Source organism: Gavia stellata, chromosome 29 (genome assembly GCF_030936135.1).
Source record: "Gavia stellata isolate bGavSte3 chromosome 29, bGavSte3.hap2, whole genome shotgun sequence".
NCBI classification, from domain to species: Eukaryota; Metazoa; Chordata; class Aves; order Gaviiformes; family Gaviidae; genus Gavia; species Gavia stellata.
The window spans coordinates 2845994-2972893 of NC_082622.1; the positions used below are offsets into that span (position 1 = coordinate 2845994).

The 126900-nt window shown below is 50.2% G+C and overlaps 13 protein-coding genes across 22 annotated transcripts; 5 read left to right on the forward strand and 8 right to left on the reverse strand.

Annotated features, from left to right (window-relative positions):
- Nucleotides 1–782: 782 nt before the first annotated feature.
- DCDC2B (doublecortin domain containing 2B) lies at nucleotides 783–5582 on the reverse strand. The gene is made up of 8 exons (XM_059830648.1): nucleotides 5305–5582; nucleotides 4122–4179; nucleotides 3594–3670; nucleotides 3228–3359; nucleotides 2563–2709; nucleotides 2064–2103; nucleotides 1125–1314; nucleotides 783–889 (listed from the first exon to the last, which is right to left on the reverse strand). Exons 1-8 carry the CDS (start codon nucleotides 5580–5582, stop codon nucleotides 783–785), a joined length of 1029 nt encoding a protein of 342 aa, XP_059686631.1.
- Nucleotides 5583–6219: 637 nt separating this feature from the next.
- IQCC (IQ motif containing C) lies at nucleotides 6220–9698 on the reverse strand. The gene is made up of 5 exons (XM_059830955.1): nucleotides 9624–9698; nucleotides 8898–9041; nucleotides 8020–8356; nucleotides 7695–7813; nucleotides 6220–7228 (listed from the first exon to the last, which is right to left on the reverse strand). The coding sequence occupies exons 1-5, from the start codon at nucleotides 9696–9698 to the stop codon at nucleotides 7109–7111; spliced, it is 795 nt and encodes a 264-aa protein (XP_059686938.1). The 3' UTR covers nucleotides 6220–7108.
- A 285-nt stretch (nucleotides 9699–9983) lies between these two features.
- On the reverse strand, nucleotides 9984–11383 carry CCDC28B (coiled-coil domain containing 28B). Its single transcript, XM_059830958.1, has 5 exons — nucleotides 11229–11383; nucleotides 10971–11128; nucleotides 10730–10884; nucleotides 10598–10620; nucleotides 9984–10035 (listed from the first exon to the last, which is right to left on the reverse strand). The coding sequence occupies exons 1-5, from the start codon at nucleotides 11381–11383 to the stop codon at nucleotides 9984–9986; spliced, it is 543 nt and encodes a 180-aa protein (XP_059686941.1).
- A 2644-nt stretch (nucleotides 11384–14027) lies between these two features.
- TXLNA (taxilin alpha) lies at nucleotides 14028–23040 on the reverse strand. Its single transcript, XM_059830719.1, has 11 exons — nucleotides 22929–23040; nucleotides 21386–21533; nucleotides 20000–20338; nucleotides 19403–19494; nucleotides 18214–18384; nucleotides 17667–17861; nucleotides 17370–17489; nucleotides 16990–17064; nucleotides 16370–16462; nucleotides 15844–15939; nucleotides 14028–15411 (listed from the first exon to the last, which is right to left on the reverse strand). Exons 2-11 carry the CDS (start codon nucleotides 21498–21500, stop codon nucleotides 15061–15063), a joined length of 1647 nt encoding a protein of 548 aa, XP_059686702.1. The 5' UTR covers nucleotides 21501–21533; nucleotides 22929–23040; the 3' UTR covers nucleotides 14028–15060.
- Nucleotides 23041–24588: 1548 nt separating this feature from the next.
- On the reverse strand, nucleotides 24589–46857 carry KPNA6 (karyopherin subunit alpha 6). The gene is made up of 14 exons (XM_059830970.1): nucleotides 46784–46857; nucleotides 34476–34609; nucleotides 33626–33721; nucleotides 33236–33335; nucleotides 32831–32925; nucleotides 31618–31749; nucleotides 31300–31388; nucleotides 30168–30267; nucleotides 28987–29150; nucleotides 28041–28119; nucleotides 27788–27913; nucleotides 27065–27192; nucleotides 26364–26542; nucleotides 24589–25359 (listed from the first exon to the last, which is right to left on the reverse strand). Exons 1-14 carry the CDS (start codon nucleotides 46785–46787, stop codon nucleotides 25175–25177), a joined length of 1611 nt encoding a protein of 536 aa, XP_059686953.1. The 5' UTR covers nucleotides 46788–46857; the 3' UTR covers nucleotides 24589–25174.
- Nucleotides 46858–48591: 1734 nt separating this feature from the next.
- Nucleotides 48592–49811, forward strand: TSSK3 (testis specific serine kinase 3). The gene is made up of 2 exons (XM_009808010.2): nucleotides 48592–48736; nucleotides 49150–49811. The coding sequence occupies exons 1-2, from the start codon at nucleotides 48592–48594 to the stop codon at nucleotides 49809–49811; spliced, it is 807 nt and encodes a 268-aa protein (XP_009806312.2).
- A 1124-nt stretch (nucleotides 49812–50935) lies between these two features.
- On the reverse strand, nucleotides 50936–58090 carry BSDC1 (BSD domain containing 1). The gene is made up of 10 exons (XM_059830789.1): nucleotides 58080–58090; nucleotides 57823–57883; nucleotides 56011–56065; nucleotides 55483–55598; nucleotides 55022–55090; nucleotides 54731–54812; nucleotides 54140–54540; nucleotides 54001–54103; nucleotides 52803–52906; nucleotides 50936–52227 (listed from the first exon to the last, which is right to left on the reverse strand). The coding sequence occupies exons 1-10, from the start codon at nucleotides 58088–58090 to the stop codon at nucleotides 52195–52197; spliced, it is 1035 nt and encodes a 344-aa protein (XP_059686772.1). The 3' UTR covers nucleotides 50936–52194.
- Nucleotides 58091–58533: 443 nt separating this feature from the next.
- ZBTB8B (zinc finger and BTB domain containing 8B) lies at nucleotides 58534–62989 on the forward strand. The gene is made up of 3 exons (XM_059830892.1): nucleotides 58534–59485; nucleotides 62164–62342; nucleotides 62672–62989. The coding sequence occupies exons 1-3, from the start codon at nucleotides 58540–58542 to the stop codon at nucleotides 62987–62989; spliced, it is 1443 nt and encodes a 480-aa protein (XP_059686875.1). The 5' UTR covers nucleotides 58534–58539.
- Nucleotides 62990–75348: 12359 nt separating this feature from the next.
- ZBTB8A (zinc finger and BTB domain containing 8A) lies at nucleotides 75349–77734 on the forward strand. 2 transcript variants are annotated; one of them, XM_009817695.2, is made up of 3 exons: nucleotides 75349–76288; nucleotides 76792–76961; nucleotides 77369–77734. In XM_009817695.2, exons 1-3 carry the CDS (start codon nucleotides 75349–75351, stop codon nucleotides 77699–77701), a joined length of 1443 nt encoding a protein of 480 aa, XP_009815997.2. In that variant the 3' UTR covers nucleotides 77702–77734. The 2 variants fall into 2 exon arrangements, with proteins under 2 accessions (XP_009815997.2, XP_009815998.2); XM_009817696.2 differs by having other exon boundaries at nucleotides 75349–76198.
- A 7267-nt stretch (nucleotides 77735–85001) lies between these two features.
- LOC104252563 (zinc finger and BTB domain-containing protein 8A) lies at nucleotides 85002–87693 on the forward strand. 2 transcript variants are annotated; one of them, XM_009814228.2, is made up of 4 exons: nucleotides 85002–85844; nucleotide 86440; nucleotides 86904–87073; nucleotides 87336–87693. In XM_009814228.2, exons 1-4 carry the CDS (start codon nucleotides 85002–85004, stop codon nucleotides 87663–87665), a joined length of 1344 nt encoding a protein of 447 aa, XP_009812530.1. In that variant the 3' UTR covers nucleotides 87666–87693. The 2 variants fall into 2 exon arrangements, with proteins under 2 accessions (XP_009812530.1, XP_059686860.1); XM_059830877.1 differs by lacking the exon at nucleotide 86440 and having other exon boundaries at nucleotides 85002–85959.
- Nucleotides 87694–90084: 2391 nt separating this feature from the next.
- Nucleotides 90085–95449, reverse strand: ZBTB8OS (zinc finger and BTB domain containing 8 opposite strand). Of its 7 annotated transcripts, XM_009811977.2 has the most exons (7): nucleotides 95293–95449; nucleotides 93820–93844; nucleotides 93110–93231; nucleotides 92794–92876; nucleotides 92360–92412; nucleotides 92064–92100; nucleotides 90085–91347 (listed from the first exon to the last, which is right to left on the reverse strand). In XM_009811977.2, exons 1-7 carry the CDS (start codon nucleotides 95378–95380, stop codon nucleotides 91261–91263), a joined length of 495 nt encoding a protein of 164 aa, XP_009810279.2. In that variant the 5' UTR covers nucleotides 95381–95449; the 3' UTR covers nucleotides 90085–91260. The 7 variants fall into 7 exon arrangements, with proteins under 7 accessions (XP_009810279.2, XP_059686758.1, XP_059686759.1 ...); XM_059830775.1 differs by lacking the exon at nucleotides 93820–93844 and having other exon boundaries at nucleotides 95289–95449; XM_059830777.1 differs by lacking the exon at nucleotides 92360–92412 and having other exon boundaries at nucleotides 91254–91347.
- Nucleotides 95450–97345: 1896 nt separating this feature from the next.
- Nucleotides 97346–106212, forward strand: RBBP4 (RB binding protein 4, chromatin remodeling factor). Of its 2 annotated transcripts, none has more exons than XM_059830701.1 (12): nucleotides 97346–97374; nucleotides 98447–98594; nucleotides 99253–99398; nucleotides 100720–100893; nucleotides 101660–101775; nucleotides 101932–102092; nucleotides 102217–102343; nucleotides 102458–102535; nucleotides 103691–103767; nucleotides 103910–103967; nucleotides 104074–104184; nucleotides 105076–106212. In XM_059830701.1, exons 1-12 carry the CDS (start codon nucleotides 97359–97361, stop codon nucleotides 105139–105141), a joined length of 1278 nt encoding a protein of 425 aa, XP_059686684.1. In that variant the 5' UTR covers nucleotides 97346–97358; the 3' UTR covers nucleotides 105142–106212. The 2 variants fall into 2 exon arrangements, with proteins under 2 accessions (XP_059686684.1, XP_059686685.1); XM_059830702.1 differs by having other exon boundaries at nucleotides 97359–97374; nucleotides 98450–98594.
- A 945-nt stretch (nucleotides 106213–107157) lies between these two features.
- On the reverse strand, nucleotides 107158–112662 carry SYNC (syncoilin, intermediate filament protein). Its single transcript, XM_059830650.1, has 4 exons — nucleotides 112619–112662; nucleotides 109872–111147; nucleotides 108474–108598; nucleotides 107158–107221 (listed from the first exon to the last, which is right to left on the reverse strand). The coding sequence occupies exons 1-4, from the start codon at nucleotides 112660–112662 to the stop codon at nucleotides 107158–107160; spliced, it is 1509 nt and encodes a 502-aa protein (XP_059686633.1).
- Nucleotides 112663–126900: the final 14238 nt, after the last annotated feature.

Sequence of the window (126900 nt, forward strand, 5' to 3'; positions counted from 1 at the left end):
TGCAGACATTTTTCACGCAGAATTTTGTTTCAAAAAGAACCACTTTTTCCCCGTTTTTGAAAAAAAAAAAGGGGTTTAAAGTTGTTACTATCTAATAAAGCTGGTCAGTCATTTTAGGAATTACATGTTTATTCTGTGCCAGCTTCTAAGCTTCACCTGGCTACAGGCAAGTTCCGCTTAACAAGTTATGTTTGGGGGTACTGAATTTTAGTGTCAGAAGTCTGAACACAGCCAGGAAGGATCTTACTTCACAGAATCATTAAGTGGAATAAACACCTTACTGTGGTATACCATTTTGACTTTTGGTATCAGTTCTTCTGGAAGAGGAGTAAGGATAGAAGTAGTACACAAAAAAAAGAATCCAGGAAAGCCTTTGATATCCTTACTGCAGTAGGAAGCTGTAACTCTCATTCCAGAAGGGAAGTGTTTGTTACCCAGACGATAATCTCAGCCTTCTAAAATGCAAAGCCCTGCAGTTACACACCATCCTCTGGTTTCTGAAGTTCCCTCTGGTGGTTACTTTCATCTTTACACATTGTAGAGAGAAGCACGGTGCTTCATAAACCTAATGAATGGGACTTAAAACAAGGGAAAAAACTGAAGGACTCCCCCAAGCAATTGCTTTCAACTATTGACTGATGTGTCTTCAGGCTGTCTCTGAAGGGCTGGCTCTTGGAGTTGGCCTCCCTGCTGTGCAAAACCTGGAGCACCGATAGATTCTAGTGGGACCATGAGCACTCTGCTGCAGCAGTGAGACTCCTAACAGGGCAGAAAATTATTCCTCACACCTGATCAATGGGTACCTCCGCCCTTGTGCGTTCGTCCTCTTTTACTTCCTGGGCACCTCGCATCTCCTTCCTGGGATCTCTGGTTTTATAGACACTTTCTTCTGTGAGGAGAAGAAAAAAAAAAGCTGATCAATGGGTATTGCAGATAGGCATGGCCTGGTCTTGCTGAGGCTACAGAAAGGTCCTCATATGTGCCCAGATGAGCAGTGGGAAGAAGCAGCAACACAGAAGTTATTGGATGCATCACTGCTTTCTTTCAGTGCATCTGCAGGTATTTTGTCCTTTAGCATCAAAGTAAAGCCAGCCTCCCTCTACGCTTACAGCAGTGTCCTTTACCTCGATCAGGCCAGTGCTGCGCATTCCTGTTGCTCCCTCTGTTTTGTCCTGCACGGACAGGTTTAGCATGGAAAAGGGACTCTTCCTCTTTGAGGCGAGATTTCCTGGCTTGCCTTTGCAGTTGTGGAAAAGCAGCTGGGATCTTGTCTTTCTCTGCAGCTCCTGTTGTCTGCACCCTGCGACTGTCCAGCTGAAAAAGTATTCATCACACACTTCTGAGAGGCCTTTTTATAAAGCAGTTTAAAAAACACGAGAAGTTTTGCAGGGCAGTCCCCTAAACACTGCAACTTTCCCCTGTGCCTCTTGGTCCTGACTGGTACAAAGCTGTAAGACTGCATTCTCTGACCGGGGTTTTAAGTTGATACTACAAACTAAACAGATACAGGGAACACATAGAACACTTTTTGCAGTCACTGCTACCTGTTGACGTGGTTCAGCAAGAGCAGAGTCACCAGCTCTGTCCTGGGAGGTGGCACAGAGTTCACCAAACTGAAAACAAACAAAAAAAAAAAAAAGGAAAAGGAAACTTTAAAAGCAAATAACACAGATGGCACTGATGCACATTTCAACGTAAAATCTAGGACAGCCCAGCTGCTGAATCTGGAATCTCTGTTGGGCATCTTACCCACACAGCGAGCAGGAAACATATCCTAGCTCCAGGATGAAATGAATTCTCCCTGCCCATCAGCCAAAAAGAAGAGGTAAGTGAGGCCACCTTAAGGAGTTTTTCTTCAGGCAGTGAGATTTAATTCAAGTGTGATCTGGCCACGTAGCTGCCTCTAGCTCCTCTCCTTTGGGAATGGTCCCAAGCAAGGATGCCGTAGCCATGCCAATTGGGAATGGAGATTGCTGTACACATCCACTGCTTATGGCGGGATGCCTGCACAAAAGCAACTGCGACTGCAGCACAAACAGTCCTGCGCCAGCTGAGTCACCTACCGTTCTGCGGTATTTTTTGCGCCTGCTGTTTGGGTGGTTCCTGTAACAAAGAAGCAGCAGATTCTCAGCATCAGACAGAAGTCAGCCGTAGGAGGACACGATCTCCCCTTTTCCCATAGGAGAGGGCCCCTGGAGGTGTTTGTTCTCAGCGCAGGTAGAGCACACTCCACAGCAGCACACATTGCCACTACATCACGCTGACCACCCCAGGCCTGTGACATTCAATGCCCGGCCTGATGGGCACGTGCTCGATGAACACTTAACTGAGAAACACCCAAACCACTTGTTTTCTCTGGCACTGAACTCTGGATTGCAGGGGCTAACCGTTACACCGAAAGCTTTGAGAACACATTCTTTCTTCCTCAACTTCCAACACGTGAAGCAAAACTCAAGCCTTGAAGCAGACAGCACTGAACAGGAGGGCTACAAAAAAAGATGGCTTTAGCTGAAGACCACCATGGAGAGGATTCTTTAAACCACTCGGCCACGGTCTACGTACCACAGCGTCCTGCATGCAGAATCCTGGGGCACCAGCAGCTCAAAGTAAGGCAGTTTTTTGTACTCCTCATTTCCTACGGCCACATAGTAATCGCCATTCACCAGCTCCTCCCCACCGGACACCTGGGTTCCGTCCAGCCTGCAGAGCCTCCAGGAAGAGACAGCAAAGGCTTTAGAGCTGTCACAAGACCCTGAACAACCCCTCAGCACGGAAGCAGTCGAACAAACGTTGAGACATGGCAGAAAGGATCAATCACTCTTAGTATTACTCCGAGGAAGTATGCAGAAATACCACACCCAGTGACCAGCGAGATGCAGTAGATCTCAGCTTTCTCCTTGGATAACAGTAAATAGATGTATGAGGAGAAGGTATGTTGTATTTGTTGGATAAAAGCCCCTCTCTCGAGACATAAACCCCTTTTTATGCCATGCTTTACTGTTCGCTTATTGCTTTTTCACCAGACCACCAGCAACATCAGCCCTCCTCACAAAACACCCAGGACATTGGGGTTGTCTCTGATTTAAAGATGGGAAGACCTGAAAAGCAAATGAGTTTGCAAAAGCAGACTAGAAGTGGCAGTCTGAACTCCCAGTCCTCTGTGCTAATCAGAGCTGCTTACGTTCTGGACATGAGGGGAGCCAGCAGTGCTTTATCTGGATACCTACTTGTTAACAGCTCCGCTGCGCAGCTTGACTTTCTCTGTCAGCGTGGCCAGGAGTGCGTCCCACTGCAGCGGGGAGCTCTTGGAGAGCGGCAGTGGGAAAGGAGGGCTCAGCAAATCACCATTCCGGAAAACACTGCAGTAGAAACAACCCAGATCATGCGATGAGCCAGTATTCCTGCAGCTGTGAAAGGTGGGGAAAAAAGTCAGCCACTGGTGCCTGGACAATATTTACAACAAATACTTCTGGTAGAAGCTGGGAATTGGCCCTGTGAGGCAGCGTTCCCAGGATCTCACAGAGAAATTCCCTCCTCCAGCCTCCGAAAACATTCCCAGAGACCCTCCAAGGAGAAAACACCGAGGCACTTACTGTATCGTGCAGGGCAGGTGGGCGTGCTTCTGCCATCGCGCCAAGACGTTCGACTTCCAGGGAGCTACAGTGTGGAACTAGAGACCGAGTTCAGTGCACAAGAACAGTGACAGCCCTGGCACGGAGCCTCCCAGGGCCGTTCCCTTTTCTCCATCAGGAGCTGCCTGCCCTGGGATGCTGCCTACTCTGCCTTCACGCCTGCCGCTGCTAGGTGGGGTTTGTTGTCAGCAACGCCAAGGCTGGAGAGGCTCTTCACGTAGCTGAGCGCATTTCAGAATGGCCAGAGAACCTCTGAGCACGGATCCTTCCCCTGCACCGTATCGCTAAGGGGGACGAAGGTCCACAGCAGCAGCCCCTGCGCTGTCTCACACGTCCTGCTGATTCCTGTGGCACTTTTGCCCGATATCCACTGGGCACCTCGCAGCCTTAAATCTCAACTTTAGTTTCATCAGTGCCAGCCCTCATGTCTCTCACACCTCCCGGCTCGTTCTGTGCTCCCGCCTGCCCTGACTCAGCTCAGGGACTCACCTGCAGACCCTCGCTGTTCCTTGTCCCACGGAGCTCCTTCCTTCCGTGACCTGAATAGCTGTGAGAACAAGACAACGCCATTGCCACATACCAACCGGGCCGTGGCTGGCTGAAGAGCAGTGAGGAAACGACCGACTGCTCTGCCTTGGTGCATCGCCACCAGACGCACAGGTCACTTCTGAAACGATTCTCCAGGTGCTTCACCTCATGGTCTCCCAGAACTTCAGCCTAAATTAAAGTCTGCTACATTTAAGAAATTCCTGGCCAAATACAGACCATTCCAGATCCCCATGCTAAAGACAAGTTGTGCCAGGGGAGGTTTAGACTCAACATTAGGAAAAATGTCTTGACTGAGAAAGCAGTAAAGCATTAGAAGAGGCTGCCCAGGGAGGTGGTGGAGTCACCATCACTGGAGGTGTTCAAGGAACGTGTGGACGTGGCACTGCGGGACATGGTTTAGTGGGCATGGTGGGGTTGGGGTGATGGTTGGACTTGATGATCTTACAGGTCTTTTCCAACTATAGTGATTCTGTGTGTGACACCCAGAACATTTTATTCCTTTGTGTTAATCACTGATCAAGGCTCCAAGGACTAACTGGTGTTGATGCAGTCTGGACTGCCTCCTCAACGAAATACAACACCCCAGGGAGCCAAATCACCTGACACCCCCCCCACAGACACACACCCCCCCCCACAAGTCAAGTGATGCCACAAAAAACTTCTTAACCCTCTGTATTTCAGGATGAACCAAAACAGCTCTACTTTGTGCAGTATTAGAAAACAAAAAACCTCCATCAAACCAAAGCAAAAGTAGTTGTCAGTGGAGACAGTGTGACCGCCGGCACTGCCAAGGAAGCGGGCAGCAGAACCTCCCACACGCCACAAAACAAGGTGCATGGGAGGCAGAGCAGCAGCAATCACAACATCCTGCCAGAGAATGCGTGCCTCCCCCACCATGTTTTCTTCTGAGAGTCAAGTGACCTTATCAGGAGTATTTACATTTTCCAAGTGATCTGGAATATGTCCAGTAGTTTCCAGTAGGAAAAGAAACTAATCGGTCTCTCTTTTTCGCTGGGTTTGCACCCCTCTGACCTCTTTTTTCCATTCACACCCCAATACATTCCCCACAGAGGTGATCCAAAGCTGCTTACCAAACCCAGAGACCAAAGGTCCGTCTACTCACTTGAGCCTTTTGAACTTTTCGAAGCCCGCAGCCACATACTGGCGCCCGTCCTGCAGGTCCCCCAGCTCAGCGACGCGGTGCCCGTGCCTGGGCGTGTAGAGGTTCCTCACAGCCAAGGGCGCGTGAATGCTCTTGGTCACCTCATTCAGAAACGCCTCAAAGGTCAAGAACTGCCGCTGGTTCACGACAATCTTCCTCCCCGGGAAGAAGGGGTCACCGTTGCGATACACCACCACGTTCTTGGCTGGAGGTGCCAGAGCTAAGCCAGAGGAGATCATTCCGGGGGTCAAGCAAGCCCCACTGACCATAGAGGCAAACAGCAACGTGGGGCGTGGAGGAGAGCTCCGGCCAGCCTCCCACCGAGCCCAAACCCTTCCGACCAGCCGCTCTGGCACTCCGCCGTCCCTTCCCAGCACAGTCTGGCGCGACTGGCTGTCTCCATGGACGCAGGCTCAGCAGGAGGAAGTTGTGGGCCCATCTAGAGGCCACATCAAAAAACCTGCAAGAGCACCTTTCTGTTTGAGAACCAGGAACCACACGGCTCTTTAATCCTCAGACACCAAGTACTGCGAGCTCCCTCACCAGCCACTGCGGCCACCAGGCTCAGGTTAACCAGCCTGGAGGTGCAGTAAGTGCCAGCATCTTTACGGCAGCACCTCACATCCCATCCAGGGCAGCGCTATCCAGAAGCTGTCACCCCCTTGCCATCACTTGCTACCTGCATGAGAAGCACAAGGGGTTTCTGTCCTGCGTGTATTGGACAAACATCCACGTCCCACAGGACACACCACCCTTCGCACTGAACAGGTTGACATGGGTCGAAGTGGGCCATGGACTCACTTGGCTCTGCCCAGGAGAGGAAGGCAGGCCAGACAGGAGTAGACAGTCAGAGACAAGCGTCAGGAAAGCTTTTTATTCACAAACAAGTTGGCATCATTCAGGAAGAGAAAGATACATCTGCCACATGGCAAGAGTGACCGTTCCATCAGCAGGAACGCAGAGTGTTTGCACAGAAGACTCAAAGTCACAGCAGGGAACCACAGCACCACGTGGAAAGTCCCTTTCTGAGGGACCACGAATGCCCCTGAATTAGAGCAACATATAGACAAAGCACCAAACCCCGTAAGTCCTTACTTGCTCCCTCAAGCGCCTGGTGTTCTCTCCAGGTGACTCTGCCACACAAAGAGATATTACCACGGCCAGAGACGCGCAGTTGGGAACCAAGCCTCATCTCCTGAAGGTCAGCTTTGATGTGCCATCGCTCCCCGCCAACGGCACAGGAAAGGTAGGAAACTCCCCTCCTAACTTAATACTTCAACTAGGTGTTCCCCAAAGCCTACCACGAGCACTTGGAGATCCCAGATATTGCAGAACTGTGACGTGCAGAGCCATCCCAAATGCACAGCTTAGATACTGATACGGGTCACCCACAGTTCAGGGGAGAAGAGCTTGTTCCTGCAGGTTCAAAGCACCTGCTGCCTTCAGGCATTTTAGCTCCACCACAAGCAATCAGCTGGTCAGAAAGCGCCTTCTGTAAGTGACAGTCTTCCCAGTCTCGATTTTCCCCCAGGACCGTCCAGCTCAACCAACAGAAACAGGGTTCTTGTAAAAGGAGGCTTCACTGGCACTCCCTCCAGGACACACAACCACTTCCTTGGCTTCACAGTGATGTTTAATCCCTGCTTTCACCAAATATTCACATTTAAAAGAAATAAAAGGCTTTCTTGCCACATTCATCTGAAGTGGAAAAGGTCAACCCACAGAGCTGGATTTCCCCTAAGCTGTTGCTGTCTGTGAGGTCATGTCACGACTGCGGTGCTGCAGCTCCACTGCTTCTCCACACCGACACAAGTGCCCCATGTGCTTGGGAACGCCCTGCTACGTACGGGTCAGGAGTCCCCAGCCTCTGTTTCAGCATCAAGTACTGCAAGAGAAAGAAAACCAAGCGTTAATGATTAAATCCCAGAGACCCAGAAGCAGGAAAGCACCCGCCCTTGCAGATTAGCCAGCAAAATCATTGCACTTGGCCAGAAGATGCACGAGTTTCATCTTTCAAGCGATGCAAATAGCAGCCCGCTAAGCTAGCCGGTGCCTAGGTACATACCACTGCGCTGTACAGACAGGACAGTTATCGAAGTAGCAATGTCCCTGTAGCAGGCCAGGAGCAAAGCTTGTAACCAGATCTAAACAGTTCCTGTTTTCCTTCATCATTCCTTCTTTTTTCCCCAGAAAAGGAAAAAAAAAAAGGGCACTGCCATCATCCGATCCAATCCCTGGGTAACTGAACCATCACCGTTCAACCCCAGTCCCACCACAGACGGCACCACTCCGGCTGCAGAGAGGCACTGGTCTGACCCACTGTTTTGGAAGAGGCAGGGTTGGGCCCTTACGTTTTTACGGCTGACAATAGCTTGTTGCAACCACAGCAGCTCCATGATCAAGTGATTTCTGTAGGACTGGAGACCAGACCGAGTTCGAGGAAGCTCCTTTATGTCTTCAAGGGGAATTTCTGCAAAGAAACAGAAGAATAACCTATTATTAGAACAAAGATTCAGATTGCACCTACTGTCTCTCCTGCACTGAGTTGTTCTAACCTCTCCAGGATATTCTCAAGGTTTTGGTTCTCCAAGGCCCTCCTGTGCCCCTGGCACTCACCACCAGGCCCTTCAGACCACGCAGGAGAGCACCCGCTGTGCGCCGGCTCCCGTCTCTTACCCAGGCAGGCTTCAAGGGACTCTGCCTCCAGGATAGCGCTGTCCCACGCAGAGGACGCGCAGCTGTCGTTCTGCCAGTCCTCGCTCTCTGCTGGGGCGCTGAACCCCTTTTCAGTGCGTTTATCGGCATCAGCGCTGAGATGTGGGGAGCTCACTACATCGCCTTCAGCCGCAGAGCTCAGTTCTTTCTCGCTTTGCAGCTGGGCTGTAGGTTTCACACTGCTGCAGCCCCAGTCCCGTTCTGGTTCAGAGGCATCCAGCTCCTCCTGCGGTTTTTCTGCGCTGGCCTCGTCACTTGGTACAGCCTCCGGCGGACCTGAACACTTCCCTTGCCTTGGCTTCTAAAGGGACAACATGCGAGAGATTGAATTGTAAGGAAAAGAACACATAAAGATCTGAAGGGTGGCTCTGCTGCGGGCTGGAGGCTCTGCCCCAGCCAGAGATCTGCTGTTAGCAGCACTCCTGCCACGACACCGACGTGCTCCGGTTTGAACCATCGCAAACTTTTTAAAGGGCTTTCCTTCCAGAAGCGGTAAAAACATTCGAGCGTGGCGCTCGGCTGCCGCAGGGGCGGGTCCGACCGTTCCGTACGACCGGGTGAGGTGGGTGCCCAGGGACAAAACCCCCAGGAGTCACCTGCGCAGGTCGGGCATTTGACTCGAGGCTGAGCTTCACCCGGAGGAAGAAATCCTCAGTCGGGGACTCAGAGAGAGTCCTACAGGCCGGGGCTACGGAATTATCGGTTTTAATTCTGTAGAAATACAGGTTCCTGGGACTATGCTGCAGAAGTAACGTCCGCCCAGTCCGCCTGGCCACGCCACCCACCGTGCGCCCCTCGGACGGGGCTGCCGAAGCCCCCGCCTGTCCCGACGCCCGGACCTCGGGGACAAACACGGGCCGCGGCAGGAACCGTCCCCTCCACTCCAGCTGGCTCAGGTCTCCTTCGATCTCCCGCACCACCTCCTCGTACTCGGCCCGCAGGCTCCGAAACCGCTTCCGCAGCAGGTAGCCCCGGACGCAGGCCTGTGGGCAGGGGGTGGAGGTACCGCTGGAGCCAGTGAGAGCCCCCCCCGCCGCCGCCCCCTCCCCACGCACCCCACGGGACGCAGCCTGGCGCACAAGGAGCAAACGCGTCCCGTGTCCGGAGCCAAGGCGGCTTTTAATGAGGCAGCGCCGGCACCACCGGCTGCAGCAGGGCCCGTCCCGCCGCACGGCCCCCCCGCGGGACCCCCCCCAGCTGTGCACCCCCGGGGGCCCCTTCCAGCTGTGCGGCCCCCTCCCTTCTCCGTGATGTCACCTCCCAGCTGTGTCCCCACACGGGACCCCCCCTCTACCATGTTCCCCCACAGGTGTGCCCCCCACGGGGACCCCCTCTGCCACGTTCCCCCACGGGTGTGCCCCCCACGGGGACCCCCCCCTCTGCCACGTTCCCCCACGGGTGTGCCCCCCACGGGGACCCCCCTCTGCCACGTTCCCCCACGGGTGTGCCCCCCACGGGGACCCCCTCTCAGGCCCCCCCCCCCCCCGGCGTGCCCCACCGCGTCCTCCCACGGGCCCCCGCCCACTCGGGCCCCCCCAAGACCCCCGTCCCGGGCGGGCCCCCACCTGCAGGCGGGTCACGGCACGGAGCAGCCGCCGCCACCCCTCCGCCTCCGCCTGCGGCCCCAGCGCCGCCGCCATGGCCCCGCCGCCGCCCCGACAACCGGGCGCCGGCTGATGGCGTCATCCGGCCGCGCCGCCAGGCCCCGCCCCCTCGCCGCCGGCAGCCGTCACTGAGGGTCCCACCAAAATGGCGGCGGTGGGGGGGGAGCGGGGGGGCGGTGTTGGCCTGTTGGGGCCCGACCGTCCCCGCGTTGCGTGACCGCTGTCGCCTCCATCGGCACTTCTGCGGGGAAGGGGGCCCGGTGTGGGGCTCCTGGGGGGTGTCCTGGCGGCAGCCGCCCCCCAGCCAGGCCGGGCGTGGGGTCAGGCCGCCGCGTCCTCGGGGTCGGGGCTCTCGGCCAGGTGCAGCTTCTGTCTGAGCGCGGGTCAAGGGAAAGTGCCACGGGGACGCGCCCTCCCCCTGCCACCGCCACCGCCGCCACCACCGCCACCACCGCCACCCCCACCACTGCCACCCCCATCACTGCCACCGCCACCACCGCCACCACCGCCACCACCATTGCTGCCACCGCCATCACCGCCACCACTGCCACCACCATCGCTGCCACCGCCACCACTGCCACCACTGCCACCGCCATTGCTGCCACCACCCCCATCGCTGCTACCACCCCCATCACTGCCACTGCCATCACTGCCACCACTGCCACCACTGCCACCCCCATCACTGCCACCCCCATCACTGCCACCGCCACCACTACCACCCCCATCACTGCCACCCCCATCACTGCCACCGCCACCACCGCCACCCCCACCACTGCCACCCCCATCACTGCCAGTGCCATCACTGCCACCACCACCACCGCCACCACTGCCACCACCATCGCTGCCACCGCCACCACTGCCACCACCGCCACCACTACCACCCCCATCACTGCCACCGCCACTATCGTTCCTGCCCCACGCCCGGCCCAGGATACATGGAGCTGCTGAGCTCCTCCAGCTGCAGGAGGCAAAGGCAGAGGCTGAGGCACCGGCAGGGAGGCCGGTGCCAGTGGGGACCCCGGCTGTGACAGCAGGGCCGGGCAGGGGGCGAGGGGGGCGACGCTCACGTGTGCCAGCAGCTGGTCCAGGTTCCTGTCAGCCGCCGCCTTCTTCTGCTCCTCGGGGAGCTCCTCCACGCAGACGTCGAGGCCAAAGTGGAGCCGCGCCAGCTTCTCCTGCATCTCCCGCACGTGCTCCAGCTGCTCGAAGGAGCACTCCTTCCCTGCGCCCGCGGGCGGCAGCTGTCATGGCCTGCCAGCCCTGGCCCCCCCAGACCTCCCTGGCCCCCCCGGCCCCCCAGCCCCTCACCGAAGGCCTGCAGCTTGCCCGAGTGGAAGTCGCTGAGGAGGCTGAGCAGCCCGCCCTCCATCTCGCAGACATCGGAGACGTCGGTGAGGAAGCTGTGCTGCAGCGGGGCCCCCCGTGCCGTGCCCGCACCACCCACCCGCACCCGCTCCTTGCTCGTCCTGCACGGGGAACAGAGAGGCTGGCATCGCCCAGACCCCGCCTGGCCCCGCACCGGAGGGGTCGCGTGGGGCTGGTGGTCACCCCCGCGCCGGCACTGACCGCCTGAGCCGGGCACGCTGCCTGGGCGAGGGCAGGGTGGGCAGCGGCAGCGCGAAGGACGTGCTCTTGCTGGGGGGCAGCGGCCGCAGGGCCCCGGCGGATGCTGGCTGGGCCAGGCAAGCTTTGGGGCTCCGCTTCTTCCTCCGGTCCTCCATCCTGAAGGGCACAGGGGCACCGGAGCCGTGGGGCGGGGACCCTGCGCAGGACGGACACAGCTCTTTGTGGCCCCTTCCCCGCACAGGGCCTCTTGTCCCCAGAGAGGACGGGTCTGCCCCGAGCTGGCGGGGATTGGGGTCCCCCCAGGGAGCAGCGCCGTGGCAGTGCCGCCCCTCCTGCCTCAGCCTGTGGCGCAGCGGAGGGGCCCCGGGATCCTCAGCGCAGCAGCGTGCCGGCCGCGGCCATGGGTGAGCCGCAGCGGGGCTCCACGGGCTGCGCCGCGGCCCTTCGGTGGCGGAAGGGCCGAAGCCAGGAGCTCGGGCCCCCCTCCCCAGGCGCTGGCGGCTGGGCTCAGGCTGTGCTATCCCGCCGTCCGCGCTGGAGCATCGCGGCGTGGAGCAAACTCGGGGCCTGAACCGCAGCCGGGAGCTGCCGGCCTGCCCTCGGTTTTCAGCGTCTTCCCCAGCGCTGCAGAAAAGAGGATTTCGGCCACGTGTGCCCCGGGGCTGAGCGACCCCGGCTGCCCTCAGCGAGAGCGGGGCAGAGACTGCGGGGGACCCGTCACCCCCGAGGCGCCAGCCAAGCACCCGCGGGGCCCTTCATGGCGGCACAATGGGGCTGCCAGCGGGGACTGTGGGAGCCCTTTTGTCCGCAGCCTCTGGCCGCTCTCCCCGAGCCCCACCGCCGCGCGGGGGAGACTGACCTGCGCCAGGCCCCGGTCCAGCCTGCGGTGCCGACCCGGCCACGTCCCTGAGCCCGCCGGACACCCCAAGCCCTGTTGGATGCCCGTCCCTGAGCCCCGCTGGACACCCGTCCCGCAGCCCCGGGGCTGGGATTTGCATTTAAAGGGAAAGGGAACTTCCTCAGGCATGTCCCCAGTGCGGTGGCACTGCCGGACACTGGCTGCCCGAGCCGGGTGTAGGATGGCTGGGCCTGGCCCCGTCCGCAGCACCAGCACGGGCTTGGTGCGGGCATGGGGGAGAGGGCAGGATTCGGCCCACGGGGTCCTCTCCCATGTGCCTTCCCCAGACGCGCCCCAGCAGACCTGGGGTCACTGCCTGCCATCCCCTTCAGCCACCCCCGGGGTTTGCCCCACGTCCCACCTGTGTCACCGGACTCGTGTGATCACAGGATCTGCCTTTACAGGAACGAGCCTCCAGCCCTCCCAACGGGGCGAGATTAAGGACAGGTTCCATCCCCCAGCGTACACAGAACTGAACGCGGCTTCTTGTTTAAATTCTTGCAGGACTTTAAGCCAATCTTGGACATTTTGGAGCCGATGCAGAAGCCAGGGACTGGCCAGTCAGGGGTTTGATACCACCAGGGTCAGGACCCGCAGGGCAGGGGGGTTTGACACAGCACATGGTGCTCGGTAGCTGCCGCAGCTCGCAGGGAGGGAGAGCCGCAGGGGAGATGCACCGTGCCAGGGGTCCTGGGCACGGACCCACCCCATCTTCCCCCCTTTGCAGCAGAAGGTCCCTCGCAGCCTGCCCCCCACCTCGGCCCTGCTAGGAAGGCAGGGCTGGGGCTCCTGGGAGCCAGGGAAGCCTCCCCGCTCCCACCCCACGGCCCAGTGCCCCAAACTTTCACTCCCAACCGTGGCCCAATGAATGAGAAACAGAGGCAGCAGCAGCAGCGAGGTTGGGTGCATTTCTATTGGATACGAAGATACATACAATAGCCCCCGCAGAGGTTATCTGTACCGTAAGAGGGAAAAGAAAAAAAAAAAAGGGGGGGTTGGTGACTTTCTAAGAGGTTTTTCTTCTACTGAAAGAGCAGGAAGAGAAGTCCAGAGCCCAGCTGCAGCCCTCACTCAACCCGGCTGCCGGGAACAGGGTGCCGCCACCAAGCCAGAGCTACGTTCACTTTCTCAGGGGCTCCTGCCAGCTCCTTCCGGAGGCAAACGCATCCCTGTGCTGGAGGAAGCCACGCTGACAGCGAGGGGCCAGAAGAAAAAGCCACACTCAGCTCCGGGGAACACGTCCCAGTGGATGTTCAAGTCTGTGGCTCTGCGGAGACTCGTTAGACCCCGTCTCTGCTGCAGACAGCCACCTTCGTTAGACCTGAACTTGCTGGAGTCCCTGCGGAGGAAAGGGGGATGCGGAGGCAGCTCCCGCAGGCTGCCACCCGGGAAGCGAGGCAAGTCCTTCACAAGGGCACTGTAAAATTGTGGAGAGAAGACGCCAGAGCAGCTGTGTTGCCGGAAGAGAAACCAAAGCTGTTCCCCTGAACACATCCACTGCGAGGAATGGCTCTGGCCAGCTCACTTCAGCTTCAAGCAAAAGGAAGGCAATGCTGAAAATAAAGTCTGTCATAAAGAGAAGCTGCAGCAAGGAGGCTTCCAAGCAAGTAGAGGTCTCCCAAAAGAACAGCGAAAAGAGAAAGTCTTGAGAAACTAAGGAGAAATCCCCCAAGCCCTGTGCCAGCAGGCCCTGCGTCTGTCCATCAACGCCCTCCCAGCACAACAGGGTCCTTCGGGCGAGCACTTCACCCTGCGGGCTGAGGCAGCAGGGACCCTCCCGGACACAGCGGCACTGGGGGGATGCTCTTCTGAGAAAGCAGAGAGGGAAAAGAGAAAGAGGGGGCTGTGCCAGCACCAGCACAGCCGGACTGGAGGGCCTGCGGGGGTCTGACGCTGCGGAAGGGACCAGCCCACAGCCCGGGCCTTGTGCTGGTCCCAACGATTCGGCTTAAGCAGCAGGTCGTGGAGCAGACACAGGTTTTATCCTCCTGGAGCCCCAGCTCCGCGGACGCCTCCGAGACCGCCCGCTCAGCACCGAGGGATGGGCCGGGCAGGTCCTGACACAGGGGCAGAGGAGCTCAGGTGGAACCTCCCCATCCCCTTGCACAACTGATCACACGCACTTGTGCAAAACACTTGGGAATTAGACCTTTGGATTAACTGTTTAATACACTTGTGCACATGTGCGTATAGCAAAGAGGCAACTGTGAATCATAAGGCTATCGAGACATTGGCAGGTTCTGGGAAGAGCAAAGGCCCCGCGGGAGGCCTGGGTGAACCGGGCACCCCCCCGTTTCTCTGCTTCATTTTGTCCCCATTCAATACACAAAACCCACACGGAGGAGGGGAAACGGCCTCTTTCACCCTTATCTGCTCAGCTCACACACGAGAGCCGCCAGCCAGGGCACGAGGAAACAAGAGCGAGTCCCGGAGCTCCCTCCTGCCTGAGGCAGAGGAGGGAGGGAGAATCCGGCCCTGGGAAACACTTCGGTTCTCCCCTGCTCAGCTCGTTTGCTTTCACTCGGTGCGAGAGTCGCCGTGAAGCTGGAGGCTGCTTCCCTGAGCTGCGCTCGGTTTTAGGGGAGTCGCAGCCTGCCAATGACAAGGTCTTTTAGTGAAGGGGACGATCAATTGGGTCTCCATATATTAGTTATTCACGCACACGCAGGGAGGTGGGTCATTCTAGGTTTCATGTATATCCATATATAAAGTGTACGTTGCCCTGCACATATTTTATATATCATATATATATCATATATATATATATATAAAATCTTAAAAACCCTCCAAAAACCTAAGCTAGGAAATCTCAAATCCCCAGGAGGGCTGTCCTCTCGCGCCTGTCCAAGGACCAGGAGAGGGGCATCAGATCGAGTCGGCGGAAACATTCACGTTACCCTCCCTTGCCCTACCTCTGCCTACCGCACAACGGGCTCAGTCAGCGCCCTGAGTGCCTTCCTCAGTCCCACTCCGCCCCAAGGCTCCTATGCTCAGTTCTCCCAGGCTCTCTGCAGGATCCGTGCTGTGTGTCGGCTTTCCTGAGTGAAGGCAATCCTCAGCCAGGCGCTGCTCTGCTGGAGAACCTCCCGCCGCCGCCTCGGAACCGTCCCGAGATGGGTCCTTCAACGGCTCCAACGGGTCCGTGTCTGCCCGGGGCGCGTGGGCACACAGGTCCTGCACCTTCTTATTGAGGTCGTTACGCTCCGTTTGCAGGGCTCGGCACAGTTTCTCCAAGCGCTGGATTTTCACCTGAAGCCCCTCTAACTCTTTGTCCCGAAGGGTTTTCTGCAAATAGAGAGGCGGTTCAGACTCTATCACAGTGGGGACAGAGAGGCAGAAAGGGAGAGAGATGAAACCCCAGAGGGAAGCTAAAGGGGAAAATACTTGTGACCAAGCAAACATTTGGTGCTCAAAGAACCTGATGCTACCGTCACTGCTTCTTTCTTCCTTTGCCCCCACAGAGGCCAAGTGCCACTGAGACTGTCTGACTTCTTCCATGCACCTCTGCACTCATTAACCATCACTTTTGCCACGTGACAGAGGGCTCCTACCGCCATATCCAGGGAAGGAAACCAAGCTGAAGGGAAAAACAGACACCCACACCCCCCGCTCCAAGCCTGCCTACTGTCCTGTCCCCTCAGCTCCGGCCCAACGCCACACAACACGTCACCATGCTGCTCCAGCTGCCTGCCTCAGCGCAGGACAGCCTGCGCTCACCTCTTCAGCCATTTCCAAGAGAGCCTTGTTGCTGCTTTCCCAGCGAGAGCGGTACATAGTGGTCTCTTTCTCCAGCTTCTTGATTTTCTTAGTCATCTGCAGAATCACAGCAACAAAAAGGGAACAAATAAGCCACAGGCAAAGCGTTGCAGTCAGTTACATTTCATGTGTCCTCAAATGGGCACCCACTATTCCAGCGCAGACAGCGAGGTTCTGCTGTCCTGGGAAATGTCTCCTTATGTCGCTGCAGTCAGCTTCACCAGAGGGCAACACTCACCAGGTAACAACAAACCGGGAGACAGGGGTAGCACTGCTTGTTCTCACACAGGTGGGACACAGAAGTCACGGCGCTAGCATGGTATCAATCTTCTATGAGCCACCAGCTCGTGGCTGATTTTAATACCAGCAAAACTAAACAAAACTACAGTGCTGTGGCTCTTCCAGCTTGCAGAAGCATCGAGGAGAGACAGACAGGCAGCACCTCCAGCCCATGTAAGCTCTGCTGGGCAGCAAAAGTGTTACCCACCTTCTCCATCTCCTGTTTAAACGTTGTGAACACTTCACTGCTTTTGGAAAGGGTGTTCTGGAATTCTTCAAACTTCTCTGTGTAGAGAGCCAGCTGCAGGGAGAGACAGGGTTACAGCTCCTCACTGCTCACCACGGCACCTCCCGACAGCCTTCCCCAGGAGTGGAGAGATGTCAGCCAAGAACTGAGCTAGTCATCTTGTGACTGGACTTTACAACAAACAAACTGGCAGCACGGAGCTGCTCTGCCAACTTTAGGTACTGGGGAATGTGGAAAAATTCTTTCCTAGGGAAACATCCTCAGATGTGTTCTGCAAACATCTCCTGGCCTTGGCAGGAGGCACTTGCTGGGTCTGATTCAGCAAGGTATGATCACAAGACTGCTCCCAGCACAGGGAAATGCGCTGGTAAAAACCAAGGCCCCTTTCTCCAAGAAGGCAGAATTGCTGAAGGAAGTCTCAGCTCACACCGTGCTGACACAGGCTCACCAATACCAAACACAGGAGCAATCCTGCCCCTGTGTTTTCCAGATTAAGGAACTCTGGGTTGCTCCCTGCTTAGGGAAGAAGGAAAAAAACCCAAATAAATAACCAGGCTGAGCACACAGACCAGGTAACTCACCTGCTGCTTGAGATGGGTCTCCTGCTGCTTCATCAGCTCACACATCCTCTGTGACTCCACAGCTTCCTTCAGCAGCTAGGGAAGAGCAAAAGCAGTTAGCTGGCTGCCACCTGGGAAAGCTCTCGACATGCCCCTGCATGGCTGGCACTTGGCCTGGAGACAGGAGCAGGCTGGGAGAAACACAAAGAGCAGCGCAGGGCTCCAGCCTTGCTCCTGAAGCCGCTGGGGGAGCAGTCACTGCTGGGCACGCAGCAGGCCTGGGACGACTTGACCCGAGCTGGGCTCTGCACTCAGGGATCCAACACTAACGAGCCTCCTCAGAGGGACAAGGCAAAAAGTGAAGTGCTCGCAACTGTTAAGAGAACTGCTCTAAGACTTACAAAGTCCTTCTCCCGCTGGTGTCTCTCCTCTGCTTCCTTCAGCATTTCCTGTGCCTGCTGGAGCTTGGCGTCCACCAGCTGCTGCTGCAGGTCCTTGTGTTTGAACACCTTATCAATGTGCTGCCAAGGGAACACCACCAGTCACTGACATGCTCAGCCCAGTCCTTGCCGCCCAGGCAGCGACCCCCAGGGAAGAGCCCAGGGGCCGCTTCTCCCCTCCAGCAGCAGAAACAGGCTTCACTGGGCAGAATGGATGTCCCAGAGCAGCCCTACCCCAGGTCTCCCACCCTGACCCACCTCCTCCCGCAGCTCATACTGCTCGATGAGCTTCTTGAGCCGCTCTGCCAGTTCCATGTTCTCCTGGCGCAGCTTGGAGTTCCTCTCGTTGTGCTGCTCCATCTGGAGCTGGATGTCGTTCAGCGTCACCTGGAAGTGGGATGTCACCTCTTTCCGCTTCTCCTCTTCCTCCCGTGCACGCTGGACACCCTCCTCCTGCGTGAGGAGGGCAGAGAGAGCAGGGACATGTCAGCCTCTGTGCTGGGCAGGTAGGTGAGCAAACTGCCCAAACTGTGATGCTCGGAACCTGCCCAGCCTGCCACTATTGCTTGTATCAATCAGGAAGGGACTTTGGGCCTTTCCCCTGCCTTTCTCCAGTGAATACGCCCTGAAATAACACTTAGGCACTGTGGATAATGATGGCTTAACAGCAAAATTAAAGCACTGCCCTGGATGGTAAACTGTGGGCAATCATTGGTAAAGGTAAGTTTGCCAAAATGGCTCCCAGCAAGTGATCCAAATGCTTGGGATGAAGCAGCTCTTGGAGTAGCGCCCAGGAGACACTTGCCTTGAGGGTACGGTTGTGTCTCTGGAGCTCGCGGCACAGGCTCTCCAGCTTGCTGCGGGCCAGGATGGCCTTGCTGTGCTCGCTCTGCAGGTGGTCCTTCTCTTGCACCAGCTGCGTCTGCTTCTTCTGCAAGATCTTCATCTGTTTCTGGGAGTTACGGTGCTCTTCCAGCTAGGACAGGGGAGCAAAGGGCACAGATGCAGCAATACAGACCAGGGCAATATGCTGTGCCCCAATGAGGGGACACAGGGATCAAGGAAGTGCTCTCTGTGCTCTGAGAGGAGGACAAGAGCTTTATAACAAAAAAGATGCTACTTTTGAGCAGAGCAGGACTGAGCAGAGCCCAAGGTCCCCTGGACCGGGCCTTTCTCCTTCCTGAATTCCTGTCCTGCTGGAATCTGAAAGGCTTGCACATTCATCCAGTACCTCCGCATGCTTGTTGCTCAAACGGAGCAGAGCTCTGAGCACAGGGAAAACCTGAACACATCCACTTTGGACATGCACAGACAGTCCCACTCCTCTCCTCTGTACCAGATCCATGCACAGAACTAGATCTGTGCCTAGAACTAGCTCTAGTTAAACGCGGCATCAGACTTTGTGTGGCCGTATGGCTGAATGCGCACACGTAGCAGCACGGTGACTCTGCCAAATACACATTTCGTGCTAGGGAATTATCAACAGATATGCAGCGACTGAGTGGTGGAGACAGGAGACATATCTGTGCGGTCCTCTGTCACAGCTGGGCCTGCCAACTCGCAGCTCAGCCCTGCCTGCAGAGAGATCGGGACACGCAGGCTCAGCAGAACAGACCTGGCCACAGAACACTCCTGGGACAGGATGGGCAAGAGATGCAGCTTCCACGTTAGAGGAGCAGAGAGAAAACATATCTGAACTCCTCTTACACGCAGATTTGCCAGAAATATTCCTCTCCGTGCTTACATTTTGCAAACAACAATGCCTGGCTGGACCAAGCAACATCTATCCTCTAATATTTGGATATCCAGCACTGCAGAGATCCCAGAACATAAGACTACAAAGCTGAATGTGTGTTCCTGGACTGTCCCTCTCAACATCAAGGAAAAAAAAAAAAATCTACAGCCATCTTCTGCCTCCTCAGGCAGCTCCTGCGCTCACTGCTGCAGCATCCGCCCCCAGCCCCAGAGCCTGGAATGACGAAAGAAGCACTCACCAGCTCAGCGTATTTCTTGCACAGTGCTGCTAGTTTCTCCTCTGGCGTGCTCAGGGTGTTCAGCGTCTGCATCAGCAAAGTGATTTCTTTGCCTGGAATGAGACACAGAATTAAAGTAAATAAGTAGATAAAATAAAATCACTTAGAGAGAGTTCTGGCTCATAAAGGCAAGGATAGGAGAGACAAAGCAGGTCTCACAGCCATGCCTGCCCTGGGCCAGAGCTACTATCTCCAGTGCCTTCTAAGGGCTCTGACCCACAGATTTCATCGCATACAGAGGGTGAACAACTGAAGCAGCTGGGGAGAGACCTGGTTTCCAGAGCAGGAAACCACCACTGGGCTGGCTAGAGAGAGTTGTGTCCAGCAGAAGAGAAATCCACAGAGTTCAGAGGCTGCAGCAGCACCCAGGAGCAGTTAGTGTCTTTGCAACACTCTGTACATTTCCTCACATACCACAAAACAAGACACCGTATCATTTCCAAATACTGCTGCACACCATGCACCCAAGGCGCTTATTTCACTGAGGTGCAGTATAAAACCAATGTCTGCACCGAAGTTCTCAGGCTGGCAGCACAACCAGAGCAGGGAACCTCTTACCTAGGCCCTTGGCTTTCTTCTTTTCCTGAGCCTTCTTCTGATCCCGCTCCCCACACTCCTCGCCAGGTCGAAACTCTTCAGTCCCCTTTGTGCCTTCCTTCTCCCCGTTCATCTCGGGGCTGCCGGTCTCCTGCTCACCGTTCCTTGGGGACTCGCTACGACACTTCTCGGCTTCTTCCGGCTCCGCGGGCTCACTCTGCCCGCCGTCCTCGCCTGGACCCTCCTGGCTGGCATCCACACAGTATGTGTTCAAGATGTCCTCAAGCTGTCTGCTTAGCTCTTCGGAGACGTCACGCACGGCAGGCCGGGAGGACTTGGTGTCCTCCTGTGCAAGAGGAGCTGTGGGAGACAGGAATGCAAAAGCATGAAACTTCCCCCACACCGTCTATTCTCTGGTCTCTATAAACACACGGCAAAGGGAAGGTTTCCCGGGCACCCCACTGCACCAGGGCTGGCTAAACTTCCAGCAACATAAGCTGCTTTGTTCTGGCCGCGTCTCCAGCCAGCTGCCCTGACAATGGAGGTGCATTCCTAACAGCCTCTCTTTTGATCACGAGAGCATGACCAAACCCCTGACATCTGTCAAGAGCAAAAATTCCCCCCCTCCCCACAATCCTTTAACGAAAGCAGGTTGCGCGTGAGCTTTCCCTCATAGGAACAGCCTGCTAACATCCCCAGAGCCAGGCTCTTTTACATGACAATAGATTTTTAAACCTGGGTTAGCCTCTCTCCTCAGATGTAAGAGCAGCTGTACTGTCTCAGATCAAATGTATCTTGTCCCCAACAGTGGACGCTTAGGGCAAGAGCAGGCAGCACATCCTTCAGCACACTTCTTTGATTCCAAAGCTCCTCCAAATGAGAGGCTTACAGCAGTTGGTTATTAAACTAACGCTACTCGCTGTGCATTTCCTACATCCCACATTTACTAGGCATCACAATACAAGGCAGGGTTAATTTTAACAAAGCACCCACTCTATTAGACCTGGGTTTTGTCTTCCAGAGAATAATTTTTATGAAGTGCCAGTAATAGGGCAGGTCACTCAACATAACGCTGCCCCAAGGAAAGAGTTGTCTGACATTTTCTGAATGGGACTCTTAACATCTAAGCAACGATAAACCCATCGTTTTCAGGTGAGAATCAACTCAAAGGAACTGTACACACACGGAGATCGGAAGAAACCAGGATTTTCTGCTCTAGAAATCACAGCTGCTCTTATACAAGTAAAAAGAGCTGGATACAACAGCCCACCCTCATACAGAGGAAGCACCAGCCTGACTCTTCCCAGGCTGGAAACCCACCCCACGTTTCCTGTGCCTCGCTGCTCAGGCTGCCAGCACTGCCATCAGCCGTGGGCAGGGAGCGGTGCACCCCAGGCCCCTCCCCACCTTCCAGGGGTGCTGCGGCCTCCGGCGAGTCGCCTTCCTCCACCAGACCGCTGCTCATTTTGGAAGAGCTAGCAGGCCGCGGGGCTGCTTTGGTCTCCCCGCCTTGGTTCTTCATCGCGATCTTTCTCCCAACTCAGTCTTGATAACCCTAAAGAAAGGGAAACAGCAACTATACTTAATTTAAAGAAGTTAACAGTGTGGAGGATTTTAGGAGTCGTCAACCTGGACCGGGAAGGAACTTGTTCTCGGCAGAGGCTGCCACCCGCAGCGCTGCGCTGAGGAAAGCATCACTTCATTTTCAGTTTGCACCTCACCACAAAGGTCTCTGTATCAGGATAACTCCTCTTCCAGCTGAGGAGAGCGGAAGCAGCCCCTCCTAGAGCAAGGCAGCATCTCCCGACTCACAGACAGCACGCAGTTTTCCTAATCTGCTGGGCACAACCTCCTCAGCCCTGGCTGTCCTTCCCCCTTGCCCACACTATGTTTTACTCTTGGATTTCAAAACTCGGAGCAGTCTGTGCACACTGACAGAGAAACCCTCTCCCTGTGGCTGGTGCTCAGTGCTGAAAAGATTAACCAGCATCGCCATGAGCCAATGCTAACAGACTGAGATCAAATCCTGGCTCCTCTCTCCTCATACTCTCTCCCTCCGTAGGGTATGCATGTCCTCAGCCTTCCCACCCGCACCCTCTGCTCTAGTTCTGACGCTAATTACGGAGCAGAGGCAGCCGATGCTCCTAGTCTAGAGGCAAGGGATTGCTCCGTGAGAAGGGGAGAACAGCTTTTCTTGCCGTTTCGCAGCAGTTACGCGGAGATCTCGGCTTTTCCTCAGAGAACAGCCCAGGATAGGGCTCACGAAGGAAAAACGCAAGAGAAAATTAGCAGCGGCAGGAGCCAAGCACATGTGTCATCCACCCACGTGCAGGCTGGCGGCCGTGCCCCCTCCCACGGCGGGCCTGGCAGCACCTTCACGCCACACACATGCCCCAGAGCCTCGGGCGCCCTTTTTCCTCTGCTGCTGTAAATAACACAACTCCCATGCGCTTCCCGAGGCTCCGGTGGGCGATAACCGGCTCCGCAGCACCCCACGCATCCCACCCCGGGCAAGAGGCGACCGCTCTGACCCTGCCTCGGCCCTCGCCCCCCCCCGGCTCCCCTCGCAGCCTCCCGCCCTCCTCTCCCCCAGCCCATCGTCCCCGACGTGGCCCCCTCAGCAGCCCCCGCCCTTGATGCTGACACCCCCGGCCCGGCCAGACCCTGCTCCCTGCCCCCCACCCCCCTCATTAATGATTTCGCCCCATCCCTAATTAACACCGACCTCCCCCTCCGTATCCCCGTGCCCCCCCCCCCCCCCCCCGGTACCCCCGGTCCAGCGCTCCCACCCCGCCCCCATTAGTGCCCCAGGCGCGGCCCTGCCCCCGCCAATGCCCCCGCCGCCAATGCCCCCCCCGCCTTCACCCCCGTATGACACCCCCAGGACGTTAAAAGCAGACACGCGCCCCCCCCCCCCAACCCCAGCACCGCAGTGACGTCATGCACGCACCCCCGTGGCGTCAGCTCCAGCGGTCTGACGCAGGTCTCCCCTCCTCAGCCAATCAGCGCGCAGGACCCGGCGGCACCCCGGTACATCGGAGGGAAGGGGGAGAGGAGGGAGGACGGAGCGGTCCCCTCCCCGTGCGGCTCGGCCTCGCCGGTGCCCGTACCGGTGCCGGTGCGGCTGCCCGCGGCGCCCCGCCCGGCTCCGCCGCCTCCCGCCGGCCTCCGCGCTGAGGGAAGCGGCTCCCGCCCGGGCCTCCTAGCGGGCGCGCACTGCGCATGCGCCGGGCCGCTCTACGGCCCAATCAGCGCCAGGGCGCCGCGGGGCCTGCCGGGAAAGACCGGGGAGAAGCGGCAGCCGCGGCGGGCGACCCCCGCGGACTACCACTCCCGGCATGCCCTGCGCGCGGCCACCTTGGGGAACTACATCTCCCGGCATGCCCCGCGCCACAGCCACCTCCCGGCCCACCCCGCGGGCCCGGCCCTCAGCAGCCCCGTCCCCGCGAGCTCCGTGTTCCCGCTGAGGGAAGCCTCGCCGGAGGCACCGGAGAGCCCTCCCGCCACCCGAGAAGGAGGGGCAGTCACGGCAGAGCCTCCCCAGAGGGGAAGCTGTCCCAGCCGCCCCCCTTCACCCACCCCGGCGAGGGCCGGCCCAGCAAAGGCGCGCGCCCTGAGAGACTTCTGCCACAGCCACACCTCAGTCAACTGCACAGATGTAGTTTTATTCGTTTCACAACAAAGGACTCATCAAATCGGAGCTCCGGCCGGGGCGCGAGCAGCACCAGGCCTCGCTTCTCACCCCCAGGAAGGCCTCTGTCTGCCGCAGGCAGCAGCGAGGGGCTGGCCCACAGCAGCAGCCGGCTCCCCCCCGCATCCCAGAAGGGTTTTGGGTCTCTGGAGCCTGGCACCTTCGCTTTTCTTGAATGAAATCTTGGCTAAGTAACTCAAATGTGGTAGAGGAGTTTAAGACAGCTCTATGTTCGCTTATACAGTACGTGAGTAAACAGAGGAAAAGAAGCAGGACAACCAGTGAGTGAATTGGGGCCGTCATTTCCAGGTGTGCCTGCCTCACAGTGCTCTATTTACATAAATTACAGAAATTTCATATATATTTTTCTCTGAAGGCCAATTAGACAAATATCTACCTATATATAATATAAAAAATACAGCGATTTGACTTTTTTTTTTTTTGAAGTAAAATGTACATGATCCAACTGTGAGCAGGAGGTAAACCTGAAAACTCAGGCCTGTTGCTACTGAAGTTAACACCGCACGCAACACTGCTGCCAAGTGTAGCTACGTTTTCTTCCTCCAACCCATAAAATGATCCACCCCAACCCAAGTCAGAAAAAACCCAGAACTCAAAACATGTTCTCATGGAAAAAAAAAAAATACTTCAAGTAAAGATGAAGATGGGTTTTCATCACTTCAACAGTTCTGTGATTTCTGTCAGTAGCAATGCTTTGTTTAAAGCCTGTGCAACAGCAGCTGTGCTTCCTGTTTCAAAACCACCCAAGCATCCCGCCCTCTTCATAGTTACCATCTTTGGGGTCTTGTTGCTTTTTCTCCTTGTAAATACCACTAGCAGTTCTTAAAAAAAAAAAAAACAAACAAAAAAATAATCTAGACAAAGGGAAGAAGCCTTCCCCCCCGAAAAATCTTCCCAGGAGTGGGAGAACTTCCCATTTCTCTGTCCATTTACAGTATATTTCAGGGGAACTTGGCCCAGGTTCAACAGGACTGTCCGCTGAAGGAGGGTCGCAGAAAGGCCAGGGCTAAACTTTGCTCTTGGCAAATTAGAGTCTTTAATAAAGAGTAACATGTGCAAAAAAATTAAATAGATCAACCCAGGTTTCCAGAATTATTGTTGTCAGAATGCTTACTTTCTACTTGTGTTCTTACCCAACCCAATGCTGAAATCTCAATTAAGTACCCGAGGTAAGAAGTGACAGTTGGGAGAGATCACCACAAAGAAAAAAACCCAAGAGGTGCAATCTGTTACCTCAGTGTCCTTCCTCCACCCAGATGCCTGCTTTAAAGACATGTATGCAGCAGCAAAAAGAAGTAAGTGTAAGAGTATCCCCTTCTCTCCGTGAGGACAAAGCACTGTTTCTAGTTGTTTGAAGGAAGAATTGTTTCCTAACAGGTGGAGTGGGTGTTTAGCCTTCCATTTGCAAGGAGGGGATGGGACGATCAGCTGCTCCCAGTTGCTTTCCAGCAAGTTTGTGGTGGTTTTTTTCACCCCTGGGCACATTATAGCTGGAAACCTTCCATGGGGGCTTCAGATTGTTGGAAGATGAATTGCTGCTGGTTCTCATCTACCTGCGGAGCTAAAGCAGAGTCATCCTCTACTCCAAAGTAGTGCTCAATCAGGTCAAAGGCCTTCTGGTAGATCTCTTGGTTTTCATGGCTCTGTAGGAACTCTATCTTATCCAAACCTTGGAGGAAGAGAGGGGAATGCAATGAAACAAGGAGATCCTGATACTGATGCTGTCCCACATCCATCCTCCACCCTTGCCCCAATTCACTGCAAGATCTTTGCCTGTGTTAGATTTGCATTTTGTGAGCAGCAGTGACATCTAAAGCTAACTATTGCAGAGCTGCTTGTGGATTTTATCTGTATCAGGCAGCATTAATGTCCTCTCAATAGCAGGTTTAGCTGACACAGCTAAAGCAGATGTGCTCCCAGCTCTCTGCTGGAGACTAAACCAGATTTCAGTGAAATTAAAACAACCGGCTGTGAACAGTTTGGTAGTTGCAGGAGGTAGGGAGGGGAAGGAAGCAGGGCCTGTCCTGGTAGCCTCCAGCAGAAGGGCAGCAACAGCTTTAGCTGTCCTAATTAAATCCACTGCTGAACAGAAAGCATCCAAGCACAATATACTCTCAAGAATGTCAAGAATTACTTTTACTGGGAAAATCAGGACACATAATGTAACAGTCAGTAAGAGGGCAAGTCAGACACTGGCAGTATACAGGGAGTTTCAGACCAAAATAGGAACTGCTCCTCAAAGCATTAAGAACAGGACAAAAACCCCACCAAATTAAGTCTCTCCAGGGAAAAACTAAGTCTCTCTGGATTTCCACTACACATCTACAGTGTAGAACACTTTCAGTGTACAGTCAGAGCAATCTTAGGCCCAGAGGTGTCACTTTTTACTTCGCTCAACTTATTTCTCATTAATACTCCCAATTGGTGCGAGCCACAATTGTCAGTTTGGCCTTCAGGTCTAGGAAGCTTGGATCAGAAGTATGATAGTTTTTACTTTTAAGTATTTTGTCGTATGCCCAATCATAAGAGTGTAAAAAGACAGACTATTGGAACAAATATTGGCTCATTTGGAATGTACTAAATCCCTTAACACAGCAGAAAAGCAACCAGCAAAGCACAGTACATCCTGTAGTGTTGAAGTCAATAGCAGCAAGGCCACCAGCCACAACCTACCATAGGCCTCCTCAATCAGGCTGCAGTACGGGTTGATGCCTGTCCCACTCTGGTTGGCTTCCTGCTCTCCAAGCCTGAGTATGTTCTCCAGGCCGTTCAACGCCACCTGAACAATCTTGGAGTCCATGACAGTCAGCAGGTCACAAAGAGGCTTGATACAACCCAAGTTTACCAAGTATCTGAAGAGAGAGAGCACCAACAACATACATGTGTTGTTCAGGATCCAGCAAGCATCACCTTTGCTCATTTAGAAACAGCAAAGGAAACGAGTCAAACTAAAATACAAAAAGCTACCTTAATATATTTTTACTGTTCTGCAAGGTTAATTTTTATCCACTTATTTGCATTTGTATACGCACCCCTTCTTTTAAGAAACCTGCTAACTCCCTTTGAAATCCAGCTGCTACTCAAATTAAGTCCACACTGGAATTTAATCCATCACCAAGTTCAGGCATTTAGCCTAGTCTAAGCTATCTAAAGAGGGAGGGGGGGGGGAAGTAGTTTGGACTAGCTTATCCTTATTCAGAAGGAGGCTACAATTTACAGACAATATATGATCCAGCTATAGCTTTGCCTATGTCTCAGGTACTCTCTCAGAGGTTCTCTGAACTACTCCCTTGCTACTTGTCTTGCAGTTCCCATAAAGACAAAGCTACCACGCATTCAGCCACATTTCCCCTAAGAGGAGCCACAGGGAGTACCTGATCTGTTCGGGGGTTCCTCCTGACGTTGCATTTGTAATAGCCCATGCTGCCTCTTTCCTTGTGCGGAATTCTGCTTTCTGCAAGATTTCTATCAGTACCGGGAAAATGTTTGCATCTATGACTGCCTGGGGAGAGAGAGTAGTGAGAAGCATTTGAATTGGCAACACGATTTCTAAAAGGCTATTAAGCACCTGAAAGGAACCTCTACCTCCATTTTCCAATGCAAAAGAACTTCCCAAGCTGTACCCTCCAGTGATTCCTCCATTTTATTCCTCAGCCAAATCCTATTAACACGAGACACTCAATTCCGTAACTAGCACAGCAATCCCTATTATTGCATCAATACTGTAGGAAAGCTTTCATGACTTATCTATCTGCCTTTGTATGTAGGTCATTAAAAGGATAATTAAAATTCAACAAGCTCCAGCTTTTCAAAGGGGTATCTCTAATCGAGCATGGAGAAATAGAGGCTGTATCTCCTCTTATACTAGTGATCCAACCTGTGGGACTCATTTCAGCCTAGTCTTTGTTGGTACAATTAGCAAGCTTTTTTTAGCTCTTGCTTGGCAGATGGCTGGGAGCAGCAAATTTGCTAATCACTGCAGAATAAGAGATGTGAACAAAACCAGCCTCTAAGCGTCAGATAAGAAAAAAATTGCAAATCCTTAATGCTGATCTTGGAATCTAGGATCATTACAGGTGGGCTGGAGACAACTGTACCTGTATTTGTGCTCTGTTTCCTGCTGTGATGTTAGATATAGTCCAGCAGGCTTCTTTCCTGATTGACTCCTTGGGACTACTTAATAAATGAAGGAGACAAGGCAAGGCTGAGCAGTTCAGAATCACCTTTTGAGAAAGGAAGCAGAAGTGAGATCACCAGTATCAGGTACAGAGCTAAATACTTTCAATTTTCACACAGTGAATATGCTACATGGGCACTGCATTTCCCTGCAAGACAGTCATCTCCCCTCACCTGGGTCTGGATGTCATCCCCTGTCACGATATTGCCAACTGCTCGTAAAGCTGGGGAGGCCACTTTGTAGTCATTGTGCCTGCAGGAAAAACAGTGGAAGGACAAAACCAAATCTATCAGCTCACATGCACCCAGATATTCAGAAGATTCTCCTCCCAATATCTCATCTGCGTTGTTTACTTAGAATTCCATCCCCTAGCATATAGAAACATACAATAAGTTGACCATATTGCCACTAGATAAGCAGAGACTGAAGACAAACTTGCAATACAGACATGCTTTCATCCTTAACATGCTAACTCCATCATTTTCAGCTTAAGTACCGATCTCTCCTTAAAAGCTTTGCCTTCCTGATCAAAGATGTGGTTAACCCAATGAGAACACCCATAATTTTTCAGGATAATTTTGGAAGGAAGTATCTTGCAGTTCTACCAATTCTGAAGATCTTAAAGAGAAGAGGCCCATTCAAACTGCAAACAGCAAACATTTTTGTCCAAGTTTCCATATAGATATCAGAGAAACAAAGCCAAGCTGACTTTTGCTAGACACTAGTCTTGCCTCCTTTATTTACCTAGTAATTAGGCTTCCATAAGCACATTTGAAGTTCGAGAGCACAAGACACTCTGCAATCCTCTCTCCTTTCACAGACTAGAAGCATCAGTCCAATCTCTCTTTAATAAGTTCTTCCTAGCATACAGTATTAACCAGCATTCCAGCACTAGAAAATACTCAGCTTCTCTCAGGAAGAGAAGCCAGTAAAATACAGCTCTCAGACTGCTTCAGACCCTCCGACATAATTGCTCCAAAGTCAGATAAGGTACTCATTACCTGGATCCTGTGCCCATGAGAGGTGGAAAGGGTCCTCTGACGGGTTTTGATACAAACCCATGCTCAGTCACACGCTTCCCAGTCTCACTGGGCTGAAGCAGCGAGACAAGATACTTACATTAACAGCTCCACCAGTCGTCGACACACTCCCGAGTCAATAACTGCTTGAATTTTCTCATTGGGGCCATCTGATAAGTAGGAAAGAGCCCAGCACGCATCTGCCAGCAGGTCAGAGTCACTATTGAATAATAATCGGGACAACACTGGCAGGCAGGGAGATACCTACAACAACAGCCACCACCCCAGAAGTTAGTATCGTTCTGTCAAGGACCACCACATTTGCATGCAAACACCACGTGGCTATGCTGACTGGCAAGATAACAAGTCTTGAATGTCCACAGTTTCCTTCCCCAAAGTCAGCAGCTTCCTTGTTGGTTCGCATACCTCATAATCACAGTGTCTAAAGTTACCTCAACAGCTTTATTGCTGAACTAAAATTACATTCCTTCCTCTTGGACCAAGTCTAGACTCCTGAGACAAGTGCTACTGTGCATGCTACTGTTTGGAAGCTCCTTACATTTCTTATGTAAGAGCACTGCTCCATTTCTTACTCTTAATAACTCTAAATAGCTCAGGATTCAGAGCAGCAACCATCAGCAGTTACACCCCTGAATACTTCAATCATTTATAAGTGGTTTTACATTCACACTCAATTCAGACTTCATCCCTCACCACAGCTTACCAGCTTTGACACAGGAGCTTTCATTTAAAAAAAAGTGAAACACATTGATCCTAAAACATTTTTGTTCTACCAAAGGAGGACGAGACACCTGAAAGGCCAGCAGAACCTTTTCTTAGTGCCAGTAGGACACCAGAAAAGGGAAAGAGGAAAGCTACCACAGCTCCCATGTACTTACAGGAGTCCTCTTTTGTAGCACTTGGAGGTCTCAGAATCAAGTTTTTAGTCACAATTTGAGTGAAGTATCAAACTTCCAGAGTTCATAACAGGGTTCAGAGAAGCCCACAGTGTCTGCTACCTTGCCGGGAAGCTTGGGCTTGCCCCCTTACTTGAAGGGTCCAGCGGATGGCTGCCAATGGAGCCAGGCAGAAAGGTCGGTGGAAAATTAAACAGGCACTCAAACATCTGCTGAACAGTAAGATCAACCTCAGCAGGAAGAACCTCACCCTGTTCCCTCCCAGAATGACTTACAAAAGTCCAACAGCCAAAAATAATTTAGACAAACATCTTAACTGGGTGTCTCCCCATCACCTGTCTGCCAACAAGGCATTTATTCTCACCTTATCGAATTCAGGTGGTGGACTCTTTCCTCTGCACAAGTTTGACAAGGCCCAGACAGCATTTCGTGTCATTGTCAGCCTGGTGGACTTCGTAAGGAGCCTAAAGAGACAGTTACCATGAATTATAATCCTTGATATGGAAGCCAGCAAGGGAATTAAAAGAAGGAAAAACTAGTATGATTTTAATGAAGTCAAATCACTATTCCACTTGCTGTAGCTCAAGCCATGCTGCTTGTCACTTGAGCCTCTCAATAAGCAAGAAGAGAAGTGACATGCAACTACTTCTTAGGATAAATATCTATTATTCCTAACAACGTCAATTGACACGGGTCAGGAAGGCAAGTTCCACATTAGGCAAGTTGCAGAAGGGAAGGTAAGTTAGTCGAATGCAGTTCCAAGTTCAAATTCAGCCCAGGCCAACACCTGCACCCCTATCTGAGGTCAGAGGGTCCTCATTAGAGAGGAACTGACACAAACTGCTCTCTCTCAACTCTAATGAGGACAGCAAGTCCTGTGGGCTGAGGACTTCAGCCAGCAATCACTGCTGACCAGTGACTGACAGAAGTAGCAGCATAACAATCCAAGTCACTTGTGACAAAATATCAGTTTGCCAAGGACAGGACAAAGTAAAGATTAATTCTTTCCAGAGCAGCAAACAGTCCTTGAGAGCACACTGACAAACAGATCTTCTGACTATGGTGGGTATGCACCACACTTAAGAGCTGCAGAGGCAAGGTGGTGTACAGAGACCTGCTCCCTTTCCTTAGTCCTAGAAGAGCCCACTCAGACAAGCACCTGAAATCCATAGCATAAGCACAAAGAGCAGGCATCTGGAGGGACACACAGTGAAACAGCAAGCCCTGTGACTTCAGAAAGGCAAGCACACTGCAACAGCACCCACGTCAGATTCAGAGCAGTGTAAAGGTTTGTGAGAAGGCATGGTATCTACCAAGTCCCATGCTATTTATCAGATACTTGTCTGAACTGCCAGTTTATCTGGTACCAACAGTTTGATTCTCAGTGAACATCACCACACATTGCTAGGGAATTTATTCACCCAGCTCAAATATTGCTCTGCTGTAGTACAATGGGACTTCAAGAACTCTATTGGCAAGTATTCATGGCTACTCACATTAATAAGGGAGGAAGAATAGCGCAGTTAAGGACATAATCTCTACACACAGAGCTGTCTCCAGCAATGTTCCCCAATGCCCAGACAGCCTGAAAGGAAACAGCAACAGTTTTAGCATTCACGCAGTTTCTGAACAGAGGAGGAAAAGGGTAGTGTGCTAAGAAAGCATTTTCCCCATAATTCCAGGCAAACAATACTTCAGTTTGTGGTCTGAAGCCAGTTGTTAGACCCTGGTCACTCATTTTAAACACTGCATTTTAATTGTGTGCAATCCACTATAGTTCTCTCCCTAGCCCCAAAGAAAGAAGTGAACCTCACCTGTTCTTGAACATCCTCAAAGTCAGAGTTTAATAGCTCTATAAATATAGGAACTGCCCCAGCCTCAATTACTATTTTTGTTTGTTGGGAAGTTCCTGATGCAATATTCGTCAGTGCCCACGCCGCTTCAAACTGAAACAAGCAAATAAATGACAAAAGTATGAATAAAATAATCCTGATTTAGCAAAATATTTGCCATTAAGTTTTGGCTAGAATTCTTTCAACTTCTACTAAAATGGTTGTGGGAGAAAGAAAGCGTACCACAACAGAACACCTCAATACTCAAAGGAAAGGGTTTTATTTTCATGAGCAATAAAAAGACACATCTGCTAAATGCCTTCTCAAAGGCTACAGCTTCTCAAAGGATTAGCAAGTGAAGACATCACTGTCAGTCACACACACCACATCATTTCACCTATACAACTATTTTCCAGCGAGAAAAGCGAAGACACATAGTGCACAAACACACGTGGAGAAGAAAGTTTTCTATACCTAGTGCAGACTAGCCAGTTCTAGCACACACTCTCATCTGGTTAATACCACAAAGATGCCTTGAGATCAAAGTGAAGCTGAGCAGCAAGTTCCCTGCTTTTGCCACTCATTCTTTGGTTTAAAAACAGATTTCCATTCAGTTCTTCTTGAAAGTAAGCCCCTATGATACACGGCCTTGGGCCAGAGGGCAGGAAGAAAGATGAAGGCAGTCATCACCTCAGATCCAATTCCATGTATGGAAGTATCTTTAACTCCTACAAAGTAACTATAGTTATTACCAAGCTGGAAGGAATCTCAAGAAGCCATATAGTCCATCCCTCTGCCCCATGGCAGGATCAGTGCTACCTAAGTCATTTCTAACAGACTCTTAGCCGGTACTTAAAAGCCTCCAATAATGGAGGTTTTTCCTACACATTTATTCCGTGGCTCCACTAGCTCCCAGTGGAAATATCAGACACAGGAAGGCCAAATTCTCTTCTGCTGCAGCTGAACTATATTATTTTTGTCAGCGTTCTTCCAAGACTTCAATTTAGAGCAATTTATAATTTCCTTTTTTTGCCTAAGCAGCACAGGCTACCTTTTTCTTCTCCTATACATCATATAACCTGCATCTTTTGATTCAAGACATCACTTTTCCCTCATAGCACCTGTGGGTTCAAGTTCTAAGCTGTGAAGGTTAAACAGCTATATACCATGAAGAATTCATAACGCAATCTCTTACCTGTAGCGTGCAATTTTCACTTCTTTTCAGGAATTCAACAAATCTGTCCACCACTCCCTGAGTGTTTATCACTTCATCTATTGGAGGATTTGGTTCTGAAATAGCAAGGCAGTGTCAAAACAGTATATACATCTAATGCAGGGGAATAGCAAGCCTGAACTATTACTGCATTGAATTATCTCCAGCTGTACTGAACACAGCAGGATAACTCTCCAGAATCACTTTCTGTCCAGTTCATACAACTGTAAATCATTAATATACTAGATTATCAAATTTCTAGATTATAATTTTCTTTCCCCCAGCTCAAAGCTGCTAAGCTTCTGTACAGCAATACATGTGCACAAATGCTTGCAAAAGAAAGGCTATGTCAGATCCTACGGCAGGGATAAGATGAGTTATTTTTACCTTTGGAGAGTAACTTCCTGAATTTCTGAGTGGTTGCTAGCTGTAGGTCAGGGTCATCTGAGAAAAGCATCTCTACCATCTCTCTTGTGATTACTCCCTCCTGAAAAGATGCAAAGGAGACAGAACAATGGTTCCATTTCACACTAATATTATTTAAGGCATCACAGTCATGACAGCCTACCATGATTTTGTGCTTAGCTAGTAATCCAGAGATTCACAATTTGAGATTACAGCACACTATTTACTTCCTGGCAGACCTTGACAGTTCACTGTACTAACGTTTGCAACATTCTCAAAAGTGAGGAAACAAAACCTTTGAGGCTTGTCGCTTCTGTGCAGTCCACAGCATTAAATCTGAAGGCATGATCACAACAAGGAAAGGCACCTTACCCCACATGTTGTGGAACTAACATAGGAATCCACAAGGAGACTATCAAACATGGAGGCATCTTCATTGATCAACTCCACATTTCTTCTTTTAAAGAGCTGGCAGGGAACAAAACACAGGAGTCATTATTAGAAAGCAATGACGAACAGTCTTCATAACTAGACATTCTTGTTCCTCAAACAAGATACCATCAGCTAGACTAAACGCAACCTGAATAGAAAAGTAGTCATTAATAACAGCTCTGCACTCTGAAGACTAGTTTGGCATACAAACCCCAATAATAAAACATGCTAAGTCTTGCCCTCAGATATGCAAATGCCCCAGTCACTGAGACATAGGTACAGGCAAGTGCAGAATTTGACCTAACAAGTCAGGGAAACTGGGGAGAAGGCAGCTTGTAGATGATGCACTAGTAGAGCAAACGTTTAGTCTGAGCCACATACATCACCTGGGAATCACCTCTTACTTTCATAGACCTCCAAGCCAAAAAAAAAAAACAGCTCAGAGTTAAGAAATACACACAGCCCATACTTTCACTTGCTCTTCCTGCTTCTTGAGGAAATAACCCCATTCACTAATTAAAAACCCTCAAAAAAACCCCCTTAAAAACAAGGATCTGTGAACAAAAACCTCTAGTACCCCAAGGACAAAGTGTTTGGAGAGCTCTTGATGTGAGATACGCTCTGTACTAGGTACAAAGAAAAAGAGAAAAGCAAGATCTCGGTTAGAACAGGAAAAATAAGAGGACTGCCAACGAACCTTAATGCACAGATCCTTGAAGATTCCAGTTTGGCAGCAGCACAATCCTGGTTGTGTTAAGGCTGTACACAATCTAGTCAAGATGACAGTTACCTGTTGCTCTCGTTTCTGTTTGCGCAGTTGAATTCCTTCCTCTTCTCTTCTCCGACGCATTTCCTCGGGATTTAGGGCTTTGTTCTTGTAACTCTTCATTCGATAGTTATCCTTCGCAGGACTCGCCATGGTTTCTGTGGAGAGGAAAAAAATACCTGCCTCAGATTTCTTGTCACTCTCTGCTCTTTTACCCACATGTCCTTTCTGACAAGGAAGTCCATGCTCATGGAATAGCCAGATTAAACAGACTTATTTGCAAGAGCTGGTCGCAAAAACTGAAGTAGAAGCGTCAAGTTAGAACGTGATCCTAACCTTAGTTCACGTGATATGCTGTTATGGCAAGAGTGTTATGAAGTTTCTAAGAAGTATAAGAGTAGATTTACTGTTCTGAAAGGAACCTGGACCCAACTTCACAATATCAAGCACATTACCCATATGAAAGGCTTCCACTCAAACAGCTTCGCTGTCCTCAGGAGGTGCATAACTAAATCCTACTTTGGTTTTCAGCAGAAATTATTTCCCTTGTATCATCATGGCATAAATCACACCTTGACATTCCGCCCCCCCCGAGATTGGGAGGTTCACTGTGTATGCATGGCAAAAATCCAACAGCACTCACAGCAAACTGAGGCCATGATTTTACAACAACAATAAAAAACCTTGCAAAAAGCAGAGCTGTACATAACATATAGGCCATATTTGTCCCGCCAGGTTACTGCAAGTGTTCAGTACCCGACCTACTTATTTTGCTGCTTCATATCTGACTAATGCAGTACTTCAAACTTGATTACTTGTGTATTTGCCTCCTAGTCAGGGAAGTGACACTCCACTATTTGGCACAGTTAAAGGCACCCAGGGCCAAGCAGTAACCTGAGTACAGAAGGATATCAATTCCTCAGCTGCATCCATCTGTAACCCACTGCTTTGACAATGTTGACTCCTTTTTGCGTCTTTCCAGACTCTCCCTTTCTCCCATTTATGATACAGATTATTTGCTTAACATCTGTGCCTCTCTCAGGACAGGAAGGAAGCAGTCATGATACACAGCATCAGAGTGCCAATTAACCCTAAGACCAACTTACTCTTCTCCAGAAGTCCACTGGACACCAATATCTTTGTTTCCTTCCAACTGCTAAGGGCAGGTGGAGGAAGTGTCCTGTGAAAGTTTGCAGCGTTATCTCCTTACCCCTCCTCTTTCAAGCTTTAAGCACTCCTCAGCCACATGCTTACAGAAAGTTTCAGTCTGACTTATCAACTGCCTCCAGCCATTCTGGAGCCCTTCCAAGATCAGCCGGAGAAGTTTCAGACCTTACTGCCCTCCTACTAGGAAAGCCCACAACCAAGCCAAGAAAAGACACATACAATGTACAAATATCCAACTTTTCATTGCTATGGAAAGAAGAAACAACTGGAATAATTCATATTTTAACAGGAGAGGAAAGAAAATACTTTCAGTTCTATGATTTCCTGAAAATAGCTAAAAAGACACCAAGCACTGAAAAAGTCAGACTCCATTTCACAGCATCTGCTTTTTAAGAGGGCATTCTCTTCCCTAGCCAAAACATCAAGAGGACATTCTTCTGAAAAGCAGTAGATAAAGAAAAAACTGTCAAACCCCAAGGTCCTCTGGTCATTTACACTGTAATAGAGATGCGCATCCCCGGCAAACAGCCCTGGCCCCGCGCCGTCCACAGCCGTGAAACAGTTTTGAAACTCAGCAACCAACAGCTGTACCCAGAGACAACACCAGACTTGAAGAGGTGCAGCAGGATGGATTGCAAGTTTATTGGCACCTCTGAAGCTAAAAAGAAGCCACCAACCACAACTCATCATCAGTAAAAGCAGTATTCCAGTGCCAGGTTAGAAAGCCTTTTTCAGTAACTTGCTCAGGGCACAGCAAACAGCCAGAAGTTGTAAGAAAAAGGGACTATGTCATGCTGAGCACCACTAAGGAAAAGGCATATAGCCTCAAAACTGATTGTAGGGTTGAAGCAATCAAATTACAGTAGCTCTTGCAAGATCTTGAGCCTTATGGAAGTTTACCTTTAGTCCCTTTTCTAAGTACCCCATTTTATGAGGTCTGACCTCAGTAAAACTAAGGCGAGAAGCCTACTTATAACACTAAACAAGGCAGTTGGATTATACCTTGCTGACAGCCTCACTGGGAAGCCTGTATTAAACCACTACTTTTTTTTCCCCCAGTGTTTTTCTCACAAGTCAGAGGTTCAGAGGAATAGCTGGCCTGTTTCTAAAGGCATTTGACAGCACTTCCCTCATCCTAAAAGACCATTTACATGGCAAAGAAAAGCAGGGATTGAAGATCACAGGAACTATGCAACTGCTCCCACTTGTCCATCCCTCTTGGCATACAGTATTGCTGGGAAGACTGGAAGGAAGAATTTATTATTTTTAACTGAAAAGCAGCTAATTCAGAAGATAGAAGGCTTAAAAAAATCTACAGGCTTTAGGGGTTTATATCTGATCTTACAGTAGCAAGATGTGTCATCTACATATAGATTTTAACTCAGAAAATGTATTTACCACTGTTATGTCAGCGTATTCATATCACTACCCCAATACTAATGGTTATATGGCCACACAAAAGAGTAAGAGTTGCTAGCTTAATTCTGAATATTATAACAGAATCCCTAACAAAGACAAATTCATTACCTCCCTTCGGAAAGCAAAGTCTTCAATTAAAAGGTAGTTTTTAAGCAAAGGAGGAGAAAAAGTGATTAAATGACTTAACACTATACACAGGATTAGCTATTTATATGACTAAGGGGCTGCTAAGCGACACATGACAGTTCAGCTGCCTCCAAACTTGCACAACCCCACTCAGCTGGGCACGCCCTGGACCCTGCTCCGGGTGTCCGGAAAACAGCCAGAGACACTCGGCCATGCTGCGAGGTCTCAGAGCACACTCAGCACACTCGTCACCTTGTCATTTAAGGCTTTCTACTTCCAGAGCATCAAGAACACTGTTATACTGCAGGGAAACCCCAAAGATACAACTAGCCCCTGAAGACTGATTTTTCACACCAGCTGTGTAAGAGCACATCACTGTGCAACAGTCTCTCTGGCACTTAACTTCCTATTTTATCTTGCACACATTTATCTCTTCAGATGATTTCCATTGACTTTTTCCAGTCCATCATCTGTGTTAATACTTTAATGACATTAGAATGCTAATTTGTTACATTACATCCCATTTCCATGGCAATGGATGAATGTCACAAATGCAGGATTATGACTTCACTGTGAGCTCAGCAGATGCTGTAGGCACCACAGACTGCCGCAAGCCCAAACACATGAAACAAAACAGACAGCGGGATGCCAGGCACGTACAAATTCTTCACTTGTAGTGTTTCAGTACAAAACATCTAGCTCATCCAGCGTATCTGCAAGTCAGGCTTTGTTGTTAACTATTAACTCAAATTCTATCAGTATGAATACCCGCAAAACAATCCCACTAAATCAGACTATTGGAGTAGCCTGGACTGTCAGGTTAGGGAAAGCAATCATCTGCTCATAGAGGAGTGACGCATAGAAAATACTCAAGCCACAGATTTTTCACTTTGCATCTTAACATTGTTGCTCTGAGAAGTTTCGCTTTTACAGAAAAGTCCTCACCCATAAAGTGGCAGATGGAAACTTAACTAGAGCAAGTTTCTTTAACTGCTCTAAAGTTTTAGCTGCTGCATTTAGGCAGCCACCTTAACCTCCACAAAACACTATCCTACTAGTAAAGTACCTTTCATGTATTCTCCTAGGAAAGGTTTTTCTTCTCTAAGAACTAGCTTAGCCCTGCCTTAAATGAAGATAGTATCAGCTCACACCCTAGAATTACAAAATTGTTCCGATGTTGTTCCAGCCAGAACTCCAGGGCTCCAAGCTTACCTGCAGCACTCCAAGGAAACTGAGCAATAAGGCTTTTTCCTTCTATACCACAGCAGCTCACCCAGAGCAATTCGTACAGCTTGCAGCTGCTCCGGGTACCCCTTTTTCCTAAGACCACACCAAACAGACTGCACGCCAGATAAACTGTTCTGGCAGTGCCTGCAGCCTGCTCACCACTTATCTCTCCCCAGAAGCCACCCCCTGAGCGTCCTCCTGGCACGACAGGTACAGGTACCCATTCAGGTGATGGGGAACGGCTGCAGGCACCCAAGCGCAGATGCCTGGGGCTCAATGCTGTGAGCCATCTAACAACTTGCTGAAGAAAGAGGACAGGCTTACTGCACGTCTTCCAAATATCTCAGTACATGGCAATGCAAGAAGGATATGCAGGCACTTGGACAGTATGGCCAGACACCGCAATCTCAGCACCGTCCCTTCACAACAGGCGTAAACCCGTATTTTTCACCCCCAGAGCTGCTCAGGCAGCAAACTAAGCTCAACCTTGACTGCCCAGGTGCAGAAGCATGCCTGTGTGGGAGCAGTACTGTTAGGCAAGGGCCACAGCTTGCCCTGTTCTACGAGAATATCAGCACAGCATGAATATGTTGTTAGAAAAGAAAGGAAAACAACAAAAATTAGGACAGAATTAGAATGAGGCACCTCCTCCCCCAGTGGAAACAGTAACACAGCTTTTCCAAAAACAGCAAAAGCCAGTCCAGCTACTTACATTTCAGGCCCCTGCTTCTACTTCATTCCTACCATCCTAGCCTCCTGCTGCAAGGGACAGACCAGTTTTCTAGGAAGCCAGTTTCCTCTGAGTTCAGCATCCCTTGGATTATCCCAGAAGGGTACAGTCGCTACCTTTTCCTTTTTCACTGGTCAATTAAAACTGACCACTGGAAGTCCCTTTGGAGCAGTCCTGTTTCCTCAGCGGTATATTGCCATTCCTGACCGCTGGTTACAGAGGAGCTCAGTGTGCATCACCCTTACCTCAACATCTCCTCAGCCCAATTCACCTTCTCTAGGGCAGAATTAAAAACTGCAGAGGTAAAAGCTTGTACTGAGTGTTAAAAACACAAGACTGCAGAGCCTTCAACCCATCTCTTCCCATCACCTCTGCAGACCAAACAGTTCCACAAATCTACAAGAGTTTTAACACTGTTTCCAGATGTGAAGAACACTTGAGGATCTGCTATTTACACCAAAACCTGACAGAGTTCACTGAAGAAAACAGTAATCTTAGACTTGCAAGACTGACTCCATTTAAAATGGTGTTCCGACAAAATTATCACTTCTGCTCTAGGAATCCCCCGACCCCACACAGTTCCCTAAGTCAGTGCCTTCACCTCCCTGCATTAGTGACCTTTATTCACAGCAGGTCCACAGAAGAAAGTGACGGTATTTGCATTTCAATAGTTCTCCTATTGAGCATCCAAGCTCTGCACCTCCAATCAGATCTGCCTACTATCAGCCCCAAGATGCCAAAGCAGATATTAAATGCAGTGATGACATGACACATTAAATGGATCTAAGGATTATCAGCCTGCATATATAAAGATTTATTTCTACATCCTGAACACATAACAGCAGGTAACCCTGGCTCTTCAGGACAAATTCTGAAATGCATTTGTACATGTTTGATGACTTGCTTTTATTAAAGCACAGCTACATAAAGCTTTGCTCAGGCACCTCAGAGACCAGACAGACATAAGGCTCGCTAAAAAGCAAAACACTTGCTAGTCCTGGCCCGGAGGGACTCCTCTGTCCTGAGGAAAACAGCAGCAATTGGAAAACTCGGCAGAAAGGCCAAAAGGGAGCCTGTACTAAGTGTCAGACGCATTAGCTTTCATTTCTTAGCTACGCAAGTGGCCATGCAGGGTGACATGCTCGGGGGAAGACTAACTCCTGCTTAGTGACAGCCGATGAAGCCACTATCTGACCAGCTACAAACAAGGACTGAGACTGAAACAGCAACACGAGTTTAGATGCATCTCCATCATCCTGAGCCAGAAGGAGAGACAAGGCCAGTATCAGACAAGTAACTCTGCTCACTATTAACCAGGCAGGAGTAAGTTGCTGCAGTGATCTGCTAAGGTCATTTCAGAGCATGAAGCTATCAGCTGCCTTTCCAGATCCGTATTAAACATACATGCAAGCCCAATACTGATACACCTTTCAGGATTGCAAAGCATCAAAGAGTTAAAACACTTTTCTAACTTCTTTTAGAAGACTGTTTGCCTACATCCTCAAAACTCATACAACTAAAAGCCCACATGAAACCAATGGACTTCTCCAATATTCTTCCTCAGTCTCCCCAGAGAGAAAAATTGCTTAAGTGGGATTTTTAAAGCCACTATGAGCTCGTGCCTCCTAGCATACAGCACATCTCTGGCATAAACATTAAAAAGTCCCCATGCCAACAATTTCTGAATGCTAACACCTTTGGAATCAAATTATTGATAAAAATTGGTCCATTAAAACCAAAGCAAGGCTTTATTAAGCTAACAATTCACACCAGGAACAACTTCAGGTGTTCTGTGAGCTGAGAATCCTCTTACAAGAGCTACAGGAGCAGTCAAACTTGGGGTTGAAGCTTAACTGAACAATTGAACAATTCAATTCCTTGTGCAAAGGAAACCCCCTCAGGAGATGGAAGAAATTTGGCTCCTGCCAAAGGTTTTGTTGGAAACTGTTGGCTTCGCTGAGGAAAAAAATCCTCCAGTTGCCATGTAAACCAAAGAATTACTAGTACAGATTACCACACTCATCCTCATATACTGAACGATGAGAAGGTATTTACCACTTAAGAAAGGAAAAACAGTGTGCAAGTTTGACTTTGAAGGCTCAGCAAAGCACTCAAATCCTGTAAGCATCTGTGTAAAAGCCAACATAAGCTACAGCAGTTCAGCCAGAAAACTGTAATTCCAGGGTCATTACTGCCACGCCAAGATTTAACGGCTTCTTAATGTTACTGGATCAGAAACCCAACCTTGCTTCTTTCCAGATGACACTCTTCCCATTTCTCTGCATTACAAAAAGCATTTGCTTCAAACGCTTTTTCAGCTGCTGATTAAAGCCTCCAAGCTGAGTCACTGCAGGGACTCACATGTCTAAATCAGGACTTGCACTGCTGAGTCAGACCAAAGTGACAGAGCAGAGAAACAGTTACGCTGACGGATCTGACAAGGCCTTTTTTAAGCCAAAACACCCTTTCACAAAGATAATCTTCCTAAGATATCTGTTACAGTTCTGTTGCTGGGCATAAGACACACACCTAAGGCAGAGCCTGGCCAGCCAGGAAGGCTGACAGCTGCGTGTTTGGAGTGGAGAAGGGCAGCAGAATTATGCAAGTGTAAATGAATACACTTGATGAGCTCCATCAGCACTGGTGTGCCAATTAGCACCCACTGGGTACATTTCAAAGCTTCCCAGCTCTGAGCCAGATGACCTCCAAAGGCCCCTTCCAACTGAAGTTCCCCTGTGATAGTATAAACTTGGTCAGTTACAGTTAAACCCCCCCTAAATTTGACAGGTAGTAGCAAAACATAGTGAACTGCTAAGTTTCATTTGAAAGCCTTACTGACTAAATTCTTTGGCTTTCTCCTACCCAGCAGGATGTTCCTCCACTTCATATACTCACCTGAAAACCCAGAGGAACCTCCCACATCCTCCTGCCTCCCCATTTGCACAGGCTCTGAGCTAAACACATATTCCTACAGCATCACACTCCTACAAGAAAATCTACCAGCAGCACAGGAGCAGTCACTGCTCTTTGCTGCCCTTGGTCTCCTCATTTTTATCTCAGATTGACCAAGTTGCATGGAAAGAGAGATAAACCACATCAAATTCCCATAGTCACCACCCCGCTCCAGGGTGCCAAGGAGGTTCAGACACTGTAGAGGAAACGCAGGACTCTTCTGCAACAGTTACCAGCACAGTAAGCTTGCTAGATGTCTTTCTCTGCAGGATCCATGTTCAACAAAATGCCTATGCTTTCAACACCATGCCCTCCAGGAACAGGAGACAGATGAAGTAAACTGATTTAGTAGTAGTAGACATCAGAGCAGTTCGGATCACATGAAGAAAATGAACCTTACCTTTAGAAGAACAAGCTAGCAGTGCTAAATCAGAGGTTTAAGACTCTACTCATCTCCCTTGACAACGTTAAAAACTACATGCGATATTCAAGCTATCTCCAATTACAGTTACTGAGGCATGTCTTTAAAAAAAAATCAAAGTATTTCTGATATTTTTGGATCTGGGGAGGAGGGGCCTGTAAGAATATGCCAATCATCTTCTGAGGCTGCACACAGGAGTCAATAGCAGGCCGTGGACATCAGGCTGACTACATGTTATTGCTTTATGATCCCGCATTTCTCCGGAAGGCTTAATAGTTAACATTTGTAACTCAAAACCTCTTGTTATTCCTGCAGTCAGCTACTCAGTACAGCTCACAAGAACGCACTGACAGTGAAACCCTGGAAACTTGATTCAGCGTTTAGGTACAGCGTGTCAGTTTTGAACAGTTTCTTATTGCTGTCACCTACTTACAACTGAAAAGAAAATCTCTGGCCACTTCTACGTTCATCCCCTCATTGACACTTACTTTGTCAAACTATCACCAAAGCTGCTGCTTTAAGTGAACAAGAAAACATTCTATGCAAGAGACAACAAAACAGTGTTAAGCATTTCTGAAGCGTTTCAAAATCTAAAGTCTCTCTCTTCACCTAGCCAAGTACATCAGCATTCATCGCTGGTTTGCTTGTAAATGTAAAGAGCATGACTTTACAATTAGCAGTGCTTACATTAATTTTGTTCCTCAACCTCCCCTTCGTGAAGGAGTTCCTTAACTTTTAGAACAGAAATTCTTCTGAAACTCAGGTATGTAATGCATTTTACAGCACTCTATAGACACATCTTCAGTCAATTCTTAAGAGCTTCAGCACTCACTTTACAACACAGCATAAAGGCTCTTCCTGACAGAAGGTACAGGTATGGACCTATTAGCAACTCCAGAGGATTCTCTTCTGGAAAAAGTGTGTCTGGGATAACTTTATGATTTCTGCTGAAACCATAGAAAGGGAAGCCTAAACAATCTGTACTTCTTAAATACAAATTAAATCAAGTTGGTTATAATAAATACAAAAAAGTAGTTGAATTACTTGTACACACTGTATAAAAAGACAGGTCTGAACTGCTACCAGAAGTTAGCCAAGAACAGATTCTTATATTGAACATGTTCTTTTGATAGTTTTGCAGTGAAGAAAAAACCCACTTCATTTGCTTGGAAGACAACAGAGGGAAAAGGAAGCTAAACAGTTGTGCTGGAGAAGAACAACTACGTAAGAAGTCTTGTCAAACAAGCAGCAACTCAAGGCTTTTCCTCTACAGCCCTGGAATTAGCCCAGCTGCTGTTAAACCCTGGAAAAATGGCCAAGTTCTGTCGTCCTGTCCCTCATTCTGTTTTGCAGGTCTGTTTTGCACGTTTGCTCTGCTGCTTTTATGTTCTCACGCAGGTTATTTGAGTGTTTACTACAAATAAGCACACGCAGAGCCAGTTCTCTTTCAGAGCTTGTCTTAAAACCAGCCTGCCACTGTTCCCCGGCTGGGCGCTTCACACACAGTACATGCTGTGCTAGTAAAACGCTTATCCATGCAGCTATTTGGCTGGCTGGTGCTGCAGCCACCATTGGCTCGTTCCCTTCTGGTTTAGCTACCAGGAGCCAGTGATGTGATATCACTGCTGGAATGTGCAACAGCTTCGCTGATGGTGCTGGCTGCAGAGGGGGAAGGGAAAAGCAAAAATTCTCTTTGGGGAAAATTAACAGTCCTACAGCACACTCATCCATCGCTAGGGTCAGTCTAAGATGAGAATTCCTTTTAGGCTATCCATGCCCTGACGTAAGAAGAACTCACCCATTCCTCAGTCCAGTTCTCAATACATATTAATTGCAACTCCACCTCTTCCTCATCTTTTTATCCCCCCAAAAAATCTGAGGTTTGGGGGCTTTAAGTCCTCTTCAACCTGATTTACATATTCTGAGACATTCCGTTTTCCTTAAGAGTGTACTGATCAAGTCTGTCACCTGAGGTCAGAGAGTCCTTTGTAACAGTTCTTAAAACAGGGATTAACTCTCCAAGTCAGCTCAACTCACAAGAGTTATAGGAGGTTAAAAACAACGAGAAATAGTCCGAGACAATTACAGAGGGCTATAAAATTCCAACAAGCTCATCCTCCCCAACATGTGCTTTGCTCCAGAAACAGGCAGTACTGTCTGATTTGCTAAGCAAATTTGAGTTTATCTGGACCTCACCCGCACAATAGCTTAAAGCTGAAAGGCTGAAAGAATTAGCACTTTCACTATTACACTAAATATTTAAATGATCAAGCTCCCCTTTACAAAGTTCATGTTTGCTCTCCTGAACACAAGCAAACAAAGCAAAATAACCAAATAACTAAAATCATCAGCCACAGAAGTTTTATTAAAAATTGAGCATTACATACTGCTCCACAGGCTAAAGAGCACTATAAAGGCATTTAGACATGTCATTTGCATAGCAAACGAAGAACAAACTGACGAGCATTTCCAACAACACAGGCAAGGCCAATACCACAACTGCTTACAAACACTACTGCACCCTCAACCTGCACCGTACAAGAAGGGATAATGTTTTGCTGCCACCATTTAGTCCTATAAACCTAAAACAATGGAAAAGCAGTCTTAGTTTATTTAAAAAGAAAAAGTTACATGAGGATAATTCAAATGAGGGGAGTATTAAATTCTTGCTGACAGAAAAACACCTGCTTCAAACTCCAAGAAGAAAGGGGGAGGCAGTGGTGGGGAAGGATGGGAAGCTCCTTTGCATGAATGTCCTCAGCTCCAGATAACACAGGCAGTTTTCAGACATTCACCTACAGGCCCGAGGACATTTTTCTACTCAAAGTTGCCAGTCAAGGTTTTACATCTCGAGCTACAAATTAAGTTTCAAAAGCTGTTCTGGACTGGGAGGTGCTGCAGCCGTTGCATACACAGACTTGCGGCCATTAACTTTCCTTGGAACATCACAGGAGGGGTTTGAAGACGGCAGGAGAATTTCTGACGAGATCAGTTTGATCAAGCAGCATCCCACCCCAAAGGGCATTTTTAAGACTTCTGAAGGCAAGTCTGGTTAAAAGACAATGTTGCAGGTAAAAACTGCTAAGACCTTAATCTTCCCAGAGGATCCTTACTCTGCTTTACAGAGAATTTGCTTGCTACAGGCTTGGCTTTCCCATTGACCTCAGCCATTCAAACCCTCTCTTACTACTTGAAGCCTCAAGAAAAAGATCTCTCTCCTCCTTGAGTAGGGAGCTTCAATTGCAGGCTACATCAAAAGTGACAAAAAACATCTACTGTTATTAAAGTACCTTTCGAAGGGCAACACTCAGCTGTGATTTATTTGTAGCTAACAGAAAGAGCTACCTGCTACCTCTCTGAACCTTTAAGTACCTTTAGTGGCATTGGTTATGAACATGCAAACAAACTTCTCCACTACACTCCTTTCCTGCACAGCGTCCAGAGACATATTTGCTTATATTGTCCATGGCGACATGCTGCACGGGGACAGCCTCGCTAAATTTACATTGACACTGCTGCTGAAGTTTTATTTTACAAAAGCTGCAATAGCCAAGGCCCTGAGGGGTTATTAGAACAGTGAATGGTTTAGTAAGATCTCTCTTGAGCTCGGTTCTAAACTCTTACAAACTTCAGAATTTCAATGAACCAAAGCCCAGGGGTCTGACAGCATGCCACAGACACTCTGATGAAGCTTCCATCGCAGCAGTTCCTTTCCACCACCGCTGCCTCTCAAGGCTTTTACCCTGGTGCCTGGGGCAGAAGCGGTCCCCAGTACCCAAGAACCAGAACACTGCAGTATTAAACAACCCCCGCTGCCCCCCCCGGAGCAGCCCGGAGACCGAGCTGTCGATCCCCGGGTCGCTATTAGCGCTGCTTAGAGCGGGCAACAGAACCCCCAGCAACACCCCTGGTCCAGCGGCCTGGCTGGGGCAGAACCCGGCCCCGGGGAACCCCCTCAGCAAGAGGCCCGGTCCCCCCGGGGCCGCCCCGAGCCCCGGCCCCGCCGCCAGGCCGCAGACAGCGAGGGCCCTGCCCGGGGAGGGCCCCGCCGTGCCGGGGTCGGTGGCGAGATGACTCAGCGGCGGCGGCCGGGCCCGCAGCCCCTCGCCCCGCCAGGCCGGCCCGCCGCCGCTGAGGGGAGGCGCCCGGAGCCCCGGTGAGGGGCGCGGGCGGCGCCAGGACGGGCTGTCCCCCCTGCCCGGCCGGCGGGGCGGCTTCTCCTCCCCGCCCCGCGCCCCCCTTCCCCCGCTGCCGGGGCGCCCCGGCCGGCGGGACCGCGCCCGCCCTCACCCATCGCGGCTCCTCAGGCGGCGGCTCCCGAGCTGCGGCGGCGGCCACAATATGGCGGGCCCGGGGAGAGGGAGGGCGAGGGGAGCGGACGGCGGCCGGAACGGGACAAACCACCTCCGCCTGGCGGGCGCCCCGCCCCTTAAGGCGGCAGGGGCGGGGCGCGGCCGCTCTCTCCCGCGGGGCCCGCGGCGCTCGGGCGCCCCCAGCGGGCGGGGGCGGCGGGGCGGACCTGGCCTGGCCCTGGCGTCCCGTCAGTCGTGTCCCATCTCCTCGTGTCCCATCCCTCACACCCCGTCCTTTGCGTCCCACCCCCTTGTACCCCATCCCTCATGTCCCATCCCCACACGCCCTGTCCCCTCATGTCCCGTCCCCCCGTGTCCCATCTCGCCCACGACCCTCCATGGCCGACACACCACGCGCGGGTTTTGAGCGCAGAAACGCTCTGAGACATCCTTTTATTACAAAGTCCATCACTAATCTGTGTCCTCGGCAGCTCTGCAGCTCCAGGGCTGGCTGCGGCTGGCGCGGCGCGGGGGCCATTAAGTGGTGCGAGGCCGGCCGCTCCCTCCCATGGCGATGAACACGTCAATGGGGACGTTGGGCAGCGTCAGGCAGTGGCTGCCAGGGCATCGCCGCAGCTGCCTGTGGGGAGAGAGCACCGTGAGCCCAGCGCCATGGCACGCCACGGCATGCCACGGCATGGCCTGACACGGGCCAGAATGGCATGGCATGGCATGGCACAGCACAGCACGGCCCGGCACAGCATGGCATGGCATTGTCTGATATGGCATGGCATGGTGCAGCATGGTATGGCATGGCACATCATGGCATGGCACGGCACAGCACAGCATGGCATTGTCTGATATGGCATGGCATGGTGCAGCATAGTATGGCATGGGATGGGATGGCATGGCATGGCCCGGCACAGCACAGCATGGCATTTTCTGATATGGCATGGCATGGTGCAGCATAGTATGGCATGGGATGGCATGGCATGGCATGGCACGACACAACATGGCCCGGCACAGCACAGCATGGCATTTTCTGATATGGCATGGCATGGTGCAGCATGGTGTGGCATGGGACAGCATGGCACGGCACAGCACGGCACATCACAGGACGCTGCCTGCCCCAATAAAGCCTGCCGGCAGCAGTGATAAAGCCTGTCCCAGGGCAAGGAGGGGTTCGAGCCATCAGACGGTGCTTTTGGGGGCAAACCAAGCCGCCTTTGCCAGAGCAGGGACCTGCTCTGTGTGACCGGACATGGCGTGGCTGTGCCAGGGCAGACCCTGCACCCCGCAGGCTGCGCTGGCCCCCCTTACCTTCCCACGGACCGCTCGGTGCCTACCGGCTCCTGCGTTTCGGGAGGCACAGCCGAGCTGGGACAGTCGCCTGCCTCGATGGGGAACCTCCGAGCCTGCGGTGCCCGCTGGGAGCTCATGGCCGGGCCCTGGACACGTCTGACCGGAGAGAAGCGGGTGGGTGAGGCAGGCGAGCACGGCTCCCCCCGGCACCGGCGAGAGCACAGGGGGAACACGGGGAGTCCCCAAACAGCCCTGTCACCTCCACAGTGCCCACCCCAAGAGCCCCCACTCACCGAGAGAGTGTTCCAGCCTGTCCCCCACCTCACTGCGCATCCGCCACCCGACTGACGCAGCGTCGACTGCATCACAATAGCACTCTGGGGTTTTAAAAGGTCCCCTGTGCCCCCCCGGGGTGCTGCGGGTGCCCCCGGGCACTGAGATGCTGTTGCAGCGTCTCTGTGGGATGAACTGAGGGAGCGAAGGGTCCCAGCCCCTGGCAAGGATATGGAGGGGTTTTTGCTTGCCAATGGCTACCAACTTGGCAGGACCATTGGGGAGGGGATGTACTCCAAAGTGAAGGAGGCTTTTTCCCAAAAGCACCAGAAGAAAGTGGCAATTAAAATAATTGATAAGAAGGAAGGCTCAGAAGGTAAGAGGTGACCCCGAAAGGGCTCCAGGCTCAGGCACTGTCCCTCCCTGGAGGCTTTTAATTCCCAGCAGAAAACCAGTTTCCCAAACTTGCCACCTGCGAGCAGATGGGGGGGCAGTGCTTGGGAGGGGGCAGCGGAACAGCCTGGGGACCATGGCCCAAGGATTGGGACCTGTTTAGGTGGCCGCCCCTCCAACCACAAGGATGGCACAGTGCTGGTGGAGCCCAGCATCCCCCCTCGACAAGCATCCCTCGGGGAATGGTGCTAGGCCATAAGGAACCAGACACCCCGGAACAACCTTCCCTTCCTCTACCCATCCCCTCTGCCAAGTCCCAGAGGGGTGCCTGGAGCCAGCAGCTCAGGGACGTCCCTGTCCCCATGCCACGAGCAAACCCGCCTCCTCTCTTGGCAGAGTTTATTCAGAGATTCCTGCCCCGGGAGCTCCAGATCATCACACGCTTGGACCACAGGAACATCATCCGCGTGCATGAGATACTGGAGTCTGCAGAGGGGAAGATCTGCCTCGTGATGGAGCTGGCAGAGGACGGGGACATCTTTGACTACGTGCTCCACAAGGGTCCCCTGTCCGAGCCCCGCGCCAAGGCGCTTTTCTGCCAGCTGGTCGAGGCCATTCGGTACTGCCACGACTGCGGGGTGGCCCACCGCGACCTCAAGTGCGAGAACGCCCTGCTGCAGGGCCACACCTTGAAGCTGACAGATTTTGGCTTCGCCAAGCTGCTCCCCAGGGACCAGAGGGAGCTGAGCTGGACCTTCTGTGGCAGCACAGCCTACGCAGCGCCTGAGGTGCTGCAGGGTGTCCCCCACGACAGCCGCAGGGGCGATGTCTGGAGCATGGGTGTCATCCTCTACGCCCTGCTCTGTGCCCGCCTGCCCTTCGATGACACCGACATCCCCAAGATGCTGCACCAGCAGCAGAAAGGTGTCTCAGTCCCCGGGCACCTGGGGATCTCCAGGGAGTGCCAGAACCTCCTGAAAATGCTCCTGGAACCAGACATGACCCTGAGACCCTCCATCGAGGGGGTCAGCAGGCATCCGTGGCTGACTAACCCCTGAGAAGGACTCACCCTCCTCTCCCCAAATGGGACAGATTGTTTCTAAAATGACTATAAATTTGGAGATCAGTGTTTCCCATCTCTCCTGCCTCGCAGGCAGTGTGCCACGTCTCTGGCTGGCAGAGACAAGGGCATTTTTATCAGCTCACTCAAAGCCCTCGGCTGTCAGTGGTGAGGAACAGGGCAGACACGAGCTCCGAGCAGGCTGGGGCAGCACTGGTCCACCTCTCCGAGCTAAGCAAACCTCCCTTGAGGCGGTTAGGAGGAAAGGGAAATTTAAAGCAGCTGACACGCAGACCCTCTCATGGCAGGGGTCCCCATCCCGCAGGCAAAGGAAATGAGAACACCCAACACAGGCAGAGACTCTGTAGAACTCCTTTAATTGCTGTTAACTGCAAGTCTGTAAAAGGTTTGGAGAAAGTCATTGTTACAAAACTACCAGCTGTTAGAATTGTTCCTGGTTTTCACCCCAGCTAGAAAAGGCTCTGGGAGATGCGGAATAGTTCAGAACAGAGAATATTGCACAGACAACCAAATGGTTAATTCGACTAAAGAAAAAAAAAAAGTGACACAGAAGAGAGCACTGCACCCTCGGAGCTCTGCCACAGGCCCAGGGACCCAGCCGCGACTCATACCATCAAGCCCCAGGGCACACAGCCCTGAGCCCCTCACCCTGACACCCCCACTGCTGTCACCTACCCACCACGGGATTTCCTGCTACAGCTCAATCTGAGCCCAGGACAGGGTGAGGCTGCAGCACGTTTCAGAGGCTCTGCTGAGCCTGCTGTACACCAAGCGGGGGGCGGGGGGGGGGGAGTTGTAGCTCAGTCCCCGGCCCTCGTGGGTTTTGCAGGACAGACATGCTGTTGTGTAAGTGCCTGAAGTCACCGCTGCCACCAATCCACCTGTGTGGGCAGCTGCATTTGAGAATCACCCCAAAGGGGGGAAAAAGCCCCCCCATAAACCCAAAACCCCAACTCTTCCAAGTGCAGCTGGGTTAACACTATCCAAAACCAGAAGGGAACCCACAGCTCCAACAAAGCAGCCCTGGAAGGGGGAGAGGGACAAAGGTGGCATGTATAAAACCACCACCTGAAAGGCCAGAGATAGCAGCGAGGGCTCTGTCCCTTTAGGATAACTGTAGATCAGCAACATCCACTGAGGAGCGTCTCGTGCTATTAGAAGGGAACTGCCCCGAAAAGAGAGGCCCTGGGTCCAAAGGAAGCATTGCAATCAGTCACAGGGGGCTTAAGTGACAGAAACCAAGTGAGCACAGCAAAGCTTGTGACCTTGGTGGCTGTGGGGCCTGGTGCGGGTGGGACACGAGGGGAGTCAGACGAGCGGACAGACACAGCCTCAGCCAACCACCCGCGCTTGGGCGCTTCGGCCTCCCCCCAGGCTGGGAGAGGGAAGGGACGAGCCTTGGTGCCAAGGCAGAGGTTAAAGCAGTCACTGGGCCAGACTGGGGCTTTGTGAGGACTGAACTGGGCACCGCAAGGGAGGGGTTCTGCTCCCAGGGCAACCTAAACACCTGCCCGCCCAGAAGGGCTCAGGTAAGAGCAAGCCGCAAGTACTTTGCTTGGGAAATTTAACTAGAGGTACACAAAAAATCAGTAGAGGAAGGCAGTGCAGCTGCAAAGGGGGAAGCAGCAGGTCTTGGCTCTTAGAGGAGCTGCTGCTCCTGCAGCAGGGAACAGGAGTTTCCATCAAAAAAAGCTTCCAAGACAAAAAGCCAAGCAGAAGCTCAGGGTTTGGCAGGGAGTTTGGCTCCTTCCAGCATGGCCCAGCTTTGGGTCAAAGCCACAAGCCAACTGCCTGTCTTTGCGGCAATGAGTGGCACAGCAGAAGGGGCTTCTACTGCAGCACCTCCAGCCCCCAGCCACTCCCTGCATGGGGGCTTTCTCCAGGGATGGCCTGGCCAGCAGTGCAGAGCGGTGAGAGAGCAGGCACAGCTTGCATCCAAGAGCCTTTAAACTGCTGCACTGTAGATTACGCGTGCACACACAAGCAAACGATCAGCCAGCTGGCACCAAGCAATCCTGCCAAGCATCCGAGTGCCCAGCTCGCCCCAGGGACCCCTCACTGCATCGCATCTGCCTCTACCCGACACTTTTGGGGCAGTCAGTTTTGGCTTGACCAGTCTCTAGGACCTACTGAGAAGGTGGGCTCCCTAGCAGCTAAGTGTACGAGTGAACTCCTGCTTCCTCCTCCTCCAGGTCTGAAGGGGTCACTTGAGTTGCCCACAGGATTTAGCAGGAATGAAACTCCTCCAGCCTGGAACTGCAATCCCCAGCACAGTTACACACAAAGGAACAGCCGGTCCGTGATTTAATTCACATTCGATGGTGGAAATGAGCCTGTGACACACACTGGAAGCAGTCGTTTTATTCCCAGTCTTCCCACTCTTCATCTTCCAGCTGCAAACAAGAGCAACATCCCTCAGTTAGTTTCTGTAACTCAACAGCTCCTCCTGCCCAGGGCACCTGAGTCAGCAGAAAGCCTGACATATCCTCATGCTCCCACACCCTCACACCAGGGATTCGCTTGCTTTGTTCCCCCTTGGGGAACCTGCACACTCATCCCTCTTTAAGCATGTCTGAACAGCCACCCTCTGCTCTAGCTAACACCCGTGACTCCCACAGCGAGATCCCAAGCTAAGCCTGTGTCCTCAAAGAGCGAGTCACGCCTTTGAGAAGCCTCCTGCGAGCTGCTCTAGGCAGGCAGCTGCCTGCTGCAGTGCTGCCTTCCAGGCCAGCAGCAGCCAGGTCTCACTGAAACGTGCTGCCCAGCCTTGGCTCCAGCACAGGGGCTGGAAGCGGAGCTCAAGCCGAGGGATTCGCCCTCTCGCTCCGCAGCACCGCAGTCTCTCTCCACCTCCCAGGGCAAGCACCCAGCAACAGCTGAGCTCATGCAGCATCACCCCAGGGAGTTGCTGATGGTTTCTGGGAGCAATCTTCTTGCCTATTTGAGTCAGCACCTCTCCTCGACTCACCTCCCCAGACACTTCCACCTTCGAGAGCGCCAGCTGCACCTCCTCTTCAGTCATGTCCAAATCAAAGTCCTTTTCCCAGTCCTCGCTGATATCCGTGCTGGAGCCTGTAACCACAAACATCACGACTGAGCCATCAGAGCTGCACGTTCTCTCCAGACACTATGGCCAAAGCACGCAGCTGCCCAAGCAGGCCCACAAAGCCCTGGTATTCATGAGGCTCGGATCTACCGCAGCCTGCTCGAGGAGAGAAACCTCCCCCCCATTCCCAAGAGCAGGCTGTCAGCTTGCTCACAGAGATGGGATGGACTGAGCTGCACCTCCCTCACAGCAAGGGCTGGTTCAGAATAAGTGGGAGAGGTGAACGCTGAAACATGTTCTCCTCTGGCCTGGGAGAACTAGGATGTGTCACGTTTCAGTCACACAGAAAACACAACAGACAAGGAGTGACAGGAGTGACTGAGATATGGGGACTATCATAGTCCCCAACAGGAAGAACAACCTCCTGGGGCAGAGGAGCAGCAGGGACACTCCTAGGGGTGACATGCAGAGGGAAGGAAACACCACATTCCCTACACAGACCACGGCCCCGGTACCCAGCAGGCCAGGGACAAAAGGCCTACCCTGGTCAACTGACAGACTTCTGATTTGTTGTCTAATTTGATTCTGCTCAACACAGCCCCAGTTCATGATACTTGGCCACCTTGCTGGATCTCGGGTTACTTCCAGCAGCTTTATCACCCTATAGCCAACATAACCATTATTCTGGGAGACCTGCAGCAGGCTCTGCCGAAGGCAGAATCCCCTACAATGAAAGATTTGTAGATAGTGTCAGCCAGAGCTGCAGCACATCCGTCCTCGGGGTCCTGGAGCAGTCTCACCCTCCATTCGCCTGAGGGAGGGCCAGCAACGGGGCTCAGGAGAGGGCTCAGGCCAGAGCCAGTTGTGGCACCGGCCCAGACGCCTGCTGAGAGTAGACTGTCACCATCTGATGTGACCCACTTGACCCTGCCCAACAGCATAAGGATTTGCTTCCACTTTAGTCTCAGCCATTAGACAGTCTTTGGATCTAACCTTCCTGAGTGATTTTGGCAAAACCCCTTTTCTCCTCCCCCATCATCACTAAATCAGAGCCCTTTCCCCAAAAGCTGCCACCCCCAGCAGAAGGTTTCCAAGCCCTGTGCAGGCCTCACATACGCACCTTTCTTGCCGTTGTTGGAGGGAGTGGATTTCCCACTATCCGAGTTCAGCTCAAAGACTCGTAGATCTGTTGGCCCTTCCTCTTTCAGAGTCTCTGTCCTGCCCTGGGCTTTGCTCTCCACCTCTTTGCGCTCTGTAACAGCCGGTTGCTCTGAGGATGCTGCTGACTCCCGGGCAGGTGCAGAAGGATGACCAGGTTCTGGGGGCTTTGGCAGGGAGCTCTGCTCTTCCGAGGTGGCCTCCAGAAGCCTCTGGGAGAGGTCTCCATCCCCGGCCGGCTGTGCTCCAGTCTGTAGCTGCGCGGCAGGCACAGAGGCAGGGTTTGCAATCTGAGTCACAAGGGAGATGCTCTCACTGCTCTCAGAGGGGCTCCCCTCTGCTGGGGCTGGCTCCGGAGGGAGGACGGCCCAGCTTTCCTCTGAGGGTCCCTTGTGAGCAGTGGGGTGCCTTCCCTCCAGGGCTGCAGGGGCAGATTCTTTCTCTGCTGCTTCTGGAAATCTCACGTTTGCACAAGGCAGGGGTGACATCCCCAAGAACTCCTCTGTAGGAAGGCAGAAGAGAAGCGAGAGATGTTTCAGCAAGCGCAGCAGCAGCTGACAGTGCAGCAGGGTTGGCTGCAGCTGGGCTGGGAGCTGAATTTGTGGGAGTGAGGAGGAGCCACCACCCTCTCTAACTGAGACCTGGCAAGGTCTGCACAAGCCCTCCCGCAGATCCCCAACCATCTGACTCACCTTCATCCTCTTCCCAGCCTGGCTCCTCTTGGTGAATGCTCTGCTCTGCTCGTTGCTTCAGAGCCTCCCTCCGGGCTTCATCCTGCAGGGAATTCAGCGTCAGCAGCGACTCACAGCCCCAGTCCTCTCTTCCCCCAGGCATTTCAGTGTCAGGGACAACAAGGACACAGACCAGGCAGCCCAGATCCCTGCTTTTCCAGGAAAAGTATCTTCTGCCTCTTTGGTCTGCATGAGAGAGCTCCTTGGCTGGAGTGCCCACCCACCAGGGGAGACACCCCCCTCCTGACCTACCTGCTCCAGGCGATGCACTTTATAGAAGTAGCGCTGCCAGAATTCAGAATGGGAAACAGCCACCGGGCACTGGGAACAACATGGGAAACACCGTGAGTCACTTCAGAGGGAGGGCTGCAGTTGCTGCCTTGCTCTCCTCTCCTCCCAAGCCTTGCAGCTACCCTCGGAACCTGCGCAAGGCACCTACATTTTCAGGTGCACAGGCCTGGGACCAAGCCCCAGGTACGCACCGGCAGATGCTCAGACACACAACAGACAGCTACAGAGGAATTTCTGTTCCAGGCCCGGGACAAACAATCAGGGAAGAAAAATACAATATGCTGCCTAATATCTCTGTCCCAGTTTACCGTGCAACCACAGTCCTTTCTACCACCAGCTCCAGGGCCTAAGCAGCTCAGTGCTTCCCTGCACCATACCCCAAGTCAGAACTCACCCACTACAGGAGCCAGGCAGGACCTTACCATTTTGGTGTAGAGCGCCCGGATGGAAGGGCTGGTTGCCAGCAGCTCTGCAATCTCCCCTTTCTTCTCCTCTAGGTTAAACTGAGAGAGCCAGGCCTCAAGGAGCTCAGCAGGTCCTGTACAGGACAAGTACAGAGATAATAGTCCTTGGCACAAACAAGGCAGGAACAGTTTTGGGAAGTTTAACTGGAAAAATACTATGGACCAGACCAGATGGGATGAGCGAGGGGCAAAGAAAGAGGGAGATGTGGGTCTCTGAGCCCGCCCCACGTCGTGGGTCCTCTGTCAGCACAAGGCCACATAGCGCCAGCTGTAGCGGCAGTTTAAATTGGCCCAGCAAACTCTCAGTCTAAGCTAGTCCCCAATGCAACAGACAGATGTGCTCTCCATAAACAGTGAGCCATCTACAGCCAAGCCCGCAGGCCCACTGGTGAAAGGCTCTGGGCAATTCAGGACGGCCCACAGACCCCATGCCACAGCCCCAGGAGCCAGCGTGGCTCGGCAGCAGTGCCAAGCCCCTCCCCGTACCATCAGGTTCGTTGCAGTAGGTGGCTGGGTCTGACTGGAGGCTGTAGAGACGAGCCTGGAGGAGAGGATGCACAGAGCAGAGCTGTCAGTGGAGGGGCAGCAGCAGAGCCCCGAGAGGACAGGGCTCAGGACTCCATGTCCCGGGGGGAATCTCTGGGAACAGGGCACTCACCTTGGCGCTGTCATAGGGCTCTGTGGTACCGGTGGGTGTTGCCATCAGTGTTATGACATCGCAGTCAATGGTCTTATCCGGCGAGGGAGCAAATGTGTCTGAGATGACACCCAGGAAGTCAGAGAGCCCTTTCCTCACCTTTTCAGTCGCACCTGAGGAACCTTCTGTCCTCTTGAAGAGAGAAAGTGGCACAATGTAAGTATGTGTCTGCAGCAGCGGGAAAAGTCTCAGTCTTTTCTAGACAGGTTCCTTTAAGGAAGCAGGATGTCTCTCCCTTTCAGAAAAGTGCTAATGAGGCGATTGTGTGGCCAGGGCTGGGCTAGGAGAAGGGTGTGGTGGCAGGCACTAGCCTCAGGTGGTGGCAGAGCAGGCTGGCCTTGTAATAGGTTTGTCAGGAACTGAGCCTAGGCTTTGCAGGGAACGACACAGCCAGGTTTGGGGACTGGCTGGTTTGCGGGTTGGACTGTCACAGTGGCAGCTGTACAGGGCTAAGGCTGACAGCTTGTGCAGAGGTCCGATGTCATACTACAGTGACACTGCCAGTATCCCACCTACATGGCACACAGGGAGAGGGAAAGCAGAGGGAACCTTTCTCCACTCGTCTCCAGAGGTTTCTCACTGCTACAGCAAGGAAATCCCACACAGTGCTCGGCACCAAACCTGCACCGGGGAGAAAGTCTGAAACCTGAAGCTCATGGTTATATGTTGGAGTTTGTTCAGAGGATCGTGTCCTTAGTGGCAGGTACAGCCTATTCACCCCCCGCTTTGCTTTCTCCAACAAGAGTCCCAGCTCTCTTACTCCTGTACTCACTGCCAGCTTGTCCTTGACCACGCTGGCCGTAGCAGCGATAGTGCAAGCTGTGTCATGCTGCACTACTTGAGTGAACTCAGCCAGGTCCCGTTTCATGAATTCCAAAGCTTCTGTAGACTGTAAGAAGATGACAGATAGATTGTGTTATCTTTTTGCTCTCCAACAAAGCCGAGGTCACTCTGGGAACACCTGGCACATTACAAATATTTAAGTGCAAGAGCCTTTAACCCAGCTGAGCCCTTACCCCAACTTGTGCAATGGATAAGACTGTAACAACCAGAATAACAACGAAAAACTGCTACGCCCAAAACACATCACAGTGGGTTTTTTAAGCTAAGAATAGAAAAAGACAGGTTAGGAAAAGCCTTGTTCTGAGTTTTGTGTATAATTAACATAAGCAATGCTGTCACAGGCAGGAAATTACACATCAGAAAGCGACGCTGCAAGCAGATGCCCTCCCTGCTCAGGTGGTGATTTTCACATCAACAGAGCCCAACGCTGCTCCCTTGAGCCATAAGATCCAGTGCAGCGGTCAGGTCCCCGACTCCCATAGTTATAATAACATACATGCGAACTCCCTCTACGCGTACCAGTCGGTCCCATTCCCGAGGTCACGGCCCGTGCTACAGCCCCACGCCCTCCCCGGGCGTCAGGCAGTCGCTAAGGCCCGGCTCAGAAGGCACCAGAACCGCTGCTGACAAAGCCGCTGTTGCGGCTACGGCCCAGCCCGCGGTGCAGCGCTCGGCCAGCACCGCGGTTCCCTCAGCCCGCCGACCCCTAGGCAGCGGGTGCCGGGGCCGCCCCGCAGACCCGGCCCACCGCCTCCTACCTTCTCCTTGACGGCTTGGTAGCTCTGCTGCAGCCAGCTCCGCCACCAGCCCGCGTCTTCCCTGCCACGGGACACGCGCGTCAGGCAGGCCTGACCCCAGCCCCGAGCCCCGCCACGGCCCTGCCCGCGTCCAGCCCGCTCCCCCGCCCGCCCCACGACCCAGGCCCTCCCGCGCCCCCGAGGCCGGCCCCGCTCCCGCCGCCCCGGGCCTGGGCCCGACCCGTTCCCCGCCGCCCCCTCAGCGGTGCCGAACTCACCCCTCCGCCATCTTGGCGGCCTGACGTCACCAATATTTACCGACCCCTCACCCCGCAGGCCCCGCCCCCGCGGGCCGTGACTCCCGCCTACGTCACTTCCTTCTCCTCCTCCTGCCGGGAGGGCGGCCGGCTGGCGGTGCGGCGGCCGGGGGGGAGCGGGCGGCGGAGGTGAGGGGCCGCGGCGGAGGCGCGTCCCGCGGGACGCCCGGTGCCGGGGAGGAAGGCCCTCGGCGCAGCGGCGACGCCGCCCGGGGGCGGGGAAGGGCTGGGGGTCTGCGGGGAGGCGGCGCGGCCGCTGCCGGCCCCTCCGGCTGCCGGTCTGCAGAAGTTACCCGCGGCTGTGGGGAGAGGCAGGGGGGGGCGGCGGCGGCGGCGGGTCCCCGGGAGCTCGGCGGGAGCCCTCCGGCTGACGGTGCCTTCTCGTTGGCTCTGGCAGCGGGCAGAGGCGGCGGCGGGAGCCATGGAGATGCAGTCGTACTACACCAAGCTGTTGGGAGAGCTCAACGAGCAGCGCAAGAGGGACTTCTTCTGCGACTGCAGCATTATCGTGGAGGGGAGGATCTTCAAAGCGCACAAAAACATCTTGTTCGCCAACAGCGGGTATTTCCGAGCCCTGCTGATTCACTACATCCAAGACAGCGGACGCCACAGCACCGCCTCTCTGGACATTGTCACCTCGGAGGCCTTCTCCATCATCCTGGATTTCCTTTATTCCGGGAAGTTAGATCTCTGTGGGGAAAATGTTATTGAGGTGATGTCTGCGGCTAGCTATTTGCAGATGACCGATGTGGTCAACTTCTGCAAAACGTATATTAGGTCATCGTTAGATATTTGCAGGAAAATAGAGAGAGAAGCCGCTTTCTATCAGGCTGATAGCGGGAGCGCTAGTTCTGCGAGAGAGGGCACCTCGTACAGCTCAAAGAGCCAGTGCTCTGCCTCTGTCTCTTCCCTGCAGGAAAAGGAAAGGATTTCGGATTGCCAGAGAGATCCTCCCTGTGGTGAATGCAGCAGCTGCCATCCCCTGGAGCTTGTGGTCAGAGACCCCGTGAGCAGCGACTCTCCGGACGACGTTAATTCTTCGCTGCCCAAGGGGGTGGAACCCAAAGTAGAGTTTGACTCGGATGAGGTAGAGGTAGAAGTGGGTGAACGGCTGCCGCAGTATCCCACCCCGTTGTCCCTCGAGCAGATGGAAGAGGGGCTGCACGGCGGGCAGGCGATGGACCTGGCCTGCAATAACTATCACATGAAACAATTCCTAGAGGCCCTGTTGCGCAACAGCTCAGCTCAGAGAAAGGATGATGTGGTTCATCACTTTGTCCGGGGCTTTGAGGGTAGGCCGGAGGAGGCAGGGGTAGCCATGAGTTCCATGATGGACATTCACAGCGACTGGTATGGTGAGGACACAGGTGAGAGGACTCCGGGGCGTGTAGTCTGTATAATTGAGGAGGAAACCACTTAGTTGTGCGACTGCCTTTGTTACTCTTGTTCTTGTTCAGGAATATATTGCTGAATATTATGCCGTAGCAAAATAAACTATTGTTCTGGACTCGAAAAGAAAGCTGTACTCATTTATTCAGTGCAGCGCTTGGGAGGTAAGTATTTCTAACAGCTTTTACAGTCTCTTTGAAACAGATGCTGGATCTTGGTGTTGGTGACGCTGCTTTAATAAACAGTCTCATTTGGGACCTCGTTGAATGGCAGGCGAATTTTCAAAAAGAATCTTCCTCTCATAGTGTTAGTGTTGTAAAGAGCAATCGGAAAGATAAGTTGAGCTGCCACAAGAGGGATCTGCTGTAGAACCTGACAGACCAGAAGTAGCTTGTGCCACTGGAGCTCCTGCCAGCGCATCGGTGGCTGGATGAGAGTCTGTTTGCTGTTACTTACTTTGAACTTCAAAAGGGCAGAAATCACTTTTATTCAGTACTGAGTGATACCTAGAAATTCTTTAAGAGCGCTGAAAGCTTTAAACTCTGTGGTATTGCATAAAGACGAGACAACTTTTACCTCTAGAGGCAGACTCGCTTTTCAGCTGCTGGTCGGCAGAGATTCCGCTGCTTTCCCAAGCCCAGTGCCTGGTGGGATGTCTCAGCTGACAGGAGCATCTCCTAGCAGCGGTGTCAGGGACCTGGAGAAGAAGGAGGTCGCGTCCATACGCATTTCTCCTGATGTGGACAATAAGGATTTGGGCATTTTACCTGCTTGCAGTAATGTTGGCGCACAAATTGCCTCGTCCCAACTGCCTTACGAAGAGGGGAGATGGCTCTGACAAAGGCTGCAATGCCATGGCTGTTCAGGATGTGACAAATGCAATAATGGTGTGAGCAACAGACAGGAAATCTTTCACTGAATATTTGACTCTAGATAGCAAGCTTATATTCATGTCATTTCCAGCTCAAGCATGTGTGTGTGATCTTAAAGCAAATAAACCAAATATATTCTCTCACTGCTTTAAAATAGGAAATCTGATAAAATCACAAATCCAGTCTTGCAGTCCCAGAAAGACTGAAGTTACCAGAACAGAGTGCTGTCACCAGATCACACCTATGGTTTTTGACATGTAGCAAGGCAAGAACATCTGACACACAAACTTTGCTTACTTTTTTCCCCTCTTAAAATCTTCAGACTGTTAATGAATCATTAAAAGGGAAATGGTTCTAGAATTCAATAGAAAACATAAGGTGTTACGACAATGTATTAGAAATGTTAATGGTAGATGTGCTTTAAATAGTGGGGAAAAAATCCCAAACCTTGCATTGAGTTATGTTTCTCTGCTAAAACTGAACATCGTAAGCATTTAGTAGAATGGAAGTATCTCTGCTCAGCTTTTAGTGCTCTTGCTATCTTAGTGTTTTCACAAGACACCAGGAATGAGAAATACAAAGTCCTGATAAAATAATGGTTTTCTCATGCATTCAGGCTAACAGATGAGATAAATACCACTTACTTTCAAGTGTCCACATCTGTTCCAGTCATCCTGGTCCCCTGCACAGCTGATAGAGGGTACACAGGCACCTCTAGAGAGCCTGGAAGCAAGGCAGGTCTAAGAACTACTTTTCTTTTTTTTAACGGGAGCTCAAAACACCCCGCAGGTAGTAGCAATACCTTGTGAAGGTCCAAAATCGGGCAAGATGAATTTCACTTGATAGCCACACTTTAATACTAGACACTCCTTTTTTTGAGACTGGGCTGGACAAACCTTAGTACAAGGAACGTTCTACAGCCCCACCTACTTTTGTGTAGCTGTTAACAGAGCTCGAGGCTTGACGTGCAAAGGCTTTCCTGAACCGGTACCTGAAACAGGGAAAACTAATCTTTTAGCATAACATGTCAACCTTTATGCTGGAAAGGAAGCTCATATCTGGACTGATACTGAAAAACTTGGCAATACCCATGTTTATGTAAAATGTGATCTTCACATTTAATTCTCTATTTTTGTGTCTGACTTCATAAATTACATATTACTTGTGTGCATATAGTCTGATTTTAGGAAAAGTAAAATATCATGAGCAAATGTATTGGAATCCTTCATCTTGTTATTTCCAGTAGAAAGGCTAAAGTGAATGGCAGTGGAAACAAGCATTCAGTTTTTTAGATGAGTTCCTCACATCTAAATCTATGCATGTTGTAAAAGCTATGGGAAACATTGCACTACTTCCACCTGTAATTTGTGTTAAAGATTTTAGTTTCTAATGCTGTTTAACGCTAACGGTGTCTTAAAAAAAAATAGGAGAATTTCTATGGCTGAGATAGTGCAGAGATGCCACTGCACTAAAAACAAATTTTTGGCACTTGATTAAATGGCTTCTTAAAATAAAATTAATTTGTTTTTCTGTTGTGAGCCAACTCCCTTAGAGTATCAGCTATGTAAGTATAAGCAAGCTGATTTTCAAGGGACTTGATCGTCTGCAGCTGCATGAATGTCTTCTGAAATTGCACAACCTACAGAAATTCCAGGTAAGCCAAATACAAAAAAGAGGGGAAAGTCAATTATCGTGACTCAGATTTCCAGCAAGGAGGATAAGAAGCCAACATAGCTAACATTGGTGAACTGCCTCATCTAATGCACTCTGTTTTCTTTCAAAAGGTGATGTGTTAGTTGTGCCAATCAAGCTTCACAAATGTCCGTTCTGTCCCTACACGGCTAAACAGAAAGGAATACTAAAACGGCACATTCGATCTCACACAGGTGAGAGACCCTACCCCTGTGAGACGTGTGGGAAACGTTTCACTCGCCAGGAACACCTTCGGAGTCATGCCTTGAGTGTAAGTTTGAAAGATTATCTTTCTCGGTAAATTTTTAAAAGTTTTTGGCATTTCCCAATCGTATTTCCCAAAATACGTTGGACAAAATGATTGTTGCCAAGGTGAGAGAAACTTTTCTAATAATAAGTTCAAGCCACTGATATACGGTTCATTAGTATTTATGTGGCCCCAAATCTTTGTCACTGGAAATGTGATGGGATCATCTACCCTTTAGCTTAAGGGTAGATGTTTTTCTGTTCTAGCAATATATGCAAACCAGCACCCTAGAAGGAATTAAAGCAAGAAGGCAGATTGCCTTTTTTACCATAATGTTCTCTTTTTAACTTCAGGTGCATCGATCAAACAAGCCAATTATCTGTAAAGGTTGCAGGAGAACGTTCACAAGTAGCCTGTCTCAAGGATTACGACGCTTTGGCTTGTGCGACAGCTGCACCTGCGTGACCACCACCCACGAGGATTCGATGCCCATTAACCTCAGCCTAATGGAACCTTCATCAGAAGGCCAAGAGAAAGGTGATGCTGATAACGATTGGCCCATATATGTGGAGTCTGGAGAGGAAAATGATCCAGCTGATGATGATGATGCTGATGGTGATGACAAGCAGGAAATCCACAGGAGCTTATCAGACCGAGAAACACTTATGTAGCAGTGAGAGGAGAGTGGGAGTGTTTAAAGTGTCTCCCTGACAGTGGCTGGCTTGCAACAGAAAACTGTGTATTTACCTGATTAGTGAGACTGTTATTCTGTTTTTTTAATAGAAGATTGGGGAGAATTGGAATTTTTAATACTTTTAAGTTTTCAGTGCTGTGCACCAGAAATCTGTGAACCCTCTGTCTGGCGTTCACAGAGGTTGTACTTGAGCAATTTCCAGTGGTGTGTCTGCCTCCTAGTTTTGATTTTGCAGGTGGAACATCTCTGTGTTGTTTTGATAACAGGTTTCTTCAAATAATGCTGTTATGGTCCTTAATGCCTGATCTGAAAGGGGCACTATCTTTTCTCTGAAGATTACATTAAAAGAAATGTAGTTTTCATCCATTATCTTGGGACTTTCTAAACTAAGTTGTGATCCTTCTGTATTAGGACAGTATTATCTAAATTATAAACCTTAAGTGTTTGCTTAGACTGGATTTAACCTGGAAACTAGGGCAGACAAATCAGGATAACAAAAATATGCTGCTGATGAAGGAATAGACAGTAAGAATAAATATATTTCCCGTGTCCTTAATTGCAGGTATTTAGAGAACAAGCTTCTCTTTCTGAATTGTTTTTACTGCATCTTCCTCTTTCAAGAGCTCGGACTATAGATCTTCAGATGTGTCTTTAATGTCATTTAGACATGAGTAGTCTTGGCTTAAGAAACATTAAGCACGCATTATGGTGTTTAGTGTCCTGGTCTCTCAGTTTAGACTAAGCGAACTGCCCAATTCTCTTCAGCTTTTTACAGTAGAAGTTAAAAGCTGTCAATCAGGTTACTTGGGAATTCTGATTCTGGTAGATTAAATAGCCAGATTCACAACTGGTGAATCTGAGGAGCAGTTAAACATAAATATCTGAGCTATGCATATAAAAGAGCTCTGAATACCCTTTTTGAAACTATTGGGTAGGAAATGTCAGAAATTTTTATTGGCCTCTTTGTATGCAAATGCTTTTCTTTCTCTTCTACTATATTTTCTTTTAGTCTTTGGTGATCTTTCTCATGGTTTATGTTGTGTGAATTTATCCAAGTACTGTTTTGGGGTTTTTTTTTTAAAAAACTCCAATGTGGACCTCATGTTTCTTTGCTGGGATAGATAAAGGTTGGCTTTCAAAGGAGGTGAGTTTTTTTTTACCTTTCCAGTAGCAAGTTGATATAAGCTATCAAAAATCAAGCTGGGAAGCTTTAGAAGAAAACACACCACCAACAGAAAGCCTGTTTGCTTATGGGCAACCTGCTGTTTCCTAATGAAGAGACAAAACTGAAATATACTGTGAAATAAGACTGTTAATGCTTCTTTGCTATGCTGTTCACAAGTATTTCATGAAAAGGCAAATTGTACGAGCCTTTCTGTCTGGAGTAAGTGCTAGATCAGAAGCCTGTAGACAGACATGGCTGACAAAGAATGAGCGGTTCCTCCCACTTAATGAGACAGTGCTTCTTGAGGTTTTTCCTGTAAAGACTTTACACTTGGCACACGTTAGATGGAACCCAAAAAACAAAGAGCCCTCTGATTTAACCAGGTTTGGGGGGGGGTTGCATACCTTGTGCTTTTATTTTACATAGAGAAGCTGAATTGTTCTTTTTCAGTATCTGCTTCATCCTACTGTGAAACAGTAGTCCTATAACGATGTTGCAATTTACTTGTGAGAGGTGATTCTGATGTCACAAATACAGTTAAGAATTCATTGCCAGATCAAATAGGATGAGGAAAGAAGAAACAAGTTTCTTTTTAAATGTCACTTTACTAGCAATTCCTGAAAATAGCAGAAAGTAAAGGGACTTGTTTTGAAATGTCTCTCTGGTCTAAGTTCTTGATGAGTGTCGCCTTCACAAGAAGATACTGGCATCACGTGCTATGTTTATTTTCTGTAACTCAAGTTCCATAAGCTTTCAGTAGTCCCTATGCCAGGTCATCTGTAAATTTGAGTTTGTAATAGCTGGACAGTATCATAGTGGCACACATCATCATAGAAAAATCTCACTGGGACAAGATCTTTGAAGAATTCAGGGCTTTATAGCCCCTATTTTAGTTGTCTAAATTAAGACCATCAAAGAGACAACTCATGTAGATGCCGGATTTGGAGCTGAGCTCCTTTGAAAATCCTGCTGTTGTTTTGGGTTCTTAGCACCTTTGAAAATCTGAGCAAAATGTGGGCTTGTAAATCATGCCAGCACACTTGAAAATGCCACCTCCAGCCTACCAAGGCTAGTCTTTTGGACTACTGCTCTATTTTTGTTGAGTCCATCCAACATCAGAGGGTATTTTTGTATCTGCTTATCTGATAAAGCAAGGACTTCTGTGTGTGAGAACACCTGAAAAAGAGTGACGGTATCTGTGTTTGTTAGGAGACTAACGTGCTAATGAAAGTGGAGTAAGAATGTAAATAGGAATCCAAAATTATATTTAGTGACCAGGCATCCCAATTTCTGGTCATTCTAGCATGAAGATGCCACCTTCATTGTAAATATGGTAGAGGCTGGTAGATACGGAGTATCAGCTGAGTGTGGTTCTGGCTAGTGGGCCACAATTGAATTGTCAGGAGATTTAGCTTCTCACACGGCTGAGCTGTGCTGAGGTGCGGGCTAGCTAACTCTGAAACTGTGAAGACATTCAGGGTAGGGAAAATGAACCTCTTTGAAAGTCTGTATGTAATAAGAGCTGCAGGAATGACTGCAGAGACCTTCAGCGCTTATACTTCAACCTGCTTTCTTTGGTCTTAGAGACTGTTCTTGTGTGTCTTGTGCGTAGAGAATGGAGCTGTGTTAAGGTTTGTGTAATGCTGGGTAAGGGGTGTGGGTGGGGGGTACGCCGTTCACGTTCCAGATTGAAAGTGACCACCAAAATCGATGTTTCCTGTTGATGTCATATTGTGTCGCTTTGTTTTCAGTGGAGTCCTTCAGCCTTTGTATTTAGAAGAGGATGTCGTTTATCCACATTCTTGTGACCAGATGTTCATGTAAATCTGTTTGCTGTGATTTCCACTTAGTTTTTGGATGTTTTTCCTGAAATCTTCCATTGTAGATCCAGCCTCTACAAGCTTTGAGAAAATGACGTAGCCGTTTTAAAATATTCATATGGTGCTTAATGAAGAATCAAAAATAATGTTTTTAGGAAAGTTATTTCTAATATAATCTCTTTCTCAAAGTTTTTTAAAGGCCATGCGGACTACATATCTTAAAGTCTTAGCTCTACGTAATTGACTTTGTTTAGGAGTACAAGTTTTAACGTTCTTTTGCACATAATTGCACTGTATTTCACTAAAGGAATACATGCTGCACTGGTATTCGTAGTCCATTTAACCTCTTGGTGCAAGACCTTGTAAATCTTCCAAATGTGATTATTTAATTTACTCATGTTTTCTAAGGCAGTTTCATAACTGAAGTCCTTTAGTCTAGTTTAAATGACAAATTCTTATAAACCAAACCTTATTTGTAGAAGTGACTTAACTATATTTGTGGATCTTGGAGCATTCTGGAGCTTTTTGGTTGTCTAGAAAATAAAACTCTCTGAGAGGGTTGCTTTGATTTTGTACCGTTCAAAAGTTGACCGAGTAAAACCTGAGAGTGTCTAGATTAAGGCTCACATTTCAGTTTCTGGGAATTAAAAAAAGAATATATCCATTTCTGGTGACAGACACTTTGCAAGCAAGAATCAGATTCTTGGTAGGAAAACACTAAAAGGATGCTGTCAACTTAAAATCCAGCAAGTGGGTTTTTTAGAAAATCTTTTATATTATTAACACTGACTTTGTTTCCTTACCAGTTTTTGTAGTTTTATAATCATCCTAACTTTTTAAACTCTTTTTAAAGCTTTTCATTTTTCATGCTGGCTGAGAAAAATCCATGCAACTGGGAAGCAGTCACTGATCCTAGCTAGAAGAAAATGCTGTCAAATGCCTACAGGAAAACACACGCGGGTGGGGGGAACAGACTCCCAAATATTCTTTCTAGATAATTTTGAGCAATATTGGATATTTCACAAACGGACGACTTTAAACTTGCTTTTACAGACTATGATATTTAAAACCTGTATTTACTTGTTGATTTAGAATATCCTGAATCAATGAAAAAATGTAATAACCCTTTCTTTCTTTTTACTGTTTTCATTCAGATAGTGAAATCTGTTCACTTTTAGTTTCTTGGGATCTTTAGGTTTATACATTTTTGTTTCAGAAGTGCCTGGGAATTACTCATATTTCAACATTTATTATTGGGTTTTTTAAAAATTATTAAACAATGTTTGTTAGTATTAAAGATTTTTGGATCCAACTTAAGTTGACAGTGCCCTAAAATTGCATTTCTTCTCTTAAAGGCCACTGTTAACATGTCAACTGAGTAACTGAAGACAGTCTGGTTTTTGCCTTTTTTTGGATTGTTTGAAATTCAGATTTTCTACACGTCTAGAAACATTAGTAACACGTATGAGAATATAAAGGGCATGAAGTTGTTAAAACCTGGCCAGCTGCTCCATTTATACACGTACGTATGGTGTGCATGCCCACACAGAGCTGCTTTTGGGTCTGGAGTTATAGTTAAGATGTCATCATCTCTGCCATGTAGGTCAGCAAAGCACTTTCAGTAAAACACAACCAGTGAATATAAAAACTTTTTTTGGTTTTTATTAAATGTTATAGGCAGGTGTTTGGGCACTAGTAAATTAAAAAGAAAAAACCCCACCAAACAACCAAAAATCAAAACAAACACCACCTCTCTCGGTGCCCCCCCCCCCCCCCCCAAAAAAAAAAAAAAGCCTCTCAAAACAGTGTGCTGTACACAGCAACTTGAAACGCCATCCCCAAATATCCAAAGGCAACATACTAGGCTTTAAACTTTGGACTGCCAGTTGAGATGCAAAATATTTTAACTGTCAAAATATAGGACTCTGTAATTCTTACATGCTTTTAGCATAACCAGCCAAGTCTTATGAAGGCTTAGACACACATGATCGGTCCCATTGATCACGAGACTAGTTACAAGGGTAGAATTTAAGCATACAGTTACAGTTTTGCAGAATTCTTAAAGTTCTTCAGTGGCGAGGTTTATTTTAATTTTTAGCTGCTGGCTTCTTTTTGGGTTGGAGGGGAATTGTGTGAACACAAATTTAATTTTGGAGCCAATGACTGTGCTACTGATTTTTCAAATTCCGTCTTGTTGTTTGGTTGTTAATAAGGAAGGTATGTGAGCTCTGACCCAAACCAGTGTGTATCACTCAAACAAAAATAGGAAGCTTACTTTGAAATTGTTTTTTTCTTGTTTCTAGTTGTTTGTGCTTCTAATACAAGAAAGGTGTCTTTTGTTGGTAAATAATAGCTATTGGTAGCTATAACAGCTGTTTCTAGATCACAAAAAAATTTGAATACCTGAGTCTTTGGAGACTTGGAGGATTCTTCTCTCCTCCTGTATGAAACTGAAAACTAGAATACTCACTAACTAAACAAGAATTAATACTTTGGGGAGATGTCCTGATTTTTAGAACCTGCTTATTTGAGAAACCATCATGCAGATGGATTTTTGGGGAGATTCAAGGACCTTCCTAAATCTCCAAGCCCACTCCAGGACCTGTCCAAGTGAAAGCCAGTGAAGTAATAGCACTGTATTATTAAACAAGATGCTGTATATTTGTTAAGGCAGGAGAGGAAGATCTTCTTTTTCAGTTTTGAAAACTAATGTGCAAATGTTGCCAGTTAATGCAGTATCTCCAGACAGATCAGTGGAGTAGTTTAATCAAAAGTAAATTGTCCTAAAATACTAATTGGTACAATAACACTTTCATTTGTACCACCTGAATCTGATGTATATGAAATTTAGTTACCTTGCCTTTCTCTGAATGTCCATAGTCTTTTATATTTTTTACTGTTTTAACTCTTCTTTTGTTGTTTACTGAACCTTTAAACATAGCAGATTATGACTTTTTAAAAAATGCTCCAGTACAAGCAAAATAAGGGTAACTTTTAAAAAAAAAAAAAAAGTGGTGAAGAAAGAGTATCCAATGTAAAGCAGATTATTTTGATGGGAAAGAGGAGTGCTAGGGAGCGAAAGAAGGGACTGATATCTGGTGCTCTGCTTCCACAGGTATTTGGGATCAATACTTCTATGTGGGGAAAAAGATGGCCTAAAGTTCTGAATTGTGGGTCTTTATAGTATTTTACAAAAGACAGCTTGGCAGCATTCACAGACAACACAGAGTATGACCCAGGTAGCAGTGTGAAGCCAGCAGACCTTTCCAGGTGTAATAACTGAACGTTTTCAGTAATGGATCAGTAATGGAGAAGTTGCACCGATATTTTACAGCAAGCTGCCGGATCTGCAAGTGTACCTGTGCCGATGCCGGGATGTCTGTGAGTGTATGCGTCAGGGTGGAAGAGAGAAAAAACAAACTGAACCAAAGTTGAGGATTAACGTGCATCTCCACCATACAGGCAATTTACCCTTTTTAAAGGGTGGGGATCAAATCTTTAAGTGCTTTTTGTAACGTTTTTTCTACAGTGGTGCTTTACTGAATTTGTCTTTGTTGTATGTTATATTGTGTATGTACTATATATGTTTATATTGTTGTATGTAGTCCGGTTCTCTTACAGTTAAAGAACAGAAAACATTAAATAAATACTAATCTCACAGTAAGTATACATTTTTTTTCCATTTTTGACATGAAAAACGTGGGGCACGAAGCACTCATCCCCACTCTGGTCTCCTTGGCTCTGCGGGCCACTGGGTTGTGACCGTCCTTGGTGAATAGGACTCTCACTGTGGGAGAAGGAAAGCAGGAGTGCAGGGCAATCAAGGAAGATGAGAGGTCATCAAAGAGATTGCTAATGATTCGGGGACAATGAATTGTTTAGATCAAGGTCTAAGTCATCAACATAGATGAGCTGTATGCAAATATGCCACAATTTTAGGTGTTAAGGGAAGCTGGGCTGAAGATAAGAATATGCCTAACAAGGATTTAGTCTAATTCTATTGGTACAGAATTAGGAATTTGGGTCCCTAGTATAGATGAAGCTACTGACAAGTGATGCTGAGATGCTTGTGCAGCTGCTGCCTGCTAACACTGCCATCAAATCTCGGACTTTTCCCAATCTGTAAACTCTGTTCAGAAGATGGCCTGCTCGGTTACTGTGAGGCGTACTGGAAGATGGAAGATTCTTCCCTGTACTCAAAGTTTTAGGACAGTGTATTATCATTTCCTTTTCGTTTTGAAAAATGAAGTGATCTCCTGGTGACCTGGAGGTTGAATAAGCATTTGTATTTGTACTAGAAGACAGCAAGGATGCAGCTCGGGATCTTCGTGAAGGAAACTAACTACAGAAATAGCGGGTGAGTCTACTGGCTTCGACACGCGGAAAGCTGATGACAGTAAAGATGATGCCGAGAAATTAACTAAAGCCAAATATAAGCTGGCAGTGTATTAGATGAAAATTGTAATCTCATTCTTAATTCATTTCTGGAACCTTGCTTATGGTTCCCCTATCTCCAGACCCTGCCTGCATAACTTAAAAAGCTCTTTCATCATGATGGGGATATGGTCTTATCTTGCATACTTTGTATTCCTCAAGGCATTAGGTCCTGTAACTCTGCAAAGTTTCCTGACATGGAATGATTTAGCAACTCACCTATGAACTACTAAAAATATATATATTTTTATGTCACACAAACTTTCTCAAAAGCTTTTAAACAAACAAAATGGTCTCAGAAAATGACTTTTACTTTAAGAGGTATAACACTATTTTAAAAGCAACAATTTTTGCAAGAGCATGGATTAAAATTCCTGCTGTTCACATTTTCTCATTAAATGCATTTTTAGACCCAGTGCCAAGAAAAAAAAAAAGGGCAACTAATTAACTCCCCAAGTATGGTACGTTTCTGATCTAATGGAAAAAACCAGCAGCTATTTCTTCAATGGTAGATAAAAGAAAGAAATTGTGTTGCTTTAGCCCAGGGTTATACGCAATTTTACTTATATTTTCAAAATTTAAAATAAACCCCTTGGTAAATGCATATTACTTTACTCACATATTTGGAAAAAATCCGCTGCAACTCCCAACAAATTAATCATGTGAATCAATGCATGTCAGTCTTTGAACTATGGTAGTTCAGTTGTTCTAGTATACGCTCTTGAGTTTCCTTTGGGAAGAAATATCACTATATATTTAAAGTCAGAAAACATACCAGAACTGAAGTCTGTGATTTTTCAGAAACATCTGTTTTAAGGAAAACTGAAATCTTTTAACTGGTGTTACTGTGAGTTATATTTGGTTACCAAAACCCAGATAAGACAATGCAAAGTTTATGCTAGTACTTTTTGTATCAGCACTAACAATGTCATTTTTTGAAGTAATTTGTAAATTGTTCTCTGAAAAGCAGACTGTTAGCCTTGCTTTGGACACTCCTCCTGTTGCTGTGAGAAGCACCTCTTCCACACAGTTGCCAAGTTTATTCCCATTGGATAAACTCTCCAACCACTATCTCAACTTCAAGTGGAACTTTCTTGACTAGAAACAGTAACTCTAAAATTTAGAAATTACAGAACAAAGGACTAGATTAAACAACTAAATGCACTTCTAGAATCAGTGGATTGTTTGTGATGTATTATAGTGCAAAACAGGACGAAATCAGTCGCTACCTATGAGAAAACCAAAGTCTGTTCTGTGGCCGTTCCTAGCTGCAGCGAGCACTTGTGGGCAAGGTTTCTGAAGTATTCCAAGTAAAGCACTTACAACATCTTTAAAAATTCTAATTAAGCTACTCTAGATACCACTGCATTTTTTTTTTCTACTTTTTAAATTCTATTAACTGTTCCTAGCAGATGGAGAACCCTTGAGGTCCTATTAATATTGATACAAACTACCAAGCGGAGTGCTCTCTGATATACAAGTGAAAGTACCAATTACCTGCAAAGTCAGCTAAGGCAAACAGAACAAATACCTACAAACAGTTCTTTTCAAAAGGAAGTTTTCAGCAGATGAAATAATTTGGGCATGGATCTAAAAAAATATGTAGAATGTTATATAAAAAGAAGTGCTACTTAGTTGAATTGACAGGCAAAATCAAACTTTAGAGGAAGGAGTTCAAGCAGTATTAAAACCTGATACTGCAAATAAATTTTCTGGTTTATATTAAACAATCTAAGTGATAGTTTAGTTGTTTGTCTTCTTTATTTCTCAATACCAGAATCAGTAATTGAAAGTTTAGGTTAGTTGGGGAATTTCAGAGATTTTATTTTATTGCCAACTCGAGACTTTTGAGTCAAAATCAGTCGCTCTACGGAAGAATACGACAAGCAATATTTTTACCTGAATACTCTTCCAGTCTCCTACAATTTGTGATTTGGGGACTTATGAAGTCACAGGACATTTCTGTACGTAGCTCTCAAGTCTCTCTCATGACCACATCTAGTATAGCCCTGTAACACTGACAACACTTCGCATCCACAACAGCAGTTGGCGAGCGGTTCCGTTATGCACAGAACCTCTGGTTTGCTGCGACCCTGCCACCTGCTAGCTTAACCTGCTATCGCCTTCCTCTTGTGCTGGAATAAGCAGTGAACGGTCACTATTGATCCTCTCATGATTTTCTAGATTTCCATTTATCTCACCTGCTCCCTTTTTTCCCCTACTTTGGATATCTCTCACTCTACAGACATTTGTACAAAGCTGTGCCAGACTTTTATCGTTTCCCTTTTCCCTCTCTGAACCGTTCCTCTGTACGTGCTTTGGAATGAGTGACGGTGGGCTGCATACACTAGTCAACACACAGGTGTGCACTATTAATTAATGGTAAGAGCTGTGAGAAGCTGAGTGCTAGGGTTGCATTGCATTACCCCAAAAGGGGAACGACAAGGACAAAGATGCTAATGGTCCTCTGGGCTGACTTGGGAATCAGTTTTGCTATTACACTCTTTAGACTTTGATGTAAAAGCAAGATAAATTACATTAAATTTGCAGGTGATGCTGATCAGAGGATGACTACGGACCAGCAACGTGACATGGCTGGAAAAGGCTGGTCAGTTATAGGTACATCAGATCAAAATGTTTTCAGTTGATAATTAACACCATTGCCCAGTGGACTGAAAAGGTTCATGTGAAATACTGTGTAAATTCCAATCGTTTTCATGTTCAACAATGATTAATTTAAGCTGGTCAGGTGCAGAGGGGATTCTTACGCAAGCAGAATGGGTCTCATGAAAGATTTTAAAAGCATGGCCTGCATTTGAAACAAGATGGAATCTACAAAACTGGATGTTTATTAAAAAGGGGGAATCAAGCTGGTGAAAAATGTTGTTACAATATAAATGGATATAAACTGAGTATGAATAATGTGTCTGATATACTGGGACAATGTTTCTAACTCTCAGAGGGAAGAGTCTTTAGGTGTCTTTTCCATTTTGCTATAGTGGGGAAAGGAACGTAAATTGTTTCAAGATGGAAAGTCCTAAGTTTATGGAAGGGAAGGCTAAAAAGGACACAAAGGATACAGCCAAGGCAGGATGGCTCCCATGGGAAAACAAATATTCGTGAGAAAGAACTGGGGTGTCAAGAGCACTGAAAAGACCCTGGTGGCAAGAAGAGGAAGGAGAAAGACACCAAACTTCGAGTGAGAGAAGGTGAGAGGTTCAGGTACTAGGATTTCAGACGTATTTTTTTCCAGAAGATAAGATATATGAACAGAAAAAAAATAATAATAAAAAAGATGTTACATCTCCTTTTGAGGAAGCTGCAGGCGCGTTAAAGGAGGATTTGGGTCATCAAGGCCCCTGCTGTACATAAAGGTGTGAGAAGGAAGCATCTAGGGCACCACATCCCCTCCCGGGCAGCATGTGGGTGTGGGAAGAGGCGAGCAGCCCCGAGTGCGGGGCGATCAGGCAGAGGAAGCCGCTGGGCTGCGCCTGCAATCGGTGCGTTGCCCCTTTAATTGTGTCCCCAGCCCTCGGGCGTCTCTGTCCAACGCCCACGTCAGCAAATACCTTTTGTTTCTCTCACGTTCGGGCTTCCAGGGCTCGGGGCTGCGGGACCAGCGCGTCGCCTTCAGCCACCGCGAGCCCCGACGCGGGGCCGGGGACCCCGCATCCACCGCCCGCTCCTCTCGCCTCGGCGGCAGCCGCCCGCAGGACCCAGCCGGTGAGTGGCGGCTCCAGCACGCCGGCAGGCCAGACAGGGCGTTGGGATTTGGGGGCGGAAGCGGCCCCGGAGCGAGCCTTGGTGCGAGAGGCAGCGAGGGACGGCCCCGGGCTCCGCGGTCTCCGCGGTCTCCGGGACCCGTGCGCGGCGGCCGGCTGGCCGCTGCCCCTCGGAGCCGATCGTTGCTGGGGCTGCAGAGCGTCCTACGCGGGCGCCATTTGCAGCCCCGGGCGCGGCAACAAAGGGGCTGCGCGGGAGCAGGGGCGGGCGGCGGGTGCGCGGCGAGAGGGGCCGCGCAAGGGGGCGGCTGGGGCGCTGCCAGCGCGGGGAGGCTGCGGGCAGCTGGGGCGGGCGCGGCTCGGGCCACGCCGGGCGCCCGGCACCGGGCGGCGGGGAGCTGCCGCGGAGCAGCAGCCCGGGCTCCGCTAACGCGGGCGGCTGCGGGCGGCACCGGGCTGCGCGCCCGGCCGGGCCCCGCCCGGCCCGGCCCGGCGGAGGGGAGCGCTGGCGGGCGCCGGTGCCGTGGACCCGGCGGCGGGAGCGGGGGCGGCCGCCCGTGAAGGCAGGAGGCGCCTCCGCGCCTTGGCGGGCGGGTCCGGCGCCGTCGGGCGTCCCGGGCTCCCCGCGGTCGAGCGACCAATTCGGACGGGCGTGCGGCTGAGTGGCGGCGGCCCCCGCCAATGCCGGGGGAGCCCGGGCCGGGCGGGCTGCGGCCGCAGGGGCTCGGCCGCCGGGTCCCATTTCTGGCCCCTTCGGCGGGGAGGGTGCGAGCCCGGCCGGGCCGGGGCGATGCGGTGCCGTCGGCTCAAGGCGCCGACGCGGTCCTCAGCCGCAGCTGCTGGAGGGCTCCGCGTCTCGACGGAGAATGTCTGAAGGCTGTGCAGCTGCCAGCGAATCGCACAATCCCGTCCCGCATCCTTCGGAAGGAGATGCTCCGAGCTGTAGCGCACGCGTCTCTGCCGAATAACGTGTACGGGTTTATTTGGCTTTTTCATCACTCCTTCCTTCTTGGAAAAAGAATGCATGGTTGTGCATATTGTAATTTAAATGTATTTATAGATTTAAATAAATTAGATCATTTGTGGAGACACCTGTAAAATTGGGTCTGACATTTTTGGCCGAGTTGCACGACACTGAAGTCTTAACTATTTTCTGTATTTTTTTAGAGCGACGCTTCATTTCATCTTTTCTGGAATGGAGATTTCTTCCCACCAGTTTCACCTCTTGCAGCAACTAAATGAGCAGCGCAGGCAAGACTTGTTCTGTGACTGCAATATCCTGGTGGAGGGAAAGGTCTTCAAGGCACATCGCAATGTGCTGTTTGCCAGCAGCGGCTATTTCAAAATGCTCCTGTCGCAGAGCTCGAAGGAGACGAGCCAGCCGACGACAGCTACTTTCCAGGCATTTTCTCCTGACACATTTACGGTTATTCTAGATTTTGTGTATTCAGGGAAACTGTCTCTCACCGGTCAGAATGTCATCGAAGTCATGTCAGCTGCTAGCTATCTGCAGATGACCGATGTTATCAGCGTGTGTAAAACGTTCATTAAGTCATCGCTGGACATCAGTGAGAAGGAGAAGGATCGCTACTTCAGTCTGTCAGACAAAGATGTAAATTCAAACGGCGTGGACCGATCCTGCTTGTACAGCGCAGGCTGGAGGGCAGAAAGCAGCCCCCCGCATCCGCACGTAAGTCCAGACCAGGGGACATGTATGATGGGCGGAAACGCGTGGAGCAATTTCAGCTACTACCCGACTTCTCAAAGAAATGCCCAGCAGCAGCTGTCCAAACATGAGCAACGGCAGGATTCCATAAAGAAATCCCGGCACCTGGGACTGCAGCAGCCTTCTGACATTCCTCACTATAAATCAAGCAAACTGGAGGACAGGGCTGCCGAGCCCGCGGGCCATATCGCTCAGTCTGAGGAGCAAGTTCAGATTGAAGCAGAAGTTGAATCTCCACACGTGGGATACCAGTACGGCCAAGGGTCTGACGTGATACCGAGGAGCTTGGCTGTGTCACAGCAGGAGCATGAGTCACCCCGTTCTTCTAGTAAATCGAAGTCTTCAAAAGCAGACGAGCAGTACGCGAGCATGCCCTCCATTCTAGGTGTCATGGGCAGCTGGGCCGAAGGTAAGAGTCGTTTTTAATGCTGTAGGTGCGCAGTCCTCTGTGAATTGTCTGCTCTGTCCATGAGGAAACGTGCTTTACTGAATGGGTGTACAGTTGCCAAAAAGACATCTGTATTATCCCAAAGTGTAAGTTTGGGAAGTTGAACTCTTATTTTTTAATAATTGCGAATGATTGAAGTACTTGGTTTATTAAAACTAGCCTTTCAAAATACATAAACTTTAGTGTCTCTACAGCTTCATCTTGCAAATTTAAGTTGTGATCTTTTGGGATATTTTTAAGCTCATTTTAATATAGCTAATGGTCCACTCCTTTTCCTTTGTTGCACTCCTGTGTAATTTACAGGAAAACACAAGATATTTGTGCTTGAAAAGACCTATGATAATATTTTTTTTAAAAAAAGTGATTTTTCTATTCTGCGCATGGAATGCCTTTTCCTAGAGCATTAAATGACTAGATATGTTATGACTTAATTTTTTTTTTTTCATCACTTTATTCCCTAACAGATGATCTGCCCAGGATGCGGTTCAAGTGCCCGTTCTGCACTCACGTGGTGAAAAGAAAAGCAGACCTAAAGCGTCACCTTCGCTGCCATACAGGAGAGCGCCCTTACCCTTGTGAGGCATGTGGGAAAAGATTTAGCAGGCTAGATCACCTAAGTAGCCATTTTCGAACAGTATGTATTTTTAGTAACTGCATGATTTGTTTAACGTGTAAGTCTCTCTCAGTATAATTAAACACAGTACAAGTGTATCTGGTTGATCTATTGACTCCCGTAAGGAAGAGGTAATAGAAAATTAATCTGGTTTTGTTGAAGTCGATTTGAAGCAAAATTTGTATGAAAGGGGATGAATTTCTTTGTTAATTGATGGCTCGCAAAGGTACTGCGCTATGCAAGTCCTGTAGTAGAGCTTAAGTGGGCAATTAAAGCGCCTGTGATTGATTCATTTTTAACGTTTGATGACTATCTCTCGACATGAATTAATGCTACCAGTTGACACTACTCCATCCCTACTTTTTGTCATCTTAAAAACCACTTCTTTGTGGATACATTGTCAAATGTACTCATTTTGATTTTCCCAGATTCATCAGGCCTGTAAGCCTATCTGCAGAAAGTGTAAACGCCACGTGACTGAGCTAACAGGACAAGTGGTCCAAGAGGGGACAAGACGTTACAGACTCTGTAATGAGTGCTTGGCTGAAGCTGGCATAGACAGTATTCGCATTGACTTGGAGGCTGAAGCACCCCTTGAATTCCCACAGGATGGGGATAAGGATTCCAGGTGGCACTACGGGGAAGACAACAGATCGGATGTGGAGATTGTGGAGGATGGGTCAACCGACTTGGTCATTCAGCAAGTTGATGACAGTGAGGATGAAGCAGACGAAAAGGAAGTAAAACCAAATATTAGGTAGTTGCAAGACATGAATTGTGAGAGGGAGAATGTACTGTCTTGACCATAAGCCCTCTGCCCAGCCTGTTGTGACCGTACAGAGACACACTGGTTTCTCTTGAACAGGTCCAGACTTGCATGTATTTATGGACATGCTGTTGAGTCCATTCTGAGTTTTGTTACCAGAATACCCATGCTTTGCTTCATTAGAAAGAATCCATCCTGAAATGAAATAATGGATGAACAAGGAAACTGAAGTACTACATGGATAACGTTTTATAGCAGACAAATGGGTCACTTTTCAAAACCTCTTTCAAGGGAGTGAGGTCTAAATACTTTAAAAAAGTGACACAGCACTGTAAACTGCCCACTTTTTAAACTTGTAGAGATGTGGGGTTTATATGTAATATCATCTGGTGATAAACAAAGTATAAATACCCCACACACCAGAATATAAAGAAAACCTCTCTTCAGTATTCAGAAATGAAGATAATCTTCCACGAAATTTCATGAAGTCTTCATATTATGATAAGGGGAAAAAGGCAGCTAATTAAGAAAAGGCGTATAAAAATGTTTTAGCACATTCGTCTGGAAAAGCACTTTCTTGTAAAATTTGTTAGAATAAGGAGAATCTTTAGCAGATCATTCATTCAAGACTTATTTCTTTACAAGAAAATAAACACATGAATGCTAGTCCTAGTCAACACATCAGAGATAAAATGATTACAAATATGGATCATTGATTGATGCCAGTAGATGTTTTATTTGTTCTGAAAATTGGGTACTCAGACTGGGCTATGTTTTAATAAGCACTAGTAAAATGCTCTTTTTTTTTTTTTTTTTTTTTTTTTAAACCTCTCAAAAGTGCCAGACTGACGTGACTGGTAGCCCTGCATCCACAGCACTGCCAGTGGCAGTGTCAGCTTCTCCGTGCCAACGTGAATGAAACTACCCTTACAGGGTACTTTAGCTGTTGTTTTCTCTCTTTGTCCCCTGTTTTATTTGCCAATAACAGTGGCAGAACAATTTGTACAGTATATATACTATATCATTAGAAATAGAACTGATGAGATTTTCCATCTGAAACCATTGACGACTCTTGTTTGTATTGACCTGTACTCAATTTAAACCGATGAGTTTTAAGATGGAGTCATTTTCAATTTATATATTCCCAAAGTCATTCGGTCACCAAGAGAACATACTTGAACCTTTTTCAATCTGTACTATATGCCAATGAGAACAAGATGTACTGGAAGGTCTAGACATGATATTTGTGTAATTTCACCTACAATTAGACTACAAGAGATGAGATGGGTAATGGTGAAGAAAGTTTACTTCTATAACAAAATAAGCCACTTTGTTTTGTTACTTAATGAGTTTATCTTAACCAGCACTGTAAACAGGAGAGGAGCAGAAGTATGCTCCTGGGGTGCTTCCACTCTGTGTTTTCTTGGACAGACCTGAGTATTAATACAGTCTTCATCCTGTGATCATTGAACTCCATGGGTATAGGCTTAGAAAAACTTTTTTTTTCTTTTTTATGACTTTGTAAGCATGTTTGGCTGAAACCCGGGATTAATTACAGAACAATCCAATATATATACTATATAATCTCCTTCCCAGGGACAGCTAAAAAGTCACTATTTTATTTTTATTTGTGTAAAAACTGTATAGCCTTATTAGTATCATCATTACTGGAGAGTGCAGCCTTTTCATTCCAGACTGCAGATGGCCAGCCTACAGGTTTCCTAAATGACAGCTTGAGCACTTCCTACGAAGTTCACGGTGTAAGCATTAAGCGCTCTTGCCCTCAAAACATGCCGGGCTGTCAAGAAGCAGCCTGCTTGTATGTTCTTAGGAGACGAGAAGTGGCGTTTTATTGCTTCTACAAAAACTATGGTCCATTGGCTTAGACTTGGGGAGGGGGGCAGAAGGGGGGAACTTACAAAGCTTTCTGATGACCCATATGAAAACATCTTTTCCAAACAAGACTTACACTTGTCTCGATTTTATGTTAGTCTTTGGTCAGCAGTCCACAAAATGGACTGGATGTGAAAACAGCTGGTTAATTTCTTGGACCTTACTACTCCTAAAATGCCTGTTATTAAATGGCTAAAATATTCCTGAGCAACCTTAACTAAACATAGAACAAAGAAATATATAAAAGAATATGGAATGACTTTGATAAAATTTCAAGAGAAAATGCTTGCTGAAATCAAATTTGATAGATTTTTCCGTTTCCCTTTACATTAAACAGTATGCGCAATAAATTCTAGGTATCAGTGCCTGCTGTCCCAGAATAAAAAGTGGCTGGGATTAGTCTGTGTGTGTGTTTGGGGATGGGGAAGGGAAAATAAAGTGTCACTCTAGGCCTGAAATCTTAGCTGCCAACTGTAAAGGTGAGACTGTTAAGTGTATCTGTATACTTGGGGGCTCTTTTAGAAGCAAGGGGATTTTTGGATCAATACTCAATCTAATTAGATACCGTAAATCTAAGAATGCTGAGGACCAGATGCTTCAGAAAAAGATGTGAAGTGGCTATAAATGGGCAAATGGAACAATCTATCCATGTGAAGACATTTACGTTTTAAATACAGGCAGATTGTTCATTTGCCTGGCAAACGACGGTTTTTACTGTTTTTATACATTATTGTTATTCACAGTAGCATAACTAGATATCTGTAGTCATTTTTAAAGTATCTTATTAAGCTTGGAGTTTTAGCTCAAGACTGCGATTCCCACAGGTCAATTATGTTTTGTATTTTACAAAGGTTACCATTTTTACATTTGTTGCCTTAATTTCAGTTGTTGTTCCCTTATTTTTGTATTGCAACACAAGATAAATGTTAAGTGCCTTCTATTTTCTACGTCCTTCATTTTGCATAGCCAGTCATATATTTTGCTTGTTTTTCTCTAAATGAAAGTAATCCTATTTGGGTTTTTTTCATCTGCTTGCATTGCCTCTGATGACTGTCTTTGTCATATTTCTGTTAGGATCACATACCACTCATTAGCAGAAGTAACATTTTCGTTCTTTTCAAGGAGGAAAGCAACGACCATATAGGGTTGTTTCCACAGAATTTAATTTGCCTGACAATAACTGATTTGAACGTGTTGCTTTTAGAACTTTGCCAGGTTACAAGTAGGACAGCTGATTTTAGCTTTAAATGCTAGAGACGGCTGTATGGAACTGTACAGACTTCTGCTAATACTGATCCATTCAGATTGTTTCTGTCCAGTCTCTGTACATCCAAGTCACAGTCTGAGAGGTGTAAATTGTAGTGCAGCATTGGAACGGGCTGTTCAGAAAGCGGCCTTGGCTAGACAAAGCCATGGCTGATCTGATCTTGATCTCCTCTCGGTGCTGGCTGCCTTCTTGTGGGAGGTGGGACTAGAGACATTCACAGCTCCCCCATGATCAGCAGTTCTATGATTCCTCTCAAACTGTTTTTTGCTTTTTTTTTTTTTTTATTTTTTCCTTGTACTTTCATCTTCTTCATGTTGCTTTGAATGCTCTTAAATACTACTTAATGCATGTTTTGATTATTCACTGGTTTTCAATACATCACTCTCTTGTCATTTGCTTTTCCATTCCCTGTTTCATCTGACTTAACATTGGAGGGATGTCCACTTCAAGAGACGTTGCTCTTGTATACCTCTACTTTCTGTGCAGTCCTAGTGTCTTTGTCCTTTTCTCTTCTCGGTCTGTCCCGTGTCGCTGAAAGCCTGCTTCTTTTTGCTTGGCTTGTGTTTATTGTTGCATTCACAAAACCATGGCCAAGCGTGAAGACATAGATGCCTCATCCTCTGTTTAGTGTCTCACCTTTAACTATCCTTATTTTCTGACAACTATCTTGCCATCCTTTCAAAGGCTGAAACAGCAAATTAAAAAACATTTCTCTTTCTAAGGTATTTCTTACAGAATTCTACCTGCCATATAAATCTATGACTTGTGTGATACTTGATTAGTTTTTCTCCTTCACATCATATCCCATTTTTTTGTTTTCCATTAAATTATCTAAACTTCTGTATTTACTATCCCAAAAAAATGACACTTGTCCTTATCTTAAAGTTTCAACTGTGCGGTTTGGGTTTTTTTCAATTAAAAAAAAAAGCAGACCCCCAAAACCAACCTCAGAATTAATCTCCCTTTCCAATCTTTTAGCATATATTCTATTCCAGTTCTAAAGTACTGAGATAAAAAAAAAAAAAAAGGCAAAAATACTGATTTAGTGTGAGCTTTCAAAACATCTATAAGCCCACGCATCTCTAGCAGAGCACTGACACTAACTGCTACATGTATCATCCTTCCGTTACTCCTGACTCTTCAGAAGACATGCTCCATCCTCCAGGATTTTGGGATCCCTCTTAACTTTTCAATGATAACTTAGAAAAAAAAAATTCTCTGTTGGATATAAAATTATGGAATATACATTTCTTCCCTGAAGCATCTGGTCACTGTCAGACATTACCGCATTACCTAGGCCTGCCAATGTCCACCTTTCTTGTATTTTGGTCTCTTAGTCTGCAGAAATACTTGGCTTTGAACTTCAGATAGCCTACCCAGGGGCTAACACCACTGTATCTTCAGCCCCATTTATTATTTAGATGGACCTAATCAAAGCCTTGAGGTTAAAGATAGCAGCAGTCAAACTGGAATAAGCACATGCGTTTAGGATTTATTTAATGAGTTTACAAATTCATAAGGAACTTCAGTGTGAACTGCTGAGGCCAGTATCTATGTGATCTGGTCAGGCTGTCACTGGGGACTTCTAACCATTTGCAACATAGAGAAATGTAAATTATAATCCAAAGAGAGTCCAAATAGTTAATTCTGTATTCCTTTTATTGTTTCTATATGAGTAAGTACAGCAAAATTGTAATAGTTCAATATTCTAGTACAGGCATTCCAACACTTGCTTCTTGATTTTTCTGGAACATCTCACGAAAGTCAGAAGTCAGTTAGAAGCTTATTATTAGTTGGAAGGCAACATGTACGAGAATGAAATAGAAGAAAATTTCTCTAATTCTGGCCAAAGGTTGAGTTTTGAAGAAAAGGATCTTATAATCATCCAGTCCTTGCCTCCAGACTTCCAGTGTACTTTTCCCATTAGGTATAAATGTGTACCAACAGCCGGTATGTCTGCTGAGTGACAGGTATAATTTGGTAAGTTACTAAGAAAAGCTTATAATACCATTTAGTTAAGAAATATTTTCTATGCTATTTAATTTAAGAAACCTCCCATACTGGACTTAGCTAACTTTTCCTCATATTTAACTCTTGAAATGAAGAGCGGCGCCTTCTTTGGAGCATCAAGAATTTTAAACATAGTAGCAACACAGAACAAAAAATTCTGTAAGGAAAAACTGGGAGGAGTGGAAGGAAAAGGATTGCTGTACCTTGGTTTGGCTGTTGTACTAAATCAAACGCTAATGAAGTTCTCCGCCACGCTCAAACCTGAAACTTTTTACTGTGGAAATGGGAACTGTTCTTTTTCCGTGTTCTAACTGAGCCTGCTTTGAGGATGGGACTCTACCAGATGACCTGCAGAGGTTCCTTCTCAAAAGTACTCAATGATGTCGAGGAGTAAGATTGAAAGTGTCTCATCTTCTAACAGGCACAAGATTGAAAGTGTCCTGTCTTCTGACATCCTAATTTGATTTTTTTTCCACACAGAAGGTAAAAAAAAGGATAATCTGTTGTATTGCACTCCCACTTGCAGTCCTTTAGTTTAGGATTATCTCCATTGTTTGAATACGAAACTTTCCCATAAAAACATTGCTATACTGAGTAATGTAATATATCCTACGCCACAGAACTACAGAATTGCCCATTCAGGTGGCGCCTTCCTTCCACATACAAAGATGCTGGCCTTTAACAATAGCAATGCATTGTCTGCGGTAAGGCAGCGGGCCTCCCGGGCAGCATGTGGGTGTGGGAAGAGGCGAGCAGCCCCGAGTGCGGGGCGATCAGGCAGAGGAAGCCGCTGGGCTGCGCCTGCAATCGGTGCGTTGCCCCTTTAATTGTGTCCCCAGCCCTCGGGCGTCTCTGTCCAACGCCCACGTCAGCAAATACCTTTTGTTTCTCTCACGTTCGGGCTTCCAGGGCTCGGGGCTGCGGGACCAGCGCGTCGCCTTCAGCCACCGCGAGCCCCGACGCGGGGCCGGGGACCCCGCATCCACCGCCCGCTCCTCTCGCCTCGGCGGCAGCCGCCCGCAGGACCCAGCCGGTGAGTGGCGGTTGTGCCACACAGCGATAGGTCGGACCGGGCGTCGGGGCTGGAGGCGGCCAGCAGTGGGCTGCTGCGAGGGACGGCCCCGGGCTCCGCGGTCTCCGGGGGCGCCGGGGCCCGTGCGCGGCGGCCGGTTGGCCGCTGCCCCTCGGAGCCGATCGTTGCTGGGGCTGCAGAGCGTCCTACGCGGGCGCCATTTGCAGCCCCGGGCGCGGCAACAAAGGGGCTGCGCGGGAGCAGGGGCGGGCGGCGGGTGCGCGGCGAGAGGGGCCGCGCAAGGGGGCGGCTGGGGCGCTGCCAGCGCGGGGAGGCTGCGGGCAGCTGGGGCGGGCGCGGCTCGGGCCACGCCGGGCGCCCGGCACCGGGGAGCTGCCGCGGAGCAGCAGCTCGGGCTCCGCTAACGCGGGCGGCTGCGGGCTGCGCGCCCGGTCGGGCCCCGCCCTGCCCGGCGGAGGGGAGCGCTGGCGCGCGCCAGTGCCGCGGTCCCGGGAGTGCGGGCGGCCGCTGGCGAAGGCAGGAGGCGCCTCCGCGCCTTGGCAGGCGGGTCCGGCGCCGTCGGGCGTCCCGGGCTCCCCGCGGTCGAGCGACCAATTCGGACGGGCGTGCGGGTGAGTGGCGGCGGCCCCCGCCAATGCCGGGGGAGCCCGGGCCGGGCGGGCTGCGGCCGCCGCCTTCGTGTGCGGCCCCGATGCGCGGTGGCAGCGGCCGTGCCCACAGCGGGCGAGTCTGGGGCGCGGGGTCTCTCGTCAGCCGTGGCGCTCCCCACGGCAGAAGGGCCAAGTCCTTTTTCTCAGCCTCTGAACCGCTAACGTCTTCGTCGATGTAATCCTAATTCTTTTAGGAGGTGCAGTAATGCCGCTGAGGCATCTTTGCACCTCTTTCAGAGCTGTGAAGTTTCTTTGCTGGTGTTGTTATGCGGGGTAGGGAGTTTGGAGGTATTTTGGGAATGTGATAACATGCATGATTTTCATGCTTTTAAAAATAGAGCTCATCCCTTTAAAATAGGATTCAGCAACACTGGTTTAGATTGTCACAGATGATGCTTGGTTTTTACTTTAGAGCAAGCCTTGCTGTTACTCCCTGACTGGAATGGAGATTTCTTCTCACCAGTTTCACCTCCTGGAGCAGCTAAACGAACAACGGAAGCAAGACTTGTTCTGTGACTGCAATATCCTGGTGGAGGGAAAGGTCTTCAAGGCACATCGCAATGTGCTGTTTGCCAGCAGCGGCTATTTCAAAATGCTCCTGTCGCAGAGCTCGAAGGAGACGAGCCAGCCGACAATAGCTACTTTTGAGGTCTTCTCTCCAGAGACATTTATGGTTATCCTGGACTTTGTGTATTCGGGCATATTGTCTTTAACCGGTCAAAATGTGATCGAAGTAATGTCAGCTGCTAGCTATCTGCAGATGACAGATATTCTTAATGTCTGTAAGACGTTCATTAAGTCCTCACTGGATATTAATGAAAAGGAAAAGGATCATTACCTCAGCCTTTCAGCCAAAAGCGCAAACAGCGAACCCGCCCATCCATCTCTTTATCGGTCGAGAAGGAAAGCAAAGAGCAACCCCAGGCGTTCCTATTCAATCCCGGATGAAAAGACTAACACGGTGAATGAAAATTCCTGGAGCGCTTACAGCAGCTATCTGTCCTCACAGGTGATTCTCCAGCGGGCAGAAACACAGCTATCGAAAAGAGGCAGAAAACAGGGCTCAACGAGAAAGCGCCGAAAGCACCTCGGACTGTCACAGACCCGCGATTTCGCACAGTGTAAATCGAACAGAGCGGAGCGGGCCGGCGGAGGTTGCAGCGCGTCAGAGTCCAGCCACATCTCTCGGGTTAGAGAGGAGGTTGAGTTTGATGCCGAGAATGATGTTGATCACGATGATTACGGATATAACAACGAAACGGAAGTGATACCGAAGAGATGGTCGGTCGCTCAGTTAGAACAAGAACTTTCAAGAACTCCTGAGTTCATGGAATTAAAAGCAGAGGAACTGTACACCTCAATGCCCACAATTTTAGGTGTAATGAGTAGTTGGAACGAAGGTAAAAAATACATACGGTTTTGCAAAGTTTGTCTTTATTTGGAAGAATTCAGATGATTTTTTAGAGAGAGTTTGTACGACTGCATGAAAACCAAAATGATGCCTAGAGTTGCAGAGTATTTTCTTGATCTACTCGATTACAGTGCTTAACAGAACGCGAGACTTTGAAGCCAGAACAGGGCATGAGAATTAGAATCAGAGAGCTTGACTTGGGTATTCTGTAAAGTTAAAACAATGCATGCTAGATTATTTGCACCCACGTGGATTTTAGTGAAGCCTCAAGAGCTGTAATTGACTTGGGGACACGAAGGACTGAATTTCTCTTGTAACGTCCCTAATAGCTGGCAGCGACAGAGGCCTGCAACCTAAATCCAAGCTAAGTCCTTCACAAGAGACGGTCCTGTTGCTGGCAGAACGCTGCATTTCCCTTGGGGTCCAAACCAGCCCAAACCTGGTGGGGGTTTGGCCACACTACATAAAGGGTCTAAGCTCTCCATGGACTGACAGAATGTGCCTGAGATGGGGGAATAAAGTTGATGGGTGTATTCTTATGTGCATTCCTTTGGAAACTAATGTACCTATATTTTATTGCATATTTTTAAGACTTTGGGGATCCTAGTCTATTACATAGAGATTAGAAATGTCAAAGCTATGAATTACTAGCTGATGGAAGAGGCAGGTATGATGACTGTATATTACAGCTATGTATTTATGATAATCTGTATGTCTAAAAAGTACGCTGAGTAAGAAAGAATACCTTATCAAATGCCCATTTAACACATTCAATAAGAAATACTGGGTTTGGGGGATTATATTTTGGGATTTTTCCTATTTAGTGACAGATCAGAGGAAAAATGCTGGTTATTTAAGCTGAAAAATAATCAAACTAGTACATAAAGAAAGACTACTGCTATTTGACATCTTACCTGTAATTCTCTGTAACAGATGACCTACCTCGGATGCGCTTCAAATGCCCCTTCTGTACGCACACGGTGAAACGACGAGCAGACCTGAAGCGGCATCTTCGGTGTCACACAGGGGAGCGACCGTACCCCTGCGAAGCGTGCGGGAAAAGGTTCACCCGACTGGAGCATTTACGTAACCACTTCCAAACGGTACGCCATTTCAGTTGGAGATTCAGCCTAGAAAAACACCGCAAGCTGTCATTGGTACCAGCTGTTTCGGTCATTTCCAGAACTAATACCAGAAAAGCTTCCTAGCTGCACATCAACTTTAATTATTCATTATTTAAATTGGCAAATTATATTTTAAATTTCATTTTATAGAATGATTTGGTGAATTTTCTTTTTCTAAAAAAAAAAAAAAAAATCTGCTTTTGGATGAACACTGACGTTTTCAAATTTTAAATCTCTTTAGATACATCAAGCTGGCAAACTGATCTGCAGAAAATGCAAGCGTCACGTAACTGACCTAACAGGATGTGTTGTTCAGCAAGGAACAAGACGCTACAGACTGTGCCATAAGTGTCTAGCAGAAGCTAGTTTTGACAGCATCCCTGATGATTTAGATGCAGAACATTCTCCTGTCTCCTCCACGGGAAACAAACGTTCCAAATGGGCTTTGGAGGAGGAACAGAAATCAGATGAAGAGACAATGGAGGAAGAACCGTATAATTTGGTTGTCCGACACGTTAATGATGATATTCCAGATGAGGTAGACGAAAAGGTGAAACCAAATCTTAGGTAGATATATTTGTGTATTTGTTACTGTTGTATTCAAGATTAAATGACTTGTGTCCTACCAACTAATGCTGGTTTATTACTTTCATTAAAATTAAATACTGCTAAAATTCTATTATGAGAAGCAAAATATGGACTACAAACAAGTTGTTTTGTACTTGCAGATATGCAACACTGTAACTGCTTCTAAATATCATCCAGAAAGTACTTATTATCTGGAAACTATTTAGAAGAATTGGTTTATATTTCATCAAAGACTTGCTCAGAGCTCCTGTTCTTAATGAAAGTGTGAACCATTTTACAGTTCTACAAAGATTCTACACTATATAGATTTTTGAAAAACAAAGATCGATCATTTGCTTTGAAAAAGTCTTACAAAAGTAAGCAGCTGAGACATGGAAAACACATTTTTGTTGACACTGTAATTAACATGTATATACACTTCAGAAACTTCATAAGAAAAGAGTAGAGAAAACAAGTGGAATTCTTCCTGCTGAAGAACCTATTTACGAGAGCTTTGTTTTCTGAGCTTACTGCTTCTTATAGTTCAGAAAAGCATGAATGGTTTTAAAGAATACACACAGCCATACAGAGTAGAATAACGAACAGAGCATCTGTAGTGCACTTGGATAGTATGAGTTTGCCTTTTCAGATACGCAGTGTTTTTGTACTGTGAATCTTAAACAAAGATACACTAACATGGTTCCAAGGAAATAAAAGTGCAATCACTGCAAGTACAGTTGTCAGGTTTTTTTCCATTTTTTTCAGGACTGGTGCAAGATTTGCTTAAACTCCTGTCTGTCTTATGCTAAGATTATAAAGAGGATGAGTCCCTTTAATTTCAATGGGACACTTGTGACTTAGATCATGGAGCTGCTTTAGAAAGGCTTTCCTGCTTGTATAAATTTAGGATGCTTAAGGCTGCTTGACAGCATGAAAACATTTGTAAGACAATTTCCCTTAGAGTTTAAGCAAACTTTGTAATTCTGGAGTCTCTTTGACTTTTTTAGTAATCATATTTTTTTCCCAGGCATTTGGGTCAGAGAACCTCCACTTGCTACAGAAACTGAAAATGCCTAGTACTAAAATGATTTGGGAAAAAAGTATCAGAGAGAATGTATAGAAGAAACATTCTGAGAGCAGAGAATGGCATTCACAGTACATACACTTGATAAAGAGCCACTGTTTGGATTCACGTCTCATTTTATGCTGTTTCCTTTCCTGTTAGCAGAAGCTGTAGCCTGAGGTTACTGCCAAGCAAGCAAAAATTCCTTCTAGAGGATCTGAAAACAGCAATATTGATTCACATCAAGGTTCTCCCTGTCTCCAATAGTTGCCATTGACAGATACCTAGGGAAAAGTGAGAACAGAGCAAGCCTACAGACCTTGCTCAACTAACAGCAAGAAAAGAAGGGTTTGTAGTTTAAGCATGTTTTTGAATTAACCACTTCCAGGTAGTTAATTCTCTTAGTGGGCCCCAGCTCAGCGAGAGGTTACAGCCAGCAATGGGGCTCCTGTAAGGCTGTGGGAGAAGAGAGCTTCTTCCAGGGAACAGGCTGCTAGCCAAAACCTGTCGCTCCCACAGCTGTGGAAATGGAACAAGGTGAATTTAAGGCCTGTTTTGTAATAAGTACTTAATAAATACTGAAAAAAAATAGATGACTAACACTTACTTAGTTAATTCCAAATGTTTTTCTATCAAGTTCCTGTCACCATTTCTAAAAGCAAAGCAGTTTACTGCGTTACTACAGCCTGTGACTGATGGTACACACAGGACATCTCAGCACGTCTACAAAGTTACATTTTAACTACATAAATTTCTCCTCTCCCATTTTAGAGGGCCAGGCAAAAGGAAAGGACTCCCCAGCCGCCGTCCCTCAGCCCCGCCGTCCCTCAGCCCCGACGGCGCCAGCTGCCTCCTCCGCCTCTGTGGAGAACAAAGCCGCCTCAACTCGACGCCTGATTGGCTAATTCCAGTCGCCTGACCCAACCAGCCAATGAGGTGTCAAAGCCGCTGCTGAGGGGCGGTAGCCGCGCTCTGCCCGGATGAGGGGCGGCGGCGGCGGCAGTGCGCGCCCGCCCGCCCGCCCGCCGTGGCCCTCAGCTGCCGGTGGGTCAGGCGGTTTGCCGTGCTGAGGGGAGGCCGGCAGCGCAGGCCTCGCTCTTCCTCCACAGCGCGGCTGTGTCCGGCCTGTCGCCGTAGCGGGCATGTGGTGGAGCCCTGGGGCTCCTCCTGAGGAGGGAAGGAAAGCCAGTGCGTGAAAATCGTTTTTGTACCATCAAATAGGCGTATAGTCATTCTTGCTTACAAAAAAGTCTGCTCACCGTAGCAAAGAACAAAGCACAAATGTAATTTGTTAGTGTTAGAAATCCACAGGCCAAAATTATTCACACAAATCCATTAAATCTTTTGAGTCTGAGTTTTATTTCGGCGTTGAAGCTTTCTCAAAAAATAAAAGGGATTTTATCCCTCAATCTTCACAATATGGAAACAAAACCAGATCCATTTAAGATGACTTTACCACAAATTACAGATGAGACACTACCTCCAGAGCTGAGGCACTTGCAGCGTTTACAGTAAAAAAAGCCGCTCAGGCCAGCACCGAGGGTCCCGTACTCCCTGTGCCCCTCTCACATTTAAATAGCAGTGGCCGGTAACGCACATTTGCTGTCCTGTGATTTTAAAAACCCCACATTTTTGATTATTTTTTATTAATTCTGATTCAGTGAACTGAAGTCCATAATCCTTTGACATGAATGAATTGTCCTTTCTAAAGGAAGACAAAGCAGCTGATCAAAATCGTCTTTTCCTGAAAGAACAGAATCAGCTTTCGCAAGACATAGTTGGGAGTGAACCCGCAGAGAACCTGGTGCATCCTCTTCTACGGCGGCAGCAAAACTGCCTACTTTTTAGGGTGATAATAGGTGCTATTAGGATTCCATGTACATGGTCACATGCTTTAGGATTTCATGTGGAAATTTATTTACAGCAGTTCAGCACCACCTGCTGGCATGGTCTTTTTGTTTCTTTAAAGTAGTCTAGAAGGTGTGGTGGTTTGGTTTTTTAATTGGTATACTTTCTTAATGTCCTTTGAACAGAAATGATTCTACATTAAATCCAACCCACTACAGATATTTTGGACCCTGTATATAATACGGAGGAGGGATGTCACCTCAGAATTAGAACACTTAAATCTGCAAATGAAATCATGTAGATTAACATTACCTCCTGCCATCCTACAAAAAAAGTAGTATTTTTAGCTAGCAGCTCCACTAATTTGTCTGTTTAGTTCAGCACCTAACACATCTATCAGCCGTAAAAGCTGACCACTAGCATTTCTGAGAGACTTTCAACCCCTACAACACTCTTTCTTCCTCTCAGCATTCCCCAAACCCCAACTAGTTCTTTTTTTCCTGGCATGCAGGTATTTCTCTGTCTCACCACCCTCAAGTCAGAACAGAGGCTGACATTCCCCGCAATCACTCCCTTCAATTTATGACTTGAATTGGCCAATTCCTTAGTTACTTCCACAGGGATTACAGTTTTCAAGGGACTTTTGCCAGCTAATGACAAGTATCCACTTGATCACACTTTTCTTCCTTTAAATATCAATGATGACAAAGACTTCTGGCTTTTCGTCTTCACAGATCTGCATTGCCGAGTAAGTTATGGCTTTGACCTCTGTGCCCTAGAGAGAAAAGACATAAAACCATGGATTTTCTAAATTACATCCCTTGTAGCAGTTCATCACCTTCATCACAGTATTTATCACCTTCTACAAATGCTATCCAGTTTGATAGTTTTTTCTCCCCCAAAAGCTGTAACTGTATTTGTTCCGATGAATAAGAAAGTTGGCTTATTAATGGCAAGGACTTGGCCAGGCCAAATAGTGAATAAGTAACTCTTCCCTTATTTTATTATTACCTCTTGAATACTACAAATTCCTCCTCTTACCTCTGACAGAACATCAACATCTGCTATGCTAATACTGTCATAGCTAAAGAGCTGGCGGGGAGATAAAGATCTGCTTCTAGTAATTCTTTAGGGAAAAAAAGGCAGTAACTGACTAAGCAAAAAGCTGTGATAATAGTGTGAAAACCAAACCCACGTACACATTCTGAATATCGATTGGTTGACGGTGTTATCAGCATCACAAAAAGGAAGCTAACTGTTGAGTTTTGCTAGTGCTGAGAGGAAGGATCAGCTGCTCAGGTCAACAGTTTCAGGAATGTATTCACAAAAAAACAGGCAGAAAGTGAGATTTTAAGCTTAGCGCCTCTGATACCGTTCAGATATGTTTGTACTTGGATCTCTTGAGAACTTAAGAGGTCTGATTTAAAAGACACCACACCTCCCCATCTTACCCCTAAAATGTAAAAGATGTACAGATGAAGCACTGCATACCTGAGGGTGTTTGGGTAAAGAGAACTCTTCTCCCCACCTTTAAAGGCAAAAAGAAGAGAGGTGGTTGGAATTTTGGTAATATTTATCAAATGTTATAATTAGTTTCACTGATGAGCACAGGACAGCGAGATTTTCATTTAAAGCCTCAAAGGAAGAAAAAAAGAAGTCCACAATCCACTTTTTAGAAAGCATCAGTGAACTCCAGCACATCACGGTATTTCAGAGCGGTTACTCTGAAGGCAATATGTGCGTTTTCAGTAAAGATATTAATCACTCAACTGATTGTTTAAGCTCACCCAATTGATCTTATTTTGAATTGCATTCGGTCAATGTAAAGCACTTTCACCTCCTGCAGAGAAAGTGAGAGGAGAAATATGTCAGTAACATCTCCTATCTTCAGGCAGAAATTCTCAGTAAATCACATTTACCAGGGTTATATTCCACTGTTTAAATGGAATCTAAAAGCAGAGGTAGACTGCTACTTGGAACATGCAGGCAGCAGAGCTGCCCCCACCTTATAATAGCAGCTAATGATTGGTGTTTGTGGAACCAAAGTTTAACAATTTGTTTCTCAAGTCTTTCTGCCCTGGTATTTTCAATTCTCCATGTGTTGTGCTTAAGTGATCTGTTGTGTCCCTTTTTTTCCTAAAGTAACATTGCATTCAGAGCTGGTGTTATCAGAGAATAGCCTCGACCTACAAATGGAGAAGGAACAAACCAGAACACTTACCCTGGGTATAAAGAACTCATTAGCACTGAATTTATACAGCCACTCATCCAAGAAGTGGAAGAGAAGAGACAACATGTCATGTCCTGCAGGGTTGAAGCAGAGAAGATAATCAGTTGATAGTCTCAGCAAGAACACCCAAACGTTTTTAAGAGTGTGTCAGGTGTACAGCTTCTGCAGTATTAGGAGATTCAGATTAGCAATGCTTAATTAGATTTTAATTAACTGCAACAAAACTACATCTAAAGATTGAAAATTTTCGTACCCTTCTCCTTCAGGGTTCATACAGTTCCAACATAAAAAGTCAACGCAGCCTTACCTTCTGCCTCTACCTCTACGGTATCCACAGGTTCCACGGTCTCTGTGTCAGTCATGTAGCCAAACATGGCCATAACGCACTGCTCAAATGCTTCTTCCAAAGTGTCTCCCCAGGCATGTAGCCTAAAAAGACATGGGATAATTTACCAGACTGTAACAAAAAAAAAAAAAAAAATCCCGAAGTATTACGCAGGTGAGAAATCAGAACATCAGCATTAATGCAGAGGAAGTGAATGAACAAAAATGCTTGCTTTTCCATACCTATGCACTTGGGCAGATTACAAAGATTTTCATTCTTGTGGTTTGTGAGAAGAGTTTCTTGGGAGAATATGGAAAATAAATGTTTTACCGGACAACAAGAAAGTTCTTTCCTAATACGGCTAATTGATGTCTATAAAAGTGAACCACTCAGAAGAAATTTGGTTTAAAAGGAAGAGATTAAAAGGAGATTTCAAGACATTTCCAAATAACAGAGGCTTAATCAGAAGCACCATAGGAATATGAATATTACATTAGAAAAGAAACCAAACACGTGGCTCTATGCTCTCCCAAGAGCAGAAACAAAGTAGACCATCAAAAAACCCAGGGTGTGACATTTCATAGTTAGAAGGTGTACACCTGCAACCAGTCTTCAACAGGTATTCTAGATTTATAGCAGTGTAAGGAATAATCAGTTTGTCATACTGAGAAATCCCAGCTGCCCATACTTACTGCACATCTGCTGTGTGATCCAAATCTGGGGGGGGGAAGGAAAAAGAAAAGGCATGACATCACCAAACATATTTTAAAAATGAGGATTAAAAAAAAGGAAATCAGATATTGTTGTTACAACAAGAGCTTTTTGCATTCATTTTCAGATGTGAAACAGTGATAATCTATTTTCCAGTATATTGGAAAAAGTTAGCACAGGTGGAATCTTGGATTATTTGTGCCACGCAGGAAAACAGTGTTTAATGTAATTATGTCAGTGCCCGACGTGTACTGCACTGTGTGCAAGGTACGGCTGTTGTAACACAACAGGCTTCTACAGATTAACTGCAATAAAAAGAAGCTTTAACCAGGAGTAAAGAGTTTTTGCGGAAGTCTGCAGGACTGAAAATTATTCATGCAGAGGATGAGATTTGCAAATATTTCTAGCTCAGTGAAGAAATGTACCTGTCCACACCCCAAAACACCCATTATGCAAAAAGGAGAATTTAAAAAAAAAAGTATGTAATACAAAATAGAAGACAATCTTCACTAATAAGGTAGGATTAACATCCCAAGCATGTGTCAGGTTCTACATGAACATCACTTATATTCATTTAGAGGAATGAGAGAAATGCAAAATTATACCAGGTTGGCAGAAACAGAGCTAACTTGGGATGTAAAATAAATGCCACACCATGATCACTCTAACCGAAAGATTGTTCTGATGCTGTTTAGATTGTTGACACGCTATTAATGGATTCTCAACAACGGTCTCTAAAGCAAACAAATTCCAGTGGATGTAAGAGAAGAATAAAACCTCTTCCAGTTATGGAAACAGTGTGACTATTGTAATATGTCACCGTATTTCTGCACTGCTATCAAATAAAGATCTGAACGCATCCTAAAAATATATATTCTAACAGAGTAATAGACACCGCCCCTCCAGACAGACACCGTTGAAACAGAAAACAGTCAGACACTGAATGGCCTCCTGTGAGTGCCTTAAGCTAGCCCTTGGGCTGCCAGCCACTTGCTTGACATGTTCTTAGAAGACATTCCAGGGGTGGGGAAAGGGAGAGATAATGATCTTTAAGTAGCTCATGTAGGAGAAAAAACACCACACAGAAGACCAACACACTCTTGAATATCTCTTCTTATATAAGAGAGGTAGAAAAATAGACTGCCTTGCTAAGAAATAGCTTGAAAGGGGAAAGTTTTCAAGGTGGGACTTAACTAATTTACTTCTGCCATGATTTCTTTAGCACCCATAACAACAAAGGCATTTATCTGTGATAAAGAAAATTGTAGATATCTCATCTCTATTAATTCAACTACAGATGCATCCCACAGTCTAAACACACACAATACCGGCACGTTAAGAACCCCCCCCCATGTGCCCAAAAAGCATATCCTGCTAGCTTCCATCCCCTCCCTCCCCCTCACCATTGCATTGTCACACATGGGCTGTGTCAGGACAGCGTTAAAAATACTCACATTCGTATTTCTTATTGAGCGGTGGGTATTTGGCTTTGATAGCCTTCTGCTCCTCCGTCAGGTTGTAGTCCCTCTCATCGGCTGCCATAGCTGCTGGGCTCGAGCAACACTCACTCACTTCCTGGTGGTAGGAAACATGGCCACCTCCGCGAGAGCGTCAGCCCTGCCAGGCTTCCCATGGGATGCTGCGGTAGGAAAGGGAGAATTGCCTCTCAGGTCGGTTTTTCACTTGATAGCAGTTTGGTAACAGTTGTAGACAAGCTCAGGTATTTAAAACATGGTATTAAAGGCATGTCATTTACGTTGTTTGTTATCAAAACTGTCACTGGCAGATGGGGGAAGTTCCGAGTTCAACCCTACACCACTTGCCTTGTTATCTGATATGAGTTATGTTCAGCCAGTGAAGCCAAGGGATTACAGTCCTTACAGAAAGTGTGGACTTTGGCCTCTTCTAGGAAGAACCATGTTTCCTCCTTGGTGTTGTACACAACACCAAGCATTTCATTCATCCTCAAATAATAAAATACAGTAATAATGAAAATGAATTAAACTTTCATGCTTCAGGTAACTTCTACTGAATTTTACAGCTGGGAGTACTCAGCCCGCTGCTACATTACACAGCAAGCTTAAATACGCATTACCTCCAAACCCCCAGACGTGACCTTACACATGATTTTTCTTTAGGAAGAAAAGTCCATTTTTCTCCTAGGACAGAGACTGTATTTAAGCCTTCAAACCTAGAAGCATATGCATGGCAAATATGACTGTCACACAAGTGCAGGGGTTTTCCTATGTTCCTTTTCTTGCAGAATGGGGGGGTTTAATTAAACAAAAAAGAACTGTATCAAATCCCCATTTAAAAGTCTAATTCTTGGACCAGATCTTAATAGTTGCTCAGTTTCATACAAGCTGACATTTGTACATCTAACAGACAGAAACTGGAGAACCTGATTAACTTCAGGCTAAATAACTTTCCTCAGACTACACCTCCCCAGATTTCTAGATATAATAACCATTCTCACCCTTTCATTTTTGTACATTGTAAGATTTATCCACAGCTGAGCCCAAGACTTCCCAGATAATGCAAATGATAGATTTATAGATAGCATTTTACATCATCAAGATTACTTTTAAACAGGAGTGGTTCTTACTGCCAGGCTTAGGAACAAGACTACACAGGATTTCCAGTTTCTGTTTTCAGGTAAGCACCTAGGTATGTTACACAGAGAAGCCTGAAATTGAGAAGCCAGTGCTCCTCTGAGGGAATAAACCCAGATGAACACACGTTTTGATTTTAAACCTGTTAAGCCTCGACTGCGGACAGTCAGATCGCGCCAGGTTACCCACAGCAGGCCGTTCAGAACCAGCTACGTACCAAGCAGGGCTCACCGCCGCACTGAATTTGGGGAAAAAAGGGAAGTTATTAGTGATTATAGGCAATTAATAACCCAAGAGCGAGCGGAAGATGCTCCGAAGGTTTCTGGGCAGGCCTGTGAGGAGGGAGGGCCCTGAGGGCCGGGCCTCGGCCCCACACACGCACCAGGCCGGTCCGGTCGCGACACGGTCCGCCCACGGCTGTGGTGACCGGAGGAAACCGCGGCCGCAGCCACGGGCCCTCCCGCTCCCCAAGCGGGGCCTCGCCCAAGAGCCGCCCCTCACCACGGGGCGCTGCCGCTTTAAGAGTGAGCGAGGGGCGCGCGCCGCCCTCCCCTTCCCCTCCGGAAAATGGCGGCTCCCAGGGGAGCTTCAGCAGCACCCTCCTCCCCCCCGGCCTTCTTCCCGGCCGCCCTCCCACGTGACCGCCGAGCGCGCTCGCCTGCCCCGTGTCCCCGCCCCATGCCTCTCGCCCATTGGCGGTCGCGGCCCGGCGGCGGGCGGCGATTGGCCGGCGTTGGCGCGCGAAGGGGTGCGCGGCGCCGGAGCTGCACGCAGCGGGGGCAGGAAACAATAGAGCCGCGGCCGGAGGGGTCCGAGCAGGGAGCGGAGGAGCCGGCCGCCCGTCCTTCCGCCTCGCCCAGCCCGCCCCGCCTCGCGCCCCGCCGCCGCCCCGCTCCCCCCGCCCCGCCATGGCGGACAAGGAAGGTAGGGCTCGCGGCGCGGCGTGGCGCAGGCCCCGCGGCGCGGCCTCCTCCGCTCAGGGCTCCGTGAGGCGCGGGGTAACCCCCCCCCACCCCCCCCGGCAACGGCCGCCGGTCTGAGCGGGAGGGGGGCGGCGGCGGCTCCGCCAGGGGGCGCGCGGGGGCGGGTCCCGCCGGCCTCCCCCGGGCCGCGCCGCCCGCCGGTCCCCGCGGGCATGGCCCGCCGCGCCGCGCGGCCGCCGCCTCCCCTCGGCCCCGGGCCCCGCCGGGGAGGCCTGTGGCCCGAGGCGGCGCCGCCGCCGCCCGCCCGGGGCGGCGGGGTTGGGGGGGGGGGGCCCTGCCCGGGTCCGGGTCCCTCCGCCCGCCCCCCGCTTCACCTTTTGATCCGTTTGTACCCGCTCCCGAAGGAGGGAGTTTGTGTTTCCCGAGTAGGGGAACCGGGCAGCCGGGGGGGCTGGCGTGAGTGGGGAGGGCCGCAGAAATGCCGTGCCCCGTGGGGGGTGTGGGCAGCTGCCTGCCTGGTGCAGACAAAGAGATGTCACCGGCCACACAGCCATGTTCCGTGGGTGTGCTCCCGAAGCTCTGCCGGCGCTCATTTGCTTTCTCCGGCGGAGGATAGTAGCAGATGGTGCGAGAAAGTGTGCGAGGGAAGCAGGGCGGCAGAAGGAGCCTTGGGAAACTGGATTTTGGGAACTGGTAGTTCAGGGCTGCGCCTAGACCGCTCTATTTAACAGCAGTTGCTGGACCTCCTGCGTTTAAACATCTTTACCATTCCGGTTTTTGCCTCCACGCTATCCTGTGGCCCCAAGCTTCAGTATTCTATTCTGCTGCTTGTGTTGAGGTGATGAAATTTGACATAGTTAATATTAATTCTGAGCCTTGCATCCAGAAGCAAGGATTAGCATGTGCAACAGAGGATTTTTAATCGTCTAGCAACTGCTCCAATAGTCTAACAGCAGACCAGGGTGTGATGTAGTTGGCTCTTCGTTCAATTGCCCACTCACTGCGTCGTGTGTATGTTGTAAATACATTCATAAAGGCTAACTCTATGTGTCTTTTTAAAAAAAAAACTTTAGCAGCCTTTGATGATGCAGTGGAAGAACGTGTGATCAATGAAGAGTATAAAATATGGAAAAAGAATACCCCTTTCTTATATGATTTGGTCATGACCCATGCTCTGGAATGGCCCAGCTTGACTGCTCAGTGGCTTCCTGATGTAACAAGGTAAACCGATCCTTTTGCTTTTTTTTTTTCTAAAGCAGAATAAATAGTAAATCTAGGATCACTTTTTGTTGAAGTAAGACAGTATGTGATTCCTTCTGTCTTAATTGCTTTTGGTACCCTTGTCTTGCCAACAGCAAGCTGAGGACTGTGAACACTAGAGAGATAATCAGTACAGACATTTCTAATTTGGGAGAAATGTCTTCTGTTACTGAGAAGATATTTTCACACACTTGATTTCCATGTTTTTCTTCTTCCACCTTCACCCTCCCCTTTAATAAGCAAAAAAACTACTCAAAAATAGAACTAGATATAATTTCTGTATAACCACCATTTTGTCTTAAGCTTCAACGTTCTGCTTGTGGTGAATGTTGATGTCCCTCAGAGTTGTGCTCGGGAGGTGCTGCTAAGGTCTCTCAAAGGAAGGTGCGGGAATGGCGGTCTTTCACAGTGTTGTGCTGCGACAATTTTAGGTTGAGATCTTGGGTTGTGATGGGAGATTTCCTCTGGCAGAAGCAAGCTTGGTGTTGGAGCAGGAGGGCAACAAGAACTTTAAAGAGTGTTATTACTGTTAGAAGTGGTCATCAAAAAATGTTGCGATCAGCTCAGTATTTGTGTAAACCCCTTCTTTAGTTTCTCATGTGACTCTCTTCCCTTGCAGACCTGAAGGCAAAGATTTCAGTATTCACCGGTTAGTCCTGGGGACACATACTTCAGATGAACAAAATCATCTTGTGATAGCTAGTGTGCAGTTGCCTAACGATGATGCGCAGTTTGATGCTTCACACTATGATAGTGAGAAAGGAGGTAAGGGACCAAAGATGTGGACCAGGGGGAATTTTAACCATTTTTTCATTCCCTTCTCAATAGAATATTGGTCTTTCCTTAAAGTTCAGGCAGCAAAGTTCAGATATTACTTCTAAAGTAATCAATTTATTTCTAAGTGGTACCCTTAGTTAATAGACAAATACTATGTTTTCTGGATGTACGTAATGTCTTAATAATATAATGATGAAAAAAGAAGGTGGCAGGTTTATTGCAAAAGTGTGTGTGTGGGAAACCTCACCCTCCCTATTTCTCATCAGGAATTGACATTGAATTTCATGGAGTACTGCTTACTGGTGGTTTTATTACCACTTTTGCATTACATAAACTTCCAGTGAGAAAGTCACTCATGTAAAAGAATATTTTATTTCAGAGGAGTGTAACATTTCAAATGTTCTTCTCTTGTCTGAATTCTGCTGCCGGATAGTTGTGCCAGCCCTTCTTGGATAAAAAGATTATTGTGTTTTGTTCGGTATATCAGACTTGAATTCGATGCTTTCTGTAACCTTAGTTGGCTGTCAGCATTGCTACAAGTTAGACATTTCTCATTTTTACTTGGTTGAATCAATCTTTCTACCTGGCGAAAGTCCTTAATGATCCAATGTTTGCTCTTCTTTTTGCCGGAAGCCTGGATTGTGCAATTAGTATTTTGATCTTTGGGCTTCTTAGAGTTATTCATGAACACAATGTTGTCTAATAAATACTTTTGTTTCTATTCTATTTTAGTATTTCTCAAAAACATACTACTCCAATTTAAAACCAAAACAAACAAAAAACCCCTCTTTTTGCCAGAACGGTGCTGTGCAATTTTGTGAACCACTAAGTTACTGTGACTTTAATTATAAAGATAAGGTAGCTTTAGCAAGTTGTATTACAGCCCCATGTCTTAAACACAGTGCAGCAATTTGTTTTTACCGGAACTTTGTCTATTCTGCAATGCTGATTTTTGTTATATTTGAAACTGCAGTTAGAGATCATCTGTTTCAAATGTACAACACATCTTCATTACAGAGAAGAGTCTTAGATATGATAAATCTAGGGCTTGTGTTGTCAAATTTGAAATAGTAAAAAATTTTCATGAAGAAATGGTCTTTAACTTGGCCAAAGTCCTGACGTTTTGATGTTACAAATACAGATGTTTAAAACAACATGCCATTTGAAAACTGGATTCGTTCAGTTACAGTTGTTGCTTGTGACTGTCTTTCAAAATAAGTGCTTGGTAGTACCAGTAACTGAGTCTGGATCTTTGTGTCTTGATCTGAAACTGGCTTATTATTTAAAACTACTAAATTCTTATTTCCAGAGTTTGGAGGCTTTGGGTCAGTTAGTGGAAAAATTGAAATTGAAATCAAGATAAATCACGAGGGAGAAGTGAACAGAGCACGTTACATGCCACAGAACCCATGTATCATCGCTACGAAGACTCCATCCAGTGATGTCCTTGTCTTTGATTACACCAAACACCCTTCTAAACCAGGTGTCTGCTTTTTTGTTATGTCTGTGCTTCAGAGATCAGCCAGCCCTTCCTTAAGAAAAGGTTGATGTAGTGAAAAAGAAGGTAGAAAGTTTTTTGGATTGCATATTGTTTGTGATTTAAGGGGAAAGTAGGTATTTAGTGTAAAAGGTTATTTTGTGTGAAGTTTAAACTTATATATCCAATATGTATCAATAGAAAGGTATGCTTTTTTTGCTTTTGCTGTTCTATTGCATGTTTTGTCATGTTGCTGTATGTGTTGGTATTTAGGGTGATGGAAGGTGGCTTTTTGGAAACTGTGTGATTTGCTGGGTAGCTGAGCTGTTGTCCTGATATCCTGTAAAGATATGAACAATCATTTACCAATGCAGTCGTCAGGATCTTAGAGAATAACTAGTTCTGCCTGTCTCACTTTCAAAGTGCAGCTGGAGATGACGAGAGAAAGAAAAATACCACAGGTAGTATAGCACTAACTTAGAATGGACCACTGCTAGGCCATCCAGCCCAAAAAAGAAAAATAGCAGCTTGTAAAAATCTGCAGTCTGCTTTTATTAAGCTAAGAAGACAAACAGCTCTGTGCTATCTCAGTGCATTTGGTTTTAATGAGGTGATTCTTCAGTTGGGGAAAATACTCAAAAGGGTAGAGAGGGGTCCTGTTGAAAATGTCAAAGCAAAGTTTAGTAAAGCACAGTAAAACTTAATGCCAGGTATTCCAGGGGGTGCTGGAAATGATGCTAGGCACTGGAGTTCTTACGCCGCCTCTTTACAGACCCTTCTGGAGAGTGTAACCCTGATCTGCGTCTTCGTGGACACCAGAAGGAAGGTTATGGGCTGTCATGGAACCCAAACCTGAGCGGGCATTTGCTTAGTGCTTCTGACGATCATGTGAGTACTTTAAATATAGCTGGGGTGCAATCTGCACTTTGTGTCCCTTGGCAAAGGTCAAAAATGTTTGGTTTTGAGGGGGAGGAGGTAGGGGAGGTAAAGAGAATGTCTGTCTAAAGATGCAATTTAAAAAAAAAAAAAATTATTTTTTTAAAGACCATTTGCTTGTGGGATATTAGTGCTGTTCCAAAAGAAGGCAAAGTGGTGGATGCAAAGACCATCTTCACAGGACATACAGCAGTAGTGGAAGATGTATCTTGGCACCTGCTCCATGAATCTCTCTTTGGATCTGTTGCTGATGATCAGAAGCTCATGATGTAAGTGGGGTGACGTCTTCAGAAACTGAGTGCTTCTGTCTCTCTTGCTTTCCCATCTGCTCCTTAGTCCCTCAGTAAAATGGGATATAAACATTTGTTTCAATTCCGTGTTTCCCCCTTACAGCTGGGATACTCGGTCAAACAACACCTCCAAACCTAGTCATTCAGTGGATGCTCACACAGCTGAAGTCAACTGCCTCTCTTTCAATCCCTATAGTGAGTTTATCCTGGCTACAGGATCAGCTGATAAGGTACATCTACCTTGAACTTGGAACATACTTGTTTAGTTTCTGATGCGTAAATGTGGATGTATATATTCGTTACTTCAACAAAAATGTTTTTATGTTTGGTTTTTTTTTTCCTAGACTGTTGCCCTATGGGACTTGAGGAACCTAAAATTGAAGTTGCACTCATTTGAATCACATAAAGATGAAATATTTCAGGTATAACAAAATTTCTTTGTCTTTTATGCACATAGGCTTAGTTCTACTTAGCTGTCTGGAAGAAATGAAAAACATTCCTTTCCACTCTATGCTTTTAATAAATGTACTTGCACTTAAAAATGCATATATTCTTTTCTCTCATCTGCTTGTAATTTTCTGGCCTATTGTTGTGGAGCTGTATAGTGCTCCATGTGGGGCAGAGCTCCAGTACAGATAAGTGTGTCCAGAAAGCCAGGGGCAGAACGTAACAAGGAGATGGTCGCGAGCTTTAACCACAACAGGAGGGTGAAATGCTAGCAGTAGAGAGTAAATGTAAATTATTCATGGCAGCACATTGAAGCAGGGAGGCACAATGAAATGGTTGCAGCGTTTTCATCTTCTCAGCTTGGTCCTGTAGGAAGGCTTTAGCCAGTACCCATTAAAGGGGATCACCAGAACATCCTGTGACAACGAACAATTGCTAACTTTGCTGGTGTAAATATAGAATGTTAGCATCACTGGTAGCATGTGCTTAGCAGATACAATATTTCCATCTCCAACTCATGCCTTACTCAGAAGAAAAATATGTAGAGATTTTTTCGTAGAAGGATTACTAGTCAAGACTGTAGTTACCTCTAAATAAAATTACACATGGAATCTTGAAATGTGAGGTTAGTGTGCAGAATTATGTGTTCCTTTCTAATCCTGTGATCCTATTAAGTGGTATGTTTTGGAGAGATTTATCTCCAGCAGAAGTAGTAAATGTGAGCTTTTGGGCAGTTGAGCTTAATTACAGTGATTTCTTTTCCTGTGTAAACCGTACCTACTACTTAAGGAATCCATAGTTTATATTTGTGCAATCCTTATTAAGGTAAGGAGCAGCTAATATCCTTAAGAGCTCTTTGCACTTCATAACACGTGGTCTTTGTTAGAGGAAAGGTTGCATGTGGTCCCTTTTTGGTGCTCAAATGCCACGTTAGTGTATGAATGTTCACAAACCTATCTCCTGTGTTAGAATGTTATTATTGGGAATATTAGTATTTCAAGTTAATACCAATTTGAATTCTCATAGAGCTTTCATGATACAAAATACAGTGGTGTTTGTTGTGTGTGAATGTCTGTCATGTTACAGCTTCTTAAAACTAACTTCCTTTCTAAATTCATTCTTGTCTGTAGGTTCAGTGGTCTCCCCATAATGAAACTATATTGGCCTCCAGTGGCACTGACCGCAGGCTAAATGTTTGGGACTTGAGGTAAAGCCCAAATTAGTCATGTTGTCCTCATGAAGTATTATTGATGAATTGTATCACACTTCAGAAAAAAAAAAAACCAAACCCAACCAAACCCCCCACCTTTTCCTTTTTGCTTGCCCCCACCCCTTTTTTTTTTTTACAGTAAAATTGGAGAAGAGCAATCCCCTGAAGATGCTGAGGATGGTCCCCCAGAGCTGTTGGTAAGGCTTTTGAATCTGATTGTTTTGACCTATTACTCATCTCTGTGACGTAAATTTGAAAACATTCCCCTCTTTTTTTTCTTTCTTTCTTTTTCCCCAATACTAGTTTATTCACGGTGGTCATACTGCAAAGATATCCGATTTCTCCTGGAATCCCAATGAACCCTGGGTAATTTGTTCTGTATCAGAAGATAATATCATGCAAGTCTGGCAAATGGTAAGTTGTTTGGGAAGGTGCAGGAAGTGGCAGCTGAGAAATGGTGTTGAACTGCCTGGGTTTCAGCATTCCTGGTTTTATTTACAGCTCTCAGCATGACTTGCTTTGTAGCACTGCCTAAATCTCAAAGGGATAGCGAAATCCACTTTAGGTTTGGTCGAAACAATGATTTACAAATACTCAGAAGCTGGTTTGTGTTTCTCATGATGGGAAAAAAAAAGAAAGTACTGGTGTAAAAGCAAATTTTTCCCTTCTGTGTTAATGAAAACAGTGTGTGTGAGAACCAAAGATGAAATTGAGGTTTCTGTTAAGTTATTGTCTTAAAGAATGAAATCTTTGCAGATGATATAAGTGTCTTCCTGAAGATGGAGAGGGGTGGTGGTGAATAGGAAAAGTTTGCTGACCCTAAATTACCAGCTGTTGAAGGTTTTGGAAAACAATCTTGTATTGTTTGAATAACCTTTGACAAGACCATACTCCTAACTTTTTTTTTTTTTAATCTATAAATTGGTTCACAGGGACTTTGTTCTTAGCAGCCCTCCATATAGTTCTTTCAGAAGGTACTGCTGCTAAGTAGAGGATCTACTAAATGTATATGCAATAGTCTGTTAACTGAAGTAAGTCTTGCAGTGGTCTCTACTTTAAGAAGGCAGATTTCCCTAAGCTACAGTAGCTTACAGCGTACTTATGAAATGTTTTGGAGACATGGCCATTATGAAAAAGGTCGTTTGCGTTGCTTCTTTAATGTTAAATGGGCCCGCGGGATCAGGGATGGGTGATACGTATCTGCAGATGAAAACTGCCACAATGTTTTGAAGTGTTCTAGCAGATGGAATCCTGTTCAGTGTGGTGGCAAAATGCTTCTTCAGTTCCCCCATCTCTGTCTTGCAGGCGGAGAACATCTATAATGATGAAGACCCGGAAGGAAGTGTGGATCCAGAAGGTCAAGGATCCTAGATGACAACCTTTTCCTGATTTTAGTCCTTTTTCCTTCTCTTCCCTCTCAACCCTGATATTGACTTAACACTGGTTTTGAGACACACGTAGACTTTGTGTTCAGCCATCCTTTTGTAGATACCATCAACAGGCTTTTTAACCCAGACAGTGAGTTACTCCCTAAGAGAAGGGCTTAGCCCAACTCAGCTGGTACCGTGCTGTAGCTCCTTGGTCAGATTTCCTACAGCAACCTCTTGCATACAGGGCTGGCTGTCCCATTTTAGCTGCCTTCATCACACAGAGCAAACTTGGGTTTGTTGGTTTTTCTTCTTCTGTTTTTAGCTTGCTACAGCTGCGGGCTTTTGCCTAATTTAAACAAAAGTTAAATCGGTAGAGCTGCCAGAGTATGCTTGAGCCAATGGGGATGATGCAAGTGTTAATCCACTGGCGGTTCAGAAATGGAGTGTGGAAGGTCTTGTCCTCTTCAGTACAACTCAGAAGTCTTGGGATTCCTTTAGTTAATCTGTACCTTGTGGATTTTTCTGCCTCTGCAGATGCAAAACAGACTTGCAGATTCTGACTCGAACCGAAATTAAATTTCTCTCTATATTTTTTGTCTCTACTGGTAATTCTGGGTTTTTCATTCCTTCCTTCCTTCCTTTCCCTTTTCTCCCGTCTGCCAGGCGACAGCGGTTTGGATTCGTTAGCTATTCCTGCAGAGCATTGTTCACCTTCCATGTATTTTGCTCTATTGTGTGTTTCTTGAGCTGTGTTTTCACATATATTTCTTTCCTTTCTGTGAAATGGTTTTTAAAACTTGGGGCCACCAAGTTGTAAAGGTGTATGTTTTTACCAACTGATGTACCACAGATGGCATGCCCGGTAACCTAAAACAGCATTGGTAGCTGGTAAAGCAAATTAAATGTGGATGAACTACTTTTTTTAGGAGTTAGTCCTTGACCACTAGTTCCTGCCCATCTTCCACTAGGGTGTCCTGTTCCACCAGCAGCCTGGTACTCTCCATGCTCCTCATGACTAATTGCGTGTAAGTGCTTCAGATGGAATAAATTTTTTCTACGTAAGTGCTGTGTAGCTCTGATTTTTGTGTTGCTGTTTTCCTTCTGCATTAACTACTTTCTCGAGGTTAAAGCGTAACTCTTCAGAAAGCGGAGGAAGCAAGGGCATAGTCTCTACCCATTTGTGTCCTATGAGACTAGGTGCTGCTATAGATACTCCTTAGTCTGTAACACGTGGGTGCTTCTCCCCCTCTTGTTTCTGCCGCTTTCTTTGTGAAATGAGTAAATGAGTAGTTAATATCCCCGAGCAGCCAGGAATGCACTGAAGTGTGCCTTCCACCTTGAAGCATGCTGCTGTCTGGATTTCAGAACTATTTTCTTTTGTTAGTCTGCAGCGTGACTAGTCGGATACCTTACAAGTACCTTGGTTTGACACACAAGCTTGTTATTTTCTCTTTGAGACGCAGCTTTGAGAATTAAAAGGATCCTTAAACTCCGACCTTTTATTTTCAGTGTGAGACTTTATATAAAGTGGAAACCTATTATCCACAAACTAGTTTCTGTGGCCCACGGTGGAGCATGTCACAATACAGCAGAGACCCTTGAAATACAAAAGAAAATCCTGTTAAAAGGATAAAGCTTCTCTTGCATGTAAACTTTAAAAATCAAAGCCCCTAACCCTGGTTTCCAGAACTATACTTTCTGTGCAGGCTTACACAATCCACCTATGGAACAAGACAAGATACATTTTTCCAAACACAGCAAAAACATACATCTGTTATTCTTCATATATGTCCATTGTTCAGTGCAAGTATTATTTTCTCTGCTCCTCTGTGGAAAAGCAGTTTTACTACACCATCGACAGCAGCTCCTTGAGAAATACACACAAGCAAGTGATTCTCTGGTCTTCCTGGCTTCAGGCAGGCGCTGCGCATCAGGTAGGATAAGCAGCAAGAGGAGACGTCCCCTGCAGATGCCTCTGTCCTTTACTTCTGCTACAAAGAGGAAAAGTCCGTCGTTCCTAACAGTCCTGGTCTGCTTTTTCTTCCGATTTGCAAAGGTGGCCGTAGATTTCTAAGCAGCCCCTGTATGCATAGAAAGTAAATTTAGGCTACCAAATATTTACATAAAGTATGCTGGCTGGAGAATGGGGAAGGGGGACAGATGATATTTGTGAAGAACATTCTTTTCACAGCATGGAAGAAAAGTCATTAGGAAACAACTTAAACCGGCTCAGTACATGGTCTTGTGGGTGTGCGGACCCAGCCCAGCCCTTCCAGAGCCCTTGGCAAACAAACTAGCTGTAACAGAAGGGAATGTGATTTTTGGTGTGAGCTACAGGAGACAGCGGCTCGCAGCTGTACTTAACTCTGAGGTCCCCGGTGCAAATGTGAAACTTAATGAGGTGTCCTGATACAGGAGAAGCCTTGCATGTTACCGTGTCCAGAGACGGCAATTTGTAGATTGCCAGGAGTTAAGTGACTACGCTGCTGCACCCAGGCTTAAATATTGGTCTGTGATTTAGAAGGACCCCCAGCAGCAAAGACATGGGGTCGTTGGGATCTGGTCTGGATTGTAAATGCAGTTACTCTGGTTAATACATCGTGGAATGGCTGGTGATATGACAGGCTGAAACAGAGATTTCTTTCCCCTGTGCTTGCCATGCTAAATTCTTACCTGGATAAAAGAAAAACTATACCTATTTGTGGTAGGGAATATCATCCCATGGTGTGCTTCCATGAGGAGGTTTGAGTGGAGAAGGGGGAAAAAAGAATATTAAAGTAACAGTGAAGCTACAGAAAATGGTTAAGAGTGTGTACGGCTGAGATTGGAGTAACACAGAATGACACAAAGTTTGGTGAGTAAAATAGTCCACAAACGTACGGACATTTTCTGCAGCTTTAAAAAATCCTGTGTGATAAAGAAGACCTGAGCGAAACCAGCAGTAGAGAGTGATAAGCAGAAGATACTCTCTCATTGAAGAGCGTTCACAATGGTGTTTCCCAAACCTAACCCTGAGCTCCTTTCCACATATTCCTAAGCAAACCGGTGCTTTGGTTTAAGTTGCCATGCCTGCTTCTTGAAAAGCAACCTCCACTCCTCGCGTACACGAATTTCCACCAAATCCCTGTTTGCTGGATGGCAAAAGGTCTGGAGTTCCTGCTGTGCTGCCCCACCAGACCCCTTGCTCACACACTGGCCACATGCCCAGGGACCAGGAGCAAAAGCCCACGGATTCCAACAGCTGTGTGACCACCAGCCTCTCTTCCCCACCATCCTCCTCCTCCCAGCCCCTACCCAGCCCCTCCGCACCGCAGGGACGAGACACAAACGGACTTGTAGATGGAGAGCTCTCGGTGGAGGCTGGTCCTCAGCTCCTCCAGTTCCTGATTCTTACGTTGCTGGAGCTGGACCCCGTTCTTCAGCTCCTTCAGCCTGTCTTCCAGCTCCTCAACCTGTTCCTGGGGAGTAAGAAGACAAGAGTGGATTAGCTGGGGGAGGAAGGCTGTCTCAGTGCCCACGCTCTCATGGCGGGATCTGCCTGTCGATGGTGCTGGTCTGGACAAAGCGCAGCCAGGCTCATGGCTTAAAAATAAGCTCTGCAAAAAAGCTTTGGTTTATTACGGAGGTGGGAGCTTGGGCTGGGATGTGATGCGTTGGGTCCTTAGGCTTCTCTTGGCTGCTTGGTTTTGTCCCCTAGACTACTTTGTGTGTGTTTTGAGAAGCTGTCAGAACTGTATAAACCTATGAGTCAGGAGAAGATAAACAAGGAATTTGGGAAAAAGAAAATGTGGGGGCACATCAGGGATGCCCCAAAGTCCTGTCCTCCAAGGGAGAGCGGGCCCTGAGGTCCAAAACGAGCGGTGTCGTGGGTGCTGGTGACCTGGTGCCCAGCTCCGCAGGGAGGAGAAGCGATGGAGGGGGGACGCCAGCTTCCAGAAGCTGCTCAGAGCCGGGCTGGGAGGAGGCAGTGATTACGAGCCGAGGACAGGGAGTGTTGAAACAGGGGAGATTAATTGTGGAGCCTCTTTGCCAAATGTGCTCTTGTAGATATTGAATTGCATTGTCCCTCAGGACAAGGTGCCGGGGGGGGGACGATGGCTGGCACAGCCAGAAATAACCCTCTCCGGAGGCAGCCTGGCCCGCGGGCTGCGGGCAGAGGAGGTGGGACCCTTCCTGGCAGTGGGAAAGGCAGGACCTGCCCCAGCAGGGCTGGCTTTTTAAAGAAAAGTCACCTTTATTTAAAACTGACCTTTCCAAGTGCTTTAGCTCAGCCCCCGTGCTAGTACAAGCTGCGGGAAACGTGTGGTGCCCGTGCTCAGCAGCATCGCTCAGCTCTGCCACCGGCCCCCTCTGGGAAGGAAACCCCCGTCCCCTCTGCCTCGTCCCTGCTCGCCGGGGCCATTTTCGAAGGGCAGGTCAAAACCAAGTGACAATATAATCCCGAGAAACCTTTTTTTTGGCCGCTTGTGGGGTGAAGCCCCAATGCCTCCCCGTAACCTTGGGTTTGCCCTACGCCCTGGGGGCTGCTGCATCGCCTGGCCCGTGCCAGGGCAGGGGATGCTTTTGACTCCAAGCAGGAGATAATTCCACCTCCTTACCCTCCTCATCCACCCCGCTCCTCCCCTTGGCCCTACAAGCAAGACCTTCAGCATCCACATTTCACCGGCTGCCAAGAACGACTCCCACTCTCTAGAAAAGAGGGTGCGAGGGGTGCCCAGCCGGGGCGCGTACCCGGTACTGCCCGACCTCCTCATCCCGCTTCTGCTTGACGAGGACGATCTGCTCCTCCAGGCTCCGGTTCTGCAGCCGCAGCCGGCTGACCTCCCCCTGCAAGGGCCGCAGGGCTTCCTTCATCCCCTGGATCTCCCCCTGCATCTCCTGCAGCGCCTTCACCCCTGCCTCGCGTCTCTCCAGCAGCCGCAGCAGTTGGGGTTCGTAGTGCTCCTCCAGACCCCGCCGGCTCTCCGCCACGAAGCTCTCGAACTCCATGGAGAGCCGGCGGCTCTCCTGCAGGTACAGGTTATCCTGCCGACACGGCGGCGTCTCCAGCCGTTGCCTCAAAACCTCCTTCTCCTTCTCGCAGGTCTCCTTCAGCCGGGACAGTTCGCCGGAGAGCTGCCCAGCCTGGGTCTCCAGCTCGCCCTGGTAAGCAGCGTGCTGGGAGAGGTCGTGCCGCCGGCTCTCCAGCTGGTACTGGCAAGCCACGCACTCCTTCGTCACTTTGAACAGCTTCTGCTTGATGTGCCGGATCTCATCCTTCAGGTTGTCCCTCTCCAGCTCCACCTTGGCCAGCAGCCGACAGGCTGCCTGGATCTCCTCGTGGGCATGGCGGATCTCCTGCAGCGCCGGCTCCCGGAGCTGGGCGAGCTCCGCAATCAGGCTGTCTCTCTCTTTCTCCAGCTGCTCGACGGCTTCGATGCACTCTTGGAAGTAGTTCCCCAGCTCCTCGAGGGTGAGGCACTGATGCTCCGCGCCATCCACGTCCAGGGGGCTGCCTGCCCCCTCTGCATCCATATCCAGCGGGATCCCTGCCCCGTCTGCGTCAGCTGGGATCCCTGCCCCATCCGTGTCCATGTACAGTGGCATCCCTACTCCATCTGCATCCTCGTCCAGCGGGATCCCCATCACACCTGCAGCCTCGTCCAGTGGGATCACTGCCCCATCCACAGCCAGTGGGATCCCTGCTCCCTCTACATCCACATCCAGCGGGATTCCTGCCACGTCCACGTCCAGCGGGATCTCGGCCCCGGCCACATCCTCATCCAGCTGGGTCCTTGGCATGGTTAGCTCCAAGGAAGTGTCCCCACCACCTGCCTGCAGCTCCTGGCAAGCGTCTGGGCTCCCCCCGTGCAGGGCTGTCACCTCCACACCCACCGTTGGGTCTAAGGGGCTGTGCAAAAGGTCCGGGTGCGGAGCAGCGCCTGCAGCCGCTCCCTGCGGGGCTGCGGATGCTCCAGCTTCATCCAGCTGCAGCTCTGGAGGGGGCGCGGGCTCTGCCATCAGGTCCCTGGAAAGGAGAGGAGAGGTGAACCAGAGCTATGAGTGTAACAGGTCCCAGCCCTTCCTCTCCGCCCTGCGAGACGTGGGTGCCCCACAGCAGGCTGAGCTGGGGGTGCTCTTGCCACGGTCCCGCTGCCGTGACTGTCCCCATGTCACCCAGGGGCTGTGCAAAGCGGGCAGGGCTGCCCTTGCACGCTCTGATGACAGCTTCGACCCAAACTGTCGGCTTTGGCATGGGCCAAAACAAGGGAAGAAAACCCTCCAAAAGTGACTGACTGCGGCAGAGGAAAAGGCAGAGACGCAAACCCGGACCCCGAAACCGAGAGCTACTCCAGTGCCAGCGGGAACTGCCCACCATGTCGTGGCCGATCTCCCCCAGCAGCACCAGTGTGACTGGTGAGACGAGAGTGTAGCTGCTGTGCCCGTGCCAAAATCTGGCACCTGGGGTGTCGCACACACCGCGCACCGCCTGCGTGGGCACTGCCAGTAAAACTTGCTGGGATTTTAGCAATGTGGCGTAACCTCACAGCAAGGGAACGTGCTGCTAAAGCACAGGCGGGCTCTGGGATGGCTGAGCTGGAGTAAAGCACCGCACGCACAGCGCCCGAGCGAGCGGCAGCTTCTGCAGCAGGAGCCGGGAGAGCTCTGCTTTGCAGAGTCATCCGATCCCGTCATTATCCCCAGCCCCGGTACCTGCAGCTGCCACCACCAAATACTCGCGTCTCACATTCGGCCGGGTGCTATTTGGGGTAGGATGGAGAAGACAACCCTCGGGGATGAGCCAGGGCTTTTCCTGCCGCTTCCAGGAGCCGGGGCCGGTGGGTTCGGCAGGAGGATGCTCTCACCTCCCGGCCACGCCGCTGAGCTCATGTCTAGTCATCCCCCAAGGAATGAGCGCAGGCTGGCACTCGCCCGCAGCCCTCGGCTCGCGGCAACGGCTTTAAGGAAAGAACTGATTTTCACCGATACTTTCTCTCCTAATAAGGCAGTTTTCGGCAGCGATGACACATCGCAGCCTCGGACCCAACGGCCCGTCCGCTGGCGAGGGGGCAGCGCCTGGAAAGGTGGGGAAAGGGCTCCGCTTCATTTTTCCTTGCCCTCCTCCCGTGCCAGCGCTTATTTTTCAAAGTTCTCGGCTCTGCTTTGCGTCGCCAGCGCGGGAGGGGAGGACAGCCGTCCCGCCCTCACAGCGGGGTGCGGGGGCTCACTCCCACCCACCACCCCTCGTCCCAGGGCCCCCCCAGTATTCCTGGGTACCCCGGAGGGGCCGCTCCCCCCCCCGGTTACTCCTGAGGGTCCAGGGATGCTCCCCGGGTGCTGAACCTCAGATCCCCCCCACGCCATCCCTGCACCCCAGGCTTTGGCATCCCCCTCGCCCGCCCCACACTCCCCACCTCCCCAAGGCTCTCGCACCCATGGGACCCCCCCCGCCCGGCGGACACCAGCTCCTTCTCCGCTCCCCCCGGGTGGGCTCTTACCTTCCTCCCCCGGAGCCCAGCGCCTCCGGCTCTGCGCTGCACATGGGCTCAGCATGGGGCGGAGGGGGGTTATTAATAAACAGGGCTGGAAATCAGACTCCCTGGAGCAGCCGCTTCGCCTGGCCACCGCCTGCAGTGCCAGCTGCGGGCGGCTGCCTTCCTCCGCCCCGGGGAGGAGGAGGAGGAGGAGGAGGGCGGGGAAGGCCAAGCCGCCTGCATCCCTAGCAGAGGCAGCTGCAGGGGCTGGCTGCAGCCAACCCGCATCCCTGGGGAGCATCCCCCGCAGCCCCCCATCCCGCTCCGGCTCTTCCCACCCGTGATTTAAGGCGGAGGTTTGCTTTGTGCAGCCTCAAACCCTTCCCGTGGCGTTGGGGGCTCCATCCCAGGAGCCACGGGGCCCCATCCTGCTGGGGTCCCGGGCAGGGCGTGGGGGGCCGGGATGGGGACAGTGGGGTGCCCGGGCGGTGTCCCCCGGGGCTGCGCGGGGTTCGCCTCCAAAACGGGCTGCTGGAAGGGGAAACGCCGGAGGACGCAGCACATGGCCGCCAAATGCTGCGGCCTCATCCTGTGCATGGAGCGGGGGGCTCGGTGGGGCGCTGGCAGTGCCGTGATGCACTCCCCGTGGTATTTATTAAAGCATATTAATGCAGTAAATACCAATATCTCAGGGGTCTTTAGATGCCCCAGGTTGGCCCTGCAAACACCCCAGTAACTGCAGGGCACAGCCTCCGCTTCCCCTTCCACCCATAATCCCGTCCCTGCCTCCCCTCTCCCCGCCGTTTCGGGGACGGAGACATCGGCGTTTCGCGCTGCAAAGCCCCGTGGTGGCCGTGGCCGCGCTCCCAGGCGCCCGGCAGTGACGCTGCCCTCGCTGCTGCCTTCACCGCTGCCCTCGCTGCCCACAGACGTGGTTTTCCACCTCCGCTCACCCACCGTCCCCACAGCTCTGCCTTCCCACAGTGCCCATCCCCATCCTCCCCACCCCGCGGCACCCTAAACCGTCCCTTTGGTGGTTATATTATTAGCATATATTTATATAAAATATATATTTTAAATATATTGCCTCGTTGGCATGGGTGCAACAGCCCAGGGGCACGGCATGGCCGGTGAGCACTCGGCCCGGCCACCGCCCGCGGTCTTAGAGCCAACCGAGCCTACCTCTGCCAGGGCCCGATCCTGCCCGCTGCCGCCGCGGCTCAGGAAGTCGGCACTCGCCGCTCAGGAAGTCGCCAGCTTACGTGCCCCAAAATCGCCCAGCAACGCACACCACAGCTTGCAACATCGCCCAGTGCCACCCCATCCCCGCGTCACCGACACCGTCACCGACACCTTGCCCATGCCTTGCTCGCCGCCGGGCTGCCGAAATCAGGTTTAAAATAACTGCGTTTGCCCACCTCCTGGGAACAGAGCTTTAAAAGGAAAAGGGAGATTTGGGTGGGTTTTTTTTCTTTTTTTTTTTTTTGTGATCCTGTTGCTTTTTTCAGCATGACCCACCTTCTTTTTCTCTCTTTTTTTCCATGAAGCGCCTCTATTTGTGCCGAGACTTTTGACTCAGTAGGAGAGGAATGCTGTTAATTCGCACAAGTTGCGTGTATAAATATATATCTAAAGCTGAAACTGCCAAGGGGAGAAACCTGCGGGTCGTGCGGGCTGGGTCCAACAAACCCTTGTAGGGGATGGAGGGGACGATGGCAGCGGCGCTGCCGAGCCCTGGCTGGGGTTTATCTGATGAGCTGCCAAGGGCAGGGTGGGGATTGAAAAGGCTCAGCTGTGCTCTTCTCCGTAAGAGGATACCCGGGCCCCGGCCCCGGCGCGGGGCTGTTTTGTGGATATAACCAGGCAACGGCCGGCTCGAGTGTCAGCGGCCGGACCCCGACGCGCTCGGCAGAGCCCGGCCGGCCGCAGGCACGCGCTAGGTTCGGCCAGCACGGAGAGACGCCGTCGTGTGCGAACCGGCGTGGACTTTGCTTCGGTAAACAGAGCTGGCGGGGAGTTATCGGCGGCGCTGCCGGAGGGGAAAGCAAAAGGCCGGAGAGTATTTGAGAGACAAAATGTTCCAGATATTAGAATAAATGGCGGCAGCTCCGGTTGCTGCCCTGCCCCGCCGCCGCGGCGTCCCCGGCACCGACCCGGTGAGCGGCTGAAGGGGGTCGTGGGGAACCAAGAGCAGCTGTGGGTCACTTTTCCTCCCCTCTGGTGACCTGGTGCTGGTGCTGCCGTCCCTCTTCCTGGTGGATTTTTCCTTCCCATCACGCATGCACGGCAGATCTGCCCCGAGGGCAGGGACGGAGCTGGCACCACGGCCTCACCACCCCGGCACTGCCACCCTGGCACCGCCACAGCAGTGTGATGGCTCTGTCCCCATGCTGTCCCCTCACAATTTTTAGGGATAGGCTTGATGTACTGGGGAGGCTTGCCCGGCCAGAGGCTCCAGCAGCACCGGTGTCACCGTGGGGTGCCCAGCCTGCCCAAACCCCAGCGACGACGGGATTTAGCAGTGGCAAACCTGGGCGATGCTGCCAGCCCGGTGCCCTCCGCGCGCGGCTCACCGCGGCTCTGTTTGCCGAGGGCGCGGGGGGTCCGGCTGCAGCAGGGCGAGCAGTGCCGGATACGGCCCGTCCATGCGCAGGAGCTGCAATCTGATCTCAGGGGGAAAGTGTGATTCATCGCTGGAGCCGGGACCGCTTCCAGGGACGGATCCTGGCTTGGAGGGCGGTGGCACCGCGTGCCTGCTCCTGCCCTGCCCTCGCAAGGTGGCCCCTTCGCCCCGGGCGGGTGGGGAGGTCCCCAGATGAAGCCGAAGCGGCCGTGCCTGCGTGGCGATGGCACCCGGGGGCATTCGCCTGAGTCTGGGGGTTTGGATGCCATTGGTTACTTGAGAACAGCTTGGCTTGCTTCGCCTCCTGCCTCAGTTTCCCCAGCTGAGAGCTGGGGGTGCCCTCCCCCTTGGGTCCCACCGCCAGCAGTGATGCAGGGGTGCTGTGGGGATGCCACTGTGGGAGCCGGCACAGGGTGAGCACTGCGGCAGAGTCCCAGGAGCTGGCACCTGGGGACTCATCACGCACCCGCCATGGAGATGCCAGACCCGCCTCAAAACTCCCAGTGCAGCGGCCAGGGAAGAGAGGCTCGGGGCAGATCCTGCGAGAGGGAGGCGAGGTCACCCAACGGGGCTGGAGGAGGAGGAGGAGGAGTGCAGCGTGAGCATGAGCCCAGCTGGGGCAGAGATGAAAGGGGGAGCCCGAAGGCGCCGTCTGCCCCGCAGGGACCTTGGGAGCTCCCCGGGAGCAGGGCCAGACCCTGCGCCCCAGGCCACAGGCGCCGGCGGCTCCAGCTTATCTGGGTGCTGGGTCTGGCTCTGCCCCACAGCGAGGAGGGACAAGGAAAGCGCCATTCCTGCCATAGCTGCTCCCGAGGGAGACGCCGGCCCAGCCAGGGGAGCGGAGCGGGGACGGGTTGGGGGGTCCGGCTGCAGTGATCGAGCACCAGAGCCCCCGCCAGCACGCCCGCTCCCGCATCACGCTGCTTCGGCTTTATCTCTGCTCAGCCCAGATACCGAGCGTTAAACACTCGCAGATACCGGGTTTCCAACATTTGTGTCAAGGCCGCCTGTCCCGGCAGCTCCCACGGCAGCTCCCACACGGTGTGTGCGTGCGTCCATGTGTCCGTGTGTGTGTGCATGTGTCTGTGTGCGTGTGCATGTGTGTGCACGTGTGCGCACAGCTCAGCGTGCACGAACAGCCCCCTAACAAGCAGCCGTTGCAACGAGGGACCCACGTTATTAGCAGCCCGTGTGCTTGTGCGACGGAGCTGGCAGGGGCCGGCGTGGCGGGGTCAGGCCTGAAGGCGCCTTTGAAGCAGCGGTGATGGACACCTGGTTTTGATGACGTCCCCCCTCTTCCCCCAGCTCCCTCCCCGGGACTGCCGGCTACCAGCCACGCTCAGGCCGTGCCAGGGGATTTCACGCCCCAGGTCTGGGGCTGCCATGTACCGTCAGCCCCACGGAGCGCCTGCCGCCAGCCCGTGGGGCACTTATGGGGCAAATCAGCCGACGTGTCCATGACACCCCACACGGCACCCTGTGCCCATCAGGCACCGAGGCTGTGCCGACATTCCCATGGGCTTTCCCTTTGCACTGAATCCAGACGCTCACGCAGAAGCAGGAGCTGCCTCCCGTGGCCACCCAGCCGGGACGCTGCAGGCGCGGGTGATGCTCCTGGGAAGCCGTGACGGAGCCATCCCTTCCCAGCATGAGGGACTTGGGCAGGGAGCAACCGCGGCTCTTTATTCATCACCATTTCCATGTGCGCTGCACCTGAGCAAGGAGCCGCCTGCATTTGCCCTTCCGATGGCATTTACGGCCCAGGCACCCTTTTATAAAACCCGTTTTTAAAACAGCGAGTGCAGCGCTGATTTTAAGCACCGCAGCAAACAGTCCCCATGTCCCAACGATCTCTAGCAGGGTCACTGCTGCCTGAGCACCGGCGGAGAGGGCTCGTCACTGGGTTTTTCCATATCCTGGGGCAAGCGACGAGGAGCAGCGGCTCCAGCTCCCGCTCCCGCTCCTGTTCCTGCAGGAGGGATTTGGAGCAAGCGGCTCCTGCTCGGGGACACAGCGGGGTGGGGAGCAGCACCCACAGGGCTCAGCGGGGCCGGGGCGGCCGTGCGAGGACCTTGTCCCGGCCATCCATGAGCGCCGGAGGCGTTAATGAGTAATGAGGGAGCAGCCATTCCTTCCGCTGCCCCGGCGAGGGGAAGGAAGCGGAGCAGAGGACCCGGCTGAGCACACCCCAATGTGCCGGCTGCACCGAGCTCGTGCCGTCCCGGCGTGAGGGGCAGGAGCTTTGGCAGCTGCTGAAGCTCGTGATGCCGCAGCTGGTGGCTGATGTGTTTTGGCACCCTTAGGTGCCATTTGGGATCTCACCTCCCAGGGATCAGGCACGGGGGGGCTCTTAGGGCGCGTGGCAGCCCCCCGCCTCTCTGCTTCCCCTCCTGTGTGCCTCTGCCTTGGCCTCGCGGGAGCTGAGCTCCAGCCGGCTGCTCTCCCCACGAGGCGCCCGGCGTCCTTGTGACCATCTTGGCCGTGCATGCGGAAAATGAGTTATCCAGCTGGGTACCCCGGCACGCTGCCGGCGCTGGAGCTCTCTGGGGAGGGGGTAAAAAAGCTTTCTGGGGCTCTGCACGGAGGGCTGGTGCTTTAGGGAGCCCCTGGGCTTTCCTTCTCCACCAGGACCAGGAGTGGAACGGAGGGAAAGCTGAGGACGACTTTCCTCTTCACTGTCCTCCTCTCCTTTCCTCGCCCATCTGAGAGCTCTCCCCAGAGGGTAACAGATACTCTCCCTCTCGCTGTGATTATTTGGACAATGCCCCATAATTGTGTGCAAAAATATTTTTCAAACTGCTTTTCTGCCATCTGAGGAGGGGCAAGATGTGAAAACCTGGATCTTTTTTCGGAGGCTAATGACTCGGAAGTTGGAGCCGGCGGCGGCAAGTCAACACAAACGCCCTAATTGGGGATTAGCTTTTCCCCAGCGCAGTTCACCTCGACGTGGGTCAGCAAAGCCTCGGAGAGCAGTGGCATGCTCAGCCCTCGCCCTGGGAAGGAGCCGTTCCCCTGGGATCATGGGGCGGCAGGGGGGTGCCAAGGAAATCGCTGCCCAACTGTTTCAGCGCTTATTTAGGTCTCGAGTCCGGGTTCAGGGGGGTGAAGGGAGGGAATGAGAGGCAGAGACCCAAAAGCACAGCGAGCCCCAGCCCTTCTGCAGGCATCGCCCCGGGTTTGGTGTCGCGCCCCTGATCACCGGTTCCACTGAACAGCAGCAGGATGCTCGGGTTTGCGCAGCCACGAGACAGGTGGTGCTGGCCCCTGAATCCCACAGGAGACAGCAAAGCGCCGGGAAGCCCGTGGAATGGATAGGCTTCTTGCTTTATAAATTCTTCTAGTCATTTCCAGTGGCTGGCAAACTCCTCCGGGCATGCGGCCAGGCCCTTGCGAGCCTCCGGGAAGGATGCGGCTTAAATGCAACGATGCAGCTTTTCACATCAGGAAACGCATCAGCACAGGGACCCAAACCTGACTGAGCCGAGAGCGTGGAAATGCGGCAGAAACCACCTCATTTCTCGCTGGGCTTGTGGCCCCCGGCTTTGCCGCCCGTCCTGCCACCGACCTGCTCTCTGCCAGAATGCGTCACCGCTTTGGCCCAGGCTCTCGTGCATCTTGTTGGCCCCTTGCAGCCAGATTTGCGTGGTCATGCTCCTGAGCAACGCATGGCTTGTAGCAAGCGGTGAAATCCTTTATGAGAGCCGCTGCCATTGCCGGGCCAGCTCCCCGGCGCGCTCTCGGCTGCAGGCAGAGGCTGGTAGAGCCACGTCAGGCGGCTGAACTCCCCCCTCCCAGTGTCATTTCATTTTCAGGAGCTGATTTATTATTAGCAACAAGAAGCAGCGTGGCACAGGGTGTTGCACCGGAGCGTGTCGGTGGCCTCAGGTACGCCCAGGTCGGCCGCTGTTCGGGAGCACTGTGTCCCCCCGGGCGCTGCCATCGGCGGTGACACGGCAAGTGTCACCCTCGGGCCTGTCAGGTGAGGAAGCGGTGGTGGCTGCGGGGAGAGGGCAAGGGCAGGACACGGCCACCGGCCCCGGCTCCTCTCCTGGGGACGGGGACAGCCACCCCCGCGGCTCTGCGGGGCGCCGTGATGACGGGGTGGCTGTAATTAGTCGCTCCGGTCCCGCACGGGCTGCTCTGCTCCGGTTCTCTCCCGCTGATGCTCGGGGAAGGGAGCGGGGCCCGGGGAACGGAGGGTCCCAAGGGGCGAGAGCAGCCCCCGGCTGTCCCCGCACGCTGCCCCCCGCCGAGTGCGGGTCCCGAGGGGACACAGCCGGGCCCCCCCCGGGGGCTGGGCACAGCTTGGGGACCCCCGGCGGCCCCGGAGCCCCCCCGGTGGCATTAAGAAGAGGGTCCCCGCCCCGCCCATGACCCCCCCCCGCCACCGGGGCCACCTGCGGGCGGGCGGGGGGGGGGGGGCGGGGGCCGGTGCGGGCGGGGCCTCCCGCAGCCCGGCCCCGCCCCGCAGAAACTTTCCGTCGGCGCCGGGCGCTCGGCGGGAGCCCGGAGCGGGGCCGGGGCCGGAGCGCGGAGCCGGGGCTGCAGCCGGAGCCGGGCGGGCCCGGCCCTATGGGCAGCGGCTGCCGGCGGTGCGGGGCGGTGCGGGGCGCTGCCCGCCGCGGCCATGTCCGCCGAGGCTGCACCTGCGGCGGGCGGCGAGCGGGAGCCCGAGCGGGGCGGCGGCGGCGGCGGCGGCTCGGAGGCGGCCCCCCCCCGGCGGAGGAAGGCCCGGGCGGGCTCGCTGCGCCGGGCCCTCAGCTGGCTCCGCGGCCGGCGGCGGCGGCGCAAGGGCGGCAGTCCCCCGGGCGGGGCGGGGGGACGAGGTAAGGGGCGAGGGGGCGGCGGGGGGGGCGAGGAGGGCTCGGGGGGGCGGGCGAGGAGGGGGGCGAGGAGGGCTCGAGGTGGTGGCCAGGGAGGGGTCATGGCAGTGGCCAAGGAGGGGTCACAGTGGTGGCCAAGGAGGTGGGCAAGGAGGGGTCACAGTGATGGCCAAGGAGGTGGCCAAGGAGGGGTCACGGTGGTGGCTGAAAAGGAGACGAGGTGGTGGCCAAGGAGGTGGCCAAGGAGGGGTCACGGTGGTGGCCAAGGAGGTGGCCAAGGAGGGGTCACGGTGGTGGCTGAAAAGGAGACGAGGTGGTGGCCGTGGAGGTGGCCAAGGAGGGGTCACAGTGGTGGCCAAGGAAGTGGCCAAGGAGGGGTCACAGCGGAAGCCAAGGAGGGTCGGGGTGGTGGCTGGGCAAGTGGCCAAAGAGGGGTCCCGGTGGTGGCCAAGGAGGGGTGGAGGTGGTGGCCGTGGAAGAGGCCAAAGAAGGGTCGTGGTGGTGGCTGAAAAGGAGATGAGGTGGTGGCCGTGGAGGTGGCCAAGGAGGGGTCACAGTGGTGGCCAAGGAGGTGGCCAAGGAGGGGTCACAGTGATGGCCAAGGAGGTGGCCAAGGAGGGGTCACAGCGGAAGCCAAGGAGGGTCGGGGTGGTGGCTGGGCAAGTGGCCAAAGAGGGGTCTCGGTGGTGGCCAAGGAGGGGTGGAGGTGGTGGCCGTGGAAGTGGCCAAAGAGGGGTCCTGGTGGTGGCCAAGGAGGGGTGGAGGTGGTGGCCGTGGAAGTGGCCAAAGAAGGGTCGTGGTGGTGGCTGAAAAGGAGATGAGGTGGTGGCCGTGGAGGTGGCCAAGGAGGGGTCACAGTGGTGGCCAAGGAGGTGGCCAAGGAGGGGTCACAGTGGTGGCCAAGGAGGGGTCACAGCGGAAGCCAAGGAGGGTTGGGGTGGTGGCTGGGCAAGTGGCCAAAGAGGGGTCCCGGTGGTGGCCAAGGAGGGGTGGAGGTGCTGGCCATGGAAGTGGCCAAAGAAGGGTCACAGTGGTGGCTGAAAAGGAGATGAGGTGGTGGCCGTGGAGGTGGCCAAGGAGGGGTCACGGTGATGGCCAAGGAGGGGCAGAGGTGCTGGCCATGGTGGTGGCCAGGAGGGGTGGAGGCGCTGGCCGTGGTGTCAGCTGAGGTGGCTGAAGGGAGGTGAAGGAGCTGGTGGCCATGGTGGTGGTGGCTATGGGGGGCTGCGGTGGCCACGGTGGCCGCTGCTGTGGTGGCCGCGGTAGCAGGCCGGATCCGGTAGTCCCCGGTGCAATCTCACCCCTGCCCCGAGGGCTGGTGCCGGTTCACTGGGTAGGTTCTCTCTGCGCTGAGTCAGAAGGTCACCAGGGCTGAGGGAAACCTGGAGGGATGCCAGTCACTGCCGCCTCCTCCTCCTCCTCCTCCTCCTGGGCAGGGTGTTTGCGTGCTCCAGGTGTGGCCCTTCCTGTCCTAGATACGGCCCTCACCCCGGCTGGTTTGTGGGGTGCTGCCTCCATAAGCCAGCCACGTCCCTGCCGCCTCGACCAGGACAATCCTGCAGCGGAAGGTGCTACGGGTGCCCTCTCTTTGCTGCCCCGGGGCCACGTTACGGAGATCCGTGGGCTCAGCCCAGCCTCCCGTGGGCCGGGACCTTCAGCAGAGCGATGGGTGGTGGCGTGTCTGGTCATGCTCGTCTCCTCGGCGCAGTTGTTTTGCAGTAGTAGGTGTCCCGGCGAGGCAGCAGTCACTGGAGGTATCACCCCATGCAGCGGAGAAGTGCTCAGCCTCTCCCACCCCCGCTATCGGGGACGCCGTCTGCGTCACGCCACTGCCCTCCCTGCAGGGCACCTCCGGCGGGGACGTCACCGTGCTCTTGCCAAGGGAGAGGCCGCTTCTGTGGCACCCAAACGCAGCCGGATGTCGTCGCCTGGGACTTTCTTCCTCGATTTGCCCTGGGGAGTGAATTTCCAGGCATCCAGGACTGCACGTTTGCCGCTTGGAGAAGCGCCCAGAGATCTGGGATAGGAGAGGAGTGGCTGTGGAAAGGCAAATGGGTCTTGGGAAGAGGCCGGGCTCTCTGCTTTGCAGGTCCATCGGATGCTGCCGGTGCCTGCCTCCTGGCTCGCCATGCGTGGACGCCGCTGCCGCGGCCTGACGCTGAAACCTGAGCAGAAAAAACGAGATGTGCCGGAGCATGTGATGTTCCTCTTTGCAGCGCAGAAACGCCTCCAGCAGCTCTGCCATCCCTTCCCCCCCCCCCAAGTTTTAACGTTCGCAAGGTAATCCTCGAAATGCGAAGTCACTGCCCATCAGGGTTGCAGCTCGGGGACCTCCAGCCTGCCCACCATGCCGTCTGCCGCAAGCACACCCCGCCGAAGCAGCCTGCTGCTCGTGTCAGCCGGGGCTCCGTCACCACGCTGCCGCTGCGCTGTTCAATTAGATGTCCCCGTGTCTGGGAGAGTGCCCCGAGTGCCCGTCTGTCCGCCGTCCACGCTGGCGATGGAGGGGCTGCGCAGTGCCACGGCCGGCCCCGGGGCTGCAGGACCCTTCCCCTCCGGGCTGCGCTTGCGGCTGTGCTGGCAGCCCGTGGCATCCCCCTTGGCATGCACGGGGCCGGGAGGTGCCACGTTTCCACCGCGTCGCCGCTTGCTCGGTGGCGTGCAGCGGGGAAGCAGCGCGGACGTGCAATGGTTGCAGCTTGCGTGCATGATTGAATCACCCTCCCCGTGCGCTTCCAGCGTGCAGAGCGCGCCGGGAGCCCCACCCTGCTTAACCGCCTCCGGCCCGGCTGCGGCCGTGAGCATCCTCAGGACACCGCCAGCACGCGCCGGGGTTACCAGCATCCTTCCCCACGAGATGGGAATAAGGCTTCCCTGTACGATGGGGGTGGGGATGCCTCAAGCGGCAGTTTGGGCTGAGCTGTGGAAATGGAAGGGGTGATGGCTCCGGCAGCGCCGAGTGCCGGCTGCTTTCCGAGGGCGGCTGCAGAGCTGTGTGCTGGAGCCGGCGGCGTAACCCGCCGTGGCGTGAAGCTCTGACCTGCCCAGAGGCTGCGTCGGCCTCGCTGCTGACACCACGAGCCCTCGCGCGGCAGGAGCCAGCCGGGCTCTGCCCCAGCCTGGGAATTTTTCCAAACGTCAGCTGGGAGCGGTGGGAGGGGGAGAGCTTCAGCAGGTCCTCGTAGGCTCTGGGTGCCCCCGGCTTTCCCCCGGGCTCTGCGCGGTGGTTTGGATCAGGTCCATGCTATGGGCCTGTCATCCCACCGTTCCCGCAGGTGGCTTTGGTCATGGAGGGGGGACGGCACGCCGGATCATCCCTGTTGCATCCCGGCTGCGGGGGGGCAGGGAGGGGCCATTCAGGGTCTTGGGGAGGGGAGGTAGGAAAGCGGTCCCGGGGAGATGTGGGTCGGGACCAGTTCCTCAGCCTGGGCATCTGCCTGTTTATGACCTGGGTGTCAGCGAGGTCAGAATTGCTTAGCACTGAAATCATGGGAGCAGGAGGATGAAAGCATTTCCACTTTGGATCAAACCCGTGGGTCCATCTAATCGGAGATCCCATCTCTGGCTGCTCAAACAGCTGAGCTGTGTAGAGGAAAGACGCGGTAATCCTGCTCATGGGTGAGTTTCAGGGCACCTCTCCGGGGGGGAACACCAGCAGCTTTATGCCAAGCGGGGGACAGCTCCATCCCAGCTGGAAGCTGAGTCCTGTCCTCTTTTCGGACTGGATGTTCTGCCCTGTTTGGGCGAACGGACCCCGCTAGCTGCAGCATCCCCTTTTTGTGCCCGTGCAACTCTTTGCTGCGAGGTAGCTCCTGCTGCGAGCCCTAACGCCCCGTCCCGAGGTGTGCAGTGGCTGCCAGGGTGCTGTCGGCCCTGGGCTGTTATACCTATGTACAGTCCGTCTGCTCTGAGCACCTCCGTGGCCCCGTCTCCGTGGTATCCGAGCACCTCGCGATTCCTAACGTGTTTATTTCCACAATAACCCCTGGGATGGGAACCGAGGTGGGGAGAGTGGCTGGGCCGTACTGAGGGTCTAACGCAGAGCGAGGAATTGGGGTGCTTGGCCAGCTCTGGTTTGCTTTTTCCTGGTGGAAGCTGGGAGCAAGAAAGCTGAAAGCTCTTTCTCCTCCATGAGCGCTGCCTGCAGCCCCCCGGATGAAGGCAGCCTGTTAACCCTCAGCGGCACGGCAGCAGCGAGCCGGCTCCCGCTTCCCGGGCTCCCCGAGCGCGCGGTGGTGGAGTCCTGCTGCCTGCGGGTGGTTTTAGTCCAGTTTTTGGCTACTGCTTTATCCGGGTTTTGCAATATTCTTCTTAATTCCCCCATGAAGTGAAGGAATCGATGTTCCAGAAATATTAAATTAGGGTTGGCTTTTTTTTTCCTTTTGATGCCAACTTAGTTTAGCAGCAACAGATTTCCTGACTGGGGGGGCTCACCGTGATGTTAAAAATAAAGCTTTAAACGCACACAGCTGCTTTATAACATCAGCAAGTGCTTGTTGAAAGCCCTGCGGGGTGGCTTCGCCGTGTGCGCGGTGAGCCGGCAGCAGCGCGGTGAGCAGCGAGTGGCAGGGGCTGGGCTGCGGTGGGGACCGTGGCTGGATGCCGTGGGGTGGCGGGGGTGCACGTGAGTCCTCGAGGCATTTTGGGGCTGAGCTGTCCCTGCGCGTTGCTCCGATAATAACCGAGATGTGACATCTCCCCGGACACTCGATTTCCTCCGTCCTGCGCTGCTGCGTGGCACGTGGTTCGGTGTAAACACAGGCTTTGTGTTTTAGTCCTGAGCTTCTCAACTCCAGGGAGGGAGGAGAAGTGTAGGCACTGCTGCCCGCTGCCCCCGCGCCTCCCGCTCCCCGGGATTGTTCCCGTGCGTGTACGGGAATGAATTTGTTAATCTGCAACAGGCAAAGAGTGACACTTCAGAAAATGTGAGCAGCAGGAATCCCCTGGCTGGCCTGAACTGGCAACGGTGAGCGGCTCTGCGAACAAAGAGAGGTGTGTCTGCAACCACAGCTATTCCACCTGGAGACAACTGGAAGAATTACTCTTGCAAATAACGTTCCATAAGATCCGATAAAACTATTTCACCGGAGTCATATTTCCCTTTAGAAGGAAGGTCTTATTTCATAAGACAATATCATCATTGACTCTGACTCCAGCAGCGATGGGAACATAAGCCGTCGGAAGGTGAAGAGCTGGGCAACGATGAAGTGAAAAAGCATTTCCCTGCCAAGCGGGAGCCGGAGCCCTGGGCTGGTCCCCGTGGCTCCCGGCGTGCACGGATAAAACATACCTTACCCCGAGCAGGGAGCTGAGCTCCCTCCGCTTCTGCGGGCTGGAGCCGGAGCTGTCATCGGCAGAGCCGGCCTGGGCTCCGGCTTGAGCAGGAAATCATTTGAAACCTTTCTGGTTATGTATTTCTGTTAATGATTGGGGATCTCAAGTGGGGTTTTTCTGTTACCTTTGCCTCGCTGAGCTTTACTTCCCCGTGAAGGGAACAAGGGCTGAATTCCTTTCTCATTCAGGCAGCTCGGCTCCCACTCCGTGTTCACTTGGCGACGAGATCAGGTTTAGAAAACACCAGGAGGGATGGATAAAACACCAGGAGGGACGGATAAAACACCAGGAGGGACGGATCCTTCCCTCGTGCCAGCACAGAGGGGTCCCCACCGCCCCACGCTTGGGCTGGCCGGTCTGACCGAGGGAGCGCGTGACTTTGGGAGGATCAGATGTGCTCGAAGCAGTCACGCCGTGGTGACAAGATCTGTATCTCATGAGCAGCTTCCCCCCACCTTCTCTCAATGAATAAAACCGGGGGGTTCTGGCTCAGAGAGAGTCAGAAACATCAGCACCTCTTGCCCCCAGTTCCCCATTCTCGCTGACTGTTCCAGAACTGGGTTTGGTAGTGTGCCCGCTGTGCCGGGAACGGCATGCCATGGAAGCTGCCAATGCTTCCCCTCCACTGCCACGCTTTCCAAGCGGATTTCTGGGCGCAGCGATTTAAACCCAGGGATGAAGGATGAGAGCAGCCGGCTGGCAGTGCAGCCTGTCCCCGCGTTTCAGAGGGGTTTGTGTCCCGAAGCAGCGATGGGGCAGCGATGCAGGTTAAAGTGGGGTCTGCGGGGATGCTGGAGCTGCTCCTGCTGCTCTCAGCCCCCCAGCTACGGCAGGGACTGAACCGTGGGACCCAGGAGGAGCTGGACCTGGCTTGCCACATGGCTGCAAGTTATCCCGTTAGCACCTTGATATTTATGGCACACGTGGGCTTTGCTGGGTCCTTGGGGCTCGGCTCCCTCTCGGAGCCCCCTCGGCACCTCCGAGGCTGTGGCTTGCGGCAGCTGGGGGCGGTGAAGCTTCGGTGCCGGCGGTGGCCGCGTTCACTCGGCAGGTGCTGGTACGGAGGGCATCTGTTTTGGGAGCGGAGGGGGAAGTGTCTCGCTGTATCTAGGGCAGTGTTGCAGGCTCCAGCCTCTCCTTTTCTTGCAGGGAGAGAAATAAAAGTGCTTCACTGGGAAAGCTGTTGCGTGTGGCTGCGGAGGAGCCTCCTCCATCACGGGGGAGGGGGAGTGAGTGGCACGGGGGGTCCGTGCACCCTGTTTTGGAGCTGCTGCAAGGGGATTTACGTCCCAGGGAGGCCCGGGAGGTGCTGGGCAGTGGGAGGAAGCCCTTTCCTGGGCTGGAGATGCCCTCAGCCAACACGATTCCTGCAGACTGGGGGAAAAAAATCATCCCTGCCAGTCACTGGGCAGAGACCTCAAATCTTTTGCACTTGTGACCATGTCCGTGTTTAATCCCACCTGCCCCGAGATGGAAAGGCTGTGCCTTGACCTGGGTACAGCCAGTAATGGGAAATAGGGAATAGT

What these genes read in the sequence shown, in the direction of transcription:
- DCDC2B (XM_059830648.1), bottom strand. Translation starts at nt 5,582, where the DNA reads ATGATCTCCTCTGGCTTAGCTCTGGCACCTCCAGCCAAGAACGTGGTG. An exon ending in GAAAAGTTCAAAAGGCTCAA is followed by an intron (nt 4,180 to 5,304) that starts GTGAGTAGACGG and finishes TTGTTCTCACAG; the next exon opens with CTATTCAGGTCACGGAAGGA. An exon ending in GCAAAAAATACCGCAGAACG is followed by an intron (nt 1,315 to 2,063) that starts GTAGGTGACTCA and finishes ATACTTTTTCAG; the next exon opens with CTGGACAGTCGCAGGGTGCA.
- IQCC (XM_059830955.1), bottom strand. Translation starts at nt 9,698, where the DNA reads ATGGCGGCGGCGCTGGGGCCGCAGGCGGAGGCGGAGGGGTGGCGGCGG. An exon ending in GGCCCGTGTTTGTCCCCGAG is followed by an intron (nt 8,357 to 8,897) that starts GTCCGGGCGTCG and finishes TCCCTTTAGAAG; the next exon opens with CCAAGGCAAGGGAAGTGTTC. An exon ending in CTATTGTCAGCCGTAAAAAC is followed by an intron (nt 7,229 to 7,694) that starts GTAAGGGCCCAA and finishes TTTCTCTTGCAG; the next exon opens with TACTTGATGCTGAAACAGAG.
- CCDC28B (XM_059830958.1), bottom strand. Translation starts at nt 11,383, where the DNA reads ATGGAGGACCGGAGGAAGAAGCGGAGCCCCAAAGCTTGCCTGGCCCAG. An exon ending in GGGCAAGCTGCAGGCCTTCG is followed by an intron (nt 10,885 to 10,970) that starts GTGAGGGGCTGG and finishes CCGCGGGCGCAG; the next exon opens with GGAAGGAGTGCTCCTTCGAG. An exon ending in GAGGAGCTCAGCAGCTCCAT is followed by an intron (nt 10,036 to 10,597) that starts GTATCCTGGGCC and finishes ACCCGCGCTCAG; the next exon opens with ACAGAAGCTGCACCTGGCCG.
- TXLNA (XM_059830719.1), bottom strand. Translation starts at nt 21,500, where the DNA reads ATGAAGAACCAAGGCGGGGAGACCAAAGCAGCCCCGCGGCCTGCTAGC. An exon ending in AGTATGAGCTGCGGGAGGAG is followed by an intron (nt 17,490 to 17,666) that starts GTGGGTCAGGGT and finishes TTCCCTTGGCAG; the next exon opens with CACATTGATAAGGTGTTCAA. An exon ending in TTAAACAGGAGATGGAGAAG is followed by an intron (nt 15,940 to 16,369) that starts GTGGGTAACACT and finishes GTGATTCTGCAG; the next exon opens with ATGACTAAGAAAATCAAGAA.
- KPNA6 (XM_059830970.1), bottom strand. An exon ending in TTGAGGATGTTCAAGAACAG is followed by an intron (nt 31,389 to 31,617) that starts GTGAGGTTCACT and finishes GTTTCCTTTCAG; the next exon opens with GCTGTCTGGGCATTGGGGAA. An exon ending in CCTGATTGAGGAGGCCTATG is followed by an intron (nt 25,360 to 26,363) that starts GTAGGTTGTGGC and finishes TCTTCCTCCAAG; the next exon opens with GTTTGGATAAGATAGAGTTC.
- TSSK3 (XM_009808010.2), top strand. Translation starts at nt 48,592, where the DNA reads ATGGAGGGGTTTTTGCTTGCCAATGGCTACCAACTTGGCAGGACCATT. An exon ending in TAAGAAGGAAGGCTCAGAAG is followed by an intron (nt 48,737 to 49,149) that starts GTAAGAGGTGAC and finishes CTCTCTTGGCAG; the next exon opens with AGTTTATTCAGAGATTCCTG.
- BSDC1 (XM_059830789.1), bottom strand. An exon ending in AAGTGCATCGCCTGGAGCAG is followed by an intron (nt 54,813 to 55,021) that starts GTAGGTCAGGAG and finishes AATTCCCTGCAG; the next exon opens with GATGAAGCCCGGAGGGAGGC. An exon ending in CATCCTCAGAGCAACCGGCT is followed by an intron (nt 54,104 to 54,139) that starts GTTACAGAGCGC and finishes AGCAAAGCCCAG; the next exon opens with GGCAGGACAGAGACTCTGAA.
- ZBTB8B (XM_059830892.1), top strand. Translation starts at nt 58,540, where the DNA reads ATGGAGATGCAGTCGTACTACACCAAGCTGTTGGGAGAGCTCAACGAG. An exon ending in CTGGTATGGTGAGGACACAG is followed by an intron (nt 59,486 to 62,163) that starts GTGAGAGGACTC and finishes TTCTTTCAAAAG; the next exon opens with GTGATGTGTTAGTTGTGCCA. An exon ending in TTCGGAGTCATGCCTTGAGT is followed by an intron (nt 62,343 to 62,671) that starts GTAAGTTTGAAA and finishes TTTTAACTTCAG; the next exon opens with GTGCATCGATCAAACAAGCC.
- ZBTB8A (XM_009817695.2), top strand. Translation starts at nt 75,349, where the DNA reads ATGGAGATTTCTTCCCACCAGTTTCACCTCTTGCAGCAACTAAATGAG. An exon ending in CATGGGCAGCTGGGCCGAAG is followed by an intron (nt 76,289 to 76,791) that starts GTAAGAGTCGTT and finishes ATTCCCTAACAG; the next exon opens with ATGATCTGCCCAGGATGCGG. An exon ending in TAAGTAGCCATTTTCGAACA is followed by an intron (nt 76,962 to 77,368) that starts GTATGTATTTTT and finishes TGATTTTCCCAG; the next exon opens with ATTCATCAGGCCTGTAAGCC.
- LOC104252563 (XM_059830877.1), top strand. Translation starts at nt 85,002, where the DNA reads ATGGAGATTTCTTCTCACCAGTTTCACCTCCTGGAGCAGCTAAACGAA. An exon ending in AATGAGTAGTTGGAACGAAG is followed by an intron (nt 85,960 to 86,903) that starts GTAAAAAATACA and finishes TCTCTGTAACAG; the next exon opens with ATGACCTACCTCGGATGCGC. An exon ending in TACGTAACCACTTCCAAACG is followed by an intron (nt 87,074 to 87,335) that starts GTACGCCATTTC and finishes AAATCTCTTTAG; the next exon opens with ATACATCAAGCTGGCAAACT.
- ZBTB8OS (XM_009811977.2), bottom strand. Translation starts at nt 95,380, where the DNA reads ATGGCAGCCGATGAGAGGGACTACAACCTGACGGAGGAGCAGAAGGCT. An exon ending in GCTCAATAAGAAATACGAAT is followed by an intron (nt 93,845 to 95,292) that starts GTGAGTATTTTT and finishes TCCCCCCCCCAG; the next exon opens with ATTTGGATCACACAGCAGAT. An exon ending in CGTAGAGGTAGAGGCAGAAG is followed by an intron (nt 92,877 to 93,109) that starts GTAAGGCTGCGT and finishes TCAACCCTGCAG; the next exon opens with GACATGACATGTTGTCTCTT.
- RBBP4 (XM_059830701.1), top strand. An exon ending in GATGATCAGAAGCTCATGAT is followed by an intron (nt 102,093 to 102,216) that starts GTAAGTGGGGTG and finishes TCCCCCTTACAG; the next exon opens with CTGGGATACTCGGTCAAACA. An exon ending in CTACAGGATCAGCTGATAAG is followed by an intron (nt 102,344 to 102,457) that starts GTACATCTACCT and finishes TTTTTTTCCTAG; the next exon opens with ACTGTTGCCCTATGGGACTT.
- SYNC (XM_059830650.1), bottom strand. Translation starts at nt 112,662, where the DNA reads ATGTGCAGCGCAGAGCCGGAGGCGCTGGGCTCCGGGGGAGGAAG. An exon ending in CTGGGCTCCGGGGGAGGAAG is followed by an intron (nt 111,148 to 112,618) that starts GTAAGAGCCCAC and finishes TCTCCTTTCCAG; the next exon opens with GGACCTGATGGCAGAGCCCG. An exon ending in AGGAGGTCGGGCAGTACCGG is followed by an intron (nt 108,599 to 109,871) that starts GTACGCGCCCCG and finishes CTTACTCCCCAG; the next exon opens with GAACAGGTTGAGGAGCTGGA.